At 42.2% G+C, this 144,179-nt stretch overlaps 3 protein-coding genes and 1 pseudogene across 13 annotated transcripts; 1 reads left to right on the top strand and 3 right to left on the bottom strand.

The window, feature by feature from the left end:
- Positions 1–56,938: 56,938 nt before the first annotated feature.
- Positions 56,939–88,968, top strand: TEKT1 (tektin 1). 3 transcript variants are annotated; one of them, XM_004058435.5, is made up of 8 exons: positions 56,939–57,045; positions 58,520–58,726; positions 69,663–69,828; positions 72,968–73,096; positions 73,626–73,769; positions 75,895–76,117; positions 88,006–88,202; positions 88,715–88,968. In XM_004058435.5, the coding sequence occupies exons 2-8, from the start codon at positions 58,537–58,539 to the stop codon at positions 88,920–88,922; spliced, it is 1,257 nt and encodes a 418-aa protein (XP_004058483.3). In that variant the 5' UTR covers positions 56,939–57,045; positions 58,520–58,536; the 3' UTR covers positions 88,923–88,968. The 3 variants fall into 3 exon arrangements, with proteins under 3 accessions (XP_004058483.3, XP_055223289.1, XP_018868464.3); XM_019012919.4 differs by having other exon boundaries at positions 56,943–56,994; XM_055367314.2 differs by lacking the exon at positions 88,006–88,202.
- A 9,495-nt stretch (positions 88,969–98,463) lies between these two features.
- On the bottom strand, positions 98,464–118,010 carry FBXO39 (F-box protein 39). Of its 3 annotated transcripts, none has more exons than XM_055367309.2 (4): positions 117,930–118,010; positions 108,016–109,118; positions 101,916–102,092; positions 98,464–101,584 (listed from the first exon to the last, which is right to left on the bottom strand). In XM_055367309.2, exons 2-4 carry the CDS (start codon positions 109,036–109,038, stop codon positions 101,456–101,458), a joined length of 1,329 nt encoding a protein of 442 aa, XP_055223284.2. In that variant the 5' UTR covers positions 109,039–109,118; positions 117,930–118,010; the 3' UTR covers positions 98,464–101,455. The 3 variants fall into 3 exon arrangements, with proteins under 3 accessions (XP_055223284.2, XP_018868462.4, XP_055223285.2); XM_019012917.4 differs by lacking the exon at positions 117,930–118,010 and adding an exon at positions 109,383–109,403; XM_055367310.2 differs by lacking the exons at positions 101,916–102,092; positions 117,930–118,010 and adding an exon at positions 109,383–109,404.
- On the bottom strand, positions 113,254–133,178 carry XAF1 (XIAP associated factor 1). Of its 7 annotated transcripts, XM_004058431.5 has the most exons (7): positions 132,381–133,178; positions 130,150–130,285; positions 129,188–129,244; positions 128,302–128,497; positions 126,666–126,751; positions 117,930–118,271; positions 113,254–115,787 (listed from the first exon to the last, which is right to left on the bottom strand). In XM_004058431.5, exons 1-7 carry the CDS (start codon positions 132,410–132,412, stop codon positions 115,731–115,733), a joined length of 906 nt encoding a protein of 301 aa, XP_004058479.3. In that variant the 5' UTR covers positions 132,413–133,178; the 3' UTR covers positions 113,254–115,730. The 7 variants fall into 7 exon arrangements, with proteins under 7 accessions (XP_004058479.3, XP_018869209.2, XP_004058480.3 ...); XM_019013664.4 differs by having other exon boundaries at positions 113,254–118,271; positions 132,381–133,082; XM_004058432.5 differs by lacking the exon at positions 129,188–129,244 and having other exon boundaries at positions 132,381–133,036.
- Positions 133,179–138,291: 5,113 nt separating this feature from the next.
- LOC101136621 (large ribosomal subunit protein uL23-like) lies at positions 138,292–138,771 on the bottom strand (annotated as a pseudogene).
- Between the last annotated feature and the right edge of the window lie 5,408 nt (positions 138,772–144,179).

Raw genomic sequence — 144,179 nt, 5'->3', positions numbered from 1 at the left:
TTGTGATAACAGTGATAAGCTTAAAATAATGGCTTATAAAATAGTGCTGGAAAATCTCATGGTAACTCAAATCACAAACATACAACAAATAGACACAAAAGTAAAAAGCATGAAATTAAATCATACTACCAGAGAAAATCACCTTTACTAAAAGGAAGACAAGAAAGGAAAGGATGAAGAGAAGACCACAAAACAATCAGAAAACAAATAATAAAATGGCATGAATGTTACTTATCAGTAATAACATTGGATGTAAATGTACTAAACTCTCCAATCAAAAGACATAAAATGAAGATTCAGTGATCTGTCGCTTAGAAGAAACACACTTCATTTATTGAAGACACATATAGACTAAAAACGATGTAAAAAGATATTGCATACCAGTGGAAACTAAAAAGGAGCAGAAGTAGCTACACTTACATCAGACAAAATAGATTTCAAGACAAAAACTATAAGAAGAGACAAAGAAGGTCATTATATAATGATAAGGGGATCGACTCAGCAAGAGGATAACAATTACAAATGTATATGCATCCAACACTGGAACACGCAGATATATAAAGGAAAGATTACCAGAGCTAAAGAGACAGACCAATAATAGCAGGAGACTCCAACACCCCACTTTTGGCACTGGAGAGATCTTCCTGACAGAGAATCAATAAAGAAATATCACACTTAATGTGCACTATAGACCAAATGGACCTCATAAATATTTACAGAACATTTCATCCAACAGCTGCAGAATACACATTCTTTTCCTCAGCACATGAATTATTCTCAAGGATAGATCATATGTTAGGTCACAAAGCAAGTGTTAAAACATTCAAAAAATTGAAATAATATCAAGCATCTTCTCTGCCTACAATGAAATAAAAGTAGAAATCAATAAAAGGAGAAATTTTAGAAACTATACAAATACATGGAAATTAATATGCTCCTGAATGACCAGTGGGTCAATGAAGAGGTTAAGGGGGAAATTGAAAAGTTTTCTGAAACAAATGTTAATGGAAACACAACATGCCAAAACCTATGGGATACAACAAAAGAAGTACTAAGAGGGAAGTTTATAACTATAAGCATCTACATCGAAAAAGAAAAAAAAACTTCAAACAAATTACCTAACAATGCATCTTAAAGAACTAGAAAAGCAAGAGCAAACCAAACCCAGAATTAGTAGAAGAAAAGATAATAAAAATCAGAGCAGAATTAAAGATTTTGAAATAAAGTAGCACAAAAGATCAATGAAACAAAAAGTTGGTCTTTGAAAAGATAAACAAAATTGACAAATCTTTAGACAGACTAAGGAAAAAAAGAGAGAGGAGCCAAATAAGATTAGAAATGAAAAATGAGACATTAGAACAAATGCCACAGAAATTCAAAGGCTCATTAGTGGCTATTATGAGCAACTATATGCCAATAAATTGGAAAATCTAGAAGAAATTGATAAATTCCTACATATGTACAACCTACCCAGATTGAACCAGGAAGAAATCTAAAACCTGAACAGACTAATAACAAGGTATGAGATAGAAACTGTTAATAAAAAAATAAAAATTTTCCCAGCAAAGAAAAAGCCAGGACCCAATGGCTTCACTGCTGAATTGTACCAAACATTTGGAGAAGAACTAATGCCAATCCTACTCAAACTATTACAAAAAGTATAGGAGGAGGGAATACTTGCAAACTCATTCTATGAGGCTAGATTTATCCTGATACCAAAAGCAGACAAAGACGCACCAAAAAATAAAACTACAGGCCAATATTTCACTGATGAATATTGATGCAAAAATTCTCAACAAATACTAGCAGACCAAATTCAACAATACATTAAAAAGATCATTCATCATGACCAAGTGAGATTTATCCCTGGATGCGAGGATGGTTTAACATATGCAAATCAATCAATGTGATATATCATCTCAACAGAATGAAGGACAGAAGACATATGATTATTTCAATTGATGATTAAAAAGCACTTGATAAAATTTAACACCTCTTCATGATAAAAACCCTCAATAAACAAGATATAGAAGGAACATACCTCAATATAATAAAAGCCATATACAACAGACTTATGGCTAGTATCACACTGAATGGGGAAAACTGAAAGCCTTTCCTCTAAAATATGGAACAAGACAACGAAGTCCACTTTCTTTTTTTATTTTTTCTTTCTTTTTCAATAAGACTGCTCAAGGATCAAATATGCCCACTTTCATCACTGTTATTCAACATAGTACTGGAAGTCCTAGCTAGAGCAATCAGATAAGAGAAAGAAATGAAGGGCATCCAAACTGGAAAGGAAGAAGTCAAATTATCTTTATTTGCAGATGATATGATCTTATATTTGGAAAAACCTAGACTCCACCAAATTAAAACTGATAAATTTATTAAAATTGGAGGATACAGAAGCAACATACAAAAATCAGTAGGATTTCTATATGCCAACAGCGAACAATCTGAAAAAGAAATTAAGAAAGTAATCCTACTTACAATACTTACAAATAAAATATAATATGTAAGAATTAACTAAAGAAAAAATTGACACCCTAACATCACAATTAAAAGAACTAGAGAAGCAAGAGCAAACACATTCAAAAGCTAGCAGAAGGCAAGAAATAACTAAGATCAGAGCAGAACTGAAAGGGATAGAGACACAAAAAACCCTTCAAAAAATCAATGAATCCAGGAGCTGGTTTTTTTGAAAAGATCAATAAAATTGATAGACCGCTAGCAAGATGAATAAAGAAGAAAAGAGAGAAGAATCAAATAGATGCAATAAAAAATGATAAAGGGGATATCACCACTGATCCCACAGAAATACAAACTACCATCAGAGAATACTATAATCACCTCTATGGAAATAAACTAGAAAATCTAGAAGAAAGGATAAATTCCTTGACACATACACCCTCCCAAGACTAAACCAGGAAGAAGTTGGATCTCTGAACAGACCAATAACAGGCTCTGAAATTGAGGCAATAATTAATAGCTTACCAACCAAAAAAAGTGCAGGACCAGACGGATTCACAGCCAAATTCTACCAGAGGTACAAGGAGGAGTTGATACCATTCCTTCTGAAACAATTCCAATCAATAGAAAAAGAGGGAATCCTCCCTAACTCATTTTATGAGGCCAGCATCATCCTGATACCAAAGCCTGGCAGAGACACAACAAAAAAAAGAGAATTTAATACCAATATCCCTGATGAACATCAATGCAAAAATCCTCAATAAAATACTGGCAAAACAAATCCAGCAGCACATCAAAAAGCTTATCCACCATGATCAAGTGGGCTTCATCCCTGGGATGCAAGGCTGGTTCAATATACGCAAATTAATAAATGTAATCCAGCATATAAACAGAACCAACGACAAAAACCACATGATTATCTCAATAGAGGCAGAAAAGGCCTTTGACAAGATTCAACAACCCTTTATGCCAAAAACTCTCAATAAATTATGTATTGATGGGACGTATCTCAAAATAATAAGGTATCTATGACAAACCCACAGCCAATATCATACTGAATGCGCAAAAACTGGAAGCATTCCCTTTGAAAACTGGCACAAGACAGGGATGCCCTCTCTCACCACTCCTATTCAACATAGTGTTGGAAGTTCTGGCCAGGGCAATCAGGCAGGAGAAGGAAATCAAGGGTATTCAATTAGGAAAAGAGGAAGTCAAATTGTCCCTGTTTGCAGATGACATGATTGTATATCTAGAAAACCCCATCGTCTCAGCCCAAAATCTCCTTAAGCTGATAGGCAACTTCAGCAAAGTCTCAGGATACAAAATCAATGTGCAAAAATCACGAGCATTCTTACACACCAATAACAGACAAACAGCCAAATCATGAGTGAACTCCCATTCACAATTGCTTCAAAGAGAATAAAATACCTAGGAATCCAACTTACAAGGGATGTGAAGGACCTCTTCAAGGAGAACTTCAAACCACTGCTCAATGAAGTAAAAGAGGATACAAACAAATGGAAGAAGATTCCATGCTCATGGGTAGGAAGAATCAATATCGTGAAAATGGCCATACTGCCCAAGGTAAATTATAGATTCAGTGCCATCCCCATCAAGCTACCAATGACTTTCTTCACAGAATTGGAAAAAACTACTTTAAAGCTCATATGGAACCAAAAAACAGCCCACATTGCCAAGTCAATCCTAAGCCAAAAGAACAAAGCTGGAGGCATCACGCTACCTGACTTCAAACTATACTACAAGGCTACAGTAACCAAAACAGCATGGTACTGGTACCAAAACAGAGATGTAGACCAATGGAACAGAACAGAGCCCTCAGAAATAATGCCGCATATCTACAACCATCTGATCTTTGACAAACCTGACAAAAACAAGCAATGGGGAAAGGATTCCCTATTTAATAAATGGTGCTGGGAAAACTGGCTAGCCATATGTAGAAAGCTGAAACTGGATCCCTTCCTTACACCTTATACAAAAATTAATTCAAGATGGATTAAAGACTTAAACGTTAGACCTAAAACCATAAAAACCCTAGAAGAAAACCTAGGCAATACCATTCAGGACATAGGCATGGGCAAGGACTTCATGTCTAAAACACCAAAAGCAATGGCAACAAAAGCCAAAATTGACAAATGGGATCTAATTAAACTAAAGAGCTTCTGCACAGCAAAAGAAACTACCATCAGAGTAAACAGGCAACCTACAGAATGGGAGAAAATTTTTGCAGTCTACTCATCTGACAAAGGGCTAATATCCAGAATCTACAAAGAACTCAAACAAATTTAGAAGAAAAAAACAACCCCATTAAAAAGTGGGCGAAGGATATGAACATACACTTCTCAAAAGAAGACATTTATGCAGCCAACAGACACATGAAAAAATGCTCATCATCACTGGTCATCAGAGAAATGCAAATCAAAACCACAATGAGATACCATCTCACACCAGTAAGAATGGTGATCATTAAAAAGTCAGGAAACAACAGGTGCTGGAGAGGATGTGGAGAAATAGGAACACTTTTACACTGTTGGTGGGACTGTAAACTAGTTCAACCATTGTGGAAGTCAGTGTGGCGATTCCTCAAGGATCTAGAACTAGAAATACCATTTGACCCAGCCATCCCATTACTGGGTACATATCCAAAGGATTATAAATCATGATGCTATAAAGACACATGCACACGTATGTTTATGGTGGCACTATTCACAACAGCAAAGACTTGGAACCAACCCAAATGTCCAACAATGATAGACTGGATTAAGAAAATATGGCATATATATACCATGGAATACTATGCAGCCATAAAAAATGATGAGTTCATGTTCTTTGTAGGGACATGGATGAAGCTGGAAACCATCATTCTCAGCAAACTATCTCAAGGACAAAAAACCAAACACCACATGTTCTCACTCATAGGTGGGAACTGAACAATGAGAACACATGGACACAGGAAGGGGAACATCACACACTGGGGCCTGTTGTGGGGTGGGGGAGGGAGGAGGGATAGCATTAGGAGATATACTTAATGTTAAATGAGTTAATGGGTGCAGTGCACCAACATGGCACATGCATACATATGTAACAAACCTGCATGTTGTGCACATGTACCCTAAAACTTAAAGTATAATAAAAAAAGATAACACAAACTATAAAAAAGACATTTCAAATCACCTATAATCTCATCCATTAATAATACAATATTAATATTGTAAAGAATTTCCTTTTATTTCAATTGTGCCTACATCTGTTCATCTACTTTTGTATAAACATATAAACACATGAAAAGAATATATTCACTTTATTCAGAATAAAACTATACTCAAAGTCATGGGGCCCTAAAAAAAAAAGAGTTTTAAAGGATAGAAAAAAATGGAAAGATATTCCATGTTTATGGATTAGACGAATCAATATTGTTAAATGTCCATACTACCCAAAGCAATCTACAGATGCAATGCAATCCCTATCAAAATATCAATGACATTTTTCACAGAAATAGAAAAAACAATCCTAAAGTTTATATGGGAACACACACACACACACACACACACACACACACACACACACACAGACACACACAAGCCCAGAATAGCCAAAGCTATCCTGAGCAAAAAGAACAAAACTGGAGGAATCACATTGCCTTACTTCAAATTATACTACAGAGCTATAGTAGCCAAAACAGCATGGTAGAGTTACAAAAACAGACACATAGACAAGTGGAACAGAATAGAGAACCCAGAAATAAATCCACACATCTACAGTGAACTCATTTTTGACAAAGATGTCAAGAACATACATCAGGGAAAGGACAGTCTCTTCAATAAATGGTGCTGGGAAAACTGGATATCCATATGCAGAAGAATGAAACTACACTCCTATCTCTTGCCACATACAAAAATCAAATCAAATGCATTAAAGACTTAAGTCTAAAGATTTAAATCTACGTTCTCAAACTATGAAACTACTACAAGAAAACATAGGGGGAAATCTCCAGGATATTGGTCTGGGCAAAAATTTCTTGAGTAATACCCCACAAGCACAGGCAATTGAAGCAAAAATCAACAAAAGAGATCACATCAAGTTAAAAAAAAAAACTTCTGTATAGCAAAGGATGCAATCAACAAAGTGAAGAGACAACCCACATAATGGGTGAAAATATTTGCAAACTACCCATTTGACAAGGGATTAATAACAAGAATACATAAGGAGCTCAAACAACTCTATAGGAAAATAACCTAATAATCTGATTAAAACAAACAAAATATCTGAATAGACATTTCTCAAAAGAAGACATCCAAATGTCAAATAGGTATATGAAAAGGTGCTCAACATCACTGATCGGAGAAATGCAAATCAAAACTACAATGAGAGATCATCTTACCACAGGTTAAAAATGGCTTATATCCAAAAGACAGGCAATAACAAATGCTGGTGAGGATGTGGAGAAAAGGGAACCCTTGTACACTGTTGGTGGGATTGTAAATTAATACAACCACTATGGAGGTTCATCAAAACACTAAAAGTAGAGCTACCATATGATTGAGCAATCCCATTGCTAGGTATATACTCGAAAGAAAGGAAATCAGAATATCGAAGATGTATCTGCACTCTCATGTTTCTTGCAGCACTATTCACAATAGCCAAGATTTGGAAGCAAACTAAATGTTCATCAACAGCTGAATCAATAAAGAAAATATAGTACATTTACATAATGGAGTGCTATTCAGCCACAAAAAAATAAGATTCTGTCATTTGCAACAACATGGATGGAACTGGAGGTCATTATGTTAAGTGAAATCAGTCAGGCACAGAAAGACAAACTTTAAATGCTCTCACTTATTTGTGGGAGCCAACAATTAAAACAATTGAACTCATAGACATAGAGAGTAGAAGGATGCTTACCAGAGGCTGGGAAGCATAATGTGGTGGGGGGAGTGGGTAGGGCGTGGGGAATGGAGATGGTCAATGGGTACAAAAAAATTAGAAAGTGTAGGGAGCAGGCCCCCCAAAATCTGGCCATAAACTGTCCCCAAAACTGGCCATAAACAAAATCTCTGCAGCACTGTAACATGTTCATAATGGCCCTAACGCCCAAGCTGGAAGGTTGTGGGTTTATGGGAATGAGGGCAAGGAATACCTGGCCCGCCCAGGACGGAAAACTGCTTAAAGGCGTTCGTAAGCCACAAACAATAGCATGAGTGATCTGTGCCTTAAGGACATGCTCCTGCTGCAGTTAACTAGCCCAACCTATTCCTTTAATTCAGCCCATCCCTTTTCCCATAAGGGATACTTTTAGTTAATTTAACATCTATAGAGACAATGCTAATGACTGGTTTGCCATTAATAAATACGTGGGTAAATCTCTGTTCGGGGTTCTCAGCTCTGAAGGCTGTGAGACCCCTGATTTCCTACATCACACCTCTATAGTTCTGTGTGTGTGTCTTTAATTCCTCTAGCGCTGCTGGGTTAGGGTCTCCCCGACTGAGCTGTTCTCGGCAAGTGGTGTCCATTTGTGGGGGCTCAAATCCAGGTCGAAGGGTCGCCAGAGCAACAGTTGGAATGGAAAACCAGCTGGAGGACACAGGAGTACTCTTAAAGCAATCCCCGTGGTGAGTAAGAAGGGGAGCTTGGAAGGGTAACAATGGGACAAGTGTGGGGTCTGGTTCGTTCCATCTTGGAACTTTTTCATACTGATGATGAGGAGGAAGGAGAGTATAGTAAAGTAACAGAAGAGGTTACAGAGCATGTTCATTTACCAGCTAAAGCAGCAAAGGAAGGAGAGGTTCATCCCTACCCTTCTGCACCCCCTCATTATTATTTTGAAGAAAAAGACCCTCCAGATCTTTCTTTTCCAGAGGACACTGGGCGAAAAGTAGTTGCCCCGTGACTATTTGAGCAGTGCCTCAAGCGACCGCTTTTAGTTCTATTCAGGTAGGAATTCAGCAAGCTAGATGAGAGGGTGATTTAGAGGCTTGGCAGTTCCCTGTTAGAATACACCCCTCCCACCCCCGATAAAAAGGGAAATATTATAGCTACATTTGAGCCTTTTCCTTTTAAATTACTCAAAGAATTTAAATAAGCTATAAATGAGTATGGACCAGGTTCTCCTTTGGTAATGGGACTGTTAAAGAATGTTGCTGTTTCCAGTCGGATGATTCCTACTGACTGGGATGCTCTTACTCGAGCTTGTCTAACTCCTGCTCAGTTCTTACAGTTTAAAACTTGGTGGGCAGACGAAGCTTCCATTCAGGCTCCTCACAATGCCCAGGCCCAACCTCAAATTAATATAACTGCACACCAGCTTTTGGGGGTTGGCGGCTGGGCTGGTTTACATGCACAACTGGTCATGCAGGATGATGCCATAGAACAGCTTAGGGGAGTGTGCATTAGAGCTTGGGAAAAAATCACTTCAGGTGGGGAACAATACCCTTCCTTTAGTGCCATAAAACAGGGACCAAGAGAACCATACATTGATTTTATAGCTCGGTTACGGGAGTCTCTTAAAAAGATGATTGCAGATTCGGCTGCTCAGGACATAGTGTTGCAGTTATTAGCTTTCAACAATGCTAATCCCAATTGCCAGGCTGCTCTGCGACCTATCAGAGGGAAAGCACACTTAGTTGATTATATCAAGGCCTGTGATGGTATTGGAGGTAACCTGCATAAAGCTACTCTGCTAGCACAGGCAATAGCAGGACTGAGAGTGGGTAAAGGAAATACTCTGTTTCCTGGAGCTTGTTTTAACTGTGGGAAGCGTGGTCATACTAAATAGAATGTAGAAAAAATCAGTGAGTCAGGCCGTCAGTTAGGGGAAAAAAGAAAACTGCTGATCCTGAAATATGTCCAAAATGTAAAAAAGGAAAACATTGGGCTAATCAGCGTCACTCTAAGTTTGATAAAGAAGGGAACCCAATTTCGGGAAATACCACGAGGGGCCCGTCCCGGGCCCCATTCTAAACCGGGGCATTTCCAGCTCGGGCCGTTTACTCACCGCTGTACAATGTCTGTCCCCCGCCACAGCTGGTAGTGCCACAGTAGATTTATGCTGCACAAAAGCTGTGAGCCTTCTGCCTGGGGAACCCCCGCAAAAGGTCCCAGCAGGAGTCTGTGGACTCTTGCCAGCAGGGACAATAGGATTACTTTTAGGGAGGTCTAGTGTAAGTTTAAAAGACATACAAATACATACAGGGGTCACTGATTCAGATTATAATGGGGAAATTCAAATCGTTACATCTACTTCTGTTCCCTGGAGAGCACAGCCAGGAGAGCGCAGCTCCTGATTGTGCCGTACGTGGGAATGGGAAAAAGTGAAATTAAACTAATAGGAGGATTTGGAAGCACAAATAAACAAGGCAAAGCAGCTTATTGGGTAAATCAAATTACTGATCAAATTACTGATAAATGTCCTACCTGTGAAATAACTATTCAGGGAAAGAAATTTAAAGGTTTGGTAGATACAGGAGCAGACATTTCAATCATTTCTCTACAGCGCTGGCCATCTGCATGGCCAATTCACCCTGCTAAATTTAACATAGCTGGGGTTGGTAAAGCCCCTGAAGTATATCAAAGTAGTTATATTTTGCATTGTGAAGGGCCTGATGGACAACCTGGGACTATTCAACCAATTATAACTTCTGTACCTGTAAATTTATAGGGAAGAGATTTATTACAACAATGGGGAGCACAAGTTCTAATTCCAGAACAATTATATAGCCCTCAAAGTCAACATACAATGCATGAAATGGGGTATGTCCCTGGTATGGGACTAGAAAAAAATTTGCAAGGTTTGAAAGAACTGCTTCAAGTAGAAAAACAAAGTTCTCGCCAAAAATTAGGAAATAATTTTTGATGGCGGCCATTGTTAAGCCTCCAGAACCTATACCTTTAAAATGGTTAACAGATAAGCCAATTTGGATAGAACAATGGACGCTAAGAGAAACTGGAGGCTTTAGAGAAATTAGTTACTGAACAATTAGAAAGTGGGCACATAGCTCCAACATTTTCCCCTTGGAATTCTCCAGTTTTCGTAATTAAGAAAAAATCAGGTAAATGCAGAATGTTAACTGACTTAAGAGACATCAATTCAGTTACACAACTTATGAGAGCATTACAGCCAGGATTGCCTTCTCCTGCTATAATTCCAAAAAATTGGCCTTTGATAGTCAAAGATTTAAAAGACTGTTTCTTTACTATCCCTTTAGCTGAGCAAGACTGTGAACGTTTTGCATTTACAATTCCTGCAGTAAACAACCTGCAGCCTGCTAAGCATATTCATTGGAAAGCGTATTCATTGGAAAGGGGCATGTTAAATAGCCCCACAATTTGCCTGACATATGTGGGGCAAGCAATTGAACCTACTCGTAAAAAATTTTCACGGTGTTACATTATTCACTATATGGATGATATACTTTGTGCTGCCCCACTCGAGAAATATTACTCCAATGTTATGATCACTTGCAAAATTCGATTTCTTGCGCTAGTTTAATTATAGCTCCTGACAAAATTCAGACTACTACTCCTTATTCCTACTTGGGGACCTTAGTAAATGACACTACCATTGTGCCACAGAAAGTAACCATACGTAGGGATAAATTAAAAACATTAAATGATTTTCAAAAATTACCAGGGGATATTAATTGGATATGACCTGCTCTAGGCATTCCTACCTATGCCATGAGTAATCTGTTTTCTATCCTTAGAGGAAATCCTAGTCTCATTAGCCCTTGGCAATTAACAAAGGAGGCAGAGGCAGAGTTACAACTGATTGAGAAGCAAGTCCATAAAGCTCAAATAAATAGAATAGATCCAGAGAAGACTCTAGATTTGCTAATTTTTTCAACTCAGCATTCACCTACTGGTGTTATTGTCCAAGAACAGGACTTAGTAGAGTGGGTTTTTCTTCCACATACTAATTCATGGACTCTGACTCCTTATTTAGATCAAATCGCTACTATAGGGAGTAGGAGAACTCAGATTGTTAAATTACATGGATATGATCCTAGAAAAATTATTGTCCCTCTCACGAAGGCACAAATACAGCAAGCTTTTATAAAAAGTCTTACTTGGCAAACCCATTTAGCTGACTTTGTGGGTATTCTCAATAATCATTTTCCTAAAATGAAGCTGTTTCAGTTTTTGAAATTAACTAATTGGATTCTCCCCAAAATAAGTAAGTTTAAATCAATTGAAGGTGCTGAGAATGTTTTTACAGATGGGTCTAGTAATGGTAAAGCTTCTTATTCTGGCTCAAAAAGTAAAGCTTTCCAGACGTCCTATACTTCAGCTCAAAAAGCAGAGCTTGTAATGGTAATTGAAGTATTGACTGCTTTTGATATGCCTATTAATGTGATTTCTGATTCTTCATATGTGGTTCATTCCAACAGAGTTAATTAAAAATGCTCAGTTATGATTTCATACAGATACACAACTGATGACTTTATTTACCCAATTGCAAACAGCAGTTAGAAGTAGAATGCACCCTTTTTACATCACTCACATTAGGGCTCATATACCTCTTCCAGGACCTTTGACTGAAGGGAATTAAATGGCTGATTGCCTAGTTGCTAATGCAATATCTAATGCTAGACACTCACAATTTAACCCATGTTAATGCCTCTGGTCTCAAACGCAGATACAGCGTTACCTGAAAAGAAGATAACCTGGGGTAGAGGTTATGCTTGTGTTTCTCCAGGCCAAAATCAACAGCTGATCTGGATACCATCAAGACACCTGAAACCTTAGCATGAGCCAGATTACAGGAGGATCCCGAGGACCCCCCAGTTGCAGCCATGTCAAGACTGATGCTGAGGAGGACCCCAATTGTCATGAGCAACACCCGTCAAACACAGCCACCCACCTGGGGACAGATCAAGAAGCTGTCACAGATGGCGGAAGAAAACCTGAGGAAAGCGGGACAACCAGTCACAATGAATAATTTAATGGTAGCTATGATAGCGGTTATCACCACTGCCATGAGTATTCCTTCAACAAGGGCTGACACAGAGAACAGTTATACTTATTGGGCATATTTATCAATCTTGGCTGGCAATAATGCCTGGATGCAATCACTCTGACACAGTTACACATGCTTTCTGATCTCAGTATTTACCATAATAAATCTGCTCATATAATTGAGGCATACCATCCTCAACAACCTTTTTGTAAACAGGATTGGACCCAGTTAGAAAAAAATGAATGTACTTGTTTAGGAAGATTGCTTTGCAGAACAGACAGAGGTGCTGCACAATGATTCCTATGGAATCATTATTAATTGGTACCCTAAGGGGATGTTTAGCTTGAATTGCACCTCTCAGTCTGCGTGCCATGGCCACACTATGTTCAGATGATCTGAACAAAACGGTCAGATGGTAGAAATGATAAGAAGTATGGCAAAAGTTCCTATTATCTGGAACCGTGGCGGTATAGTGGCACCTCAACCTCAAATGATATGGCCTGCTCTAGAAGCTTAACATATGGATTTGTGGAAACTATTAGATGTTCTTAATAAGATCAAAATTTGGGAAAGAATAAAAAAGCATCTAGAAGGACACTCTACAAACTTGTTTTTGGATATGGCAAAATTAAAAGAACAAATATTTAAAGCATCCCAGGCACGCCTGACCTTAATGCCAGGAACTGGAGTGCTTAAAGGAGCTGCAGACAAATTAGCAGCTAGTAACCCATTAGAATGGATAAAAACACTTGGAAGCTCTGTATTTCAATGATGATTGTGCTTTTAATCTATGTTGTTTGTCTTTGTATAGTGTGCAGATGTGGATCCTGACTCCTGTGAGAAGTAGCTCACTGTGACAAAGCTGCATTTGCTTTTATCTCTGTGTAAATCAAAGAAGGGAGACATGTTGGGGGCAGGCCCCCCCAAAATCTGGCCATAAACTGTCCCCAAAACTGGCCATAAACAAAATCTCTGCAGCACTGTAACATGTTCATAATGGCCCTTAACACCCAAGCTGGAAGGTTGTGGGTTTATTGGAATGAGGGCAAGGAACACCTGGCCCACCCAGGACGGAAAACCACTTAAAGGCATTCTTAAGCCACAAACAATAGCATGAGCAATCTGTGCCTTAGGGACATGCTCCTGCTGCAGTTAACTAGCCCAACCTATTCCTTTAATCCGGCCCATCCCTTCGTTTCCCATAAGGGATACTTTTAGTTAATTTAACATCTATAGAAACAATGCTAATGACTGGTTTGCTGTTAATAAATACGTGGGTAAATCTCTGTTTGGGGGTTCTCAGCTCTGAAGGCTGTGAGACCCCTGATTTCCCACTCCACACCTCTATATTTCTGTGTGTGTGTCTTTAATTCCTCTAGTGCCACTGGGTTAGGGTCTCCCCAACTGAGCTGGTCTTGGCAAGAAAGAATGAGTAAGACCTATTATTTGCTAGCACAACAGGGTGACTATAGTAAAAAATAATTTAATTATACATTTTAAAATAACTAAAAGAGTATAATTGGATTTTTTGTAACATAAAGGATAAATGCTTTATCCTTTAGCAAAGATGGATACTCCATTCTGATGTGATTATTACGCATTGCATACTTTATCAAAATATCTCATGTAACCCATAAGTATATATATCTACTATGTACCCACAAAAATTAATATTAAACTTGTCCAGGTGACTTTGGGAATTCCCATCCCATTCTCACCACTGCAAAGCCTTTAGGCAATAGGAAAATCCTCTAAATCAAAACAGTATTAAACCATATTCAGATAAGCCATTTTCTTTGAGTTGGACTTAAGAGTTTGAGACTGCCTCATGGGAAGCATCTCAGAGGATGAGATAATGGAGAAAGACTGGTGTAGTAGTTAAGGCCATAGGGTTTTGAGCTGAACACACTTCAGTCACATTCTGGCCATGCCCCTAACTTGCTGTGTGACCCATGACATATTACTGAGGATACAGCCTCTATGTCCTCATCTATAAAATCAAAATACTAAAACCTACATCATAGAGATACTTGAGGATTAAAAGGGTTACTGTGCAAACTTGCTCTTAACACAGTCTATACAATTTAATAAGCATTCAACAAATGATATCATCATTACATACAAGGATACCTCAAGACTTAGAGAGGAAGCTGAGCTTGTAACTAAAGCTGAAGAAGACCAGTGCACAAAATGGACCACCTTGGGGTCATCAATTGTAATGGTTGTCATGTTGTGGCCTTTTGAAACTGTAGTTTTGAAAATGAAACTACATACAATGAAGGGAGAAATTTTCTTTTTTTTTTTTTTTTTTCCTTGGGAGATGGAGTCTTGCTCTATTGCCCAGGCTGGAGTGTAGTGGCATGATCTCGGCTCACTGCAAACTCTGCCTCCCAGATTCAAGCAATTCTCGTGCCTCAGCCTCCTGAGTAGCTGGGATTTCAGGTACATGCCACCATGCCTGGCTAATTTTTATATTTTTAGTAGAGACAGGGTTTCGCCAGGTTGGCCAGGCTGGTCTCAAACTCCTGACCCCAAGTGATCCACCCACCTCAGCCTTCCAAAGTGCTGGGATTACAGGCGTGAGCCACTGTGCCCGGCCATGAAGGGAGAAATTTTTTACACAAGTTAGTCAATCTTAGGGGCATCTTCTCTAGAGCTTTAAGATCTTTACTAATTATTCAAACTTCTTATAGGACCTAGAGATGCCTCCCTAGGGTTTGAGAGTACCAAAATCAATGAAGACCTACAGTTAAATCTCAAAACACCTAGGGGCTATCACAGATGGAGAAATCAGAGAAAAGCTTTCAGATTCTATTTCCACAGCCTTCTCAACTAAAATCAACTCATCAAAGACTTAAGAGTACCGACAACAGAGATGAATTAGTCTCTATCTATGAATACCACTTAGAAAACAACTGGAAAGATTACCCAGGTTTAACTCTAAACGGCATCTGCTTTAGTTACCAGTTTTGTTAATGAGCTCCATACTAAACTCGGAGAGTTTACTCATACTAATTAACATCGTATTAATTATATGCTCCTCTCCACCTGTCCCAATTCAAGTTATACCTATTTGTGGACCTAGAAGATAAGAGTAAAGCAGAGGGCTGATCTGCTTTTTACACAATTTCCCTTTGTCTCTTTGAATTTCATGCTTTCATACATCCTCTGTGAAGGAAGCCAAGAGAGAATGAAATTCCACTTAAGTAACCGGCCAAAGGTACCGCTGCCAAAATGCCCCTTTCTTTAAGATCCATGTTTTAGCACAAACCCAAAAGATGTACAGGCATCTAAATAATCTGAAAAATGCAAACTCATGGATCTCCAACTGAAACAACTCATAGGGAATCACCCCAAGACCTTGAAGTCACCTCGACGTCCCTACAATCATGAGTAGTCTGGAGCACCTGTAATTATCTCAAGGTCCAAAAAGAAAAACGTCAGCATCCCAGTGACTCCCCTTTGAGGAATCTGCTCTTGTGCACCCCCTGATACCCTTGAACACACAGGGAAAATAATAATCCCAGTCAGTGAGCACCCTATGACTTTTCTAATAGATACTAGAACCACCTACTCTACCCTTAACCCTCACAACTCCTTACCATAATGCCTCAGTAGTGGGGGTGGATGATTTGCCTCTTTCTAAGCCCCTTTTGGTGTCTCTTGGACTCCATCATGCCCAACACAGCTTTTTGTTAAATTTCACAATCCCCATTAATCTATTAGCAGGGATTTACTTTCTATTTGGAATGTTAATATTTTTGTTTATCCGACGTACTAATTCCTGAAGTCCTGGAACTCCTTCCCCCTGGCCTTTATCCTCCAACAGCTCTGATAGATCACCCGTTTCCTTGCTCCCCCCATAATTCCCCAAGCCCTTGGCATCCCTCACTCAGAACATGCTCACTCACATCCATCAGTTTCTTTGGCTACGGGATCAACAGACATATTGGGGAAGTAGGGCCCTTAAAAGTAGAAATAGACTCCACCATTCCCCCTCCATGGACTATCCCAGCTTCCTTCAAAATCTGAAGCAAGTGAAGGTCTCAGATCTGTTTATTATTCAAGGATTCCTTGACAAAACGTTCCGCATCCCTATTTGCAGTTCCTGTAACGCCTTTGTTTTCCATGTACAACACCTAAGATTAGACACTGCTAAAGAAAATGAAATGGCTGAGTGTAGTGTGATGAGTCACCCACCAGATTACTTAAGGATCTATGTCTGCTGCCTGAACCCTGAAAGCTAGGCAATGAGTCAATGGCCCACCCAAGGAGCAGGTATCCCTGAGAACCAAAACATCCCAGAGTATATCTGAGAGCATACCAAGGAAAACAGTCCCATTGCGCACACACAGTAGGAAAAGAGCCAGAAAATTAGCCTAAAAGCAGCTTAGAGGCCGGGCGCGGTGGCTCATGCCTGTAATCCCAGCACTTTGGGAGGCCAAGGTGGGCGGATCACGAGGTCAGGAGATCAAGACCATCCTGGCTAATACGGTGAAACCCCGTCTCTATTAAAAATACAAAAAATTAGCCGGGCAAGGTGGCAGGCGCCTGTAATCCCAGCTACTCGGGAGGCTGAGGCAGGAGAATGGCATGAACCTGGGAGGCAGAGCTTGCAGTGAGCCGAGATTGGGCCACTGTACTCCAGCCTGGGCGACAGAGCCAGGAGACTCCGTCTCCAAAAAAAAAAAAAAAAGCAGCTTAGAAAGGTGACTATAGTCAATAATACTTATACATTAAATAAATGTATAAATATATATAAATAAATTTAAAATAACTAAGAGCACAACTGGATTGTTTATAACACAAAGAATAAATGCTTGAGGGGATGAATACCTCATTTTCCATGATGTGTTTATTATGTATTACATGCCAATATCAAAACATCTCATATACCCCATACACCTACTATGAGGTATATGAGTAGGTATATATCTACTACGCACCCACGAAAATTAATACAAAATTATTTTAAAGTTGGCCGGGCGTGGTGGCTCATGCCTGTAGTCCCAGCACTTTGGGAGGCTGAGGCAGGTGGATCACGAGGTCAGGAGATCGAGACCATCCTGGCTAACACGGTGAAACCCCGTCTCTACTAAAAATACAAAAAAAATTAGCCAGGTGTGGTGGTGGGCGCCTGTAATCCCAGCTACTCGGGAGGCTGAGGCAGGAGAATCGCATGAACCTGGGAGGCGGAGCTTGCAGTGAGCCGAGATAGTGCCACCGTACTGCAGCCTGGGCTACAGAGTGAGACTCCGTCTCAAAAAAATAAAATTATTTTAAAGTAAAAGTAGATAGATAGATAAATGAAAAGCAGACAGGCGGCAGAGCAGACCTCCGTGTTGTCCTGCTGCCTGCTGCTGCCCAGGAGTACCCTGTAGGTAAGTCCCAATAAACTCATCTACTCCTCAAACTGAACTTATATAAGTCATTCTTTGGTGTCTTGGCTCCTTCCCCGTATGGGCGAACTTGCTTCTATACTGTTCTGGCTTTTTCCCATAACAAATGGTGGTTGCTGGGAACTAGGGGGAGGAGGGCAAGTTGCAGAATAGGGAGTTGTTTAATGGGAATAGTTTCAGTTTTGCAAGATGAAGAGTTCTGGAGAATGACTGCCAACAATGTGAATGTACTTAACACTACTGAGCTGTACACTTACAAATGATTAAGATGGTAAATTTTATGTATATTTTGTCACAATTAAGAATAAAAACTTAAAAATGGGCAAAAAAAGGCTGGGCACGGTGGCTCACGCCTGTAATCCCAGCACTTTGGGAGGCCAAGGCGGGCGGATCACCTGAGGTCAGGAGTTCAAGACCAGCCTGGCCAATATGGTGAAACCCCGTTTCTACTAAAAATATAAAAACTAGCTGGGCATGGTGGTGGACGCCTGTAACCCCAGCTATTCAGGAGGCTGAGGCAGGAGAATTGCTTGAACCCAGGAGACACAGGTTGCAGTAAGCTGACACAGTGCCACTGCACTCCAGCCTCGGCGACAGAGCGAGACTCTGTCTCAAAACAAAAAACCAAAAAAAAAAAGGGCAAAAGATCTGAACAGATATCTCATGAAAGAAGGTAGACATACGGCAAATGAGTATAGGAAAAGATGCTCAAGTCATATGACATTAGGAAATTGCAAATTAAAACTACAGTGAAGCCAGGTGCAGAAGCTCATGCCTGTAGTCACAACACTTTGGGAGGCCGAGGTGGGAGGATTACTTGAGACCAGGAGGTCAAGAAGCCCAGGCAACAAGACCCCATCTCTACAAAACAAATTTAAAAATTTTCCATGTGTGTTGTCATGTGTCTGTAGGTCCAGCTACTCTGGAGGTTGAGGCAGGAGGATTGCTTGAGCCCAGGAGGTGGAAGCTGCAGTAAGCCATGATTGTGCCACTGCACTCCAGCCTGAGCAACAGAGCAAGACCCTGTCTCAAACACTAAAAATTAAATAAATAAACAAACTACAATAGATACCAGTGTCAATACCAAATGCTGACAAGGATGAAGAGCAATAGGAACTTTCATTTATTGCTGGTGGGAATGCACAATGGCAGAGCGGCTTTGGAAAATTTGGAAGTTTCCCACAAACTAAATATATAGCTTTACCATCTGATCGAGCAGTTGTACTCCTAGATATTTAACTACTTATTTCAGCACAAAAACCTGCACATAAATGTTTATAGCGGTTTTATTCAAAATTGTCATCAACTGGAAGCAACCAAGATAGCCTTCAATAGGTGAGTGAATAAACTGTAGTACAGTCATTCGATGGAATATTATTCAGCAATTTTTAAAATGAGCTATCACACAATTAAAAGACATGGAGCTTCTTGCCACTGAGTTTAAGAAAAAAGTAAGACATGGAGGAACTTCACACTGATGGCATTCTAGACAAGACAAAACTATAGAGACAGTAAAAAGATCAGCAGTTGGCAGAGGCTTGGAGAGAGCTGGAGAGGAATGAATAGGTAGAACACAGACGGTGTTAGGAGGTAAAACTATTCTGCATGATCTTGTAACGAAGAAATCATTATGAGTTTGTCAAAACCCTTAGAACCATACAATACCAAGAGTGAACTAATATAAACTATAGTCTTTAAATAGACTATATTTAACAATGTAAAGTATATGAACTGTAACAACAAACACTAAAGCAAGATGCTAATAATAGGCGAAACTGTGTAAAGAGGAACAGGGATATGTGGGAATTCTCTGTGCTATATACTCAATTTTTCTGTAAATCAAATGCTGTTCTAAAAAATAAAGCCTATTGGCCGGGCACAGTGGCTCACACCTGTAATTCCAGCACTTTGGGAGGCCGAGGCAGGCAGATCACAAGGTCAAGAGATCGAGACCATCCTGGCCAACATGGTGAAACCCTGTCTCTACTAAAAATACAAAAATTAGCTGGGCATGGTGGTGTGTGCCTGTAGTCCCAGCTACTCGGGAGGCTGAAGTAGGAGAATCACTTGAACCCAGCAGGTGGAGGCTGCAGTGAGCTAAGATTGTGCCACTGCATTCCAGCCTGGGCGACAGAGCGAGACTCCGTCTCAGAAAAATAAATAAATAAAGCCTATTCAAAAGCTTAATGGGAAGAATATTAATTAGTCCAATACCTGCAAGCCATAAACAAACTAATGAAGCTTGGATTCCCTTTAGTTTCTAACCCTAAAACCATCCTCATTTCAATACTCCCTGACACCAATTACTTCACGGTTGACTCATGTTTCCACCTTCTCCAGTAAATTCCTCTGCCCTGAATCACAGCATCTATTTGCCTTCACCTGCGTCAACCTAAAATAACCAAAAGAATCAGAATCTAATTTAAAGGGAGTTTATTCAAGCACAAAGTGTGATTTTGTATTCTGATTTTGGAGCTCTGGATTGAGCTAATTTTATATCAAATTCAGGTGTTTAAGAGTTAATACAGAGTGTTTTTGTTTAGAGCCACTCTTTTTGCTACCTTATCAGCTAGCTAATTTTCTTTGCTTTCTGGGATATCTGATTTGAAATGGCCTGGAATTTTAATTATAAACAGTAACTGTGGTAATAATATAGCTTGCAAAAATCATGAAATGAGGTGGCCACTTTTTAAGGACTGACCAGAAGAAGTTAAAAATCCTGTGTTTCCATAGTGTTTCAAAATCATGAGCTACTCTAAAAACATATCTACTCTCTATATTAATATTAGCAGTTATTCCTCTTGCCAATTGACAAGTCCTGACTAATGTAATTAATTCTGTTTGTTGAGCTCAGGTGGTGCCTAGAAGCTTAACACTTTCCTCTTCTTCTCCTTCTTCTTTTTTTTCCCCCCAGTTAGATACTATTGTATAACCTGAGCGGTAAGTCCCAGATTTATCCTTTAAGTAAGATCCATTTGTAAACCAAACACCATTGGCAGTAGTAAGGGGGGTCTCTTTGAGGTCAGTCCTGGGAGAAAGAAGTTGATCAGTGATCAGTTAGGGTTATGCAATAGTGCAGTGTTTTATCTGGAAATGGAGACAGAAGAGTTGTAGGATTTAGGTTATTACATCTAGAGATGTTGATATGAGAAGCTGAAAGAAAGAAAACTTCATATGAGACTAGTCTACTAACTGAATAATATTGAGTATGACGCGAGTTTAGCAAATGCTTTCACAAGAATGAGAAACAAAACCACTAAGGGCTGTCACCATGAGAATTTCGTCAGTTGCTTCAACTAACAAAGCAGGGGCTTTACGGCTCTCATGCAAGATGGAAATCCTCTTATTACAGAGTCTAACTGTTGGCTACAATACCCCACAGGTCTCTTTGGGCTCCATGTTTTTTAGTTAGGACCCTTAAAATCTTTCCATCACTTTCATGTACAAATACTGAAAATAGAAGATTATAATCTGCATGCACCAAAGCTTGGGCATTAGTAAAGTCATTTTTGATCATTTCTGACATTTCTTGATTTTCTTCTGTCCAAACAAGAGGGTCTGGAATGTCCTGTTTAAAAGAAGCACGTAAGGGCCAGGCATTCATTCGTTCATTCATTTAGATGGAGTCTTATTCTTTTTGCCCAGGCTTGAATGCACTGGTGCGACCTTGGCTCACTGCAACCTCTGCCTCCCGGGTTCAAGCGATTCTCCTGCCCCAGCCTCCCAAGTAGCTGGGATTACATGCTCCCGCCACCACACTCAGCTATTTTTTTTGTATTTTTAGTAGAGGCAGGGTTTCACCATGTTGGCCAGGCTGGTCTTGAACTCCCGACCTCAGGTGATCCACCTACCTCGGCCTCCCAAAGTGCTGGGATTACAGGCCTCATGCCTGAGCCACTGTGTCCGGCCAAGGGGCAGGCTTTTAAAGAAAAGTTTGGGATCCAAGTTTTTAAATGTCTTGCCAGCCCCCAAAACTCTCCCAGCTGCTTCTTGGTTCTTCATGGCAGAAGAGCTAAAACTCCTTTCAGTCGGTATGGACTAATAGAAAGTCCTTCCTTAAATATTAGGTGGCCTAAGCACTTCACTTGTTTTTGACAGGATTGGTGCTTTTCTTTAGAAGCTTTGTGTCCCTTTAAGTCTAATTGTTGTAACAAGTGAATCCCATTTTTAAGAAATAATTGCTTATCCTCTGAGCAGAGGAGTAAATTGCCTGTGTATTTTATTAAAATGAATTTTCAAGAAGTCAATATCTGGGAGATCTGCTTTTAATATTTGTGAAAAGTAAGCTGGGCTCTCAGTTCATCCCTGAGGCATGACTATTCATGTGTATTGTCTTCCTTCCCAAGTGAAGGTGAAGAGAAATTGATTATTTTTATCTACAGAAATATTAAAGAATGTACTACATAAGTCTATTACAGTAAAGAAATCAGCTTCAGCCGGCGAGGTGGCTCAGGCCTGTAGTCCCAGCAATTTGGGAAGCCGAGGCAGGTGGATGGCTTGAGCCCAGGAGTTCAAGACCAGCCTGGGTAACAAGGGGGATAACCCCATCTCTACAAAATATACAAAAAGTAGCCAAGTGTTGTGGTACGCACCTGTAGTCCCAGCTATACAGGAGGCCGAGGCGGGAGAACTGCTTGAGCCCAGGAGATTGAGGCCTCAGTGAGCTATAATCACACTGCACTCCAGCCTGGGCAACAGAGTAAGGCCCTGTCTCAAAGTAAAAAGAAAAGAACTCAGGTTCAGTTGGGATGTCAGTCAACAACATATGGAAGTTTGGCCCTACTGGGTGTCAAAGAGTGACTATGTTTTTAATTGCTGTCAGATTCTGTACAAACCTCCATCCTCTATCATTTGATTTCCTTACAGGAGGGACTGGAGTATTACATTGGCTGTTACAGGGAATAATCAAGTCCTATTTTTAAATAATCTGAAACTATAGGCTTTATACCTTTTAGGGCTTCAGTTCTTAGAGGGTATTGTTTAAGGTTTGGAAGGGGTTTTGATGAATCTATTGAACTTTGATTGGGGTAGGCAAGATAAATTTTCCAAAATCAGTGGAAGACTTTAACCGTGATTGATTAGGTACTACATTTAGTGGGTTTTAGAATTTTTTACTACTCAATAATTTAGTGTCTTCCATGTCAATATGGATTGTTGACAAAAGTATGTCCAGTAACTCAGTTTTATCATCTAATTCTAAATACATTTTCCTCTTGAGGAGAAAGAAATGTAGGTATTAAATAATTCTAAGAAGTCTCTTAGAGTATTTGTGACAACTACAGATTGAATTGTTTGTTTACTTCAAGGAATGGGACCTTGTAATAAAGTGGACTTTATTACAGATAAGGTGATTCCAGGTCTGTTAATAAGGGTTTGTGTTAGTTCTCCATTTAAAATAATTTTTATTCATCTTAAAATAGAGCCAGGGTCATAAGCTCAAATATTTAATTGCAGTTTTTCTGGCAAAACCAGAAAACTAGGACTCACAGGGTCGTAGTGAGGATCAGGAAATTCCTTAATTCCACCTTTAAGTTCTACCATGACTGATACACTAGGGCAGGTTAATCCCTACCAGACACTGGCTGTTCCAGGGATGGAACCAGAGCAGAAGCAGGGGGAGGAGAAAGAAGAGGTAGTTCTAGGTAAAGTAGCCCAGGTCATAAAGGACAAAGAGAAGGAGGAGGTGAGGGAGGAGGAGGAGAAATTTCAGCTGTCTTTTTAAATTTGGAAATTGTTTTAGGTAACTTTTTATTCTCCTTTTGTAAAGAAGTAACTCTATTAAAATCTCTTTTGGATGCTTTAAATACCATTGAAAAGAACTCTCCTAACTATTCTGTTTTATCCTAGAACCAGCTTTTTCTTATTGAGCACACAGGTAAATTAGTTGAGGTATCCCACTTTGGCCATTGCAATTTTAGTTTTTCATGAGTTATGTGCAACCATTTTCTAAATAATGACAAGAAGTGGCACCATAAGTTTTACACATGAGTCCAGCTGGAGTTTCTAAAGGTGGATCTCTCCTTAGGGAGAAAGACTTGATTTTGGAGGGACAATAGTCCATAATTTGAGTTCTCTTAAGTGACCAAAGCCCGTGGAAATGGAAATTCTGGTCACTCAAGAAGAGTTTAGCTATGTCAGCTGAACCAAGCTTCAGAACCTAGAAAATATAAAATCACAAATTTAATTTGAGCCACAAAGATCTGCTTCCTCTTTTCAAAGAGAAACACTTTCTCCTTCACCAAAGTTGAACAAGGGAAAAGGCTGAAAAGTTCTGGGAATAAAACAAAACCTTATCCTCAAAGGAATGTGAAAGCACAAATCTGCAAGCCACAGAACCTCTAGAGAAATAACAAATGAAACTCCTACTTTTAAAAGTAAAGCTTCAATTTCAGTTTTCTTGAGCGTGGAATCAGGATGCTTCAATAAAGTCTGAATCTCAGCCAAAACCAGAGAGATTCAAAATCCGAGAGAAGCCAGGCCAGAGACCCTCTCCAGCTCCAATGAAGTCAAAGAAGTGAAAGCCGCTTGTGCTGTACCAAAGCTCCAGATGTCAGCAAAGCAGTGAAGATTGCAGAAGGCTTATAACTTCAGGTCCCATCTGCAGGTTATCAAATGTCAACCTAAAATAATTAAAAGAGTCAGAGTCTAGTTTAAAGAGAGTTCATTCACACACAGAATGTGAGGATGGCCCACCCAGAAATCCCAACTCCATAGGAATAGAGTCAGCAATCCGAAGCAGGGAAGTTAAGATTTCGTTTAGATAGGCAGAGACAGAGGAGTTTTTAGCAGGGTTGCATTATTCATACAGGGTTTGCACATAGTCACAGCAATCTGATTAGTTATATGCAGTGTTTCTTATGAGTAAGAGTACATTTAACATTTTTTTTTGCAAAGGCTGTAATAATTGTGGGTTTTCTGTCATCTTGTCTAAGCAAATCAGGACAATAAAGGGGAGTTAATCTACAACAACAGTCATTAATTAAGAAGGCAGGAAGCTTTTGTCCCTGCCATCATTTAATTCTCTCTAGTCATTGAACAGATCAAGAAAAATAAGAAAACGAGTTAACCTATGATTATAATCTGAGAACAGAAGCTGAGACCATACATAACTCAGATCACAGTCACATCTCTATCAAGGCTTAAAAGTGTTCTTTGGGGTTCCAACAGCTTTTAAATTTATTCATTTTCACACCTGGGGAAATTAGCCGTACACTTGGACCATTATGCCTCATGGATTAACAGCCTATTTTTTCCCAGACATTAAATGCAAATTTAGAGAGGAGCCATGATGGCTGACTAGATGCAGCCAGGAAGAGCATCGCTCACTGAGACACCAGACCATAGGGAAGACTGCCATACTCCAAGCAGACCTTCAGAGGGAAGGCATTGAGAGTGGACAGAGGGAAGACACAGACCCTGAACTGAAGCTGGAAGAAAGCTCCTCTAGGTGGCTTTGGCCTTTGGTGGCTGCCGGACCTAGACAGAGAAGGGAGGTCTTGCCCATGGAATGGGACCAGTTTGATCTGAGTGTGCCCCTGTTTACCAGCCTCTCCTGGGGCTCCAGCCCTGCTGCATCTGCTTGTAGCACAGACTCAGATGCCAAACCAGGGTGCTTCCAAGGGCCGTCATAATAACTCCTTCACCTGCTCACCATGCCTAACTCTGGCTCCAGCAGGCCAGTTTCCACTGTTGTGCAATCAACCACCTTGCAGCCTCTCCCCACTGCAGCCTCCTCCCACCACTTTTCCAGCACACAGTCACCCAGAGCCCATGCTCACAGCTTTGTCAGTATGAGTGTGGGCAGATCTCACCTCCCCTCCCCTGCCAGCACATGTGTGCACACCCTGCTACCCCATCACCATCAGCACAAGCACGCATACAGACACCACCATCCCACCCCCACTAGTGCCCGGTTCCCACTGACGCATGCATATCCCACCATGACATCACCACCAGCGCTAGTGCATGCATGAATGCTGCCACCCCACCCCCACTGGTGCCCTGCCACTGCTGATGTGCAGGCACCCTACTGTGCTGCTGTGGCTGCTGGCACACACATGTAAGCACGGATCCCACTGCCACTGCCACAACAAAGCACTTTGGCCAGCACCCAACCAGCAGAGTGTTATGGCCAGTGAGCCAGGAACACCTTAGCCCCTCTTATTGCAGAAAGTTTCTAACCTCGAAGGGCCAGAGAACAAAGCTAGGGCCCAATACTAGCCCCCCAGAGTTAGAACATGCAGACCAGGAGTGATAAACTGAGCCTTGGCCCCCTGAAATACTTTAAACAAAGACAGTTGACTGAACCCATGTTGTACCACAGTCAAACCCTCAAGGGCATCAGAGAATATAAACTCAAAAAACCCCATGCAAAGGAAAGCAGCTTCAAAGATCAAAGGAACATCAGCCTACACAAATGAGAATGAACCAGCTCAAGAACTTTGGCAACTCAAAAAGCCAAAATGTCTTCTCACCTTCAAATGACCACTCTAGTTCTTTGGCAACGGTTCTTAACAAGGCTGAAATGACTGAAATGAAAGATACAGAATTCAGAGTCTGGATAGGAATGAAGATCATTGAGATTCATTAGAAAGTCAAAACCCAATCAAGCCCAGGCACGGTAGCTCAGGTCTGTAATCCCAGCACTTTGGGAGGCTGAGGTTGGTGGATCACAAGGTCACAAGACCAGCCTGGCCAAGATAGTGAAACCCTGTCTCTACTACATACACACACACACACACACACACACACACACACACACACACACACACACCAGGAATGGTGGCAGATGCCTGTAATCCCAGCTACTTGGGAGGCTGAGGCAGAGAATTGTTTGAACGTGGGAGGCGGAGGTTGCAGTGAGCCGAGATTGCACCACTGCACTCCAGCCTGGGTGACAGAGCGAGACTCTGTCTCCAAAAACAACAACAACAACCACCACCACCACCACCAAACAAAAAACCCAATCAATTGAATTTAAGGAATCCAATAAAATGATACAAGAGATGAAAGATGAAATAACCATTTAAAAAAAGAACCAAAATGAGCTGATAATGCTGAAAACTCTGTATAAGAATTGCATAATGCAATTTCAAGTATTTACAGCAGAATAAACCAAGTGGAGGAAAGAATCTCAGGGCTTGAAGACCAGTTCTTTGAATCAACTCATTCAGACAAAAATAAAAAAAAGAAAAAAAAAGAATAAACAAGATCTCCAAGAAGGCTGGGCATGGTGGCTCACACCTGTAATCCCAGCACGTTGGGAGGCCAAGGCAGAAGGATCACTTGAGCCCAGGAGTTCAAGGCCAGCCTAGGCAACATAGTGAGACCCCATCTCTATTTTATTAAATAAAAAAAATTTTAAACCTCTGAACAATATAGGAGTATGTAAAGAGACAAAATCTATGACTTACTGGTGTCCCTGAAAGACAGGTAGAGAAAGCAAGCAACTTGGTAAACATATTTGAGGGTATTGTCCATGAGAATTTCCCCAACCATGGTAGAGAGACTGACATTCAAATTCAGAAAATACAGAGAACCCCTGTGAGATACTGTACAGGACAACCATCCCCAAGACACATAGTCATCAGATTTTTCAAGGTCAACATGAAAGAAAAAATATTAAAGGCAGCTAGAGAGAAGGAGCAAGTCACCTACAAAGGGAACCACATCAGCTTAACAGCAGTCCTTCCAGCAGAAACCCTACAAGCCAGAAGGCACTGGGGGGCCTATATTCAGCATTCTTAATGAAAAGACATTCCAACTGAGAAATTTCATATCCAGCCAAACTAAGCTTCATAAGCAAAGGAGAAATAAGATCCTTTTCAGACAGCAAATGCCAAGGGAATTCATTACCACCAAACCTGCCTTACAAGAGGTCCTCAAGGGAGTGCTAACTATGGAAAGAAAAGACTGTTGCCAGCCACCACAAAAAAACACATTAAGTACATAGACCATTGACACCATAAAGCAACTACACAATCAAGTCTGCATAGTAACCGGCTAATATCACAATAACAGTATCAAACCTGCACATATCAATATTAACTTTGAATATAAAGGTGCAAAATGCTCCACTTAAAAGATACAGAGTAGCGAGTTAAAAAACTAGACCCAACTATATGCTGTCTTCAAGAGACCCATCTCACATGCAGTGACACCCACAGGTTCAAAGTAAAGGGATGGAGAAAAATCTACCAAGCAAATGTAAAACAAAAAAGGCAGGGGTTGCTATTCTAATTTCAGACAAAATGGACTTTAAACCAACAACAGTCAAAAATGACAAAGAAGGTAAAAGATTTAATTTAATGAGAAGAATTAACTATCCTAAATATATATGCACCCAACATAGGAATACCTAGATTCATAAAACAAGTTCTTAGAGAGCTACAAAGAGACTTAGAAAACCACACAATAATAGGGGAAGACTTCGATACTTCCACTGACAGTGTTAGATCACTGAGGCAGAAAACTAAGAATGATATTTGGGACCTGAACTCAACACTTGACCAAATGGACTTAACAACATCTCCAGAACTCTCCATCCCAAAACAATAGAATATACATTCTTCTTATCTGTACATGGCACGCACTCTAAAATTGGCTACATAATTGGCCATAAAAATGGTTTTCAGCAAATTCAGAAAAACTGAATCTTACCAATCACACTCCAGGACAACAGGGCAATAAAAATAGAAATCAATACAAAGAAGATTGCACAAAACCATACAATTATATGGAAATTAAACAACCTGCTCCTGAATGACTTCTGGGTAAACAAGGAAATTAAGGCAGGTATCAAGAAATTCTTCAAAACTAATAAAAACAAAGAACTTATCAGAATCTCTGAAACACACCCAAAGCAGTATTAAGCAGAAAGTTAAATCCTCGCATCAAAAAGCTAGAAAGATCTCAAATTAACAACCTAATATCACACCTAGAGGAATTAGAAAAACAAGAGCAAACCAATCCCAAAGCTAGCAGAAGATAAGAAATAACCAAAATCAGAGATGAACTGAGTTGAGACTTGGGAAACCATACAAAAGACAACAAAATCATAAATTGTTTCCTTGAAAAAATAAATAAGATTGGTAGACCACTAACTAGACGAATAAAGAAGAAGAGAGATCTAAGTAAACACAATCAGAAATGTCAGAAATGACTTTACCACTGACTCCAAAGAAATACAAAGGAAAAAGAACCCTCACGGACTATTATAAGCACCAGTGCACACAAACTAAGAAACCTACAAGAAATGGATAAAATTTCTAGAAACCTCCCAATATTGAACCAGTAAGAAATTGAAATCCTGGTCCCAAAATTGAATTAGTAATAATTTTAAAAAAATCCCTACCTGCCAGGAAAAGCTCTGGACCAGATGGATTCACAGCCAAATTCTACCAGATGTCTAAAGAAGATCTGGTACCTACTGAAACTTTTCCAAAAAGTTGAGAAGGAGGGACTCTTCCCTCACTTATTGTTTGAAGGCAGACTCATTCTGATACCAAAACCTGGCAGAGACACACAAAAAAGGAAAACTTCAGACCAATATCCTTGATGAACACAGATCCAAAAATTTTCAACAGATTACTGGCAATCCGAATTCATCATTACATCAAAAAGCTAACCCACCACAATCAAGTAGGCTTTATCCATGGGATGCAAGGTTGGTTCAATATATGCAAATCAATAAATGTGATTCATTATATAAACAGAACTAAAGACAAAAACCACACGATTATCTCAATAGATGCAGAAAAGGCTCTTCAATAAAATTCAACATCCCTTCATGTTAAAAACCTCAACCAACTAGGCACTGAAGGAACGTAACACAAAATAATAAGAGCCATCTATGCAAACCTACAGCCAACATCACACCGAATGGGTAAAAGTTGGAAGCATTCCTTTTGAGAACCAGAAAAAGATAAGGATGCCCTCTCTCGCTACTCCTATTCAACATACTTCTGGAAGTCCTAGCCAGAGCAATCAGGCAACAGAAAAAAAAATAAAAGACATGCAAATAAGAAGACAGGAAGTCAAACTACCCCTGTTTGCAGATAATATGATTCTATACCTAGAAAGCCCAATAGTCTCTGCCCCAAGGCTCCTAGATCTGATAAACAACTTCAGCAAAGTTTCAGAATACAAAATCAATGTATGAAAATCAGAAACATTTTTATACACCAACAACATCCAAGCTGAGGTCAAATCAAGAATGTAATCCCACTCACAACAGCCTCACACAAAAAATAAATACATAGGAATATACTTAACCAGGGCAGTGAGAGATCTCTATAATGAGAATTACAAACACTACTGAAAGAAATTCAAGATGACACAAACAAATGGAAAAACATTCCATGCTCACGGATAGGAAAAATCAATATTGCTAAAATGACCATATTCCCCAAAGCAATTTACAGATTTAATGCTATTCCTATCTAACTACCAATGAAATTTTTCACATAATTACAAAAAACTATTCTAAAATTCATATGAAACAAAAAAATAGCCTGAATAGCCAAAGTAACCCTAATCAAAAAGTACAAAGCTGGAGACATCACATTACTTAATTTCAAACTATATTATGAGTCTACAGTAACCAAAACAACATGATTCTGGTACAAAAACAGACACACAGACCAATGGACAGAATAGAGAGCCAAGAAATAAAGTCACACACCAACACCATCTGACCTTTGACAAAGTCAACAAAAGCAGTGAGGAAAGGATTCCGTATTCAACAAATGGTGCTGAGATAACTGGCTAGCCACATGCAGAAGACTGAAACTGGACTCCTTCCTTTCATCATATACAAAAATCAACTCAAGATGGATTAAATACTTAAATGTAAAACCTAAAACCATAAAAATCCTGGAAAATAACCTAAAAAATACCATTCTGGACATATGACCTGGCAGAGATTTCATGATGAAGAAACCAAAAGCAATTGCAACAAAAACAAAAATTAACAAACTGACCTAATTAAACTAAAGAGCTTTTATACAGAAAAAAACCCCACAAACTATTAACCCAGTAAACATACAGCCTAGCAAACTATGCGTCTGGCAAAAGTCTAATATCCAGACTCTATAAGGAACTTAAACAAATTAACATGCAAAAAACAACCCCATTAAAAAGTGGACAAAGGACATGAGCAGACACTTTTCAAAAGAAGACATACATAGGGCCAAAAGGCATGTGAAAAAAAGTTCAACATCACTAATCATCAGACGAATGCAAATCAAAACCACACTGAGGTACCATCTCATACCAGTCAGAACGGCTATTAATAAAACCGCAAAAAATAACAGCCGCTGGAGAAGTTGCACAGAAAAGGAAATGCTTACATACTGCTGGTGGGAGCGTAAATTAGTTCAGCCACTATGGAAAACAGTTTGGCATTTTCTCAAAGTACTTAAAACAGAACTACCATTTAGCCCAGAAATCCCATTATTGGGTATATACCCAAAGGAACATAAATTGTTTTGCCCTAAAGACACGTGGACACATATGTTCACCATAGCACTATTCGCAACAGTAAAGACATGGAATCAACCTAAATGTCCATCAATGGTAGACTGGATAAAGAAAATGTGGTACGTATACATCATGGAATACTACATAGCCATTAAAAAAAAGATCTTGTCCTTTGCAGCAACATGGATGGGGCTGGAGGCCATTATCCTAAGCGAACTAATGCAGGAACAGAAAACTAAAGACCACATGTTTTAACTTATAACTGGACACAAGGAAGGGAACAACAGACACTGGGGCCTACTTGAGGGTGGAGGGTGGGAGGAGAGTGGGGATCAAAACAAACTACCTATCAAGAAACCTGCTTATCACCTGGGTGACAAAATAATCTGTACACCAAACCTCTATGACACAAAATTTACCTATGTAACAAACCTGCATATGTACCCCTGAACCTAAAATAAATGTTTAATATTTTTAAAAATGCAGATTTAAAGGATTTGGTTTTCCTTTGTAATTGCATCATCATGCAATATGTAGATGTCCACCTTCTTTGCTCCAGTACATTTGATAATTTATTGGCAGATACTCGATAACTTCTGGAAGATCTGACTTAAAAGGGACATTGTTTTCAAGAGACAAAATATAATTTCACTATCCTTAGTTTTCCTATTTTCAGTTTCACTCTCTAAAACATGACATCTCCTGTGAGGGAAAAACTTTGTCTCCAGATGTATGAAAAGCATCCTTAATTACACTTTATCTAAAACAATGAGACAACTCCTGGACTTTCTCAGACTGGTTGGCTATTGTAGAATGTGGATTCCTTGTCTGAACCCCTACAATGAGAATTAACCTCTATAACAGTATTGGATCCTTTTAAAAACCTCCCTTTCCTCTTCTCCCAGCTTGGGACTCCCCAACTACTCCTTGCCCTTCTGCCTATTCATTCATGAGAGAGAACATACTTTAGATGTCCTGTCTCAGAAATACAAAAGGAGCCCGAGGCCCATTGGATATTTTACCTTCATGCTAGGCCCTATAGCTCAAGCCTTCCTTCCTTGCTTCTGAGTTGTCATGGCAACAGCAAATTTGATTCAAGCCACAGTTGATTTTGTGCTAGGTCATACTTCGCACACTTCTGTGCCCAAGTGGTTCACATCTTTGTCCTGACTGCAAACCCCCAAAGTTTTTCAACCTCTAACCTTACCTCTTATGAGATCCTTTTGTTTGCTCCTTCTCACATTACCATTCATCATTACCAAAATCTTAACCTTGTTACCATTTCTCTCCCAACTGAAGTACAACCACCATGACTGTATTTCAGCCACCTAAGCTCTAACCTTTCCCCGTCCTGATCTTTCTGAAGTACCTCTTATAGATCCAGATCTCATTTTCTTTGTTGATAGTTCACACCTCTGACTTCTGAAAGAGGTTTCCAGGCTGAATATGCCATTGCATATATCCACAGTCCCATAACATATGAGGCTTTACCCAGTGCAAATTATATCAGATAGAATAATTTGTGGCTCTCACAAGAACCTACACTTTAGCTAAGAATCAAAGAGTTAACATCAACACAGATAACAGATATGTTTTTAGGGTATTACATGACTTTGACATGTTGTGGAAAGCCAGGGAATTTGTGACTACTAGTTTAAAATGGGAAATGTGGGTAACCTCCTAGAGGCCTTATTATTACAAGAGCTGGCCATACTCAAGATAGAAGCTTATATGGGCAATAAGACCCCTAAGGCAAGGGGAAGCTCAGCTGATAAATATGCTAAGTAGCAGTTTATAAATCTGTCCCAGTCCCACTGTAATCAGACCAGATATTAAACCTACTCAGTTTGCCAATTTATCCTCTATTTGAGGACATTAAAATATCTCAGTTAAAGGCCCCTGAAGATGAAAAGGCTAATTGAAAACAAGGTGGATGTTTTACCCACCAAAAAGTCCAAAGATAGGCTTTGAAGACACTGAGAAGGCTACTTGGTCTCTCCTTGGTCCCTGACCTGAAGTTCAGTCTTCACAAAATTTTTCATCATGGGAAAAATACTGACTCAATGCCTTCATCATCATTTGTGGGGAAACTTCACTCCTTACTTGGAATATCTGCCAACAATAGAATCCTGGAAAAGTTATAAAGGTAGAGCAAGGAAGAGAGCCACCTCTAGCTGGACTCTTTCTCTATTGGCAAAGATATTTTATTCAACTTCCTAAGTCAGTGTTATTAATATGCCCTGGCCATTGTTTTTATGTTCACTTATTGACTAGAAGCTTTTCCACGTAAGAAGCCCACAGCTACAACTGTTTGTTCTCTTAGAACAAATTTTCCCCTCCTGAGGAATTCTACTTGCCCTGTCAAGTGACCAGGGAACTCATCGCACCAGTAAAGTCATCCAAAAAAATCCAAGAGTTCTTCCTCTGTCCCCCAAATTACATGATCCTCACCATATCCAGTCATGCAGAATGATTGAACAAGCAAACAGACAAAACTAAAATTTTCAAAACGTTCTGAGGTGAGGCCAGGTGTGGTGGCTCATTCCTGTAATCCCAGAACTTTGGGAGGCTAAGGCAGGAGGATTACTTGAGACCAGCATGGACAACTTAGTGAGAGCATCTCTAGAGTAAAAATACATATTTATATTTTTAAAACTTTCAGAGAACTCAACCTTCCATGGCCCAAGGTCTTTCCCTTGGTCCTAATTGCTCTCTAGCCTTTCCTTGTTAGACCACACCTGCCCCCTCAAAAAACAATTACTAGCAGAACTATGAGAATTCCCTACTCTATAAGGGCAACAGAAGACTCCAGTGAAGTTAATTCAGATATGATTTCAGAATTCAACCTTGAATGCATGTCTCACAACTTAAAAAGTACAGGAGTTACTTACAAAAATCTACTTCACCTGGAGATCTTAAACCGGGGCTCTCCAGGATTATGGCTGCCTCTGCTGAGTCATGCAGGTTGTCAAAGAAGCAGGGGAAAGCCGGCAGTCACAGGCCTCCCCCAGATCCCACGCACACCGAAGGGCTGGTCTCACTCCCACCGTGTCCCCTGCAACACCTCTGAGTCTGTTTCCAGACAGAGGGCGGGCTTGAAAACTTGCCCGAGGCTTTCCACCTCCCACCTGTGAAAGAAAAGGGCTTTAGTTCTTCCCCCACCTGTGAAGTCTGCAAGCCAGATCCCCATCCTCCCCCAAGTTCCGGCCAGGAGGCTTCTCGCCCCACTCAAATTGTTACAAAATTCAGCTAGGGAAGTTCTTCTCCCGGTAGGGTTTTACCTCCTGCTCCTCTGGCCTCCCTCCTGATGAATCCCAGTGGTGCCAGGCAGGAATAGGCTACCTGGGGATTCAAAGAGCTCCCAGGACCTCCCTGCTGCCTCCTCCGCCCCTGTATTTCGCTTGGTCCGGTTCTCTAACTTGACTCAGCTCCAGGTGAAGTCGGGAGCATCTCCCGGAAGCAGACCTTCAGCCTCTCCAGTAGGGGGTGTGTGTTCCGGAAAGGAGGGTCTCCCATTCCTACTTCCGCAGTTGGGGCACTCACAGTATTTGGGGTGTCCCCCGGGTCCTGCAGGAGCAGTCTGCTTCTTTCAGAGGGTCTGTGGGCCCTCTCTCAAAATATTTTTTTAAATATTAAAAGCAGCTGGTGATAGGGTTTGTCCCCACCAAATACCATGTTAAAATTTGATCTCCAGCGTTCAAGGTGAGGCCCGGTGGGAAGAGTTTGGGTAATGAGGACAAATCCCTCTTCAATGGTTTGGTGCCTTCCCGTTGGTAATTAGTGAGTTCTTGTTCTATTACGTCACGTGAGAGCTGGGCTGGTTGTTTAAAAGAGCCTGGCATCTCTCTTGCTCACTTTCTCACCGTGTGACATGCCTGCTTCCCCTTCACCCTTCAACATGAGTAGAACCTTCCTGAGTCCCCTATCAGACATAGATACTAGTGACATGCTTCTTGTACAGTCTGCAGAATCATGAGCCAAACAAACCTCTCTTCTTTTTTTCTTTTTTTTTTGAGATGGAGTCTCGCTCGGTAGCCAGGTGGGAGTGCAGTGATGCGATCTTGGCTCACTGCAACCTCCGCCTCCCAGGTTCAAGTGATTCTCCTGCCTCGGCCTCCCGAGTAGCTGGGACTACAGGCACGCGCCACCACGCCCAGCTAATTTTTTTATTTTTAGTAGAGACGGGTTTCACCATGTTGGCCAGGATGGTCTCAGTCTCTTGACCTCATGATCCGCCCGCCTCAGCCTCCCAAAGTGGGAGGCCCCTCTTTTCTTTATAAATTACCCAGCCTCAGGTATTCCTTTATATTAATAGCAATGCAAAACAGACTAACACAGACGGAGAAACGGATTCCAGCTTTACATATTAGAAGCTATACCCTAAAATGCGTTGAGGGGGAATACCAGTAAGTACCAAGACAAAGAGCTCTCAGAGAACCCCCCAAAGATCCAAGCCTTGGAGTTACCCGTTTCCTAGAATACATGAAATGCCAGGACTGGCTAAAAGTCTATATATGGAACAACGCCCAACCCACATACCCCACCTTGCACAGAAGATACACCTTTGTCAAGACCCTAGAGTTTTATTCTCTGGAGAAACTGAAATGAAGAGGATCTGAACTTAGCGCATTAGGTACAGAGATCAGTTGGATTGGGGGATAAGGTAAAATGGGGATAACGTCAAAGTTTGCAAAATGAACAGTGAAGCCCCATCCTTTTTCCCGCTCCCTGCCCCTAGAACATCAGGAGCCAGGTGTTGTTCTGAATTCAGGCAATTGGAAGAATCATCTATTAAAAAAAAATTCTGGGCCAGGTGCGGTGGCTCACGCCTGTAATCCCAGCACTTTGGGAGGCTGAGGCGGGCGGATCACAAGGTCAGGAGATCGAGACCATCCCGGCTAACATGGTGAAACCCCGCCTCTACTAAAAATACAAAAAAATTAGCCGGGCGTGGTGGCGGGCGCGCCTGTAATCCCAGCCACCTGGGAGGCTGAGGCAGGAGAATGGCGTGAACCCGGGAGGCGGAGCTTGTGGTGAGTGGAGATCTCGCAGCTGCACTCCAGCCTGGGCGACAGATCGAGACTCCAACTCAAAAAAAAAAAAAAAAAAAAAAAAAAAAAATTCTGAATTGCCCCAGAGAAAATATCTCCAAATATCAATATCTGGGGATGCCCCAATAATCACCACCAGACTACTCAGAAAAATTTACAAGCACCACCTGTACACATAGAGCTTCAGGTCTTTCTTTTTATAGCCAGTATTTTCCTGAGGATAGTTCTTGCTCTTGGTCCTTTACTAGTTGTTAACTTGAAACACTGTGAACATTTTCAATGAGCAAAGGCAATCTTTATTTCAGGAATAGTGTTTCTAAGTTTTCTGTGGATATTTAGTGCCATTTGTTCTATCTTCCCTGGAGTATACTTTGCAGATGACTCTCAAATCTGTGTGTCTAGCATGGACCTTTCACTCAGCCCTGCACATTCACACACAACATCTTTTTCTTGAGGTACCTCCAGCTAGTGAAATGCAAATTAAAAAAAAAATTAGTCCCTGCTCTCCCTCTAACCCCTCATTATTACTGTCACCATATCATTTTCCTCATCTACACTGGTGTTTTGGGTAATATTATTCCCCTAGACATTCATCCTACAAATTTTCAGTCAATTCTGATTCTTCTAACTCTTCTTCATCCTTCCCTCACCACCAAGCCACTGATTCAGCGTTTATTGAATTCCCCACAGCTGTCTTTTCCTTGCCCTTCCCACTCACCTTTCCCTCATTATCATCTTCTGTTTGGACTGCTGATGTGTCAGAATTGGCCTTCTCACTCCACTACCTTTCTTCAATCTTCAAACTTCTGCCAAGTTAATCTTTCAGATGACCTGCTCTGATCATCATCCTCCCATATCAGAAATCAACATTGGCTCCCTGCCATCGCTGCAACCTAAAAATAAACAACAAACAAACAAACACCTTTCCAAATGCAGTGCATAGATTAATCTTCCTATACCTCCCTTTTAATGATAAAAAGTAATACATTTCTGGGAAGACAGTTTCAGTGGAGGCAGCATAGAATTTGGATCTTCCTGGATATCCACATAAAAACAGACAGAACAACTAGATAGCAAAATCAAATACTCATGAACCACATTTACAAAAAGCTAGACAAGTAATCCCTGCGAACTCCAAAACAGGACAAACCACCAATAGCCATAAGACCCATGTGTTATCCACATCTCACCTGTGCAAGAGAACTTGGAAGAAAACAACAGGACATATGACAAACCTGAAAATGGTAAAATTGTAGTAGGCCAATTTGGGAACAACAGCTGGAACTAGGAGGGAACATGCCCATTTGTTTTAGGCCATTCTTGCACTGCTGTAAAGAAATACCTGAGACTGGCTCACTTACAAGAAAAGAGGTTTAATTGGCTCATGGTTCTACCGGCTGTACAGGAAACATAGTGGCTTCTGCCTCTGGGAAGGCCTCAGGAAGCTTCCAATCATGGAAAAAGGCAAAGGGGGAGCAGGCACATTGCATCCTGAAGGCAGGAGCAAGGAAGAGGGGGAGAAGGTGCCTGATATGGTTCGGATCTGTGTCCCCACCTAAATCTTGTGTCAAGTTGTAATTTTCAAATGTCAGAAATGGGACCTGGTTGCAGGTGATTGGATCATGCGGGTGGATCCTTCGTGAATGGTTTAGCACTATCCCTTGGTACTGTTCTTATGATAGAGTTCTCATGAGATCTGGTTGCTATAAAGTGTGTGGCACCTCTCCCCTCTCTCTCTTCCTCTGGCTGCAGCCATGTGGCTCTCCCTCCACCTTCCATCATGATTTTGTTTCGTAAGGCCTCCCAGAAGCCAAGTAGACGCCAGCATCATACTTCCTGTTCAGCCTGTGGAACCATAAGCCAATTAAACCTTTTTTCTTCATAAATTACCCAGTCTCAGGTATTTCTTTATAGCAATGCAAGAACAGACTAAAACAGTGTCACATACTTTTAAACGACCAGATGTCAGGAGAAGTCACCCACTAGCGCGAGAACAGCACCAAGGAGATGGTGATAAACCATTCATGAGAAATCTCCTCGACAATCCAGTCACCTCCCACCAGGCCCTACCTCCAACAATAGGGATTACAGTTTGATATGATATTTAGAGGGGACACAGATCCAAAGCCTATCACCACTGTAATAGCAAGTAGCTGCCAGGCACAGTTGATAAGACCTAAGGACCTATGGGAACTCCTGAAACTGGTCAGCCAAGGCTGTCTTCCAGGATGGAGTGAAACACTTCAGAGAAACCCTTGGAAAAACTCAACTGAAATAAATGAAAGAAAAGATCCAGAAAAGCATAGGGCGGGGAAACAAAGCCAGGAAATCTCCAAAAGCAGGCCATCATGTTTTTGAACATTACAAGAACAAAAATGGATGGGGATCCAAGAAGTTAGATGTGTTATCTGAACAAGCTTCTTTTTATTAACATGGAAAACAAAATTCACATAAAAATGACAGTAGAAAAGTAGTGAAGTCAAATCCCATACAAAGTTACTATAAGAAAGGAGACAATAAAGGGCAAAATAATATCATTACACAAAATAAAAGCACAACGGAAAGATGAACAAAAACCAAAGCAAAGGATCAGGAAGAATACTAAAAGCTGTAATTCAAGAAAATGAGGGGGAACTTGGCAAGATAGCCAAATAGGAACAGCTCCGGTCTGCGGCTCCCAGCGAGACCAATGAGGAAGACGGGTGATTTTTGCATTTCCAACTGAGGTACCCAGTTCATCTCATTGGGACTGGTTAGACAGTGGGTGCAGCCCACGAAGGGCGAGCAGAAGCAGGGTGGGGCGTCGTCTCACCTGGGAAGTGCAAGGGGTCAGGAACTCCCTCCCGTAGCCAAGGGAAGCCATGAGGGACTGTGCCATGAAGGACTGTACTATTCAGCCCAGATACTATGCTTTTCCCACGGTTTTTGCAACCAGCAGACCAGGAGATTCTCTCAGGTGCCTACACCACAAGGGCCCTGGGTTTCAAGCATAAAAGTGGGTGGCCATTTGGGCAGACACTGAGCTAGCTGCAGGAGTTTTTTGTTGTTGTTGTTGTACCCCAGTGGCACCTGGAACCCCAGTGAGACAGAACCTTTCACTCCCCTGGAAAGGGGGCTGAAGCAAGGGAGCCAAGGTGGTCTTGCTCAGCAAGTCCCACCCCGCTGGAGACCAGCAAGCTAAGATCCACTGGCTTGAAACTCTTGCTGCCAGCACAGCAGTCTGAAGTCAACCTGAGATGCTCGAGCTTGGTATGGGGAGGGGCATCCGCCATTACTGAGGCTTGAGTAGGCGGTTTTCCCCTCACAGTGTAAACAAAGCCACCAGGAAGTTTGGACTGGGCAGAGCCCGCCACAGTGCAACAAAGCCGCTGTAGCCAGACTGCCTCTCTAGTTTCCTCCTCTCTGGGCAGGGCATCACTGAAAGAAAGGCAGCAGCCCCAGTCAGGGGCTTATAGATAAAACTCCCATCTCCCTGGGACAGAGCACCTTGGGGAAGGGGCAGCTGTGGGCACAGCTTTAGCAGACTTAAGTGTTCCTGCCTGCCGGCTCTGAAGAGACCAGTGAATCTCCCAGCACAGCACTAGAGCTCTGCTAAGGGACAGACTGCCTCCTCAAGTGGGTCCCTGACCCCCATGCCTCCTGACTAGGAGACATCTCCCAGCAGGGGTTGACAGACACCTCATACAGGGGAGCTCCGGCTGGCATCTGGCAGGTTTCCCTCTGGGATTAAGCTTCCAGAGGAAGGAGCAGGCAGCAATCTTTGCTGTTCTGCAGCCTCTGCTGGTGATACCCAGGCAAACAGGGTCTGGAGTGGACCTCCAGCAAACTCCAGCAGACCTGTAGAAGAGGGCCCTGACTGTTAGAAGGAAAACAAACAAACAGAAAGGAATAGTATCAACATCAACAAAAAGGACGTCCACACCAAAACCCCATCCAAAAGTCACCAACATCAAAGACCAAAGGTAGATCAATCCATGAAGATGGGGAGAAACCAGTGCAAAAAGGCTAAAAATTGCAAAGGCCAGAATGCCTCTTCTCCTCCAAAGGATCACAACTCCTTGCCAGCAAGGGAACGAAACTGGATGGAGAATGAGTTTGACAAATTGACAGAAATAGGCTTCAGAAGGTGGGTAATAACAAACTCCTCCAAGCTAAAGGAGCATGTTCTAATCCAATGCAAGGAAGCTAAGAATCTTGAAAAAAGGTTAGATGAATTGCTAAGTAGAATAACCAGTTTAGAGAAGAACATAAATGACCCAATGGAGCTGAGAAACACAGCATGAGAACTTCATGAAGCATACACAAGTATCAATAGCCGAATCAATCAAGTGGAAGAAAGGATATCAGAGATTGAAGATCAACTTAATGAAATAAAACGTGAAGACAAGATTAGAGAAAAGAGAATGAAAAGGAACGAACAAAGCCTTCAAGAAATATGGGACTATGTGAAAAGACCAAACTTACATTTGATTGGTGTACCTGAAAGTGAAGGGAGAATGGAACCAAATTGGAAAGTACTCTTCAGGATATTATCCAGGAGAACTTCCCCAAACTAGCAAGACAGGCCACATTCAAATACAGGAAATACAGAGAACACCACAAAGATACTCCTCAAGAAGAGCAACTCCAAGACACATAATCATCAGATTCACCAAGGTTGAGATAAAGGAAAAATGTTAAGGGCAGCCAGAGAGAAATGTCCAGTTACCCACAAAGGTAAGCCCATCAGCCTAACAGCGGATCTCTCTAGAGAAACCCTACAAGTCAGAAGAGAGTGGGGGCCAATATTCAACATTCTTAAAGAGAAGAATTTTCAACCCAGAATTTCATATCCAGCCGAACTAAGCTTCATAAGCAAAGGAGAAATAAAATCCTTTACAGACAAGCAAATGCTGAGAAATTATGTCACCACCAGGCCTGCCTTACAAGAGCTCCTGAAGGAAGCACTAAACATGGAAAGGAACAACCAGTAGCAGCAACTGCAAAAACATACCAAATTGTAAAGACCATCGACACTATGAAGAAATTGCATCAACTAACGGGCAAAATAACCAGTTAGCATCATAATGATAGGATCAAATTCACACATAACAATTTTTTTTTTTTTGAGACGGAGTCTCGCTCTGTAGCCCAGGCTGGAGTGCAGTGGTGCAATCTCGGCTCACTGCAAGCTCCACCTCCTGGGTTCATGCCATTCTCCTGCCTCAGCTTCCCGAGTAGCACCTGCCACGATGCCTGGACAATTTTTTGTATTTTTAGTAGAGATGGGGTTTCACTATGTTAGCCAGGATGATGTCGATATCCTGACCTCGTGATCCGCCCACCTCGGCCGCCCAAAGTGCTGGGATTACAGGCCAATGGAACAGAACAGAGGCCTCAGAAATAACACCACACATCTACAACCATCTGATCTTTGACAAACCTGACAAAAACAAGCAGTGGGGAAAGGATTTCCTATTTAATAAATGGTGTTGGGAAAACTGGCTAGCTATATGTGGAAAACTGAAACTGGACACCTTCCTTACATGTTATACAAAAATTAACTCAAGATGGATTAAAGACTTTAACGGAAGACCTAAAACCATACAAACTCTAGAAGAAAACCTAGGCAATACCATTCAGGACATAGGCATGGGCAAAGACTTCATGACTAAAACACCAAAAAAAAATGGCAACGCAAGCCAAAATTGACAAATGGGATCTAATTAAACTAAAGAGCTTCTGCCCAGCAAGAGAAACTATGATCAGAATGAACAGACAACCTACAGAATGGGAGAAGATTTTTGCAAGCTACCCATCTGACAAAGGGCTAATATCCAGAATCTACAAGGAACTTAATTAAACAAATGTACAAGAAAAAAAAACCCTATCAAAAAGTGGGTGAAGGATATGAACAGACACTTCTCAAAAGAAAATATTTATGCAGCCAACAAACACGAAAAAAAGCTCATCATCATTGGTCGTTAGAGAAATGCAAGTCAAAACCACAATGAGATACCATCTCACGTCAGTTAGAATGGTGATCATTGAAAAGCCAGGAAACAACAGATGTTGGAGAGGCCGTGGAGAAATAGGAACATTTTACACTGTTAGTGGGTGTGTAAACTAGTTCAACCATTGTGGAAGACAGTGTGGCGATTCCTCAAGGATCTAGATCCAAAAATACCATTTGACCCAGCAATCCCATTACTGGGTATATACCCAAAGGATTATAAATCATTCTACTATAAAGACACATGCACACATATGTTTATTGCAGCACTATTCACAATACCAAAGACTTGGAACCAACCCAAATGCCTATCAATGATAGACTGGATAAAGAAAAGGTGGCACATATACACCATGAAATACTATGCAGCCATAAAAAGGATGAGTTCATGTACTTTGCAGGGACATGGATGAAGCTGGAAACCATCATTCTCAGCAAACTAACACAGGAACAGAAAACCAAACACTGCATGTTCTCACTCATAAGTGGGAGTTGAACAATGAGAACACATGGACACAGGGAGGAAGAACATCACACACTGGGGCCTGTCAGGGGATGGGGAGCAAGGGGAGGGAGAGCATTAGGACGAATACCTAATGTAGATGATGGGTTGGTGGGTGCAGCAAACCTTCATGGCACGTGTATACCTATGTAACAAACCTGCACATGTACCCCAGAACTTAAAGTACATAAAAAAAGAATCTAACTCTTGATTAATGGATATAACACCTTATTTTATTTTTCTGAAGAAATTGCTTATCAGATTTTTATTTTCACATTTTTTTCTACATCTTCCATCATTTCTGCTTTCTCCAAGTTCCTTTTTCCTATTTGTTTGGATTTCTTTCTTCCAAGTTGGAGGCTGTCTTTAAACATTTGGCGATCCTGGGCTGCCTGTTTCTGTCTAAGTGTGACTCACTAAAAAGATGAATGAGAACTCTGAGGGAGTAGGTGAGGCTTGTCCACAGAAGGACTTACAACAAGGTTGCTGGACAGCAAACTGGCTTTTAAATTGGGGCGGGACTCCAAGATGTCAGAATGTGGAGGTCTTTTCTCTGGAGCCATTCAGTTATCCAGAGAGAATGTGTCAAACCTCCTGCTGGCAATGAGGGTGGGGAGGCGTGCAATGGGTGTAGGAGACAGCTGGGGTGCGCCTGCTGTAGGAGGAGGAAGGGGGTCCATCCTCCCCCTATACAGGCCACGTAGCCCCCCTGTTTTTAGTCCCATGCCTCATGTCCACCTTCTGTAGATTTGGATCTCCCCGTCCTCAGCACCTAGAGTTCTACAAGACCACCCCGCTTCTGCTTATTAGTTTCCTCATCTGCAGGGAGCCAGGTAGTGATCCTCAGCTCTGCCATGTCAGCTCCTGCTCCTCTCCCTCTTCCAGATATTTGTGGGACTCTCTCATCCATGTTCATCTCTTCCCTCATTTTATCCCCTTATGAGTTTATATATTCTTGATTCCTTTATTGCCATTTCAGTGGAGTTTTGGAAGGGGGAAGTGAGCAATCTGCCGTGCTTACTCAGAAGTGGGCTGCATTTTAAAAACAAAATCGGCTGCATTGCTCAAAGATGAGGGAGGGTTTAGGAAAACCAATTTGTGTACAAGACATGCTTTCTCATGCATATATGTACGCATGCCTTACATGATGAAACTCCTGTGAGAGGGGCCAGCCTGTGAAATTCCCAGATGGTGAACATAGACTCCACCTCACTGAATTGCTATGAGGATTAAATGAGCCAACACAAGTAACATGCTTAGCACAGGGCCTGGCATTTGAGTTCTCAAGGGATAGCAGTGATGATTATTCGGATAGTTTTGGGATGAACTTGACTAAGGGCTCTGGGGATTTAGGGGAACTTCTCTCCGTCCTCTTCTGTGCCCTGAAGGAGGAAGCACCTTCTGCAGGCTTCTCCTGGGAACCCCACCAGCCTGTGGATCTCAGAGCTCTTTGGAGTTTGAGAAGAGAATGGGGAAATCCCTCTGGTCTTGACAACCCTGACACTGCATAATCGGCATAAATGGGGGATCCCAGCTCAGACAGGAATGTTCTTGTTTCTTGGCATGAACCTGTCTTTTTGCAAACACAGTCACTTTTTGTCTGGCCCATCAGCCCTCCTCCAAAGGTTTCTTCTACTCAGTTCCGCCATACACATCGTTTTCAACATTAAAGTCACCCTTTAATTTGTAACAAAGAGATATGGGTTCTAGTTCTGTCTTTGCTACTAATTGCCTAGAAATAGCTCAAACTTGGGATCTAGATTTGATGTGCCGGATTTGAATCCCAACTCTGCATGAGCCATGTCCAATGGGCAAGCACTCAGTCCTCTATGGGCCTTGGTTTCCTCGTCTATCAAATGAAGATAATAATAGTTCCTAACTCATAGAGCTACGATGGGGCTGAAAGAAATAATCCACGTAAAGCGCCCAGCCTGCTACTCAGAGTTCAGATAAAGCTAGCTGTAAGGATCACTATCTTTCCCAATTTAGACTCTCCCACAAACTTTGTCAGGCACAACTTGAGGTGAGGAATCAGAGGAAATGTGATTTCCTTGATTTTGTCTGTAGCTTTTACTAGACCACATAGCAACCGAGCAACATAGCAACTAATGAAAGCAATTCTGTATAGTTCCAAGTCCAGGAGCTTACTTTTTCAAAAGTATGTCATTCACACTTAAAAAACTCCCCAATCTTTTTGAGTAGCTTTCATGTCATGTAGAAAAACTCTTTACGGTAAAAATGGTGTTTGATTTTTGTTTCTGCTCAAAGCAGTTCTTATCACAAATTTAAAAACTGATCACAAACGTCCTTGGCTCTTCTGAGCCTACTGTTTTATAAACGAGTTACCATACTGCCCTCTTGTGGAACGTATTGATTTCCTTGAGTTAAAATCCTTGCTTAGATTTAAAATAGGACTCCCATTTATAATTTATCATTCATAGTATTAGGCTCATCGGAAAGTATGCTTTATCCACATATTTCACAAAACTCTTTTAAAAATTAATTATTATTTCATTTTCAATTGTTTGAACTTGGAGGCTTGATGTTCACTGATTCTTCTTCCTATAGCGATTCTACCTGATGGGTATGTCAATTCTGTTCCTCAAGCTTCCTCTGGGTTCAGAGGGCTATTCATAAACTAGTCCACAGCAATTCAGGCATAGTGGGGAGAGCAGGCCACAGGCCACAGGCCAATTGTTCTGCAGGGGTTGCGGTTAGAACTCAAGGAAACTGCCTGAAAGCCTCCTTTGTGCCAGCCCCCATCCAGCCTCACCCCAGCTGGAGGTGCTGATGATCCTAAAGAGGATCAGAATATGCCACCCCCAAAATATGCTACCTTGGCAGAAGAATATTTTGGGCTATAGGCAAGGAAGAAACAACAGATGCAGTAAAAGTTCTCTGCCTTCCCTTATCTGCCTAAATGCAGGACCTAAATTTTGCTTTGAGGAAGATGCCCCTCTATACCCGGAAGAAAAAGAGTGACTCTTATCACTGGTGATGGGAGTTGCATTCAGAAGAATCTGCATAAACCAACCTTATGGAGAGAACTTGAATCTTCTATTATTTTCTCCCATATATTCCTAAGCTCTTTCTCACAGTTTATAACCCCAGAAGCCCAAACATTCTTTCCTTTGTCCAGTCACTTATCCATAATTTATCGCCCTTTGTGAAAGTAGTATATAATTTCTCACATCTAACCACGTATTTGAATTTCTACTTCTTTTTGTGAAGCTCCTGTGCACATAAAAATGTTAACATCAATTAAAATTGTATTGTTTTTCTCTTGTTAATCTGTGTTTTATCAGCTTAATTTGCAGGTCCCCAGGAATAGAACATAAGAGAGTATGGGATAAAGGTTTCCTCCCCTCTAATCCCAGGTGTGGAGTTGGTCAGCGGAGGGGCAGGAGGAGGGTCAGCAGCCTTGATGCCCTTTTCCAGGAGAGCTTCTTGCAGTTGGTTCGGCTCTTGAAAGTTACCCGCTTCAGCAGCCTCAGCTGCTGTGCTTGACAAATGGCAAAAGACAAGACACCAACCACATGAGATCCCAATGCGCACATTTCCTGCCTCATCTTGACTTTCAGGTGGCTTTATGTGCCTATGCAATGTTGCAGTGTTAATCCTCAAGGGTGAAATCCAAGCTGGTTTATCCGCAGAGCTACCAAGGCCAGTCGTGATGGTAAGCAACGAGGCACCAAATTTCTTCTCCTAAAATACAGAGGATCTGTTCAACACACTCGCAGTCACAGCACAAAAAGCTATTCTGTATTAGATCAGCAAAGGAAACCAGTCCAAGTGCAAAGGGAATTTTAGATCTATGTCCTGTTTCCTGTGGAAACGTGAAACCAAAGGGAAGCTCACTGGTAGGACAGAGCAAGCACCCGTGAAGGTGCAGCCTTTTTTAAACTTAAGTTCTGATTCAGCGGCGGGTCCTGCGAATCCATCCTTTAACAAGCATCCCCTGCGGGAGGGGCTCTGATGCAGAGTGTAGGAGGGCTGCCTGTATTCCAAGAAACACTGGATGGTGTCTGCCACGATTCAACAGCAGACATTATTACAATTATCAGGAGATTTTGCCAAATAGTAAAATAAGAATAAATATATTTACATTTCCCAGGGTTTGGCCCAATCAGACTTTGCTTGGCTCACATAAATGCCAGCAGATAGGTGTTTGCAAACAATAAACATATGTTTAGCATCCTAAACTCTACTTTGAAATAAAACATTAAGGAATAGTCATGATTTATGCAATTAGTAAGTCCATAATTAACACCGAAGACTATTAACAATAATTAACACATAATTTTTACTATGTAATACTAATTTTATTTTTATTTTTATTTTTTAGTTGTGTTTTTGGGACAGAGTCTTGCTCTGTCACCCAGGCTGGAGTTCAGTGGCGCGATCTCGGCTCACTGCAAGCTCCGCCTCTGGGTTCACGCCATTCTCCTGCCTCATCCTCCCGAGTAGCTGGGACTACAGGTGTCTGCCACCAGGCGCGGCTAATTTTTTGTATTTTTAGTAGAGACAGGATTTCACCATGTTAGCCAGGTTGGTCTTGATCTCCTGACCTCGTGATCCACCCACTTCGGCCTCCCAAAGTGCTGGGATTACAGGCGTGAGCCACCGCACCTGGCCGTAATACTAATTTTAAAATACGTTTCACGACTCAAGGGATCAGGCAGTTGTTCAAATTTTTCTAAAGGCCTGAAAATTTTCTAGAAGGCTTACACCAGCATCCATGACTATCTTCCTTTCTTGGAAACTGGACCTTCAGATCTTATTAATGTGTTTGATAATTTCATCATAAAGAAAAAAGACAGCTGCGATGTGCAAACATACTCTGCCATAGCATAGAATTGTTCTTTGTAACAAAGTTTGCTCAACACAAACTTTATATGAAAAAAAATGCCCTTCAACAAAAAAAAAAAGCTCTCAAAATATACTTTTCTTGGAAGCTTCTGGTATTTGCATGGGAAATGCAATCCAGTTTAACCATATATATATATGTGTATATATTTTTTTGCCTGTGAATTTTAAAAAAGATTACTGAGTGCCTATTTTGTTACAGGCACTCTTCTCAGTATTGGCTTAGCATCATCTTTAAAGCAATTTTCAGTGAATATAATATATATTGATTATATATTATACACTTCCTTATTGACTAATATAAGATAGAATAGTTAATTTCAAAAAAAAAAAAGGTTTTTCCTGGGCATCATTTTAACAGAAGTTCTGCTTCCTTTTCTTTCATGCATAGAAAATGTGTTTTCTCCTAATGCAGAGGAGTGGGGATGCTTTTTCTGCCCCTGAGTGGCCAGGAGAGAACTGCTTTCTCTTTGTCTATGAACTCAAGGGCCAACATTATTCTAGCAACAGTAGGACAGGTGGCAAAAGTGTTCTGGTGTCCTAGTTGTTGCCATTAGAAAGTTCAGGCAACTAGAAAGTTCCCTGAGGTCATGCCCTGCAAGTTATATACCTTACATAATGAGGCACTGGAGAGAGAGCCCAAAAATTCCCAGTTAAAAATATGCAAGCTAGGTGAGGTGGCTCATGCATGGAATCCCAGCACTTTGGGAGGCTAAGGCAGGAGGATCACTTGAACCCGGGATTTCAAGACCAGGCTGGGCAACATAGTGGAACACTGTCCCTATAAAAAATTTAAAAATTAGCAAGATGTGGTGTCATGTGCCTGTGGTCCCAGCTACTCAAGAGGCTGAGGTGGGAGAATTGCTTGAGCCAGGAGGTCAAGGCTGCAGTGAGCCATGTTTCCACTGCTGCACTCAGCCTAGGCAACAGACGAAGACTCTGTCTCAATTAAAAATATATGTGCAAAAGTCAGTGTGTTTTGATGTCCTTCTTCAAATCACTTAGCAGAATTCCTGCTGTTTTCATTTACATTAGATGCTTGAGACAGTTTTCAAGTGAAATATTATTTTTAAAGTCCAAAATCCCAAATTGCTTTCAAGGTGAATAAAAGGATTTTAAAAGATTGTAACAATTTTATTTCTGTGATGATCACTGAATCTAAATTCTTCATTCTCTAGACAGGGAATCCATCTAAGAATTAAATGGAAGGGAAAAATATATATTTTTAGTCTGTGATTCAGGGGAAATAGCTCATGAGATAAGAACTGGATATAGATGGAAATATGTTCAGGAGGAATGAACAAATAGGAAATTTCATCAGAGAAATAGAAACTACCAAAACACAACCAAATGGTTGCATTCTAGAACTAAAAACATATGATATCTAGAATATTAAATTCACTGGATGGGCTTATAGCAGGATGAAAACGACCAAAAGAAGTCAGCAAGCTTGAAGATAGAAACATAGAACTTATCCAATTTGAAGAACACATAGAACAAAGATTAGAAAAAAAATAATGAGACATGTCTTTGGACAAAATGAATGCCTTTTGGAGGGAAAAAGGAGCCAGAGGAACAGGAATGGGAGGGAGATTTACTTCTCACTGTATTCCCTTTTATATTATTTAAAATTTTAATTCTCAGTGTGTATTACTGATTTAACAGGAAATAGATACATATTGAATTTTTGTGCCCTAGCCCTACCTTCAATGACTCTGAGTGAGCAGGTCTAAGAAGAACTTTATAAGAAGGTTTTTGTTTGCTATTGATATGAAGTGCTAGTTAGGAACTACAGTCCTGTGATATACACTGTTTTTATCACTTATTTGTTATAATATGCTGCCTTGTAAATAAACATCCCTGAGTATGTTAAGACACCAAGAACCTTAAAGAGAAAGGAAGGACAGAAAATACGTATTGAGCATCTGTTGCAATTTGCCTACTGATATGGTTAGTATCAATATGGTGGAGGTAATTGAATCTTGGGGATAGTTTCCCCATGTTGTTCTGATAGTGATTGTGAGTGATAGTGATAGGGATAGTGAGTGACTTCTCACAAGATCTGATTTTTTTTTTTTTTTTTTTTTTTGAGACGGAGTCTTGCTCTGTCACCCAGGCTGGAGTGCGGTGGTGCAATCTCGGCTCACTGCAACCTCCACCTCCCAGGTTCAAGTGATTCTCCTACTAAAGCCTCCTGAGTAGCTGGGATTACAGGTGTCCACCACCATGCCCGGCTAATTTTTGTATTTTTAGTAGAGACGGTGTTTCACCATGTTGGTCAGGCTGGTCTCAAACTCCTGACCTCAGGTGATCCACTCGCCTTGGCCTCCCAAAGTGCTGGGATTACAGGCGTGAGCCACCGCGCTCGGCCAAGATCTGATGGTTTTATAAGAGGCTCTTCCTTCTTCTCTCTGCACTTCTTCTTCCTGCTGCCTTGTGAAGGTGTCTAGCTTCCTTCTTGCCTTCTGCCATGGCTGTAAGTTTCCTGAGGCCTCCCTAGCCATGCTGAACCGTGAGTCGATTAAACCTCTTTCCTTCGTAAATTACCCAGTCTTGGGCAGTTCTTTATAGCAGTATGAAACTGGACTAATACACATACATGATTTCATTTAATCTTTATAGTGTCCTATGTGGTAGATATTGTGTTCATTTGTCACAGATGAGGAAACTGAGATGCAGAGAGACAAGCAGTTTGCCCAACATCACACAGCTGGGGCTGGGCATAGTTGTTCATACCTGTAATCCTAGCACTTTGGGAGACTGAAGCCAGAGGATCGCTTGAGACCAGGAGTTTGACACCAGTGTGGACAACACAGGAGACTGTGACTCTACAAAAAAAAGAAAGAAAGAAAAGAAAGAAAGAGCCAGGCATGGTGGCAGGTGGCCATGTGCCTGTAGTCCCAGCTACTCAAGAGGCAGAGGTGGGAAGATCACTTCAGCCCAGGAGTTAGAGGCTGCGGTGAGCCACGATTGCTGCCACTGCATTCAGCCTGGGCAACAACAGATCAAGACCCTGGCAAATAAATAAATAAATAAATAAAACTAAACATCCCCCAAACAAATGGACAAACAAACAAAAAACAAGGGAAACAAATCCTGCAAGTAGTATAAGCCTGAACTGGACTTGAACTTGGGTCTGATACCAGAGGCTGATCCCATGCTACCTACCCTGAAGCACCTAGCACTGTGAGATGCAGGGAGCAGAGCTTAAAAAGAGACTTGTTAAATGATGGATAAATAATGCAAACACTTTCTGATATATAGGCACTCAACTACTATTATTCAGGAAAACTACGAAATTTCTATTCATTATTCTGCCTGAATTACTTCTGGGGCCTCACTGCAAGAAGAAACAATGGTTAGGAACTGGAATTAATCCAAATGTAGGTTATGTAATGGCTTTACCAAAGCACAGATTTGATTTCGGCTTTCTTTACAGCAAATGACCAAATGTAGTGACTCTTTTAACTGGCTAGTCCTGACCCGGTTCATAGCCCATCACTGTAACTGAAATATTCTAGCCCTTTGTCTTATTTGTTATAAGATTTTCTATCTTGTTCCTACTTATCAATACTGGTCTAGAACTAATTTTAATAATAATAAAATAAAATTCAATTATTATTTTTGCAAAGGTAGTACATACATGTGTATGGTTCAAAGTGTAAAAGACACAAAAGGGTATTCAGTGAAAAGTCTCCTTCTACCACTCTCCCTGGACACCTAGTTTGCTTCAGAGTCAGCCAAGGTCACCAGTTTCTTCTGTATCCTTCCAGAGATATTTATGCATTTACAAGCAAATATGTATATATGTTTTCTTCCTCCCCTCTTATTTATAGAAATATTTTTGAGGACAAAATAGATAATATCAACCTTTCTGCTTCAGCTACTCAGGAGGCTGAGGCAGGAGGATCACATTGATTTTTTATTGTTTTTCACTGAAAATTATCCTTTAGAGGTCATTTCATTTGGCTACAAAAGGTCCTTCCTCATTCCTTTGTAGCTTCATGGTTTCCAATGGTAAGGATGTGCCATAATTTGTTTAGCAAGACACCTACTGATGGGCATGTAAGTTGCTTCTAGTCTTTTCCTATTACCAGCGATGCTGAAATGAATAACATTGTGCATGCAGGTGTCATTTTAAAGCCATCTCACCATTTCTTTCTTGCTTACTTTTGATTATATTTGGTCTTGTTTTTGGAGTACTTGGTAAAACCCTGAATATGTTCAACATTTGGTTTGGTTGCCTACAAAGCAGCCGAGAGCAAGCCTTCTAAGCCTGAACGAGTAGATACATATTCCCTGAGTGTCTCCAAAGCAAAAACCTTAGACCCTGAAAACAAAATAGTTTCATAAAAGTTACTCCAGTAATTTTTTGAGATGAGGCACTGCTCATCATCCTCAAATTCAAATTGCCAAAGCAGTCAAGATCCTGTTGTGATTCAAGAGCCCAGACTTCCAGACGTAGGAGACAGCCTGGAAACAAGGCTTCTGCTCAGGACCTTGTCGGCTGGGTGAAGAAGCTTACAGGAGAGCCCGTGGAGGCAGATGGGGTGCTCAAAGGATCACGCACATGGCTGGTTTTTCTTTAAGGAGAACCATACAGCATGTGATGAAGGGCAGGAAATGGCCACTTTGCTCAAACTCCAGGAGGCAAATAGGAACCAGACTTAAGAAAGGTCTAGTCAAGCCTCCAACGTTACACATTGAAAAGATCATTATGCACTACCTTGAAAAGGACTAACCTGTCTCTTAGGAGCATGTGAGTCAATATAGTGCTCCGACAATGGGTATAGTGGTTAACATTGCAGGCTCTAGGGTCAGGTAATTAAAATCCGCCCCCTCCTTTTTTTTTAAACCATTTAGTAGCTGTAAGTAACTTCTTTGTGCCTCCTCTCTTCTAAAAAATTGGGTCATTAATCATAGCTCCCCTAAAGGGCTGTGTGTAGGTTAAATGGGATAATATCTCCCAAGCACAGTGCCTGGCACATAATACATGCTTGATAAATGGTGGTTGTGGTGATCATTCGAGAAACAGGAAGCATTTCACCACTTAATTCTATACCAGAAGCTACTTTAAAATATCGTGACGACTTGTAGAAATAAATACATGTTGCACATATTCTTGACTATCTTGTTTCTAGCCTCAGGATTTTGATTTATTTTGTACTGTGGTGTCAATTACAGAGAAAAGCCACCTTCTAGAAATGAGAAATGGGGACCCTGAATGGAGCCTTGCTTGTGAACTGTGCCGGGACATCCTGGTGTGTGCCATACAGTCCTGTAATTGATCAGTGTCTTATGAATCTTTGCCATTTTTTTCTTCCTTGTTGATTTGCTGTGAACACCGAAAAGAAAGATGGTGGAGAACATCTCTTCATCCTTGCTGGCAATGAAAATCTGTTATTTCAAAGCGGAAGCACATGCTTTACATCCTCTTATTCCCCTAAGGGCCTCTTAAAAGCACACCACAGTTATTTGGTAGGTTAAAATTCCAATGAAAAGCTTTTAAGTTATCATGTTTGTTAATTGCTAATTTAGGGTTAGCGTCATACAACAGGGGACTAAGTCCCTGCTACAGACCCAGAACACTAGGGTCTTGAATGCCCAGCTTCACACAATGGCCTGTGATATTGATACTTATTATAAGGAATAGCAAGAATAAAAGGCTGGTGGTTTCTTGTCAATGAACTCACTGCTCCACAGTGAAACCTAAGATGGAAAACAATTCACATCTTACCAATACCTTTATATGAAGGGAGTTTTTTCCCCCCTCATCTAGGTGCAGTTCAGTGGGGAAGTTGACACAGATCCCAATACTACTGGCAATGCTACCAAAACAGAGGTCAAGGGTCACAGTGACCACTGCATGACAGTTAAATAAGAAGTGAATAAGATCTGATGTTTGGGTAGCACTTTTGCATCCATAAAATACTCAGGATAGCATGACAGATTTATCGAGGATGGGAAACCTGAGGCTTGTCCGTGGTGAGATCCAGGCTGGAAGCCAGTCTTCAGGCCCCTGGCTAAGTGTGTTGTCTCCTAGACATACCGCCTCTGTTCATCTCCCTCTGAATTCTTCTGGTTTCAAAATAACTAGTTAGCTCTGTCTCAACGCTTTCCCACCTCCTGCTCTTCTATCGGCTGCCGTATTTGTGTCATTCATTTACTGAAATCATTTATTATAAAGAGTTTCTGCATTTTTATATTCTTTTAAAAGAGATAATAATTGTACAACTTTCAAAAGGCAAAAGATTATTCAGTGAAGCCTCCTTTCCCCTTCACACCCCAGCCATCCAGTTCTCTTTCCAGAGGCAACCAGTGTTACCAGTTTCTTATGTATCTGTCTGGAGAAATTCTATGGGTACACAAACAATTACATTTTACCATTTTCTATCATAACAATGGTAAAATACTATATATGTAATTCCTCTGAACCTTGCTTTTTTCATTTAATATATCTCGTTGGTCACTCCATATCAAAGAGATGTAAAAAAGATTTCTAATTATATATTTTACAGTAAAAAATACTCTATGACTGTTTCATAATTTATTTAATCAGTCTCCTCTTGGTGGACATTTGGGATATGTAAATTTTTTTCTATTAAGAACAATTTTGCAATGAATAACTTTTTACACACAGTTACATCATTTTGCACATGTGCAGATGTATCTGTAGGATAAATCCCTAGATGTGGAATTGAATTGCTGTGTCAATAGCTGTGCATCTGTAATCTCCACAGAAGGCAGAGACTGTGTTTTATCTTCATCTATCCTTAGTGTCTAGCACAGGTCTTGATACTTCATAGATGTTCAGTAGGTATGTGGACAAATTAATGAATGAGTGAATTCAGAGAACGAGTTCAGAGAGTGGTCAACAAATCTTTGTTGAACAAATCAATGAATGAGTTCAGAGAATGAATGAGTTCAGAGAATGAATGAGTTCAGCAGGGATGATCATGAGGGGGTGGTGACTTTTGGCACCATCTCTTGTATTTCATATACTACTCTGAAAATGACATCAAAATTTAATTTTCTTCATACTTATAACTTTCTTCTGTAGGTTTTTTATTTATTTTTATTTTTTTAGATACAGGGTTCTCACCATGTTGCCCAATCTGGTCTTGAACTTCTGAGCTCAAGCAATCCTCCCGCCTTGGCCTCCCAAAGTGCCAAGATTACAGGTGTGAGTCACCATGCCCAGCCCTTGTGCAGCTTTTAACTTTTCTCAGAATTTGTATTTGTCTATTTTTAACTTATAAAAATTAAAAAATATTTTAATAGACAGGGGTCTGTGTCACCCAGGTTGGAGTGCAATGGTGTGATCATAGCTCACCGCAGTCTCAAACTCCTGAGCTCAAGCCATCCCTCCCAGGCATTCCAAGTGATGGCACCTCAGGCATGCATCACGGAGACTGTCATCATTTATCTACTTTTTATTGCTCAGAAGAGACATAATTTCAACTCACCATGTGGTTATACTTCTGGGTTATGAAGCATAGTTTGTATAACTCTTCTTAAAGATATTGTTCAAAACTTCTTTTGACTTTTAGTTGTAATTTGGACTGATTGCTTTTTAGTTCTGTAGCTATTACACCGAGCTTTCTTTTCATCACACAGCTGGGTTGGTTCCACTATGTCTTACATCCAATATCTTCTTCTTTCTGGATTTTTCACTTTTGCTGTATTATTTTTTCCCATAAAGAATGTACGCTCACCGTTTTGAGTACTGGCATGTCCAAAGAAATCTTTTATTTTGCTCTCATACATGAAATGCTTTGACTGGTTCTAGAATCCCAGATTTGAAATAATTTTCTATAGAATTTGAAGGCATTATCCTAGCATCATTTCTAGCAACCATCATTTCTAGCCACCTGTGTTAGAGATGAAACACTTGATACCTATTCTTTCTTTTTCTTCTTATTATTTGAATTAAGAAATTCCACCAGAAGAGGTATAAAGTTGGCCCTTCATATCCGTGGATTCTACATCCTTGGATGCGATGACACACAAATAAAAAATATTCAGGAAAAAAATTCCACAAAGTTCCAAAAAGCAGAACTTGAATTTGTTGCACCCTGAGTGCTATGTTGAATCCATGCGAATGAAGTGATGAGTAGGTATGGTTAGGCATTGTATTAGGTATTGTATTAGGCATTGTATTAGGTATTATATTAGGTATTAGGCGTTGTATTATGTATTGTATTATGTATTGCATTAGGCACTGTATTAGGCACTATATTAGGTATTGTATTAGGCATTGTATTAGGTATTGTAGCAATCTAGAGATGACGTAAAGTATGCCTATCTAGGGATGTGCATAGGTTATATACAAATGCTACACCACTTTATATAAGAGACTTGAGAATCTGCAGATTTCAGTATCTGAGGGGGATCCTGGAGCTAATCACTCTATGGATTATATGTATAATCCACAGGGAGGACTATATGTAAGGAATGGGCGTGTGTGTGTTAATTTCAGGTGGGTCGTTAATCTAAAGACTTGAGTCTTTGGATCAAGTTATCTCTCTCTCACTTTCACAATTGTTTTGCCCTTCTCTCTCTTTTTTTCTTTCCTTCTGGAAGTCCTACTTGACAAATATTAAATCTTCTGAAGCTATCCCCTCCGATTTAATTTTTCTCCCATATTTTCCCTCTCCTAGTGGATGCAGAGTGACTTCTGGAGTGTTTGCCTGAAGGCGTTCTACTCACACCTGCCCTCACAGAGTGCCCCATCGGGCGCCCCACGCAGAAATAAGCCAGTTGTGGTAACAGACCTATACAAACTCTGCAGGAAACTCATTGTAGCTTACAGAAACAATCAACTTGGCTTCCTGATTTTTAACCCTCAATTTCGCCTGCGACTGCGAGGTCCTGGAGGCATCGCCCAGCCCAACCCCACTGTACAGCCGGGAAGTCTGAGACCCGGGGTACAGCGCGACCCGAGATGATCCCGCCCGCGGGAGGGCCCGGACTAGACGCAGGTCTCCTGACTCCCAGCTCGGGGCTTTGGCCGCTGTCTTCTGCTTGGTGCCCCGCGTCTTCGCGGTAGGTTGAGGTGGCCGGAGCATCTGGCCCTACCCTTCCCACACGCCACACTCCTGGGTCTCTGGCTCTGGGGTCCGCAGAATTTGCGCCTGCGCCAAGCCTTTGGCCAGGCTGCTCAGTGGCGGAACCAGCCCTATTTGCCCTGGCAACGCGTCACTTGTTGTCATGGAGACCGCGTTGTTTACCTCTCTGTTCTGCAAGAGCTGGAAGCTCCAGTTGGGGTAAGGAGGCTCCCATCCCGGGCTTGGGTAGTGGTTCTGTGTGGCGCTGAGGTAAGTAAACCTTGACCCCACCCCACCGACCCCTACCCGCAACCCTCCCCGCCTAACCAAATCCTTATGACGTTGGGATGAGCCCTAATTTAGGTCCCCACCTCTCTGGGGGCTACTCAGACTTATCCAGGAGTCTTGGGTTAAATGCTGGGCTCCACACTCAGATAAATTCGGTAGAAACCATAAAAGGGACTGGGCTAGGAAGAAACGGAGAAACTCCATGCTGTCTGAGGGGGCTGGGTGGGCTGAGGTTCTCAGCCTAGTCAAGATCTGACTCTAGTTTCATCCTTATATATGTGAAGGCTTCAGAGATCCAGAGGCCCCTAAGAGCAGGGACTCAGACCTTAGGGTAGAGATGGGAGTGGGGGCAGATTTCAGCCCTATCTGAGGAAGGCAGTTCTCATGGTCCATCAGAGTTGTATGAAGATGAAATGGGTAATTTTAGCGTTTCCACTCCGACAGCCTCTGCCAGCTGGCTTCCCCTGTGTTGTTCCCCTTCCTGTTCTCTCCTTTTCTTTGTCCTGGAAGTTTTTAGATTCTTTTATGTGTTGAACAAGTTCAATACCCAGTTGTCAGTTTACACATGTTACATTTCCTCCTCCTCCTCCTCCTCCTCCTCCTCCTCCTTCTCCTCCTCCTCCTTCTCCTCCTCCTCCTCCTTCTCCTCCTCCTCCTTCTCCTCCTCCTCCTCCTTCTCCTCCTCCTCCTCCTCCTTCTCCTCCTCCTCCTCCTCCTTCTCCTCCTCCTCCTCCTCCTTCTCCTCCTCCTCCTCCTCCTCCTCCTCCTCCTCCTCCTTCTCCTCCTCCTCCTCCTCCTTCTCCTCCTCCTCCTCCTCCTCCTTCTTCTTCCTCTTCTTTTTTCTTCTTCTTTTTTTAAGAAAACATCTCTGGGCTCATCTGTTTGGCAGAACATTACTCCATGACCCAACAATTCTAATGAGTTATAAAAATGCATACACGTGTTCACCAAAAGACATGTATGAGACTATTAATAGCATTCTCATTATGGCCCTAGAGTGTAAACAACCCAAATATCCATAAACAGTAGAAAAGACAGCTAGACTTTATTCATATAATGGCACCTACACAGCAACGAGAACGAACAAACTGCAATCATATAGACAATATGGATGAATTTTACAAACATAATGTTGAGCTAAAGAAGTCAGAGACAGAATAATACATACTGTATTATTCCATTTCTGTTAAATTCAAAAACAGCAAAACGAATTTGTAGTGTTAAAAGTCAGGATACTGGTTACCCTGAGGGGCTTGAGGTGGAGTAACTGGGAGGAGGTTAGAGATGCTGGTAATGCTTGTTTCTTGGTTTGGGTGCCGGCTACACAGATAGATTTATTTTGTGTACAGATTACGATTTATGCAATTTTCCGTATATATGTCATCCTTGAATAAAAATTATCATAAAAAAGGACAAATTGCTTTCATTTAATCTAAAAGAGTCTGCTTTTGATCAGGAATTTGGAAACCTCAAATGGCTAAACTATTACAACCTCCGCCCAAGTTCCTGCCCTCAGAGTGGCACATTGCTAACAAGAACCAGTACCACAGAGCAGACGCTCAAAGGTCCCGATCAGAACGCCTGGTTGCAGAAAGCCAGAGGCTTGTGGATGAAATTGAAAAGACCACAAGAAAATCTCAAAGCGATGTGAACAAGAAACTAGGTAAGACAACATGCTTGGCATATTCGTGAACATGCTAGGATGAGGCTGTTGAGTTTAGCTATAGTGTCATGTTCACGTGTGGCAACAGATTATTTTTGAATATTAGAGAAAATCATGTGTATTCTCCAGGTTCTATGTTTAAGTTCACTGCCCTAAGATAGACACAAGGTAACCCAGCCTGATTTTCAGCCACCCATCATTCATTTATTTGTTGATTTGATGCACAGTTATTGAGCATCTATGGGCATCTATGTACTACACACTAGGCATACCACAGGGCATGATCAGAATCTCTGCTTTTTAGGGGCTTCTAACTTGAAGAGGATAAAGATACAAAAATTAATCATCAGAATACAGTCAGCCCTTTGTATCCATGGGTTCAGCCAGTTGTAGGTCCAAAATACTTACGAAAAAAAAACAATAAAAGATAACAATACAACAATTAAAGAATACAAATAAAAACAATACAGTTCAACAGCTATTTACATAGTATTTGCATTGTATTAGGTATTATAAGTAATCTGAAGATGATTTAAAGTATACTGGCTGGGTGTGGTAGCATGTGCTGTTAGTCCCAGCTACTTGGAGGGCTGAGGCAGTAGGATCCTGTAAGCCCAGGAGTTAGAGACCACCCTGGGTGATATAGCAAGACCCTGTTTCATAAAAAAAGAAAAAGAAAGGAAGAATGAAAGAGAGAAAGAAAGAAAGAGAAAGAAAGAAAATAAAGAGAAAAGGAAAGTATATGGGAGGATGTGCATAGGTTATATGCAAACACTACACCATTTTGTATAAAAGACTTGAGCATCCATGGATTTTGGTGTCTGTCAGGGACTCTGGAACAAATCCTCTGAGGATACCAAGGGACAGGTGTATAACCAGATAGGTGCTGGGGTAGGGGAACAAAGACAGGGGCGGAGTAGATGTGAAAAATTGGAAAAGTTTTTCTAGAGAAGAACATTTACTTGAGTCTTAAAAGGAGTCATTTTCTCTTGACAATTCCTTACTTAAAACAGTATTTATTTAAATTTCTTGAGACAGAGTCTCGCTCCATCACACAGGCCAGAGTACAGTGGCACAATCTCAGCTCACTGCAATCTCTGCCTTCCAGGTTCGAGCGCTTCTCCTGCCTCAGCCTCCTGAGTAGCTGGGATTACAGGTGTGCACCATCACACCCGGCTAATTTTTGTATTTTTGGTAGAGACGGGGTTTCATCATGTTGGCCAGGCTGGTCTTGAACTCCTGACCTCAGGTGGTCCGCCCGCCTCAGCCTCCCAAAGTCTGGGATTACAGGCACGAGCCACTGCACCCTGCCTAAAACAGTATTTAAAAGGTAGCGTTCTTTAGCAAAGATCTCAGGAAAGCACATTAAAAAAAAAAAGATAGTATCCTTAAATAATCAAAACAAAAATAAACATAAAATAAAACAAACAACCAACATCTGCTAAATGCCAAAAAGGGATTAATCAGGGGTAACCAACTCGACTATCTATAGGGACCAAGCAGGTAGCATAGGGATTGAATGTAAGGCATTAGGGTTTAGTAGGGACTGTGGAGACCTGGAGAATGTGTGCCCCATCTAAGGAGGAAGCTGCTACTCAATTTCAACCCATTGCTTCCAAGAAAGAACATGAGCCCAGTGTTGCCTGATTGTCTGATTTTTTCAAGAAAATCTGGAAAGCAGGAATTTATTCACGTTTTAAATGTTGGTAACTGACTTAATTTATTTATAACACTGGGCCAGCTGAACAAACACGTTTATGGATCAAACCTGGTCTGAGGACTGTAGTTTTCTAATTTCCAGTAAATGAAACCTTCATTCAGGTCAGCAACGTTAGATGTTAGGCTCTCCTAATAGGTTGACCCTTACATTGATACCACCCTGTAGATAGGCCTGTTCTAAATAATTGTGCAAATAGGTAGGTGTTAAAAATGAGAAGGCGCCCGGGCATGGTGGCTCATGCCTGTGATTCCAGCACTTTGGGAGGCCAACGTGGGCGGATCACAAGGTCAGGAGATTGAGACCATCCTGGCTAACATGGTGAAACCCTGTCTTTACTAAAAATAAAAAAAATTAGTGGGGCATGGTGGCATGCATCTGTAGTCCCGGTTACTCAGGAGGCTGAGGCAAGAGAATTGCTTGAACCAGGGAGGTGGAGGTTGCAGTGAGCCGAGATCTTGCCACTGCACTCCAGCCTGGGTGACAGAGTGAGACTCTGTCTCAAAACAAAAAAAAAGAAGAGAAATCATTATTCATTTTCACAATACTGTGTTTCAGTAGATATGGGGAAAAAGTGAACCTTCATTGATTCATGGAATCATTTTAAAATTAGCCATTAGGCATTAAAAGCATCAAATATGTAGGAATAAATCTAGCAAAAGATGTGCAAGTGTTTTGCACTGAAAAATCATTTTTGCAAGAAATTAAAGAAATTCTTAGTAAATGAAGGGATTTATGAGTTAATGGATTGGAAAACCTAGTATTTAAAAGTGTTGATTCCCTTCAAAAATTAATCTATATATTCAATGCAATGCCAATGAAAAGCTCAGCAGGTTTTATGGTGAAATTGGCAAACTGCTTCTAAAATTCATATGGAAATGCAAAGGGTCAAGAATAGGCACGAGGCTGAGCGTGGTGGCTCATGCCTGGCTCCCAGCACTTTGGGAGGCCGAGGTGGGTGGATCACCTGAGGTCAGGAGTTCAAGACCAGCCTGGCCAACATGGTGAAACCCTGTCTCTACTAAAAGTACAAAAAAATTAGCTGGGCGTGGTGGTGGGTGCCTGTAATCCCAGCTACTCAGGAGGCAGAGACAGGAGAATCGCTTGAACCCGGGAGGCGGAAGTTGCAGTGAGCTGAGATTGCGCCACTGCACTCCAGCCTGGGCGACAAGAGCGAGACTCCATCTCAAAAAAAAAAAAAAAAAAAAAATAGGCACAACTATCTTAAAGAAGAACACAGTTGGAAGACTTCTACCGTAGGTACTGAGAGCTGTGACAAAGCTATGGTAATTGAGACAGCAAAGTATAAGTGAGGATAGACCTGTTGACCAATGAAACATGGCAGAGTCCAGAAACAAACCCACATACATTCATTCATCTGAGTATGACAAAGCAACACTACAGTGTAATGGGCAAAAGAGAGCCTTTTCAATGAATTGCCCAATTAGATATTCATATAAAAAAATGATATCCTGGCTAGGCGCCATGGCTCACACCTGTAATCTCAGCACTTTGGGAGGCCAAGGCAGGCAGATCACAAGGTCAGGAGAGCGAGACCATCCTGGCTAACACGGTGAAACTCCATCTCTACTAAAAACACTAAAAATTAGCCGGGCGTGGTGGCGGGCGCCTGTAGTCCCAGCTACTCGGGAGGCTGAGGCAGGAGAATGGCGTGAACTCAGGAGGCGGAACTTGCAGTGACGTGAGATAGTGCCACTGCACTCCAGCCTGGGTGACAGAGCAAGACTCCGTCGCAAAAAAAAAAAAAAAATCCCAACCCCTACCTCGTATTGTCTGTCTGTCTATCTATCTATCTATCTATCTGTCTGTCTGTCTGTCTGTCTGTCTGTCTGTCTGTCTGTCTATCTATCTATCTATCTATCTATCTATCTATCTATCTATCTGCAAATCTAAGTGGAGTGCATATCTAAATGGGAAAGGTGAAACAATGACACTTATGGGAGAATATATTTATGATCTTTATGACTTGTTGAAGGCAAAGATTTCTTATTCTTAAGCAGGCCTGAAAAGAAGCATTCATAGAAAAGAAAAGCAATAAATTAGACTATATTAAAATGAAGAACTTTTGTTTAACAAAAACACCTCATCAAAAGGCTGAACAGCAATCTAAAGAGTAGGAAAAGATATTTGCAATATATATATCTGACAAATCCATATCCAAAATATATAAATAACTTTTAAGAATTCAAAAGAAAAAGGCAGATAACTCAATAAACAAATGGACAAATCTTGACAGACACCTTACAAGCGAGGACATTCAAACAGCCGATGAACACGTAAAGAGGTGCGCTAATTTTATGAGTCATCAGGGACATACAAATTAAAATCAAGTTGAGATGCCATTCTACAGCCATGGAATGGCTACAATTAAAAAGAAGGAAGAGAACAAGAAGAAAGGAGAGGAAAGAGGATGTGGAGCAACTGTTACTGTCATATTCTGCTGGTGGAAATATAAATTGCTGTAATCACTTTGGAAAGCTTTGGCAGTATTGACTACAGTTGAAGACATGCATACTTTTCACCTGGTTATTCTACCTTTAGAGTTTTATCATACAGGAATATATGTTTACCAAAGATATATGCTGCAATGGCCAAAGGAGGGCCATTTGTAATGGCCCCAAACTGGAAACTACCCACATGCTTATCAACAGTAGGATGGATAAATATGCTATACCTCACAGCAAAGAGAATGAGTGGCCTACAGCTATATACAACACTACCAATGAATCTTACAAACTTAGTAAGATGTTGAGTACAATAAATGACACACAGATGAGTACATGCCATGTTATTCTATTTATGTAAAGTAAAACAAACCAAATAAAATGAAAAATGAATCTATACCTTGGTGTGTGGAATGATAAGAACTGGAAGGGGTCATGAGAGACCTCCTGGGATGCCAGTTATATTCTGTTTCTTGAGTTGGGTCTTATATGTGTGTGTTCACTATGAAAACACATTGAATTTTATGATATGTGTACTCTTCTATAGGTTTTTCATATTTCAATAAAAAGTTAAAAATAACTTGCAAGTACCTGTGCTGGTGCTGATGATATAGACACACCACCAGACTGGTGTTTGCCCTTGGGGAGCTTGCAGTCTGAAAGTAGAGATGAGTCCAGTACAGGATACCCAGGATACGGTGTGCTTCATCCCATAAGAGGTACCAATAAAGCACCGTCAGATTGGAGGAGAGAGCACATCACTTCCAATTGGTCACATCCAATGACTACTCAATTTTCCAATCTAATGATCAGTTAGTCTTCATCCAACTTGATCTCTCTACAATACTGGATGCTCAAAACTGGATGTGTCCAGTTACTTTTAGAATTCTATGGCACAAATTTTTCCTGATTCAAATTTCCTTTCTCTCTGGCCATTTCTTCTTCTTCTCTATTATTGATGCTTCTTTCCCCATTCATTTCCTATTGGTGTTCTTTAGCGTTTTGTTCTTCGTCTTCTTAGCTTTTTCTTCTCTTCTCTCTAAGCAATCTTTCTTGATGACCTCATTAGAAATTTTATCACTATTTTCTTTGTGTTATTGGTTTGCAAATAGAAATCTTCAGCTCTAATTTCTCATGAGAACTTTTTGGGGAAATAGAGAACTACTTGCTATATATTGCCACTTAGATTCCTTCAGGCACCTCAAAATAAGTATGTCCCAAGATGAACTCATCATTGTCCTTCAAAACTTGCTTCTGCTTCTGTAGTTCCCTATCCTGGTTAATGGGATCAGAGCTCATTCATTCATTAATTCATTCACTCTTCAAATAGGTCTGACCCTGTGCTAGATGCTTAGGAGTATAAAATTGAAAAAGACTGATACATTCTACTATGTAAAAGAGATACAACACAAGTAAAAAGGCAAGTAACTAAAATTATTGTAAGTTGCTGGCCTAGATGAAGGCAATGGCAGTAAAGATGGAGAGAAAAGGTGCTCGATAATATGTATGTTGGATTTATGAATGAATTTTAACAACAAAAGTCAAGGAGATAGCTTGGACAAAATAATAAAGGCAGGATGAGTGTGACATTTATGGGGAATGAGTAGAGAGGTCCAAGTTGATGTGTAGAGTACGTGAGGAACAGCAGCATGATGAAGATGAGAGGGAGATGAAGCAGGGCCAAGCCTGAGGAAGACCTTGATTTTGGAATGTTCAGTTCATTGGGTAGCCTGTTAGAATTTAAGAAGTAACGCTAGAAATCTGGAGGTAATCACATAAAGATGGGTAAGGGGAGCCATAAGGGTAGATTAGACTACCCAAAGAATGTATCAAAAGAGAAGAAAAGGGCACATGAGTTGAAGAGGACCAAGAGAAGAGCCGAGGAACATAAGTTCAGGTGGAAGAATAAACAGATGAGACCAAGGTTATGAAAGCCAAAAGATGAGGTTTTGGCTGGGCGCAGTGGTTCACACCTGTAATCCCAGCACTTTGGGAGGCCGCTGTGGGCAGATCACGAGATCAGGAGATCAAGACCATCCTGGCTAACACGGTGAGACCTCGTCTCTACTAAAAATACAAAAAATTAGCCGGGCATGGTGGTGGGCGGCTGTAGTCCCAGCTACTTGGGAGGCTGAGGCAGGAGAATGGTGTGAACCTGGGAGGCGGAGCTTGCAGTGAGCCGAGATCGCGCCACTGCAGTCTGGCCTGGGCAAAAGAGTGAGACTCTGTCTCAAAAAAAAAAAAAAAAAAAGATGAGGTTTCACAGGCGAGGAAGTCTTCTATTGTATCAGTGGTTGTCTAAATGTCTAAGAGACTGAGAGCTGAGCCAAAATAAATTTGGACTAGTGACTTAAAGATTATTGGTGACCTTTGAGATAAGAGATGTCCAGTAGGATAGTGGAGGGTACACAGTAGAGGTGAAAGTCAGTTACAAGGTGTCAATGGGAAGATGCCCATCTACATGGTGGATTAAGCACATGCATTTGTCTTCTCTTCCTTTTAGAATTCCAACAAAATAGCAGTAAAGAATTAATAACAGTAAAGCTAACAAAATAATAATAAAGCTATGCCCCAAGCATGAGAGAGATTGAGACGCATACACAGGGAAGCACACGCATGTGCACACATACACACACACACAGAGTTAGAGAGGAAGCAACAGTAGACAAATAATGAAATCAAAATTTTAGAAAGCAAAGGTCAGCTGGTAACAGACCTAGGGACTGCAGAAAATCAGGCTGGGTAGAGAACAATAAGAAGCCAGCTGATTCATGCTGCAGAAATCTTGTAGTGCTCAAAACTGGATGCATCCAGTTACTTCTGAAGCTGGAGGGTCAGGATAGAACCAGAAACAAGATTGGTTGAAAGTCTTTATAAAGAGCTTCCTCTTCACTCTGGCTCTCCCTCACCCCAGCAGAAGGTTAAAGGTTAAAGGGTTCAATGAATGTCTACTTGGTGATTCATTCATTCCTATGTCTACATAGTAATTCTTCCAGCTGGTTCCTAAGACACTGGTAGCCAGGCTTCTACCCTCAGACAGGAGACTGGAGGACTTTTCTGTGGAGAAAGTAGAAAGTAACTGGCCCCGAAAGGAAAGATGCATAAATATTAACATTTGAGGATTCTCCTGTGAGATGCCAGGGTCTCAACTGATCACTCTGTATGATAAAGCATTCTGGTTGACAAGCACTGTCCCTCTAGACAGCATTTCCAGGTAGCACTTTAGCATCTCGGTCTAAATCAGATGATCACCAAATAATTGAGGAAAGCCACTAACATGGCAGACACCACAACAAATAATCAAAGACACAGAAACTCAGGAGACAGATAGTGCATAGAGAAAAAGAAGACATACACTATCAAATCCATCAAGAATTTAGAGAAGAGATTGCATCCTTGGAACATGCAGAGGAGTCTTTAAAAAAGAGAACATTTGGAGAACAAGTGTTCTTAGAAATTAAGAATATAAGAGCAGAAAAATCTTAAAAATCAAAAGAAGTGTTGAGAATCTCCAGAAAGTGGGAAAAAAGGACAACAAAATAACAGCAAAGAAAAGACAAGAAAATTAGGGGATCAGTCTGGGAGGCTCAATAACTAACAGGAGTTTCAGAAAGAGCGTAGAGAAAATGGAGAAGATATGGTGGCTCACACCTGGAATCCCAGCACTTTGCGAAGCCAAAATAGGAAGATCAGTTGAGACCAGGAGTTTGAGACCAGCCTTGGCAACACAGAGAGACCCTTGCCTCTACAAAAATAAGAAAATTAGGTGGGTGTGGTGGTGTGTACCTGTAGTCTCAGCTACCCAGGAGGCTGAGGTGGGAGGATCTCCTGAGCCCAGGAGTTCAAAGTTACAGTGAGCTATGGTTGTGCCACTGCACTCCAGCCTGGGTGACAGAGTGAGATCCTGTCTCTAAAAAGAAGAAGATGAGGAAGCAGGGCCCTAGGCCTGGCCCAGGAAGCATTTTTTTCTCCTAGGCCTCTTGGTCTGTGATGAGAGAGGCTGCTGTGAAGATCTCTGACATGCCCTGGAGACATTTTCCCCATTGTCTTGGCAATTAGCATTCGGCTTCTTGTTACTTATGCAAATTTCTGTAGCTGGCTTGAATTCCTTCCCCCAAAATGGGTTTTTCTTTTCTACCACATGATCAGGCTGCAAATTATTTAAACCTTTATGCTCTGCTTCCCTTTTAAACATAAGTTCCAATTTCAGATAATCTCTCTCAAATTCAAAGTTCCACAGATCTCTAGGGCAGGGGCAAAATGCTGCCAATCTCTTTGCTAAAGCATAAGAAGAGTGAACTTTGCTTCAGTTCCCAATAAGTTCCTTATCTCCATCTGAGACTACCTCAGCAGGACTTCATTGTCCATATCACTGTCAACATTTTGATCGAAACCATTCAACAAGTCTCTAGGAAATTCCAAACTTTCCCAAAACTTTGCGTCTTCTTCTGAGCCCTCCACACTGTCCCAACCTCTGCCTGTTACCCAGCTCCAAAGTCACTACCACATTTCCAGGTTATCTTTATAGCAGTGCCTCACTTCCAGTACCAATTCTCTGTATCATTCAATTTTCACACTGCTATAAAGAAATACCTGAGACTGGATAATTTATAAAGGAAAGAGGTTTAATTGACCCACAGTTCCACATGGCTAGGGAGACCTCAGGAAACTTACAATCATTGTGGAAGGCTAAGAGAAAACAAGGACCTTCTTCACATGGTGGCAGGAGAGAGAAGAGAAAATGAAGGGGGAAGAGACCCTTATAAAACTATCAGATCTCCAGAGAGCTCACTCACTATCAGGAGAGCAGCATGGGGGAAACTGCCTCACTGATCCAATTATCTCCCACCAAGTCCTTCCCTCAACAGGTGGGGATTACAGCTGGAGATGAGATTTGGGTGGGGACACAGAGCCAAACCATATCAAAGGGTATATCTGGCATGTGACACAACAATTAAATAAGTTTGACACCAGTGTGAAATTTCAGGACCCTAGGAAAATAGATTACTAAAATTTTTCAGAGTGGAAAAAACAGGTCATATACAAAGAATCAGGAATCAGAGTGGCATCAGACTTTTCAACAGAAACTCTGGAAATTAGAAGGAAATGGAGGGACACAATCACAATTCTAAATAAAAAAGAGTTACAAACTGTAACTCAGGGCACAGCCAAATAGAATGAAACGTCGAGGGTAGAATAAAGACATTTGCAGACTTGCAGGTTTTCAAAAACTTTACCTCACGTGCATCCATTTCTTAGGAAGTTACTGAAGGATATGCTTCAGCATACTGAAAGAGTAAATCAAGGAAGAGGAAGAAATACAATCCAGGAAATGGGACAGCAACAGGAGAAGAGTGAAGGGGATTCCTGGAAGCAAAGTCATAGGATGACAGCTACACAGCAAACTAGAGAGCAACTCATCCAACAGGAGGAGAAGATGCTCTAGGAGAGACATCTCCAAGGAGGAAAGAAAACTGATAGCTTACTTGATGGGTTGGAATATATTGAGGGCATATTGAGAAAAAATTAATAATATAAAGAAACTGAAGCAATCACTACGCTACCCATTTTACTATCTCATAATGTCATGTTGTAAACCTCAAATATATACAATAACATTTTTTTTTTTTAAAACAGAGTCAGCTTACAGAAGTGGAAACTGACACTACAACCAGTACATTATGACTTTAAGATTCAAATGCTGAACTACTCATTATCAATTAAATATATATATATTTAATTGTTTTCCTAGTATAATCAGTCATTTTTTACTCATGGTGCCTAATAAATCTGCCTTTAATTATCATTTAAAAAAGAAAGTGAAGCAAAAATGCCATTTTAACTCCTCCCCAAAACAGAAAATTTTGTAAGAAAAGAAATTTATTACAGTGTATGATAGGGCTCAGGTGTAAATAACATTTATATATTTACAAAATGTAAATAAATAATAAGTTTACTTATTTATTGTTTAACAAAATGGTGATACAACTATATTGGGAGACGGAAGTATGTTGTGTGAATTGGTTAAGAGCAAATCATTATCTTTCATCACAGGAAATCAACATATAATATCAAAACTGATAATGAGTGAATAGCAATATAAGCAAATGTAAGAAGTGATAAGGGGCCTGGCGCAGTGGCTGACACCTGTAATCCCAGCACTTTGGGAGGCTGAGGCAGGCGGATCACGAGGTCAGGAGATCGAGACCATCCTGGCTAACACGGTGAAACCCAGTCTCTATTAAAAAATACAAAAAATTAGCCAGGTGTGGTGGCAGATGCCTGTAGTCACAGCTACTCAGGAGGTTGAGACAGGAGAATGGTGTGAACCCAGGAGGCAGAGCTTGCAGTGAGCAGAGATTGCACCACTGCACTCCAGCCTGGGTGACACAGTGAGACTCCGTCTCAAATGGGTGGGGACAGGTCAGAGAGTTTTAATTCTTTGTGATACTATTTGACTTTTCTAACAACACACATTTATATCTTTGATAAAATTAAAAGTTATTAAAAACAGTGGGCACTGAAGAACTAGTGGGTGTAGAATGATAAATCTGATGTGGACTGTAAGAAAATATATCTTCCTTCCTTCCTGCAAATAAACATTTAAAAAGATGAAAAGATGCCCCAAATAGCACAGCACTAAGAGGAAAAGAGCATGTCACAGGTGGTTTTACAACAGTCTTCAAGTTTCTGATTCAAATGTTGGCTACCTTGGGATAGATTAACCCTGGTGTAACTTCCCCGTGTGCTTCAGAACAGAGACTCGAGGAAGTCCAGTTCTGGAAGAAGGAGTTAGAAGACAAACTTGAGCAGCTTGTGAATGTAACTGATGATCTGCTCATATATAAGATCAGATTGGAAAAAGCCCTGGAGACCTTGAAAGAGCCCTTGCACATCACTGAGACGTGCCTGGCATACAGGTAGGAGCGAAGGTCCCTCAAATGATTCACGTGTTGTGACAAATGAGACGCTGGGTAGTAAATGCCGGCTGTGCGCGATGGTGAGTTAGAACACAGCACTTGAACAGGTGTTCTTTTAGAGCCTGAAGTTATCCCAGCATGCCCCTGGTGCTGGGCAGTGCAAGGGGCACTGGACTTGGTTCATGCCTCAACTCTGCTCTTGACTAACTCAACTCAAATATGTTAGGACTAGGTTTGGCTGTGGGTGGCAGAAAACTTTAAAATAACATTGAATTTAAAGAAAACGATTTCTTTCTCTCTTACATTCAAAGAGTCTAGAGATAGTCAGTCCAGGGTTGGAATGGTGGGCCACAGTTTTAGGGTTCCAGGCTTTGTCTATCTTCTTGTTCTGCTGCACATGGCTTTCACTCCTAATGTTACCTTGTGGTTTAAGATGGCAGCTGGAGCTCCAGCCATTATGTCTACATTCCAGCAAGTAGGAGTAAGTGCGGTCTGGCATTCATCATTTCTATTTGCATCCTATTGACAGAACTTAATCACATGGCCACACCAACAGATGCTGGGAAATGATTGGTTTTACTTTGGGCAGCCAGGTGCTCAGCTAAAAAACCAGGGGTTCTGTTGCCAAGGAAGAAGGTGAGAACAGACACTACAGCTCCCAGGGGACAGTATGTCTCTCCCATGCAGAGCCACATGGAAGCACTTTGTAATCCAGACAGCACTATAGGAACATGCTTTTTATTATTATTTCCCTCCTATAAATCCAGTGAATAGAATGATCCTTTCTACTCTGGGGTGATGCTGGTTTCCAGACCTGGGTTCTGCTGCACACCTAGCTGGAGTGCCCTAACAGGTCTTCTTGCTGTTAGCATAGTCCCCTATAATCTAGTGCACCCTGCACACTGGCTGTTGAGTGAACTTTTCCAAATGCAGATTTTTCCCGGTCACCGCCATGCTTAGAATCCTTCAAACCCCAATGGCTTCAAGATAAATTTTAAGCTTCTTAGCTTAGCAAACCAAGGTTCATCATGATAGGGCCCCCAGTGACCTCTCTGGATCCATATCTTGTCCCCAATAGTGGGATGTGCTTAGGTGTGTGGAGCTACTTGCAGTGTCTTAAATGCACCATGCCCCTGTCTCCCTGGAAAGCCCTATTCCTTCCATAAGCTTAACCAGGACCCTTTGCAGGAACCAGGCAGCAGTCTCCCCAGCCAGATTTAGAAATCTATGAAGCAAAGAGAAATAGCAGCTCATCAAAGAGCTCAACACCCAGTTGGCTCAAGTCTAAGCCTAAGGATAATGATAACGTAGAGGCTGCTAAGTTTATTGAGCGTGTACTATGTGCCAGGTACTGTAGCTTATGCTTTTATAGTTCATTTGTAGTGTGCCACAATCCTATGAAGTACTAATAATTACCCCCATTTTACAGAAAAGGAAACCAAGGCACAGGTAGGTTATATAGTGGCTAAGGGCACCCAGCTAGTGAGTAGGGGAACCTCCTTTCCAAGCACTATCATGCAGGTTGAAAAAGAGCAAAACGTTGTGTAGCAGGGTCAGTTTGGGAGGAGGATGGCGTCTTGGCTAGAAGCACATGTGACACACAGTTCTGTGACACTGGGTAGATCACTTAGTCTCTCTGAAACTCAGTTTCCCCATCTGTACTTGAAAGGGTTAAGAAAGAATGTTTATATATTAATAAAGCTCAGCACAATGCCTGTCACGGAGTAAGTGCTCACTGGCAGAGGCAATATTACTATTGGTGTTATTATTATTAATAGTTATTATTACTATAAACATCTTTTAAAATTTTTTTTGAGATGGAGTTTCGCTCTTGTTGCCCAGGCTGGAGTGGAATGGTGCAGTCTCGGCCCACCGAAACCTCCACCTCCCGGGTTCAAGCGACTCTCCTGTCTCAGCCTCCTGAGTAGCTAGGATTACAGGCATGCACCACCACTCTTGGCTAATTTTGTGTTTTTAGTAGAGACGGGGTTTCTCCATGTTGGCCAGGCTGGTCTCCAACTCCCGACCTCAGGCGATCCACCTGCCTCAGCCTCGCAAAATGCTGGGATTACAGGCGTGAGTCACTGCGCCCACCCTAAAACATCTTTCTATGTTCAATTGTTTGTCTAAACACTGAGGCTGCAAATCAAAACCACAATGAGATACCATCTCATGCTAGTTACAATGGCAACCATTAAAAAGTCAGGAAACAACAGATGCTGGAGAGGATGTGGAGAAATAGGAACGCTTTTACACTGTTGGTGGGAGGGTAAATTAGTTCAACCATCGTGGAAAACAGTGTGGCGATTCCTCAAGGATCTAGAACTAGAATTACCATTTGACCCAGCAATCCCATTACTGGGTATATACCCAAAGGATTATAAATCATGCTACTATAAAGACATATGCACACGTTTGTTTATTGTGGCACTATTCACAATAGCAAAGACTTGGAACCAACCCAAATGTCCATCAGTAATAGACTGGATTAAGAAAATGTGGCACATATACACCATGGAATACTATGCAGCCATAAAAAGGATGAGTTCATGTCCTTTGCAGGGACATGGATGCAGCTGGAGACCATCATTCTGTGCAAACTATCACAAGGACAGAAAACCAAACGCATGTTCTCACTCATAGGTGGGAATTGAACAATGAGAACACTTGGACAAACGGCAGGGAACATCACACACCAGGGCCTGTCAGGGTGTGGGGGGCTGGGGGAGGGATAGCATTAGGAGAAATACATAATGTAAATGATGAGTTGATGGGTGCAGCAAACCAATGTGGCACATGTATACCTATGTATCAAACCTGCACGTTGTGCACATGTACCCTAGAACTTAAAGTATAATTTAAAAAAATACAAAGAAAAGAAAAAGAGAGAGAGAGAAAAAAGTCCATTTGGCATGTTTCAGACCAAGTGACCAGTCATCAATCAATTTTTCTTCATTGTGTTTGGATACTTTGAAGTCACATAGACACCAACTAATATCTGTCACCCACTGTGTCATCGGATGGATCGGGTGACACTCAAATCAGTCCTGCAGGTAGTTCTGAGTGTGCAGACATTAGCCAATGTTGAGTCACCTCATGTTGCACGTGTTGGCTGACTGGCTGCCTTTCCCCCTGCCAGGGAGAAGCGCATTGGCATTGACCTGGTGCACGACACAGTGGAGCATGAGCTGATAAAGGAGGCTGAGATCATCCGGGGCATTATGGCTCTGCTGACCCGTACCTTGGAGGAGGCTTCCGAGCAGATTCGGTATGACTCTTCGGCCTGCCCTCCAAATCTCCACTGGGAATTTTGAGAAAAGGCAGTGTCCACAAAAGCTGGGCTCCATGGCACAGAAAGAAAGGGGTTCAACATTCCCGCTCCCACTTTGTGTCCCCAGATCGCCCCAGCACTCAGGGTAAGAGCTGGCCACATCCCTCATACACGGCAGCCGCCCTCTGGTAAGGGTGGGGCTGGAGCTGGATTTCACCCTGGTTATAAACTGGAGGACGCTGGAACCCACTGGTGAGGCTGACCCCTCACACATAGTAGGCTGCAATGGTGACACTGGAAAATGTCACAGTAGAAGGGAGAATCTCCAAGTCCACATTTGGTTACGTTGATTTGTCACCGGGCATCAAATGGTATACGCATGAGTGTTGGGGTGATGGGTGGGGGGCAGTACCATCATCCTGCACCAGACCTAGCTGCAGCTTCACTTTCCAGGACCTCTCTGAGGACCTGTGGGTGCCACCTGGGCACTCCAGAGGCAGAAACCCAGTTTACTTTCTCCCTTCAGGATGAACCGCTCTGCCAAGTATAATCTTGAGAAGGATTTGAAGGACAAGTTTGTGGCCCTGACCATAGATGATATCTGCTTCTCGCTCAACAACAACTCACCAAACATCAGATATTCTGAGAACGCTGTGAGGATTGAGCCAAAGTGAGTGGGCCTTGCCGTCTTCCTCCTTGCGGGTGACCCAGTGCTTCTCAGACAGGCAAGACCTAGCGGCTCGTCCTTGCAGCTGGCTGAGAGCTTGGAAGTGGTGGGCTTGGGGCAAAGGCAGCGTTGAATGGTGACCTTGACATTGGGCCCAGAGGCTCCTGATTCTCCAGGTTAGGCTCACTAACTAAGAAAGTCTGACATAAAACCTTTAAACCTTTAAAGAATAAAACATTTTATTCCTTCATCTATACATGTTTTTAACAAGTAAAATAATCTAAAAATGTATAAAGAGAAAGTGAATTTTTCCCCTTTCTTTTTTTTTTTTTTGAGACAGAGTCTTTCTCTGTCACTTCGGCTGGAGTGCAGTGGCGCGATCTCGGCTCACTGCAAGCTCCGCCTCCCGGTTTCACGCCATTCTCCTGTCTCAGCCTCCCAAGTAGCTGGGACTACAGGCGTCCGCCACCATGCCCGGCTAATTTTTTGTATTTTTAGTAGAGATGGGGTTTCACCATGTTAGCCAGGATGGTCTCAATCTCCTGACCTCGTGATCTGCCCGCCTCAGCCTCCCAAAGTGCTGGGATTACAGGCGTGAGCCACCGCGCCCGGCCTCCCCTTTCTGTTTTTACATCCACTGAGATAACTGGGGTTAGCTGCATGTTCATACAAACATATGTACATGTGCACTCACACACATACGGTAAACTTTGTTTAGTTTATAAAAATGAGATTATACTATGTACCTTTTCTGCGACATCTAATTTGCATTTTTCAGTTAACATTATATCACAGCCTAACTCACTCTAATTTTTAAAACCTTCTTTTTGAAATAAAACATACATATAGAAGAGTGCACAAGTTTGAAGCATTCTCATTGTGTTAGTTATCTTTTGCTGTATACTAAATTATCCCAAAACTTTGCAGCTTAAGACAATAAACATGTATTATCTCATGGTTCCTTGGGTGGGGAAGCCAGGCCCTGTTCAACTGGGTGCCCCAGGCTCGATGTCTTCTGAGGTTGTAGTCAAGCCAGCTGCTGGGGTTGCAATCCATCTGAAGGCTTGACCCAGGTGGGGTCCAATTCCAAGCTGATTGTGGGTGATGGTGGGCCTTGCTTCCTTGCCTTGTGAATTTCACCATGGGGATGTCCCATGACATGGCAACTGATTTCTCCCATAATGAGTGATCCGAGAGAGAGAGAGAGAGAGAGAGAGAGAGAGAGAGAGAGAGAGAGAGAGAAATGGATGACAGAAGCCACAGTCTTTTTATATCCTAATCCCAGAAGTGACATCCTTCTATTTGTGAGAAGGAAGTCAATAAATTCATCCCATACTCAAGCGAGGGGAATTACACAAAGGCATGAATACCAGGAGGGGGGATCACTAAGGGCCATCTCAGAGGCTGCTTCTAATCACAAACTGAACAAAGCCTCATATCACCACCAGGTCAAGAAAGAAAACATTATCACCATCCCTATCATCCTGTCCTCTTCCAATCAATAGTCCCTCCCTCCATCCTGAAGGTAATAACTTTCCTGACTTGTAATAGGATGGTTTTGCCTGCTTTTCATTAAACAGCATTATATACTAGATGTGTGTGTGTGTGTGTGTGTGTGTGTGTGTGTGTCTGGTTTCTTCCAATTAACATTATTTTGAAGTTCATCAGTGTCATTCCAGAAGATAGTTCCTCTTCAAATGAGTAATTTATTCACTTGTTTATTTAAATCTGTATAGATGGATGGTTTCTATTTTATTCAGTGTAATCTATTACATTAGTATTTATTTTGATGCTCAAATTATCTCTAGTTGAGCAATCTCACCCAAGTTACTTCATTTTTCTGAGCTCAGTTTCCCTCATCTGTAAAATGGGGATTAGAAAAGTTAGCTCACTTGGCCGTCATGAGGATTAAATGAGATAATGTCTATAAGGTGCCAGCCCAATGCCAGAGTAGGGAGGTTGCCCAAAGTGACAGCTATTGATACTGACAGACCACTATTTGCTCTGCCTAGAGATAGGGTAACGTTCTAGGTGCTTCTGATGAGAGGAAGGTGTAGCTCGTCCCTCTCTCCCAACCCCCTTCCCCACCCCAAATATGCTGTGAATGAAAGCGTGGGGTCTGTTTCAGCTCCGTGAGTCTGGAAGACTGGTTGGACTTCTCCAGCACCAATGTGGAGAAGGCTGACAAGCAGCGGAACAACTCCCTGACGCTGAAAGCCCTGGTGGATCGAATCCTGTCCCAGACAGCCAATGATCTGCGCAAGCAGTGTGATGTGGTGGACACGGCATTCAAGAATGGGCTGAAGGATACAAAGGATGCCAGGGACAAGCTGGCTGATCATCTGGCCAAGGTGAGGTCTCTTGAGGGAGCATGGAAGAAGAGCATATTCAGGAGCTTTCACCATGGAAAACAAGAATGCCCCCTGGGCCAGACCGCTAGACTTCTGGGCTTGGGATATTGGGTTAACTTGTGGGTAAGGGTCATTCATATCTCTCCAGCTTAGCAGCAGGCTTTGCATTTTTGGGGACTGGAGCGGGACTTTGCCCCACTCTGGGCCTCCATTGTCACTCACTGCTGCAGAGAACAGAAATGCAGAGAACAGAACCCTGAGGCAGGAGACGGGAGGCTTAGGGGCTGGTTGCAGCTTTGTGCCTGGCTGTCTTCCCACTCCAGTTGCCATTCCTCTGTATGTGAAATACGGAAATGGACTACATGCTCTCACGTGTCCTTTAGGACTCTGAGGTTACAGGAGTTGATGCAGCCAGTTTTTCCAAACCCAGTTGGAGCTTTAGGACTCTAGCTGGTCGTTTCTCCTGGTTATCCAGTGTTGCGCTGGTAAACTGGCTCTCAGAGGGTGTTTTAGTCCACTTTCACACCACCGTAAAGAGCTACCCAAGACTGGGTAATTTATGAAGGAAAGAGGTTTAATTGACTCACAGTTCCACATGGCTGGGGAGGCCTCAGGAAACTTACAGTCATGGCAGAAGGTGGAGAAGCCAGCACCTTCTTCACAAGGCAGCAGGAGACAGAAAGAGTGCAGGGGAAACTCCCACTTTTAAAACCATCTGATCTCGTGAGAACTCTCTCACTGTCATGAGAACAGCATGGGGGAAGCTGCCCCCATGATCCAATTACCTCCCACCAGATTCCTCCCTCAACATGTGGGGATTACAATGCAAGATGAGATTTGGGTGGGGACACAGAGCCAAACCATATCAGAGGGGGTTAGTATTCGTACTGCAAATACAAAGTGGGAGGATTTGTACCACAGATATCGGCAAATTCTACAGATTAGGGTCCTTCCTGTAGAATTTGTCGATGTCTGTAGTACAAATACTCCCACATTGGTGGATTTCAAGCTACTCATTTCAACAGGCCACTGTCAGCCCACCCTACGCTTTACTGCTGGTGAAGCTGAAACAGAGAGGAGAAGGGCCCCAAGGCGGCACGGTGGGAGTGGAGCCCAGGCCTTCTCAGCCCCTGAATCCCTGTCCTGTTGCCACATCCTGAACACTCCCTCCCAGAGCTCAGAGTCCAGTTGTGGACAAGATTTATTTCTGTGATGTGCAGGAGAAACCAGAGTATCATCGAGGGTGAAACTGCAATATTCAGCAAACCGAGAGGTAGACGAGCCTAGTGGAAATGGGTAGACGTCAGAGCAAGACATCTTGGGTTTGAACTGTGGCTTCAACACTTGCTGTGTGACCTTAGGGAGATCCTGAAGATCCTTAGTTTCCACCTTGATAAAATGGGGAGAAACAATAGTCTTCCCCAGCCAGGGTTAAGTTAGACAGCTCATATAAAATATTTAGAACAGTGCCTGGCATGTATACATTTCACACACACACACACACACACACACACACACACACACACATTTTGCATATATGATTAACATATAATATCATACATATAAATAATAAAAATAGTTGATTGATGATGATGATGATGATAGCCAAGGAATAATCCAGAGACTTCCTGGTGGAATAAGAACTTAGTATAGGCCTTGAAAGATGGATCTCAGATAGGACAGAAGAGAGGATGGGAGAGCACTGAGAACAGAAGAGAGGAAGAGAAGAGGCTAAGGAGCAGAAACAAAGACATACTGGTAATAAAACAATAAAATAAGATGTCACGGCTGGGCGTGGTGGATCATGCCTGTAATCCCAGCACTTTGGGAGGCCAAGGTGGGTGGATCACCTGAGAGGTCAGGAGTTCACGACTAGCCTGGGCAACAGGGTGAAACCCTGTCTCTACTAAAAATACAAAAAATTAGCCTGGTGTGGTGGCAGGCACCTGTAATCACAGCTACTCGGGAGGCTAAGGCAGGAGAATCGCTTGAACCTGGGAGACAGAGGTTGCAGTGAGCCGAGATTGTGCCATTGTGCTCCAGCCTGGGCAATAACAGCGAAACTCCATCTCAAAAAAAAATACATAAAAATAAAATAGTAAGATGTCACTGTATAGTGATACATGGTTGGAAAACTGTCAAGTTATAAACATGTCACTGTGATTTATAGTGCTCTGGGCAACAGTGCAAAGCCATGAGAACATCACATACAGTGTGTCACCATGACTTAATTCTGCCATGGTAGTTCAGAAGCAATAATAAATGAATAAGCATGGCTGTGTTTCAATACAGCTTTATTTATGGGCATTAAAAATATAATTTTATGTAATTTTCACATGATGATATTCTGCTTTGATTTTTCTTCCCAACCATTTAAAAATTAAAAATCCCTAAGACAATGAAAAGACAAACCACACACTGGGATAAAATACTTGCAAAATACATATCTGATAAAGGATTGTTATCCAAAACATACAAAGAACTCTTAAAATTCAACAATGGGAAAACAGACCAACTAAAATAATGAACAAAAGATCTAAACAGACACCTCACCAATACAGATATACAGAGGGCAAGTAAGCATACGAAAAGATGCTCAACATCCTATGTCATTAGGGAATTGCAAATTAAAACAACAACACCTTGGAACCTACAGAAAATCCAAAGCACTGACACCCCCAAATGCTGGTGAGGATGTGGAGCAACAGGAACTCTCATTCACTGATGATGAGAATGCAAAATGGTACAGCCCCTTTGGAAGAGAGGGTGGCAGTTTCTTACAAGGCTAAACATATACTCTTAGGATTCAGCAATCTCCTTCCTTGGTATTTGCCCAGATGGGCTGAAAACTTATGTTCATACAAAAACCTGCGTATGAATGTCTATAGCAGCTTTATTCATGATTGCCAAAACTTGCAAACAGCTAAGATAGGTGAATGGATGGATAAACTGTGGTACATCCAGACAATGAAATATTATTCAGCACTAAAAAGGCGTGAGCTATCAAGCCATGAAAAGACATAGAGGAACTTTAAATGCATATTGCTAAGTTAAAGAAGCTGATTTGAAACTCATACTGTATGATATGAATCATAATTCCAACTATATGACATTCTAGAAAAGACAAAACCATGGAGATGAAAAAGATCAGCGGTTGTCAGGGGTTTGGGTGGGTGGAAGAAGGAAGGAAGGATCAATGGAAGCAGCCCAGGGGTGTTCTAGGGCAGCAAAACATATTCTGTATGATATTGTAAAGGTGGATACATGTAGTTATACATCTGTCAAAACCCATAGAATTGGCTGGGCGCGGTGGCTCATGCCTGTAATCCTAGCACTTTGGGAGGCTGAGGCGGGTGGATCACCTGAGGTCAGAGGTTCAAGACCAGCTTGGCCAACACAGCGAAACCCTGTCTCTACTAAAAATACACAAATTAGCTGGCTGTGGTGGTGCCTTCCTGTAATCCCAGCTATTTGGGAGGCTGAGGCAGGAGAATTGCTTGAACCTAGGAGGCAGAGGTTGCAGTGAGCTGAGATCATGCCATTGCTATCCAGCCTGGGTGACAGAGTAAGACTCCATAAAAAACAAAAGCAAACAAACAAACAAACAAAACTCATAGATTGTACAACACAAAGAGTGAACCCTAATGTAAATTGTGGACTTTAGTTAATAATAATATACCAATATTGGCTCATCAATTATATTAATAACAAGTGTACCACACTAATGGAAGATGCTAATAATAAGGAAAACCTGGGTAGGGGGGAGAAAGCATATGGGAATTCTACTTTCTGCTCAATTTTTCTTTAAACTTAAAATGGCTCTAAAGAAATTGAAGATTATTACTTAAAAAAAATTCTTATTTCACAGTCTGTACAAAAACAGGTTGCAGACTGGATTTAGTTTATAGGCCATAGTTTGCTGATTCTTGATCTCACTCATAGCAGTAGTAGTTTTATTATAAGTGTATTGCTATCTATGTATTTTGGATGGTTAAGGTATTTGTAAAATTTAAGAGATTTGGCCTGTTTTTAAAAAATTTCTTTAAAATATATAATTAAATAATTGTTTTAGCCTTATGATTTTAGTTGAAACTTTAAATTTGAAGATAGCATTCGAATATTTAACAAAATTTAAAGCATCATCTTTTTTTACTAATTTATTAGATTGACAAATCTATTTAAGAACTCCAGAAGGTCTTATTTGTTGAGATAATTTAAATAGGGGTGGAGCCAAGATGGTCAAATAGGAACAGCTCCAGCCTACAGCTCCCAGCGTGAGTGACGCAGAAGATGGGTGATTTCTGCATTTCCAACTGAGGTACCAGGTTCATCTCACTGGGGAGTGTCGGAAAGTGGGTGCAGGACAGTGGGTGCAGTGCACCAAGCATAAGCCGAAGCAGGGTGAGGCATTGCCTCACCCGGGAAGTGCAAGGGGTCAGGGAATTCCCTTTCCTAGTCAAAGAAAGGGGTGACAGATGGCACCTGGAAAATCAGGTCACTTCCACCCTAATACTGCGCTTTTCCAATGGTCTTAGCAAACGGCACACCAGGAGATTATATCCCGCACATGGCTCGGAGGGTCCTACACCCACGGAGCCTCGCTCACTGCTAGCACAGCAGTCTGAGATCAAACTGCAAGGTGGCAGCCAGGCTGGCGGAGGGGCGCCTGTCATTGCCGAGGCTTGAGTAGGTAAACAAAGCAGCCCCGAAGCTCGAACTGGGTGGAGCCCACTGCAGCTCAAGGAGGCCTGCCTGCTTGTGTAGACTCCACCTCTGGGGGAGGGTACTGCCAAACAAAAGGCAGCAGAATCCTCTGCAGACTTAAATGTCCCTGTCTGACAGCTTTGAAGAGAGTAGTGGTTCTCCCAGCACGCAGCTGGAGATCTGAGAACTGACAGACTGCCTCCTCAAGTGGGTCCCTGACCCCCGAGTAGCCTAACTGGGAGGCACCCCCCAGTAGGGGCATACTGACACCTCACACGGCCAGGTACTCCTCTGAGACAAAACTTCCAGAGGAACAATCAGGCAGCAACATTTGCTGTTCACCAATATCCGCTGTTCTGCAGCTTCCGCTGCTGATACCCAGGCAAACAGGGTTTGGAGTGGACCTCCAGCAAACTCCAACAGAACTGCAGCTGAGGGTCCTGACTGTTAGAAGAAAAACTAACAAACAGAAAGGACATCCACACCAAAACCCTATCTGTACGTCACCATCATCAAAGACCAAAGGTAGATAAAACCACAAAGATGGGGAAAAAACAGAGCAGTAAAACTGGAAACTCTAAAAATCAGAGTGCCTCTCCTCCTCCAAATGAATGCAGCTCCTCACCAGCAACGGAACAAAGCTGGATGGAGAATGACTTTGACAAGTTGAGAGAAGAAGGCTTCAGATGATCAAACTACTCTGAGCTAAAGGAGAAAGTTCGAACCCATGGCAAAGAAGTTAAAAACCTTGAAAAGAAATTAGACGAATGGCTAACTAGAATAACCAATGCAGAGAAGTCCTTAAAGGACCTGATGGAGCTGAAATCCAAGGCACGAGAACTACGTGATGAATGCACAAGCCTCAGTAGCTGATTCGATCAACTGGAAGAAAGGGTATCAGTGATGGAAGATCAAATGAATGAAATGAAGTGAGAAGAGAAGTTTAGAGAAAAAAGAATAAAAAGAAACGAACAAAGCCTCCAAGAAATATAGGACTATGTGAAAAGACCAAATCTACGTCCGATTGGTGTACCTGAAAGTGACGGGGAGAATGGAACCAAGTTGGAAAACACTCTGCAGTATATTATCCAGGAGAACTTCCCCAATCTAGCAAGGCAGGCCAACATTCAAATTCAGGAAATACAGAGAATGCCACAAAGATACTCCTTGAGAAGAGCAACTCCAAGACACATAATTGTCAGATTCACCAAAGCTGAAATGAACGAAAAAATGTTAAGGGCAGCCAGAGAGAAAGGTTGGGTTACCCACAAAGGGAAGCCCATCAGACTAACAGCTAATCTCTCGGCAGAAACTCTACAAGCCAGAAGAGAGTGGGGGCCAATATTCAACATTCTTAAAGAAAAGAAATTTCAGCCCAGAATTTCATATCCAGCCAAACTAAGCTTTATAAGTGAAGGAAAAATAAAATCCTTTACAGACAAGCAAATGCTGAGAGATTTTGTCACCATCAGGCCTGCCTTGCAAGAGCTCCTGAAGGAAGCACTAAACATGGAAAGGAACAACTGGTACCAGCCGCTGCAAAAACATGCCAAATTGTAAAGACCATCGTGCTAGGAAGAAACTGCATCAACTAACGAGCAAAATAACCAGCTAACATCATAATGACAGGATCAAATTCACACATAACAATATTAACCTTAAATGTAAATGGGCTAAATGCTCCAATTAAAAGACTCAGACTGGCAAATTGGATAAAGAGTCAAGATCCATCAGTGTGCTGTATTCAGGAAACCCATCTCACGTGCAGAGACACACATAGGCTCAAAATAAAGGGATGGAAGAAGATCTACCAAGCCAATGGAAAACAAAAAAAGGCAGGGGTTGCAATCCTAGTCTCTGATAAAACAGACTTTAAACCAACAAAGATCAAAAGAGACAAAGGAGGGCATTACATAATGGTAAAGGGATCAATTCAACAAGAAGAGCTAACTATCCTAAATATATATGCACCCAATACAGGAGCACCCAGATTCATAAAGCAAGACCTTAGAGACCTACAAAGAGACTTAGACTCCCCACAATAATAATGGGAGACTTTAACACCCCACTGTCAACATTAGACAGATCAACGAGACAGAAAGTTAACAAGGATATCCAGGAATTGAACTCAGCTCTGCACCAAGCAGACCTAATAGACATCTACAGAACTCTCCACCCCAAATCAACAGAATATACATTCTTCTCAGCACCACACTGCACTTATTCCAAAATTGACCACATAGTTGGAAGTAAAGCACTCCTCAGCAAATGTAAAAGAAAGGACATCATAACAAACTGTCTCTCAGACCACAGTGCAATCAAACTAGAACTCAGGATTAAGAAACTCACTCAAAACTCCTCAACTACATGGAAACTGAACAACCTGCTCCTGAATGACTACTGGGTACATAACAAAATGAAGGCAGAAATAAAGATGTTCTTTGAAACCAATGAGAACAAAGACACAACATACCAGAATCTCTGGGACACGTTCAAAGCAGTGTGTAGAGGGAAATTTATAGCACTAAATGCCCACAAGAGAAAGCAGGAAAGATCTAAAATTTACACCCTAACATCACAATTAGAAGAACTAGAGAAGCAAGAGCAAACACATTCAAAAGCTAGCAGAAGGCAAGAAATAACTAAGATCAGAGCAGAACTGAAGGAAATAGAGACACAAAAAACCCTTCCAAAAAATCAATGAATCCAGGAGCTGGTTTTTTGAAAAGATCAACAAAATTGATAGACTGCTAGCAAGATGAATAAAGAAGAAAAGAGAGAAGAATCAAATAGACACAATAAAAAATGATAAGGGGGATATCACCACCGATCCCACAGACATACAAATTACCAGCAGAGAATACTATAAACACCTCTACGCAAATAAACTAGAAAATCTAGAAGAAATGGATAAATTCCTCGACACATAAACCCTCCCAAGACTAAACCAGGAAGAAGTTGAATCTCTGAATAGACCAATAACAGGCTCTGAAATTGAGGCAATAATTAATAGCTTACCAACCAAAAAAAATTCCAGGACCAGACAGATTCACAGCCGAATTCTACCAGAGGTACAAGGAGGAGCTGGTATCATTCCTTCTGAAACTATTCCAATCAATAGAAAAAGATGGAATCCTCCCTAACTCATTTTATGAGGCCAGCATCATCCTGATACCAAAGCCAGGCAGAGACACAACAAAAAAACAGAGAATTTTAGACCAATATCCCTGATGAACATCAATGCAAAAATCCTCAATAAAATACTGGCAAACCGAATCCAGCAGCACATCAAAAAGCTTATCCACCATGATCAAGTGGGCTTCATCCCTGGGATGCAAGGCTGGTTCAACATATGCAAATCAATAAACATAATCCAGCATATAAACAGAACCAATGACAAAAACCATATGATTATCTCAATAGATGCAGAAAAGGCCTTTGACAAAATTCAACAATGCTTCATGCTAAAAACTCTCAATAAATTAGGTATTGATGGGACATATCTCAAAATAATAAGAGCTATCTATAAGAAACCCAGAGCCAATATCATACTGAATGGGCAAACACTGGAAGCATTCCCTCTGAAAACTGGCACAAGACAGGGATGCCCTCTCTCACCACTCCTATTCAATATAGTGTTGGAAGTTCTGGCCAGGGCAATTAGGCAGGAGAAGGAAATAAAGGGTATTCAATTAGGAAAAGAGGAAGTCAAATTGTCCCTGTTTGCAGATGACATGATTGTGTATCTAGAAAACCCCATTGTCTCAGCCCAAAATCTCCTTAAGCTGATAAGCAACTTCAGCAAAGTCTCAGGATACAAAATCAATGTGCAAAAATCACAAGCATTCTTACACACCAATAACAGACAAACAGAGAGCCAAATCATGAGTGAACTCACATTCACAATTGCTTCAAAGAGAATAAAATACCTAGGAATCCAATTTACAAGGGACGTGAAGGACCTCTTCAAGGAGAACTACAAACCACTGCTCAATGAAATAAAAGAGGATACAAACAAATGGAGGAACATTCCATGCTCATGGGTAGGAAGAATCAATATTATGAAAATGGCCATACTGTCCAAGGTAATTTATAGATTCAATGCCATCCCCATCAAGCTACCAATGACTTTCTTCACAGAATTGGAAAAAACTACTTTAAAGTCCATATGGAACCAAAAAAGAGCCAGCATTGCCAAGTCAATCCTAAGCCAAAAGAACAAAGCTGGAGGCATCACACTACCTGACTTCAAACTATACTACAAGGCTACAGTAACCAAAACAGCATGGTACTGGTACCAAAACAGAGATGTAGACCAATGGAGCAGAACAGAGCCCTCAGAAATAATGCCGCATATCTACAACCATCTGATCTTTGACAAACCTGACAAAAACAAGCAATGGGGAAAGGATTCCCTATTTAATAAATGGTGCTGGGAAAACTGGCTAGCCATATATAGAAAGCTGAAACTGGATCCCTTCCTTACACCTTATACAAAAATTAATTCAAAGTGGATTAAAGACTTACATGTTAGACCTAAAACCATAAAAACCCTAGAAGAAAACCTAGGCAATACCATTCAGGACATAGGCATGGGCGAGGACTTCATGTCTAAAACACCAAAAGCAATGGCAACAAAAGCCAAAATTGACAAATGGGATCTAATTAAACTAAAGAGCTTCTGCACAGCAAAAGAAACTACCATCAGAGTAAACAGGCAACCTACAGAATGGAAGAAAATTTTTGCAGTCTACTCATCTGACAAAGGGCTAATATCCAGAATCTAGAATGAACTCCAACAAATTTACAAGAAAACAAACAACCCCATCAGAAAGTGGGCGAAGGATATGAACAGACACTTCTCAAAAGAAGACATTTATGCAGCCAAAAGACACATGAAAAAATGCTCGTCATCACTGGCCATCAGAGAAATGCAAATCAAAACCACAATGAGATACCATCTCACACCAGTTAGAATGGCGATCATTAAAAAGTCAGGAAACAACAGGTGCTGGAGAGGATGTGAAGAAATAGGAACACTTTTACACTGTTGGTGGGACTGTAAACTAGTTCAACCATTGTGGAAGTCAGTGTGGCGATTCCTCAGGGATCTAGAACTAGAAATACCATTTGACCCAGCCATCCCATTACTGGGTATATACCCAAAGGATTATAAATAATGCTGCTATAAGGACACATGCACACGTATGTTTATTGTGGCACTATTCACAATAGCAAAGACTTGGAACCAACCCAAATGTCCAACAACGATAGACTGGATTAAGAAAATGTGGCACATATACACCATGGAATACTATGCAGCCATTGCAGGGACATGGATGAAGCTCTAAACCATCATTCTCAGCAAACTATCGCAAAGACAAAAAACCAAACACTGCATGTTCTCACTCATAGGTGGGAATTGAACAATGAGAACACATGGACACAGGAAGGGGAACATCACACACCAGGGCCTGTTGTGGGTTGGGGGGAGGTGGGAGGGATAGCACTAGGAGATATACCTAATGCTAAATGATGAGTTAATGGGTGCAGCATACCAACATGGCACATGTATACATATGTAACAAACCTGCACGTTGTGCACATGTACCCTAAAACTTAAAGTATAATAAAAAAATAAAAAAATAAAATTCACCTTAAAAAAATAAATAAATAAAATTCCAGGCCAAAAAAAAAAAGATAATTCAAATATTTTAAAAAGTTATGTATCAAATTTATAAATGCTGCTTTAAATAAATATTCAAAGGACTTTAAGTAATTTTGAAGTAGGAGCAATTATTAGTCGAAAGCAGCTTAAAGTAATTGCTAATATCTGCTAAATTTAAAAATAGTATATCTGTGAACCGGACTTATGAAAACCTTAAGAAGTGTTTAAATAGAAGCTTAAGAAAGCCAAGTGCAATTTCTGGACCTCATTGGGATGTAATTTGGACAAACCAACTCTACCAAAATATATGGAACAATTGGTGAAATGTGATCACTAAATATTATTATAATATTAAAGAATAAGTCTTTTGTCTCTTTTTTGGTGTGATAAAGGTATTGTGGTTTTGTCAAAAGAAAAAGAATCCTATGCTTAGAAATACACACTCAAATATTTAAGTGAAATATTTAACTAAAAGGACATAATATCTGGGATTAGTTTTAAAATAACTAAGCTGATGGACAGGAGTATAGATGAAGCAAGACTGGCCACATACTGCTCATTGCTGAAACTGCTGATGACTATGCGAGGTTCCTTAGTCTATCTACTTTTGTGTATATTGCAAAAGTAGATGTACAAGTTTAAAAAAAAATGCTTAATGAAGAAATATATTTTAAACCAGTTAAATATTAATCTTGTTAAAACCAAGTAACTTAAAAGTAGTCTTTTTCTTTTCTTTTCTTTTTTTTCTGAGGCGGAGTCTCACTCTGTCCCCCAGGCTGGAGTGCAGTGGCACGATCTTGGCTCACTGCAACCTCCGCCTCCCGGGTTCAAGCAATTCTCCTGCCTCAGCCTCCTGAGTAGCTGGGATTACAGGTGTGTGCCACAACACCTGGCTAATTTTTGTATTTTTAGTAGAGTTGGGGGTTTCACCGTGTTGGCAGGCTGGTCTCGAACTCCTGACCTTGTGATCTGCCCTCCTCAGCCTCCCAAAGTGCTGTGATTACAGGTGTGAGCCACCACATCTGGCCTAAAAGTAGTCTTTTTCTGTGCATAAAGTCACTCACAAAAATAACAACCAAACTCAGACTGAACTGCTCCTTCTTTCCTCAGGCTTCCAGAGGACAGAGCTGGTGCTAGCAGGATAGGAGTGGTGAGGAAATAGGCAGCTTTCTGCTCATGATACAAAGGTACCCTGTACCAAGGTGAGCAGGCAGCTTTGAGCAGTAGTGAGATCCCCACTCTGGCCAGGCCTTTGCTGAGGGCATCTCCTGTGAGTAGATGAGGTGACAATGGCCCGTCCTGTCCCTTGAGTCCATAAGGTTCTAAGTCTTATGTGACCTTGCCCACCAGCAATCACTGCTTTAGGGAAGAGAGATCAGACTCACTCTGGCATGCTGCTTAAGAAGAAATCTGAGGTTCCCTCTTCCTAACTTACATGATCACAACCCATCTGCTGTCAGCTGTTGAGTTTTGAGGAGCACAGCTTGGCCTCACCTACTCTAATCCTTTTTGTAAGGTCATGGAAGAGATTGCTTCCCAGGAGAAAAATATTACAGCTCTTGAAAAAGCCATCCTTGACCAAGAAGGGCCAGCCAAGGTGGCTCATACGCGCTTGGAGACCAGGACACACCGGCCGAACGTGGAGCTGTGTCGTGATGTCGCACAATATAGGCTAATGAAGGAGGTTCAAGAGATCACCCACAATGTTGCAAGGTAGGCTAGCAGCCAGTGGGCAGAGGGCCTTCGGGTCTCAATCCCAACCTGGATATCAAGCAGAGGCTAGATAGTGACCAGCAGGGTGAATGAAGCCAGCCTGCTCTGGAATGCTTGAGGAATGCCCCCTAGAGGGCAGTCTCCACCACCTCCCGCCAAAATTGTTGCCTTAGAGAAAATGGATCCCAATATTGAATGATTCTAAAGAAGCCCAAATCCAGATGTTTAGGTCAAATCTGCAGTTTTAAACATCAGCATTTCATAAGGTGTCTACGTCATGAATCTGGCCTGTGGCCGCCAAATTGAAATCTCTGTCTTTTTTTTTTTTTCATGGCCTTTTCAGTATGCATTTTATTCTAAAATTAGTGAGATCTCTGTCTTCATGAGGAGAGAGGAAGGGGAAGAGCACATATCAATTTGGCTCCTGCACTGAACACTGGGGAACATTCTTTCCCTTGAAAAAGCAATGCATAGAGAGAAATTATTCTCTTCTCTTCTTCCCTTTCTCCTAGATTGAAGGAAACTTTAGCCCAAGCTCAGGCAGAGCTGAAAGGGCTGCATCGCAGACAGCTTGCCCTGCAGGAGGAGATCCAGGTCAAAGAGAACACCATTTATATCGACGAAGTGCTGTGTATGCAGATGAGGAAATCCATCCCACTTCGGGATGGGGAAGACCATGGGGTCTGGGCTGGGGGCCTCCGCCCTGATGCTGTCTGCTAATAGTAGGGCTAGTTCCAATTCTCATTAAACCACATTGTAAACAGTAGTTACAGTAGTACAGAGCTCTCATTTCAGGCTGGCGGGGCCTCTAGCCAGCCTGCTGCAACCTCTTGGCTGGCATTCCAAGCCTGCTCAGGGGGCTGATTTTGGGGCGAGTTTCTTTTCTTATGCTGGTGTGGTGTTTGCCTAACTATTCAACTCCATATTTTAGCACAGGCCACTCTTACAACATCACAGGACTTGGGGCCCCAGGACAGGGTTTCAAGACATTTCAGTTCAGATTCAATTCAATAAAGTAGTTGGGCTGGATCACCTATGTAGACCATGCCCCTCTTGCTCATGAGATGGGATGCTAACCTTTCTCTTGGCTCTCAAAATTTATTTTCTCTAGAAAATAATGTGTTTTTTTTTCTCTTAAATACTCGAATAACATAAAGAAAAAGAACAAAATTCCATTCATTCAAGTCAATGGGTTCAAGTCAATGGTTAAGACTGTAGGTTCTGGAGTCCGCCATCTGAGTATAGGACCTCCAATAGTCCCTACTCACAGGGCTATGGGGGCGTTGAATGAGATCACCTCCGTAAAGGGCTTCATACTGAGCCTGTATCATGGGGCAGCGAGTGTTTAATGAATGTGAGCCATTGTGAGCAGTCCCACCCTATACCAACATAATTTCTGCACAATTGTACTCATGGCATAAACTCAATTTCAGGATTATTTTTTTCCTTCACTGCTAATTATTGCAAGCCTTTGTTCATGTTGCTAAATTGTCTTTATAATTATTTTAATGGTTACGTACCTCTTTACAAGTTTTCAGCAAGACTGTTTTATATACTTACTGTTTCTTTTCCAAAAAGAGTTCAACTTGTGGGAGGCTGCCTTCCGCTGAGCTGCAGCAGGTCAGAGATCTATGTGGGTGACTGTCAAAGGAAGACATTTGCTGTGGGAAACTGCTCATTTGTTCCTTATTCCGCTAACATTGAAGGAACACTTTCCAAGGACGAGGCTTACCATCTCAGCACCCTCCCATGTGTGAAGCTGCTGCTACACTCTGCTAACATTTGGTTCCCCGGTGCTCATGGACACCTGACGGTGTGGGGCTCAGGAGACCTAGCTTCTAGTTGCAACACTGCCAGGAAAGTTTCTCTCCTTCCTTAGGGCCACCTGTAAAGTAAGGAATGGACTATATCATCTGGAACTCTTCCTATCCTTGCTGTTCCCTGAATCTGGCTGTCTAGCTGCACATACGGTGTCATAGGGCACAATGATAATGCAGAGTGTGGGCCTAATTCCTGGGAGCTTTGCAATGTAGGTGCTCCTTGGTCCAGAGACTCTTTGCCATCAGAAAGGGATGTTCCCAATCCGGGATGGAGAAACCCCCTTTGAGGCCAAAAGCACTGGCTTAATTCTGTTAATTCTGATCTATGCCATCCCAGTGCTGAACGTCTCCTCTCAGAGTGCTCAGCAAATACACAGCCCTTCCCATGCCTCAATCAAGGAGGGAGGCCCCTCTCTGCTCCCTGGGAAGCCTCTGTGTGCTCTTCTGCTCTGGCTCGGAAGAGTCCAAATAAGCCTTCCCAGCTCACTGGGCAGACCTCAGAGTTTCTGCTAACTTAGCAGGGTTTTGAGGTCTGTCCCAGAGGATGTGGCCGGCAGGGTGTGAAGACATTGGGCAAAATCCTTCCTTGTGAATACAGCTCTCAGAGGCAGCCAGCCTCAGTGGTGGATTCAGATCCCAGGCTCTGCAGGGAGATGTGATTCAGATCAGCTGGTGGATCAGTTCCACACTCTACCTGTGATGTGATCCCCGCCAAGTTACTCAACTGCCCCGAGCTTCAGTTGCCTAATCTGTAAATAAGACTAATAAAGCCTAGATCGGCGAGATAACGTGTGGAAGACTCTCAACACAGTGTCTGGAACATGCTGCTTTTAAGGGAAATGTGATTTTGATTATGGTTGAGGCCATTTCTCAACATGTAGACATAAAATGCGGAAACATCTAAGATTTCAAGAAAGCAATGTTTTGTTAGTAAATCTGCTCATGCAATTCCTAGGTCTTATTGGGTATCAGCGTGTTTCACAAATGAAATCTGGTCTTAGCCTGTGTTTCATGAAGGACATTTGCAATTAGCCCACGGTTGCAAAAGCCTTTGTAGCTACTGATGAAGGCCACCCTGTTCCGTACCCCTCTGACCCATCCAAGCCAGATATCTTTTTAAGATAAAGTACAACTTTCGTCTTAGATAACACAGAATTTATTTTTAAATACCATCACTTAAATTGGGAGTCATTTAAACTTGAATTTTCTTAACATAGAACCAAAGTTGAACGTGTATGTAATCCACATAATTAAAAGAAACACAGGAGCAAAGTTTCTATCTCTTCCGTGGTTCATTTGGCAGTGATGAGTGGGAATTCTCTCGGGTAGCACAGGATTTGGCACACTGGGAAAATCTCCGGAAGGTTGTTTTTCTCCCAGAGTACCCAGTCTAGGTACTTCTCTGTTCTGTGGATTCTGTTGCCTGCCACTCACCCTAACCCAGAGAGTCCATGTCTTGTCATCTTTGCCCTCCACCACCACTCTAGCATGCTCTGGGGTGCCAGGCTTGGGAGTGACAAGGTCAGAGCCACCCTCCCAGGGGAGCAGGATCATATTTGGGTAACAGTAATGAGTAATGGCATTAGAACCCACCTTTGGTTCCCGTGCAGTCTGGGCTCCATTTAAACGTAGTTTCTCATTCATTCACGCCCAGCCCTGATTCTTTCATGAGTCAATTTTTCTGTGGCTTATGTAGGCATGACACAACCTCAGGCCATCCCAGATAATTGACTGATGGGCAACAATAGTGATGACCTGTCACACTCGGCTGTGATCCACAGTTCATAAAGTGACTTCTTGTATATTTTCTCATCAAATCTTTACAAAAACCTGAAGAGGCTGGTATGATTACTAGCTCCATTTTATAGATGGGATGCTGGCCTTTATGTCAGACACACCAAGGTTCAAATCCTGGCTCACTCTTCCTCTTACGGTGTGACCTTGGGCAAGTTGCTTAGCCTCTCTGTGCCTCTGTTCTGGTGTCTCAGAGTCATGAGGCCTACACTGTCCTTGTGATCCACATAGCCCTTTTCTGGTGTAGCACTTTGCCGTCCCAGGCTCCGGGATAGAGTAGGCTAGTGAGATTTTTGTGGTTTCCAATAAATATTCTTACAGCCTACTGTTGACAAGTGCAGATACCCAAAGCTACAAAACTAACAAGAAATTAATAGGAACACTGATGCTGGATTCTGAGCTCCCTATCATAAGGAATAAAGTACCTGATCACGAGTCAAGCTGGTATCTCTCTCCCCCCGGGCAAAAGAGAGACCTATCCTTGCAGCTGCTTAGACCTGCTGGCTAACCCATTGGTCTCTTGCGCAAACAGTCCTCTACTGGCGGGGGAGAGGAAGGAAAGGGGGAGTGGATGAAAAACACGAGGAATGGAGGGCTCCACCTCAGACACTAGTGTTGCAAAGGACACACACCAGGGCAGGGCTGGTGGCCATACAGTCAACAGTCTCGTGTAGTTAATTTATTTTTACAGGGCATATGCAGTATTGAGGCAAACCAAGTCTGACTTACAGAAAATAGCCCAAGGAAGGAAAATAGGGAGCTGGAAAGAAGAAAGTCTTTCAACTCTGCTTAATGAAGTGAAGAACTGGCTCCCACGATCTCACTTTAAGTCCATTGACTAGAATTCTAGCTTCCAAAGGTCACTCTGCTACTGGGATCTAGTTTCTGTGGCCACCTGATAAGGATGAGCTAACCTTTAACTGAGACCAGATCTGAAGTAAATTAAGTAAACATTCTTTGTTAATCACTGGCACTTGTGTTTTTCACAATGAGCTAACAGTGTTTAAAATTTGGCTTAAAGGCAACAATCTCCACTCTTGCAAAAGAGGCTCCACATTTTCCAGGCTTTGATGAGAACTTCGACATAAACGTCAAACACAGTTCCTGCATCCGAACTGATTCTGAGGCCTTGTAAAACCTGCCAAAATAATAGTTCCAGATACATCCATAAATCAATGAAAACCATATTTAACAGAAAGAGAATAACCTTATTTAGGAGAATCATCATATACAGTCTACCTAACGCCACTGCTAAAATATTGGAAATGAACTTGGTCCATAAGAAAGGTACTTGGAGGCCTGGTGTGGTGGCTCATGCCTGTAATCCCAGCACTTTGGGAGCCAACGATGGGTGGATCACCAAGGTCAGGAATTCGAGACCAGCCTGGCCAACATGGTGAAACACCATCTCTACTAAAAAAAAAATACAAAAATTATCCGGGTGTGGTGGCGGGTGCCTGTAATCCCAGCTACTTGGGAGGCTGAGACAGGAGAATCGCTTGAACCCAGGAGGCAGAGGTTTCAGTGAGCTGAGATCATACCACTGCATTCCAGCCTGGGCAACAAAGAGCAAACCTCCGTCTCAAAAAAAAAAAAAAAAAAAAAAAAAGAAAGAAAGAAAGGCACTCGGTCACAATCAATTGTTCTATTTGCTGCTACCTGAAGAAGACTAATATGTTTAATTCAGAAGACAATTTTCCAAGTCTTTTTTCCTCTACGTAAAATTTTTCTCAGCTAATTCTGCAAAGTTAGTGGTGCGATTTTTTATCCCTCCCAGTTGTTAATTTTATAATTGGAGAACCCCTTATATCACTGGTCCTTCTTGTGTGAAGATCTGGCACACAGAGTCAGCTGGGCTTTAAACTTGGGGGCTTCCACACCCTGGGAAAATGCCAACATCAGTCACTGTCTCAAACACCACCAGAAAACACTCCTGAGAGATCATCAGTTGAAAAAATGAATATTAGAAAAAGTTTTAAATCCGACATGCAATTTCTCAGGCAAGAAAATAGTTCATTCTTGCGTGGTGGCATTAATGGTGTCAATGTTAAATGAAAGCCAGTTAGAAACCGTAGGGTGTTATGGAACAATTAGGTACCTTAATCCACTGAAACAAATGAGGAAAGTGTAAACGGTCAAGTTTCTAGCTTATTGGTTCCTAAGATTCCTAATAGCCAGTGGGAGTGGAGAGGAAAGATTCCTCAGAGTGGACCCAGATCCTAGACTTATACTCCTAAGAGCATGAAAAGTAAATCTGCATCCTCGTTCTCACCAAGTCAATGGCAAGTGGCCACTGGTCCAAATACCACAGTAATGGCTTGATTTATTCTTTTCCCTGGATCATCCCCTGAAAACAGATTAATGTTCAAAATTACAGAACAGCTTAGACATTTAGGTGTGATGTTAGCATTTGGTCACATATTTGCTTGGGCTGTTTCTGCCATAGGTAATCAACCCAATGGTATTAGAACCCCACTTTGGTTCCCGTGCAGTCTGGGCTCCATTTAAATGTAGTTTCTCGTTCATTCATGCCCAGCCCTGATTCTTTCATGAGTCCATTTTTCTGTGGCTTATGTAGGCATGACACAACCTCAGGCTATCCCAGATAACTGACTGATGGGCGACAATAGTGATGACGTGTCACACTCAGCTGTGATCCACAGTTCATAAAGTGACTTCTCGTATATTTTCTCATCAAATCTTTAAAAAAACCTGAAGCGGCTAATATGATTACTAGCCCCATTTTATAGATGGGATGCTGGCCTTTATGTCAGATACACGAGGGTTCAAATCCTGGCTCACTGTTCCTCTTACTGTGTGACCTAGGGTAAGTTGCTTAGCCTCTCTGTGCCTCTGTTCTGTTATCTCAGAGTCATGAGGCCTACACTGTCCTTGTGATCCACATAGCCCTTTTCTGGTGTAGCACTTCGCCATCCCAGGCCCTGGGATAGAGGAGGCTAGTGAGATTCTTGGGGTTTCCAATTGACCAATGCATGTCAGGGAAATTTCTTCCTCTTAGCAAGTGTAGATACATCCCAAGGGCACCTTTCTAGGCAGGGGTTTCTACGTATCAGATCAGCAGGTAACTGCCTAATTTAAGACTGAAGTTTCTGAAAGATCATTGTCAAGTTCCAAATCACCATTTCCTAGAAAGGCTGAGTCAACGTCTTGCCAGGATACCACCTCTGCAACAGCAGAGAGTGTGGGGCAGTGAAAGGAGAGGGTGAGATTCGAATTCCTGCTCTGCACAAAGTGGCTGTGAGGCTTCAGGGAAGTTACTTAACTTATCTGATCTTCCTTTTCTTGGTCTGTAAATCAGATGAAGAACATTCTTCTTGCCAGGATATTGTGAAGATAAAATGAGTTATGGTATGTACAGTGCCTGATGTAGTGGGTTCCCATGAAATGGTACCCAGTTTCTTCTTAAATGAGTTAGTTTCCAATATTTTGAGAAAAAGCATCTGTGAACTAAGAGTAAATATTGAAAAGTAGTACCAGGGCTTTAAAAAGTCCAAATTTGTCCAGGCACGGTGGCTCATGCCTGCAATCTCAGCACTTTGGGAGGCTGAGGTGGGTGGACCACCTGGTGTCAGGAGTTTGAGACCAGCCTGGACAACATGGCGAAACCCCGTTTCTGCTAAAATTACAAAAATTAGCCAGGCGTGGTGGTGGCTCCTGTAATCCCAGCTACTCGCTAGGCTGAAGCAAGAGAATTGCTTGAACCCAGGAGGCAGAGGTTGCAGTGAGCTGAGATCACGCCACTGCGCTCTAGCAGAGTGAAACTGTCTCAAAAACAGAAAAAAATAAAAATAAAACGTACAAATTACCTTTCTCCCTCTCTTTCTTTCTTTTTCTTTCCTTCCTTTCTCTTTCTCTTTCTTTCTCTTTCTTTCCTTCCTTTTTCTTTCTTTCTCTCTCTCCTTTCTTTCTTTCTTCTTTCTTTCCCTCCCTCCCTTCCTTCTTTCTTTCTTTCTCTTTCTTTCTTTCTCTCTCTCTTTCTTTCTCTCTCTCTTTCTTTCTTTCTTTTTCTTTCTCCTTTGACAGAATCTTGCTCTGTCACCCAATCTGGAGTTCAGAAGCGTGATCAGGGCTCACTGCAGCCTCGACCTCCCCAGGCTCAGGTGATCCTCCTTCCTCAGCCTCCTGAGTAGCTGGGACCACAGAAAAGTACAAATTTCAAAATAATATATCCCACATTTATTGAGCACCTATCATGTAGCAGGCGTAGTGGGGAGGGAGGTGAAGCGACAATAACCATGATAGCTGTGAGAACAGCCTTGGGGATCAGGAACAACTTCCTGGAAGAGGAGCCGCCTAAACTGAGACAGGAAGGATGACGATGAGCCTGTCTGAAACAGCCATTACCAATTGGTGAGCACCTGCTATGGAACATGAGCAGAAATTCAGTAGCTGAGGAAAAAGGTAGGAAGGACATTCCAGGAAGATGGGAAGGAAGAAACCGATGCTTGAAAGAGCAGGGTGCTTTTAGGCAAGTGTAGATGGGGCTGAGGGCTGGAGGCTGGGCAGAGATTGGACCTGGAGGCCTGAAGGCAATGTAGGAGGCCCAGCAATCCAGGTAGACATAAGAGAGACTGAGTTAAGACATAAATATAGAAATAGTGAAGAAGGGACAGAGTCCAGAAATGTCTAGGGGCTAAGTGGCTTGGAGACTGATTTGTTATACAGGGCGAGGGACAGGGAGGGATCTAGGGTGGCTCCCAGGTTTCTGGCTTGAGTAGCAGGGTGAGTGGAATGCTGAGAGGGAATGTAGGAGAAGGAGCGCTTCTAAAATGAGGGTGAAGGCCGGGCATGGTGGCTCACACCTGTAATCCCAGCACTTTGGGGAGACCGAGGTGGGTGGATCACTTGAGATCAGGAGTTCGAGACCAGCCTGGCCAACATGGTGAAACCCCATCTCTACTAAAAATACAAAAATTAGCCGGACATGGTGGCGGGTGCTTTGATCTCAGTTACTCAGGAGGCTGAGGCAAGAGAATCGCTTGAAGCTGGGAGGTAGAGGTTGCAGTGAGCTGAGATAGTGCCACTGCACTCCAGCCTGGGCAATAGAGCAAGACTCTTGTCTTAAAAAATAATAATAAAATAAAATAAGGGTGAGGGTGGGAGAGCAAAGGAGGCAAGCTCTCTCGCTAATTATGAGAAGCCCGTGGGTGGAGAGAGGTCTGGCTATAGCAAGAGGGCTGGGAGACATCTGCAGACAGGTGGTGGTAGAAGCCATGGAGGGGCTGAGCCCTGAGAAGCACCAACACTCTCAGGTTGAGCGAGACATCCCAGGGGCTGGAGGAAACCAGGACAGCATGGCTGTCACGGGTGCCACTTTTTAAGGCACTGGGTCAGCAGGTCGAAGGCTCCAGAGAGTCAGCTAAGAAAGGAAAAGCATCCTGTAGATTTGGCAATTAGGCAGTCCCCAATGACACTTTGCCAAAAGCAATTCCAAAAGAGTATTGGAGGAAGAAGTCAAGAAGTGTAGAGGCTTATTTTTGTTTTACCTATTGTTTATTTGTAGTAGAGATGGGGTCTCGCTCTGTTGCTCAGGCTGGAGTGCAGTGGTGTGACACAGGCTTAAAGATGCTAATCTTTTCATATCCTTCGCCCACTTTTTGGTGGGGTTGTTTGTTTTTTTCTTGTAAGTTTGTTGGAGTTCTTTGTAGATTCTGGATATTAGTCCTTTGTCAGATGAGTAGATTGCAAAAATTTTCTCCCGTTCTGTAGGTTGCCTATTCACTCTGATGGCAGTTTCTTTTGCTGTGCAGAAGCTCTTTAGTTTAATTAGATCCCATTTGTCAATTTTGGCTTTTGTTGCTATTGCTTTTGGTGTTTTAGACATGAAGTCCTTGCCCATGCCTATGTCCTGAATGGTATTGCCTAGGTTTTCTTCTAGGGTTTTTATGGTTTTAGGTCTAACATTTAAGTCTTTAATCCATCCTAAATGATGAGTTAATGGGTGCAGCACACCAACATGGCACATGTATACATATGTAACAAACCTGCACGTTGTGCACATGTACCCTAGAACTTAAAGTATAATAAAAAAAAAATGACCAGATGATTGATGCAGAAAAAAAAAGATGCTTATCTTTGGCTGGACTTTGAAAAGAAATTGACTAACCTCTGCTGTCTTCTGGTACGTACATTGCCTCAAGGGCTGAGAAAAGCTGATAGGACAGAGAAGAAATAGTGAAACATCTCCCTGTTTACTACATGCAAACCTACAGTCAGCATTATAAGATGCCCGGTTGGCTTCTTTCAATTTGGCTTACAGCCCTAAAAAATGTGTGTCTTGAAGGCACAAACCTTAAAGCTGTGAATGGAGACTTTGAAAAGTATCTAGTTTAGCCCAGAAATGGAAGTAGCAGAATGCTATTGACCTAGTTGTACCCCAAACACTGAAGTCTCATTAATACCTAAAAAGCCTGAGCCAGCTTTTTCTTTCTGTGTTTACCTTCATACCAATTACATAATAAAGTCATTATGGAGCACAGCGTAGCTTGGTTTGAGGTTTGTGTGAGTTGTGGCTGTCAGCCCCGGCATATATTCCTTAAAATCCTTAAAGAAGACAAGTGATTTATAAAATACTTCCCATTGCCTGCCGTATATCATAGATGGCATTTAAAAGGACAATCTCAATTAGGTTCACAAACTCTTTATTGGAGGGAGTTAGCATTTCTCGAATTTGTTGGGATGGTTAAAATTAAGGAAAGGATAGCTTTCTGTTGCCATGGAGATTAATGTGTCAGTAACAAGCCATACTGATGGGTGCCTGTTGCTCAAGCTGGCACAGACCCTCGTTCCCTCATCATCTCTGGATACCATGGGAAATCTTCAGTATTTTGGAGTCCTTGAGGTCTGTTTGTGAATAAATGCTACCTGTGAGTGCCATGTGGTGGATGGTGAGTCTATAACAGTTGCAAATCCTTTGTCTGACAATGTCACCAACACTTCTCACTTCTGAAAACCTCAGCTAAGCAAAAATATGGGCACAGCACACAAGAGGCAAGACAAACAAAATCTGAAATGTCACTTGTTAAAAGTGTTCTGAGATTTTGTTAATTTATATCTATTGAAAAACAGAACTCTATGCCACTGCATGCACAAAACCCCCAAAGGACCAGAAGTAATACAATGTCTATGGCATGGGCTCAGGAATTTATTATTATCATCGATCCTCTCTTCCGACCATGCTCTTCACTTAATAGAATTACGGTACAACAGACCCCAAATCCTCTTGCTGTGGGGATAATACGTAGGAATTAAGAGCAGAGCTCTGGAATTAGATTGGGTTTGACACTCACTTCCAGAACTTCCTAAATGTGTGACCGGGGCAGGTTAGACTTGCCAATCCTTCAGGATCCCTGTAAAAGAGGGATAACAGTAGTCTCTGCTTTCTAGAGCTGTGTGAGGATTAAATGAAACTAGGTGAATTTATGTCTAGCATGTAAACACTCAACCAGTGATCACTTTAATAACTGTCGAGACAAGCTGGGTGGAGGAAGGGAGAGGGAATGGGTTCTTCTCATTTTGTTGTTTGGGTGGAAGAAAGAGTCTTGGGTTCTAAATCTGGAGACTTTGGTATTAGTTCTGCCACAAACTGGCTGTATGACTCGGGGTAAGTTAACTTCCTTAGAGCCTGTTCCTTCATACATCAAACAAGATAAAAGCCAACACGGGCCAGGTGTGTGTGTTGCAATGCATGTAATTAATTTTTTTCTTCATTTACACACAGAGAAGCTGAAACTCAGGGAGGTTAAATTCTTGCCCCAAGGCACAAGACAAGTTCATGGCAGGCCAGTACTCATCCAGACACCTGGCTCCAAAAGCCAGGTTTGGGGCCATCAAACTTGGCCATTCACATCTATGTTCAACATCACAGACCCGGTCTCAGCATATTTGTGGAAAAATAAAGGAGACACAGGAAAAACAGAGGAAGGAGATTCGAGTCCACGATGCCATTAAGTCAGGTGCTGAGTTCTTTCTGTGGGAGGGAGTTCCAGCTCTGAGCAGGCTCCTCCTAAAAGTGGGGCTTTTCCTGCTTCACCCAAGGGCAGGCTGGAGATTTCTATGCATCTGAGATTGGGCCCAGACAATGACAATGTCAATGTCAGGAGACTCCCCCATGAAGGTCAGTGGATACAAAGGATTTCTAAACTGATAATGTCGGTTAGTAGAAAACGTGATTCTATTTGCTTAATGGTTACACACACCCTTTCAGGTGCACAGGTTAGCAAGAGTCAGGGTCCTCTAGTAAGAGTCTATTCTGGCGCTGGGTGCGGTGGCTCACGCCTGTAATCCCAGCACTTTGAGAGGCTAAGGCAGGTGGATCATTTGAGGCCGGGAGTTGGAGACCAGCCTGGCCAACGTGGTGAAACCTTATCTCCACAAAAAATATGAAAATTATCTGGGCATGGTGGTGCATGCCTGTAATCCCAGCTACTTGGAGGCTGAGGCAGGAGAATTGCTTGAACCTGAGAGGCAGAAGTTGCAGTGAGCCGAGATTGCACCACTGCACTCTAGCCTGGGCAACAGAATGAGACTCTGTCTGAGGACTAAGCTCTGATTTTTTTTTTTTTAATCTTGCCCAAATTCCTATCTAAGGGGTCTGAGGAATCATGCCCTACAAGCCATAAATTCTAATTAGATGGGTTTTAGTTAACCCTGTATATAGTGACTTTCCAATCTGACTCTGGCATAACAAGGAAGAAAATCAAAATGTTTTATCCCAAAATATATTTTCTTGCCATACCTTGAAATTGCCCTGCAAAGTCTCTTGTGGGAAAAATCCATATTCTATAGAGAATCTCCTCTCCCCTTTGTTTTCCTTCCTTCCTTTCCGGTTCTAGGAGATAATCAACTAAGAGCCAGGGACCGTTCTAATTCCAATAAGAAACATTTTACAACCTGCTCTCTCTGAAGTCTGCTATCTGAGAGCTTCCTTTGAGCAGTAAAACTTGGTCTCCACAATCCTTTATCTCAACCCAAACACTTCTTTTCTGTTGATCCCAGGTCTTCAGATAAACTCAACCAATTGTCAACCAGAAAATGTTTAAATTTACCTATACCCTGGAAGCCCCTGCTTTGTTGCCCCGCCTTTCTGAATCAAACCAATATATTTCTTAAATCTATTTGATTGATGTCTCTTGCCTCCTAAAATATATAAAAGCAAGCTGTACCCCAATCACCTTGGGCACATGTTCTCAGGACCTCCTGAGGGCTGTATCACAGGCCATGGTCACTCATATTTGGCTCAGAATAAATCTCTAAAAATATTTTACAGAGTTTGACTCTTTTCGTCAATACATCTCAAAAAAAAAAAAAGGAAGCTACTCTGAGTGGCTTTGGGTTTTTAGCTCTGTGGATGAGTGAGGGTGTCAAAAAGCAAAACTGACAAAAAGAGAAATGACACCGGGATAGTTGGTAAACATAGCGCTTTAAAGCCACCTGGAGCCTTCAGGTCATGGGCAGTCTCAGCCTTTGCTGAGCTGGTCATGTTGTCATGGAGCTGACAAAAAAAAGGAGGGAGGGAGAGAGAGGAGCAAAAGGGCTGGCAGTGCCCAAGTGTAGTTCTAAGAGAAATGATTTTCAAGTTCAAAGTGCTCCCAGCTTTCTTCATCTGTAGAGCGCTCATTACATCACAGAGTAAACGATGACAAAATAGGTAAGCTCTGATTCGATCAGCTTTCTGTACTTCCTGTAAATTTCCTGCAGGGTCTTGTCCTCTTCATTCGTCTCATATCTGTTTGTATAAATTCTCGCCTGTGCCAACAGAGAAATACATCCACATATGAGCATGCACACACACACACACACACACACACACGGTGACTACACTTTTCAGGGCTTGACAGCAACTTAAATGATCTACACATACAATTGTTGAATCAGGAAAATATGTTGGCAGAATCAGAAAAAGACCAAACCCAACTACTAGAAAAGAGAGCTCCAGATTCCCTTCTTTGAAACTGCTGATTTTCAATGAACAGATGATTGTCCCCCACTGCCTTATTCTGCCTTTTGTTCCAGAGCAGAAGCACCATTCCTGGATGCCCCCACTCTACGCTGTGGAACCAGCCTGGGGACCTCTTACCTTGAATACACGCAGGGCACACTGCCGTTCTTTCTGACTCTTCAGGATCCGCTCCACAAAACTAACATCAAGGAAAGCCCAGATTTTGAAGTAAAACAACTTCCTGCAGGATATGATGAGGAGGTGCAGCTCCTCGTCGAGTGACTCATGGTTGTTGTTGAATTCACAAGTTAATTTCTGGAAGAGCACCAAAAGGGAAGATGTGTGTGGGCAGAGATGCTGAGCCTGGCTGAGTTGTTCTGTAACATTTCCACGACCTGGCTCTGGGCCTGATAGCCATGATGATTTGGGGGCTTTTAATTTTAATTTTTAATTTTTGTGGTACATAGGTACATATATTTATGGGGTATATGGGATATTTCGATGTAGGCATACAATGTGTAATAATCACAATGGGGTAAATAGAGTATCCATGACTTCAAGCATTTATCCTTTGTGTTACAAACAATCCAATTATACTCTTTTAGTTTTTAAAAAATGTACAATTAAATGATGATTGACTATAGACACCCTGTTGTGCTATCAAATACTAGATCTTGTTCATTCTTTCTAACTTTTTTTGTACCCATTAGCCATCCCCACTTCCCTCTGCATCCCCTACTACCCTTCCCAGCCTCTGGTAACCATCCTTCTACTCTCTATCTCCATGAGTTGAATTGTTTTAATTTTTAGCTCCCACAAATAAGTGAGAACATGCAAAGTTTGTCCTTCGGTGCCTAGCATATTTCACTTAACATAACAACCTCAGTTGCATCTATGTTATTGCCAACAACAGAATCTCATTCTTTTTTGTGACTGAATAGTACTCCATTGTGTACATGTACCACATTTTCTTTATCCATTGATGGACACTTAGGTTGCTTCCAAATATTGGCTATTGTGAATAGTGCTGCAATAAACATGAGAGTGCAGACATCTCTTTGATATGTTGACTTTCTTTCTTTGGGGTATACACCTAGCAGTGCGATTGCTGGATCATATGTAAGCTCTATTTTTAGTTTTTTGAGGAACCTCCAAACTGTTCTCTGCAGTGGCTGTACTACTTTAAATTCCCACCAACTGTGTATGAGAATTTCCTTTTCTCTACATCCTTTCCAGCATTTGCTATTGCCTGTCTTTTGAATAAAAATCGTTTTAACTGGGGTGAGATAATATCTCATTGTGGTTTTGATTTGCGTTTCTCTGATGATCAGTGATGTTGAGCACCTTTTAATATACCTATTTTGCCATTTATATGTCTTCTTTTGAGAAATATCTGTTCAGGTCCTTTGCCTATTTTTTAACTGGATTACTATTTTTTTTTCCTATAGAGTTGTTTGAGCTCTGTATATTCTGTTTATTTATTAATCCCTTGTGATATGGGTAGCTTGCAGATATTTTCTCCCATTCTTCCTGTGGGTTGTCTCTTCACTTTGTTGATTGTTTCCTTCATTGTGCAGAAACTTTTTAACTTGATGTGATCCCATTTGTCTATGTTTGCTTAGATTGCCTGTGCTTGTGGGGTATTGCTCAAGAAATCTTTGCCCAGTTCAATGCCCTGGAGAGTTTCCCCAATGTTTTCTTGTAGCAGTTTCATAGTTTGAGGTCTTAGATTGAAGTCTTTAGTCCATGTTGACTTGATTTTCATATATGGCAAGAGATAGTGGTCTAGTTTCATTCTTCTGCATATGGCTATCCAGTTTTCCTAGCACCATTTACTGAAGAGGAGATCATCCTTTTCCCAATGTGTGTTTTTGGCATCTTTGTCAAACATGAGTTCACTACAGATGAATGAATTTGTTTCTGGGTTCTCTATTCTGTTCCATTGGTCTTTATGGGATTAATAAATAACCAGAATATATAAGGGGCTTAAAATCTGTTTTTATGTCAGTCTCATGCTGTTTTAGTGACTATAGCTCTGTAATATAATTTGAAGTCAGGTAATGTGGTTTCTACAGTTTTGTTCTTTTTGGTCAGGACAGCTTTAGCTATTCTGCATCTTTTGTGGTTCCATATATATATATATATATATATATATATATATATACACACACACACACACACACACATATATATACACACACATATATATATATAAATTTAAGATTCTTTGTTCTATTTCTGTGAAGAATGTCATTGGTATTTGGATAGGATTGCACTGAATCTGTAGATGGCTTTCTATAGTATAAACATTTTGACAACGTTGATTCTTCCAACTCATGAACATAGAATATCTTTCCATTTTCTGTGTCCTTTTCAATTTCTTGCATCAATATTTTATAATTTTCATTGTAGAGATCTTTCATTCCTTTGGTTAATTCCTAGGTATTTAATTTTATTTGTAGCTATTATAAACAGGATTACTTTCTTGATTTCTTTTTCAGATTGTTCACTGTTGGCATATAGAAATGCTACTGATTTTTATATGTTGATTTTGTATTCTGCAAATTTACTGAATTTGTTTAGCTGATAGTTTTTTTTTGTTTTTGTTTTTGTTTTTGTTTTTGGTGGAGTCTTTAGGTTTTTCCAAATATAAGATCATATCATCTTCAAACAAGAATTATTTGACTTCATTTTCTATTTGGATGCCCTTTATTTCTCTCATCTGATTGCTCTAGCTAGGACTTCCAGTACTATGTTGAATGGCAGTGGTAACAGTGGCATCCTTGCTCTGTTCTGGATCTTAAAGAAAAGGCTTTCAGTTTTTCCCCATTCAATATGATACTAGTTGTGGGTCTGTCATATATGGCTTTTATTGTATTGAGGTATGCTCCTTCTATACCCAGTTTTTTGAGAGTTTTAATCATGAAGGAATGTTGAATTTTATCAAATGCTTTTACAGCATTAAAATAATCATATGCTTTTTGTTCTTCATTCTGTTGTTATGAGGTGTCACACTGATTTATTTGCATATTTTGAACCATTCTTGCATCCCTGGGATAAATCCCACTTGGTCAGGATGAATGATCTTTGTAATGTGTTGTCGAATTTGGTTTGCCAGTAATTTGTTGAGGAATTTTCCATCAATGTTTATTAGGAATATTCACCTATAGTTTTCTTGTTTTTGATGTGTCTTTATCTGGCTTTGGTATCAGGGTAATACCAGCCTTGTAGAATGAGTTTAGAATTATTCCCTCTGCTTCTATTTTTCTGGAATGGTTTGAGTAGGATTGGTATTAGTTCTTCTGTAAATGTTCGATAAAATTGATAAAATTCAGCAGTACAGCCATCAGGTCAAAGGCTTTTCTTTGCTTGGGGACTTTTTATTACAGCTTCTATCTTGTTACTTGTCAATGGTCTGTTCAGGTTCTGGATTTCTTCATGGTTCAATCTTGGTAGGTTGTACATGTCTAGGAATTTATCCATGTCTTCTGGGTTTTCCAATTTATTGGCATATAGTTGCTTGTTATAGGCTCTAATTATCCTTTGGATTTCTCTGGTATTGGTTGTAATGTCTCCTTTTTCATCTCTTGATTTTATTTATTTGGGTCTTCTCTCATTTTTTCTTATTTTTGTTAATGGTTTGTTAATTTTGTTTATTTTTCAAAAAGCTTTTATTTCATTGATCTTTTGCATTATTTGTTTCACTTTCACTCATTTCTGCTCCAATCTTTATTATTTCTTCTCTTCTACCAATTATGGGATTGGTTTGCTCTTGGTTTTTTCAGTCCTTTAAAGTGTGTCATTAGAATGTTTATTTGAAGTTTTTCTTCTTTTTTGATGTAGGTGCTTCTAGCTATAAACTTCCCTCTTAGTATTGCTCACTGTATCCCACAGGTTTTGGTAGCTGTGTCTGCATACTGTTTGTTTCAAAAATATTTCAATTTCCTTCTTAATCTCTTCGTGACCAACTGGTCATTCAGGAGCATATTGTTTAATTTCCATGTGTTCATATAATTTCCAAAGTTTCTCGTTATTAATTTCTAGTTTTATTCTGTTGTGGTCAGAGAAGATGCTTGCTATAATTTCAATTTTTTGACTGTTTTAAGACTTTTTTGTGACCTAACATATGGCCTATTCTTGTGAATGATCCATGTGCTAAAGAGAAGAGTGTGTATTCTTCAGCCATTGGATGAAATTTTCTGTAAATATCCTTTAGGCCCTTTTGGTCTATAATGCAGATTAAGTCTGCTGTTTCTTTGTTGATTTTGTGTCTTGAAGATCTACCCAATACAGAAAGGGGGTGTTGAAGTCTCTAGCTGTTATTATATAGGGGTCTGTCTCTCTCTTTAGCTCTAATAATATTTGCTTTATATGTCTGGGTGCTCTGGTGTTGACTGCATATATACTTACAATTGTTATATCCTCTTGCTGAATTGACTCTTATTATTATATAATGACTGTCTCTTTTTATAGATTTTGTCTTGAAATCTATTTTGTCTAAGTATAGCTACTCCTCCTCTTTTTTGGTTTCCATCGGCATTAAATATCATTTCCCATCTCTTTATTTTCAGTCTATGTGTGTCTTTATAGGTGAAATGTGTTACTTGTAGGCAGCAGATAATTGAGTCTTTCTTTTTAATCTGTTCAGCCACCTATGTCTTTTGACTGGAGGGTTTAGTCCATTTGTATTCAATGTTATTACTAAGTAGTGACTTACTCGGGCCATTTCGTTATTTGTTTTCTGGTTTTTTGCGGTCTTCTCTTCCTTCTTTTCTTCCTTCCTGTGTTCCTTTTAGGGAAGGTGATTTTCTCTGGAGGTATGTTTAATGTTTTGATTTTTATTTTATCTGTTGTATGTTTTTAGATTTGAGGTTATCATGAAGCTTGCAAACAATATCTTGTAACTCATTATTTTAAACTGATGACAACTTAACACTATTGCATAAACAAACTAATAAACAGCAAAACTAAAACTAATAAAAACTTTTTACCTTAACTTTGTCTCCCTACTGTTTAACTTTTTGTTATTTCTATTTGTATCTTACTGTACTGTCTATGTCTTGAAAAGTTGTTGTTGTTATTATTTTCGATCGGCTTATATGTTTGTCTTTCTACGTAAGATATGAGTAGTTTACTCACACAATTCCAGTGTTACAATATTCTGTGTTTTTCTATGTACTTACTATTACCAGTAAGTAATAGTAAGTATACGTCTTGTACCTTCAGATGACTTCTTGTTGCTCATTAATGCCTTTTTCTTTCAGATTGAAGAACTCCCTTTAGCATTTCTTGTAGGACAGGTCTGGTGTTAATGGAATTTGGGGACTTTTTAGATAAGGGACATTGGACATGTAGTTCTTAGAGGAAGAGATTTGAGAATGATGGTGATCTCATCCAAGGTTGCAAAACTTGGAATTTGGAGGCAGTGTACTTGGAGTATACGAGGTGCTCGTCCCAGCCCTGCAGTGGACTGGCTGGGTGACTGTGGGCTGGTCATTGAACCTCAAGTTCTTCTGCAGCACACAAGGATCATGATGATATCTGCCGTACCCCACCTTTGGTTTATGTGGGTACCTAATGAGGTATTAGCACCTTGGAGTCCATCCATGTTTGTAGAGATACATAAACCTGTTAATATCAGTTGTCACAACCACTGTGAGGTCCTTGGAAAGACAAAATGATCCTGATCTTACAGATGAGAAAGCTACTAGATTAGGGAACAGCCCAGAAACTCTGAGCTCTTCGGTTGTGTAAATCAAATTTGACTTTTTGTCTGGCCTGGTCCTCCCCATTCTATCTCCCCAATTACCAGGCACTGGCACTGCTATAACCAGACAGATCCCCCACTGAGATCTGACCATAGGAGCCACAGGGTCTCCTGCATGCTGCTGTGACCTGGTGGAAAAGTAGCAAGAGGCAGCCCAGCTGCTATTCACCTGCAAGGCACCTCCTGGCTCAGGCTTCATAGCTCTGAGTGGGGACTTAGGGGCTTTCCCTGGCTGACAGCTAACCAGATAATTCCTTGTGTCTGTACCACATGTAGGAAGCGAGTAGCAGCTTCTGTTGCCTACTGTGGTCTTGGGAGGAGGGCAGGAGGCTTAGCTGGTGGTATTTCCTGGAACTTCAATTTGAGATTGAGTGAACATTTGGGAGCCTAGCCAAGAGCAGGCAGCAGTGGGCTTTCTTCTGGGGAAGCCAGTCACCTGAACAGCAGTCACTCCTCACAAGTCTTACCTACCTGCAGAGTGTGCCGGAAGGTGGGCAGGAGATCTATCAGAGTGGGTCTCATTGAATAGTCTGGGTCACTGAAATAGCAGCTTCTCAGACTGATGCTCCTGATCGGGATCTCCTGCAAGAGGATTCGGGCCAAGCGTTCGTACTTCATGATCCGTTCAAAGAAGAAGTTCACCTTCAGATTGGTGGCCTGCCTGGCCAGCTTAGCCCAGGACATACCCCAGATGACCTGTCCGTGGGGGTCATGAACGTGGCATTTGATGTTGATGGTCTGGAGGGTGCTGGCATTCTCACACAAGTTCTCAAGCAGCTCGTCGGAGATACAGTTGTAGTTGAGGTTCAGGGACACAAGATTGTGGAATGTGGACATGGTCTTTTTGAACTGGGGGCTGTTGTAGACAGCAAGGTGATGGCTGAAATAGTCCTCGATGTTGAGCTCTGAGATCACATTCTCATTCCTCATGTAGCTGAGGGAGTCGAGAATTTGGCAGCCTTGCTCCACGGTCAGCCTGGCCCCTTTTAGGTTGAGATAATCCAGGCGTTTGCCCATCTTCTTTAAGAAGAAGCTCAAGCTGCTGATGAATGAGCTCCTGATGCTGTTCCTCCATACCAGGCGGTCCAGCTCCAGGTATTGGATGGAAAGAGATTTCAGACGGTTGTTGCTCTTACTCAGACAAGACAGGAGGCCCCGCATGGTGACCTGGAACTTCTTGGTCAAGACAGCATTGTAAGGATTCATGAATTTGACCTCCAGGTGCTCCAGATAACGACCAAACTTCTTAACATACCAAACAGCTGACTCAACTTCAGATGCATGTACCCTGGAAGGTCTCCCGCTGAAGGTGATGGTTCTGTACCGCCAGAGCTCAGCAGAATACATCATCTGGTTCCACTTTCTGCAGACAAGAGCAGCCCTGGACCTGTCCCTGTCTCCTAGCCACCAGAAAACACGGCACAGACACAAATCAGGCAGAAAGGCCCAGCAGCTCTGGTCTTGGGGCTGGATCAGTTCACTTTCTTCGTCCATCCAGGAACTGGGATGTACAGTGCAGCTGTGTGTTAGGCAGGGCTTCCAAAAATGAGGAAAGGAAAGCAATCACTTGCTTTCTGTGGGGAATAAAAAGGAAGAGCCATTACCTGTCAAACAGAGATTAAACTCAAATGAACCAGCTTTCCCTGTGGTCCCAAGTGCATTAGGCACTGTGCCAGGTGTGGGTGGTTCAATGATACATTCATGACACAGTCCACACCTGCAAGGATTTCACAGTCTATCCAGGGATACAGACCAGTACTCAATTATAACCCTGTGAGAGAGCAGGAAGGTTCAGGCGGACTCATAATGTGGGGTAGCACACATGCAGGGTGACTTACTCTGTTTGACTAAATACAGTGTTTGGAAGTAGAGAGGGCTGCTCAGAGGAGGCGACGTCTGAGTTGGGTTTTGAAGGGTGAGTAGGATTTGCAAGGCAGACCAGGTGGGCCTAGTGGTAGTGGTGGAGGAACTGATGCATTCTGGGCAGAGGGAACAATACATGCAAAGCCACAGAACTGTGAATGTATGTGATGTGTTCCCATTCAGGGAACTAAAAATGGTTTGGTCACCTGGCACTTAACTTGTTAAGTGGGCTGGAAATGGAGGAACTGGATCACTTGGGAGCAGTGGGAAGTGCTGGATCAAGGGGTCCTGCGTGATGTGATAAAGATTATGTCCTAGAGGCCAGAGAGTCCCACTTCCCCTTTCCCCAAGATTCTGGAATTCTGACATGGCCTATCCCCTTCCTGTATCTAGCTACAATGCTGACAGTTGTGTAAAATTCAAGAGGTGTAACAGTAGAACAGGGTGGAAAACCCCAGCTGAGGTCACAGAGAGCCATGAAGGTTGATGGGTCAAATGTCTGGAAGCCATGTGGTGAGTTTTGAGGTGTGGAAAGGACACTCCTGGGGGACAGAGGAAGGATGGTCAAGAGCAGAGTCCAGGCATTGTGGTGGGAATGGGGATGTGTTTGCAAGTTCTTTAGAAGACACGATTTGGTAACTGTTGAAGGAAGAGGTGGGGAAGGCTGGAAATTTTCTGACCCAACTAGAGAGTCCCAGCAGAGATCTGAGCGAAGGCCTGCTTCATCCATAGATATTTTATAGCCATCTGCTAAACTTTTTAGTTTTTTGCTTTCAAAGTTTCATTTGCCTAAAAACTCTCCTCATGTTGTTTGCCCCTCCCAAACCCCCATTGTTCAAAGTTCAAGCCCTACCACTCCTTAAAGCTCTCACTGACTACTTTACCAGATAAACCCAAGATTATTGATCATGGCTCATAAAATTGTGGTGCTGGAAAGAGACCTGAGAATTAATTTCTTTTCAGATGAACCCTGAAGGCCAGAGAGGTGAAGGGACTCACCTATAGTCTCACAGCAAGTTAGTATCAGGCCCCAGACTGGAACTTGGGCTTTTTGACTCTTTCTTCTGTACTTTTTTTTCCTGTCCCCACCTCTTGGGCCACAAGGGTGTAGGGGCAAGTGAATCACATTTCCCAATTCAGGACTGACATTATTTGTCTGTGCAAGACCCCTCTCTAGTTTTATTTATTCATGTGTTCCATTTTAACCCTCTGTCCCATTCCATTGCCCCTACCATAGGCAACTGTTCAAGTGTGTTTGATGTGTGTCTTTTTGTCTGTATGTGTGCTTGCCAAATGTGTACTTACTGTTTGTAGGACTTATTCCTGTGGCTCTGTGTACATTTCACCCATTGCATCTAGCAGCTGAATAGAACCCATGGCAGGTATCCTGCCTGTCTCCCATCCTCTTTCCTTTGATGGACCCCAAGTCTCCTCCAGCTCCCACCAACACCACAGTGGCAGTGAGCATCCTCAAGTAAGCACAGTTGTGGGCCTCCCTAGGGACCTTCTCCAGGCTTTGTCCTCACTACCCCATCACTTTCTCTCACCACCCACTCACTGATTTGGCCCCTGTCTCCAGCTGGCCTTCCCACCTCCACATCCGAACAGACTTCCATAAAGGATTTAACAGCAGCCCGCCCCGCCCATGACATGGCGCCCTAGTGATTCCCAGCATGGCTGTGTCCATATTTAGCTTGCCTCCTTCTGCTACCTCTTGCCAGTGCCCCTCTTTGTATAATCTGTGTCCTTGCCTTTCTCTCCCAAGGGACCCACACACCCCTTGACATCCTCCTTCTGCTTTTGAGAAGGTACTTAAACATTTAACAAATGAAGAAATAGGTCTCTTCAATCACTTGCAAACTGCCCAAGGCTAGGGATCTCCACAGCACTCACCACCAAGCAAAGCTCCTAAAAGGTGCTGCAGAAGAGATAAACCAATTTAAAAGCTCCACGAAGCAAAGACTTGGAATCAACCCAAATGCCCACCAATGATCGACAGGATTAAGAAAATGTGGCACATATACACCATGAAATACTATGCAGCCATAAAAAAGAATGAGTTCATGTCCTTTGCAGGGACATGGATGAAGCTGGAAACCATCATTCTCAGCAAACTAACGCAGGAACAGAAAATCAAACACTGCATGTTCTCACTCATAAGTGGGAGTTGAACAATGAGAACACATGGCCACAGGGAGAGGAACATCACACACCAGGGTCTGTCAGGGGGTTGGGGGCAAGGGGAGGGAGAGCATTAGGACAAATACCTAATGCATGTGGGGCTTAAAACCTAGATGACAGGTTGATAGGTGCAGCAAACCACCATGGCACATGTATACCTATGTAACAAACCTGCACGTTCTGCACATGTATCCCAGAACTTAAAGTATAATAAAATAAATAAACAAATAAAAGCTCCATGAAACCTTTTGGCCTAGCAAGGTTGTAGGTCAGGAAAAGTCATCAGACACTGGTGCTGTAAGGGTGGGGTTGGAAGAATATGTGTGTCTGGAAGAGTTGCTGCAAGGAGATTCCAAATTCTATTTAATGACTGGGAGCCTCCCCTTACCCCCTGAGACCCCATCAGAGGCAGTGTAGCTTAGTGGGCTGGATCCTAGCTATGCCCATTACAGTCGGATGACCTTAGGCAAGTCAATTTCTTTGTGTGTGAATCCTCACATACGTATATGGGGTAATAATAGTGCCTTTCTCTTAGTGTTGGGAGGATTAAGTGAGCTGATACCTGGAAAGCACCAGGAACAGTGAGTGCCTGCCACATAGTAAACGCTATACAAGAGCTGGCTGCCATTAATAAGAAAGTTGGTGCCGAGGTACTTCTGCAACGTCCCGCCAAGGAAGATAGGAATACAAACACATCCATTTCACAAATACGGAAACGGAGGTGTTGGAAGGTGAATAAAGTTTCCCAGGGAGAACGTGTAGTAAGTGGGGAGATGGGATTCGAACCCAGGGTTGGTCCACCATATCACACAGCTGCCAACCAGGGAGGGAAATCTAAAGATGTCCTACCCACCGCGGGAGGGGAGTTGGCCTGGCAACTCCTGCAGCCAAAGATGCTTCCCAGAGCGGGTGATGAGAGCAGCCCGCCTCCCCGCCGCGGGCCTCGGGGCATCCCACCGCCACCCCAGCCTGCTCCGGCCCGCGTTCGCCCGTTACCCGTTCGCTGAACCCCGCTCCGGCTGCAGGGACTGGAGCACGCCAACCTGCTCCTCCCGCGCAGCTGCTGCTCCGACGCCAACTCCATGGGCGCCCGGGGTCTGCACCTTGCTCTGGCCCAGGCTAAATGCCAAGCTCCGGCCGCCTTTGTGACGCGCTGCCGCCTGCAAGGCTCTGTTCCTGCCCCCGGGTCGCAGAGCCCCAAACCTGCAGTTGCCGGGTCAGTGGATCCCATGTGCAGAGGGCGAGACGGGGCCCTGGCCAGGCGTTGGGAGGCGGGAGGCTCGGCCGGCGCTCCGGGTGAGGATGGCACGCCCCCGCCCTTGCTTCTGCGCACAGGGAAGACATTCGGCCCCGAACTTGGGGCTCAAAACGGTTCAGTTCGCTGCCTTTCCCATCCTGACCCAGCCCCGGGTTTTTTTCGAAGCCGCCGCTGGATAGGTTGCATTACTAGGCTTCCCCCAGCCACTCTCCCTGCCCAAAGCCTTCAGAAGCCGCCCCTCTCCCCTTCACCTGGCCCTTATCCACTGTCCCAGCCTCATTTCTTTCTCCCTCCCTGAACGTCTTCTGCTCCCCTTTCCTTCACTGCCCTTATCCTGGGGTCCTGGCTGCTGCCATTCCTGGCCCTGGAAAACCAGTGCGGAACCCAAAGAAAGGTGGAAGAGCAGCTTTTAGAGAGGTGTTTTTATTCTTTGGGGACAAAGCCGGGTTCTGTGGGTGTAGGATTCTCCAGGTTCTCCAGGCTGTAGGGCCCAGAGGCTTAATCAGAATTTTCAGCCAAAACTGGAACCTTTCTTTTTTCACGTTGGTTTATTTGTAGTCCTTGGGCAAACCAATGTCTTTGTTCGAAAGAAGGAAAATAATCCAAACGTTTTTCTTTTAACTGTTTTTTAGGTTCAGGGGCACATGTGTAGGCTTGCTATATAGGTAAATTGCATGTCACCAGGGTTTGTTGTACAGATTATTTCATCATCCAGATAAAAAGCATAGTACCAGATAGGTAGTTTTTTGATCCTCACCCTCCTTCCATGCTCCAACCTCAGGTAGGCCCCAGTGTCTGTGGTTCCCTTCTTTGTATCCATGTGTACTCAATGTTTAGCTTCTACTTATAAGTGAGAACATGTGGTATTTGGTTTTCTGTTTCTGAGTGAGTTCATTTAGGATAATGGCTTCCAGCTCCATCCATGTTGCTGCACAGGACATGATCCCATTCTTTTTTATGGCTGCATAGTATTCCATGGTGTATATGTGCCACATTTTCTTTTTTTTTTTTTTAAGGCAGAGTCTCGCTTGGTTGCCCAGGCTGGAGTGCAGTGGCAGGATCTCGGCTCACTGCAACCACCACCTTCCAGGTTCAAGCGATTCTCACGCCTAGGCCTCCCAAGTAGCTGGGATGACAGGCGCTTGCCACCACGCCTGGCTAATTTTCGTATTTTTAGCGGAGACGGAGTTTGGCCATGTTGGCCAGGCTGGTCTCAAACTCCTGACCTCAGGTGAACCACCCGCCTCAGCCTCCCAAAGTGCTGGGATTACAGACATGAGCCACCACTCCCTGCCACCACATTTTCTTTATCCATTCTACCACTGATGGACATTTAGTTTGATTCCCTGACTTTGCTATTGTGAATAGTGCTGCCGTGAACATTTGTGTATATATGTCTTTATGACAGAATGATTTAGATTCCTTTGGGTATATAACCAATAATGGGATTGCTGAGTCAAATGGTAGTTCTGTTTAATCATGTCCCATTTGTCAATTTTTGCTTTCGTTACAATTATTTTTGGGATCTTTGTCATGAAATCTTTGTCCATTCCTATGTCCAGAATGGTATTGCCTAGGTTATCTTCCAGAGTTTTTATAGTTTGGGGTTTTACATTTAAGTCTTTAATCCATCTTGAGTTGATTTTTGCATATGGTGTAAGGAAGGGGTTCAGTTTCAATCTTCTGCATATGGCTAGCTCGTTATCCCAGTACCACTTACTGAATGGGGAATTCTTTCCCCATTGCATACTTTTGTCAACTTTGTCAAAGATTAGATGGTTGTAGGTGTGTAGCTTTATTTCTGGGCTCTCTATTCTGTTCCATTGATCTATGTGTCTGCTTTTGTACCAGTACCATGCTTTTGTACCAGTATCATGCAGTTTTGGTTACTGTAGCCCTGTAGTATAGTTTGAAATTGGGTAATGCGATGCCTCCAGCTTTGTTCTTTTAGCTTAGGATTGCTTTGGCTTTTTGGGCTCTTTTTTGGTTTCAAATAAATTTTAATGCTTTTTTTTTCTGATTCTGTGAAGAATGTTATTGGTAGTTTGATAGGAATAGCATTGAATCTATAAATTGCTTTGGGTAGTATGGCCATTTTAACAATATTGATTCTTCCTATCCATAAGCATGGAATGTTTTTCCATTTGTGTCATCTCTGGTTTCTTTCAGCAGTGTTTTGTAATTTTTGTTGTAGAGATCTTTCATCTCCCTGGTTAGCTGTATTCCTAGGTATTTTATTCTTTTTGTGGCAATTGTGAATAGGATTGCGTTCTTGATTTGGCTCTCAGCTTGGATGTCGTTGGTGTATAAAAATGCTACTGTATTTTGTATATTGATTTTGTCTCCTGAAAGTTAGCTGAAGTTGTTTATCAGATCTAGGAGCTTTTGGGCCAAGATCATGGGGTTTTCTAGATATAGAATCATATCATCTGCAAACAGAGATACTTTGACTTCCTCTCTTTTTGGTTGCCTTTTATTTCTTTCTCTTGCCTGATTGCTGTGGCGAGGACTTCCAGTACTATGTTGAATAGGACTGAAGTGCCTTGTTCTACTTCTCAAGGGTAATGCTCCAGCTTTTGCTCATTCAGTATGATGTTGGCTGTGGTTTTGTCATAGATGGCTCTTATTATTTTGAGGTATGTTCCTTCAACGCCTGGTTTGTTGAGGGTTTTTAACATGAAGTCAAGTTGAATTTTATCAAAAGTCTTTTCTGTATCTATTGAGATGATACGTGAGTTTTGTTTTTAGTTCTGCCAAACCTTTTCTTTTAAAGCCCAACGAATAAAACCCATCACTTTTCACAAGACCACCACAGCAAGTAGGCAGGAAAGCCAGTGTTAAAAGTGAAATCTTTTGAATTTGTAGTACCTTTCCTTTTCCAAATCTAGCTGAAATTTCTCACTTGTTTTCCTTTTGATGAAGCTAACCACCGGCATTTCTCCTAAGAAATGGATATTAAAAAAGTTTGATATGGTTAAAGTAAGAAGTACTAGCTCCTAGAATATCTCTGGATATTGCTGTCCCTTGTTACAGAGCATGAGCCCTGCCCAAAGACTGGAGTGTAATGGCATAGAAAAGGTCAGGAGCCCACTGAGCCAGAAGTATAGGAGGCTTGCGACAAAGTTTAACAAGGGCCTGTTGCTATCACTGGGTGGAGGGACAGATGGGAGAACACTCACACCATGGAATCTTAGGCAGCCATTAATAAAAATAAAAATAAGCCACATTGTTTGGTTTGTAGGGATTTCCTTGGGTATTGCTGAATTTACATTAGGATGTAAAGAAATGTTGCCGGGTGTGGTGGCTCATGCCCTATAATTCCAGCACTTTGGGAGTCTGAAGAGGGTGGATCACCTGAGGTCAGGATTTCAAGACCAGCCTGGACAACATGGTGAAACCCCATCTGTACTAAAATGCAAAAATTAGCTGGGTGTGGTGGCAGGTGCCTGTACTCCCAGCTACTCAGGAGGCTGAGGCAGGAGAATCGCTTGAACCCGGGAGGCAGAGATCGCAGTAAGCCGAGATCCCACCACTGCATCACTGCATTCCAGCCTGGGTGACAGAACGAGACTCTGTCTCAAAAAAAAAAAAAAAAAAAAAAAGATGGCAGCTTTTCTGGTTCAAAAAAAAAAAAGTGAAAAAATGTATATAACAGGACTCCAAATGTGTATGTTTGTATGGTGGTTATATAAGAAATTGCTAAATAAAATACAGGGTGTCCTGGTTAAATTTTAATTTTAGCAAAACAATCATTGCATGGAATATACTTATACTAAAAACAATTCTTTGTTTCTCTGAAATTCAAATTTGACTGAATGTCCTGTATTTTTATTTGCTAAATCTGGCGACTCTGATATATAAGGATGGAGAAAACTGTGAAAGGAAATATACCAAATCGTGGGAGGCAAGGAAAAATGGCACTAGTAACACCCCCAGCAAATATGAAATGAACCCATTTTTGTAAAATTATATGCTTATGTGCATACATAGATGCACAAGGAAGTTAGAAAAAAAGGTTTTGGCATACTAAGTCTTTTGTAAGGAGCACGCATCATATACTAAGTGAAAAAGGCATGTGGCAGAGTAAAAAGTATAGTAAGATAATATGTGTGGAAAAAGAAACAAGTAAAACCCAGTATATGCTTGTTTAGGCTTGTATATGCAAAGATAGAGCTTTGAAAAGATGCCCATAAGACTGTCCAAAGTGGTATCTCAGGGTATGGGGTTGGGGAAGTAGGGTTAGCTTTGCTTTTATACTTCTTTATATGATATTATATCAACCAGCTCCAACAAAATCTAGTACTTATGTATTTTGAAAAAAAATAAATTTTTTAAGTAAGGCATTTAATCTGGAGCTTAAGAGCATAAACTTTGGAGCTATATACATGTGGACTCAGGCTGGATCCTGCCACCTTCTAATTGTATACTCCTTGGAAAGCTACTTTACCTTATCTGTAAAATGGAGATAAAATGCATGCCTATTGTTTATGATGAAGATTATAAAGAGCTCTGTATTGTAACTGGCACACAATGGTTAACAACCTCTAATGCCAGTTGTTATTATTACTAGAAAATAACCTAGGACATAAAAATCATGATATTCAGGGAGATGCCTACAAACCCTGATCTTCTTGAAGCAAACCTTGATCTGCTGGAGGTAAGCCACCACCAACTGGCTTAGGATCTTGACCAAGACATCTCATCTCTGGGCCTCAGTGCCATATCTACACCATGGGAGAGATAGACTGGGTATCCTCTGCTTCATTCATTTACTCAACAGTTTTGGAGCAGTTGCTCCAAATCAATCCCTGGCCTAGAAGCTGGAGACACAGAGAAGAGGGACCTGGCTCTACCTTCAAAGACCTGGCTTGAGTCAAAGGTGACTCAGTCTCTCGGAGGTGATGCAAATAAACCAGGTGGTAAGTGCTACGAGATAGTGCATTTGGGCACTCAGAGAAGTGGGAGTCAGAGAAAACGGCCTTTTCAGCCACAACATTTGTGAACATCTTTCAGGTCTTGGATTTTTTAAAGACACTGTGCGTATGGTTCCCAGAAAGGTAAGCAGAGAACAGAGGCTGAGTACCTGATGTTGATTTAGGATCGGCAGGGGAAGCAGGATGCCACACTGAGAACATGTCCTCAGAATGTCATAGGCTGCTTTATCTCCTCTAGGGGAGCTGGTCCTGGGCTTGGGCTCTGACATCAAAAGTGGATCCAAGGTTTTGTTTTTGCTTCTTGGTGCTTTCTTTGATGAACTTTCAGAATGAAGAGGAAATCTGTTTATACTTCTTGTCTTTGGACGAACATCTTTCTCCATCGTGGAAGTTTGATTTTCAGCAGCTTGACTTGGAAGAGATGAAGGAAGAATTTTTGGCTTTCCAACAGGAAAGTGTTTCTTAAACTCTGAGTCTGGACAACATTTACCCTGCAATTGTGAATAATATATCAAATTTTAAAATGACTTCAGCTTTAATGGTCAGAAAATACAGTAGACTAGATAACACAAGAAATTCCCACTGTAAACACTTTTATATGGTGTATAAAATGTGACAGACATTCAATTTAATAGATGGCTTTGCAGGAAAGAAAGAAAATTTTGCATTCCAGGAATGAAGGTCTGACTGGTTGCTATGGTTTGAATGTGTCTCCTCCAAAATTCAGGTGCTGCCAATGTGATGGTATTAAGAGGTGGGGCCTTTGGGGGTGATTAGATCATGAAAACTCCTCCCTTTTAAATGGGATTGGGGTCCTTATAAAAGAGGCTTCATGAAGTATTTGGCTACAGCCTTCTACTCTTTTGCTTTCTACCATGCTAGGAGGCAGCAAGAAGGCCCTCACCAGACACCAAATGGTGGTGCCTTGATCTTGAACTTCCCAGTCTTCAGAACTGTTCGAAATAAATTTGTGTTCTTTATTATTACTCTGTCTGTGGCATCCTGTTATAGCAGCACAAATGGACTGGTTAAGCACAGGAGTTGACACTGCTTATGGGAGATGTAGGGTCAACTTTGTAACTAGGGGCTTGGATGACAGGAAAGTCCCATCCACACAGGTGGGGATTTGGAAGTAAGACTCTATTGATCCTGCATAAAGCTGGAAACTTTAAAGGATAAATTATGGTGGGTAAGAGGAAAAGTATCAGCTAATGAGAAAAGGAAAGTGGCAAGGAAGCTTTTCTTTCTTGGGTCGGTATTTGAGTGTGGAGACGAAAACTTATGCCCCTGAAAACTCAAAATCACAGGTCCATGCCATTCCTGTGTGTGGGATTAGGATTTACTTTGGCCTCATGGTCTGGGAATCCCTGAGCAGAAGAATTAACATAAACATTAAGATGTCTGGCAGAAGCAATCACAAAATTCCTCTGGAGGGACAACAGCCTCAAAATAGGTCATAGAGGATCCTCATAGGTAGAGTCCCACCAGATAGAAACTCACAATCCAAAATTACAAACACACAAGGAAGCAATCCACCTTGAGTAAGAGTCACAGACACAAAAGTAGTCAGATTAGCCTCCAAGAAGTTCAGGTAATGCAACTATAGGATAGAGACTGTAAAATAAATTAATTAAAAATGATTAAATCTGGGAAAAGAATAACATCTCATGAAAAACAGAACAGGTAAATTTGAAATTTTCTAATTTGTAATTAACAAATAATAACTTTATATATTTATGGGGTACAATGTGATATTTTAATATATATATACATTGTGGGATGATTAAATCAAGTTAATTAACATATCCATCACTTCACATACCTATCATTTTTTTTGTAGTGAGAACAAAAATAGGCAAATTTGAAAGAAAGATAAATTGAACTTCTAGACATGAAAAATGCAGGTATTGAACCTAAATGGATGGGCTAAAAACAGCAAATTAGATTTGGCCAAGAAAGAATGAATGAACTTGGAGATAATTTCAGGAAATTACCCAGAATATAGGAGATAGAAATAGAGAAAATATGAAAGGTTAAGAGACATAAGGCGATTAAAAGAGAGAAATGAAAAACAAAAGAGAGTCATGAAAAAAAAAGAGAGTCATGAAGCTAGAATGAGAATGCTTAATATACATGTGTTATGTTCCAGAAGGAGAGTTGAGAGAATGTGGGAGAGCTGGGGAATGTTGGGAATTCAAACAGATAATAGATGAGAATTTTCAGGCCTGATTAGTGACATAAACCTTTATATTAAGGAAAGAGAAATCCTGAGCAGGAGAAAAGCAAACACATTTGAGTACATTGTCCTGAACAGAATGAATAAAAATAAAACTACTCTTAAACACGTTACAGGTAAAAGGCAAAGAGGATCTTGAAATCAACCAAATATAAAGATTACGTACAAAGGAACGGCAATTAGGCTGGAAGAAAATACATCAACAGCAATAACAGAAGTGGGATGGCAGTGGAATAATCTTCAAAATGATAAGAGAAAATAGCTGTTAATCTAGATTTTGATATCCAGCTAAACTATCATTCATGGATGCAAAAAACAAAAAGCTTATTTTCAGGCAACTAAAGATTTACTACTCAAGGTTCTTGGCGAAGAAGCTACTCAAGGTTCAGGAAGAGAGAAATCATACCCAGAAGGAAAGCTTAGGATCCAAGGAAGAATGTGAGTAAAGAGAAGGGTAAACTTGTGAGTATATCCAGCCGGGCACAGTAGCTCATGCCTGTAATCCTAGCAGTTTGGGAGGCCAAGGTGGGCAGATTATGTGAGGTCAGGAGTTCAAGACCAGCTTGGCCAACATGGAAAAGCCCATCTCTACTAAAAATACAAAAATTAGCCAGACGTGGTGGCACACACCTGTAGTACCAGCTACTTGAGAGGCTGAGGCAGGAGAACTGCTTGAACCCAGGAGACGAAGGCTGCAGTGAGCCAAGATCGTGCCACTGCACTCAAGCCCAGGCAACAGAGTGAGACTCTTGTCTCAAAAAAAAAAAGAAAGAAAGAAAGAAAAAAAGCAAAAACAAAAACATGTGAGTATATCTAAACAGGCATGAGTTACATAAATAACAACAATAATCAGTAAAGAGGGGTAGTATGAAAGCAAAATGAAACAAAATTCTGGCAGCATTTTCATGTAAGATAGTTACAGTATTAACATGTTCTCAAATCTATATACTGTTTGTAAGGAAAGTAGAGATAATGACTAACTTTAGACTGTTAAGTCAAGTATTTATATTAAAATGTTAAGGGTAACTACTGAAATGATAGAAATAAATGTAAAATTGATGAATCAGTAGGAAAGAAGAAAGAGAATAAAGAAATCTTGCTCAATCCAATAGAAGACAAGGGAGAAGCAAGCAGCAGCAGCAGCAGCAGCAGTAGTAATGAACAAGAGTGGTAAACGCAAGGCTCCAAAACGATGGGGGAAAATTATTGTTAATATCGTTGAGAGTGATAAAGGCATTGTGATTAAGAAAATGACTGTATTTTTGAGATATTAAAGAATGATGGTGAAATAACAGGATATCTTGGATTTGCTTTAACATACTTTAGAAAAAAGAAAACAAACAAAGAATAGTTCAAGCCTGGAAAACTTTTGATTTCCACGTGTTAACAGCTATTTTCTCTTAGCACTTTGAAGATTATTCCACTGCATACCCACTTCTATTACTGCTGTTGATATATTTGCTTTCAGCCTAACTGCCATTCCTTTGCTTGTAATCTTCTTCGGTTGATTTCAAAGAAATCAACCTTTGCCTTTTACCTGTAATGTATCTAAGAGTAGATTTATTTTTATTCACCTTGTTTAGAACAACAACTGTTGTATCTGGGGAGTAAATACATGAATGTTTATTGTATTAACTTTCTACTGTCATATTTATTTGAAAGTTTTTGTAATCAATTTTATTTCTTTTATTTTTAGTGGACAAGTAATAATGATACATACTTATAGAATACAGAGTGATTTTCTCATACATGTATACAGTGTGTAGTGGCCAAATCAGAATTGTAATAAGATTTTTAATAAACAGATTAAGATGGTCAATAGATTCTATAGCCACCCAAGCTATCATTTTCAGACATATAAGGCCTAAAAAATTTGCCTCTCACGCTTTCTTTCTCAAGAAACTATTTGGGGATATGTTCTATCAAACAAGGAGTAACCTAAGAAAGAGAAAGATGAGACCTGAGATTTGGGAATCAGAACTCCAACCGTGGAGAGAGTGGAAGAAATTCCAGACCAACAGCTAATCATCAAGCCTGGGGCATAACATGCTCCCAAAATGAAATGGATAGACTATCTGATGTGTTTAGTTGTACTCAGGGGAATTTTCAGATCTGGTAGAGAATTTTAGGGATGATTTAGTGATAGGTACCTAGAAAGTGAAGCAAATGAAAAACTGAAGCAATTATTAAGTCCAGGTAAAACAAAAAGTTGTAGGAGAAAGAACACATAATCACAATTCATGTGGAAAACCATTTGTAATGTTTACATGGTTATACTAATGTAATACTGAATATTTATTTAACCAGAATGAGTGAAATCAATACATTGGAAGGATGAAATGAAGAACTTTGGAGGTGTGTGTGTGGGATGGGTGGTATAAAAAAGTGAAATCTATATTCCTAAATCCTTATGAGTCAATAAGTAATATCTAAAACTGGAAAAAATATAAGAAGGTGCTTTAGACATATGAAGGTGATTACCAGAAGAAACAGCTAAAAGCAAAAGTAGAGTATTTGTGTCTGGGGAGTAGTTAGCATGAAGGGGACCAGTGGGGCTTATAGTTTTTCTGAGGTCGTGGGAGACAATTAACAAGGGCCATAATAAGTAAGTAAATTAGATAATATGTTAGAAGTTGGCAAATGCTATGGAAAAAATAATAGAAGAAGGTAAGGGGTTGGTAAATATGTGATGGAGAGGGAGTTGCAATTTTAAATAGGTTGTTGTGGTACATCTCCTTGAGAAGGTGCCATCTGGGCATAGACTTGAGAGAAGTGAGAGAGTTAGCTCCTGGAGTAAGGTGGGGAAGGTGAGGAGGTAGCTTCCAGCCAGAGGCAGTAGCCAGTGAAAAGGCCCTAAGGCATGGTATGCTCAAGAAACAATCAGGAGGCCAGTGAGCTGAACAGGAGTAGTACATGAGGTCAAAGAGGTGATGAGATAAGAAGGGAGGCAAAGATGACATAGATCTCTAAAGCCACTGTAGTTTTGAGTTTGCATAAAATGGGGCAAGAATCAGTACAGAGATCTGAACAGAGGAGCCAAACAATCTGACTTGTATTTTTAAGGGATCACGTTGACCTCTGTGATGAGAATAGACTGTAGGGGGCAAGGTGAGAAGTAGGAAGACCGTTTAGGAGACTGCTGCAGCATCTGGGCTAGAGAAGATGATGGTTCATACCAGGGTAGCAATGCGGAGGGAAAGAGAAGTCGAGAGTGAACCTGAGATTTTGGCCTGAACAACTGGAAAGATAGAGTTGCCATCAACTGAGATGGGCCAAGCTGTGGCAGAGAGGATTCCATTTCAGATGTGTTACATTTAAGATGTCTATCAAGCATTCAAGTGAAGATGCAGTAAATAGTAATATACAAATCTAGAGTTTGGGGAGAAAAACCCAGACTGAGATATAAATTTGGAAGTGTCTGACTACATATGGCTTTTTTAAAAATTTTTTAATTTTTATTTATTTATCTATTTTTTGAGATGGAGTCTTGCTCTGTCGCCCAGGCTGGAGTGTAGTGGCGTGATCTCGGCTCACTGCAAGCTCCGCCTCCTGGGTTCACGCCATTCTCCTGCCTCAGCCTCCCGAGTAGCTGGGACTACAGTCACCCACCACCACACCCGGCTAAGTTTTTGTGTTTTTAGTAGAGACGAGAGTTCACTGTGTTAGCCAGGTTGGTCTCGATCTCCTGACCTTGTGATCCTCCCGCCTCGGCCTCCCAAAGTGCTGGGATTACAGGCGTGAGCCACCACGCCCGGCCTTACATATGGCATTTTTAAAAATCAGGAGGTAGGATGAAATAATCAAGGCAGTGAATATAGGTAGAGAAGAGACCAGAGACTAAGCCCTGGGGCCTCCCAAAATTAAGAGGTTGGGGAGGTAGAGAATGAGAGACCACCAACGTCCTTGAAAACCATGAAAGTGTGGTGCCCTGGAAGCTGAGAAATTCCACTGAGGAAGAGGGAGTGATGAGCAGTAAATGCTTCCCATAAATTGAGAACTGAGAACTGAGCATTGGATTTAGCAATGCAGAGGTCATTGATTTTGACAAGAGCAGATTTGGTTAAAATGGAGAGCCAGACTGGAGTGGGAATAAGAATGGGAGAATAAAAGATGGAGGCAGTTACTTATAGACAACTAGCTCAAATGTTTTTCTACGGAGGGGAACAAAGAAACAAGATGGTAGCTTATAGGAAATGGGATCAGAAGTATTTCATGTTTTTCTGGTTTTGGGTCATATTAATAAAAAGTTAAAGACTGAAAACCACAAAACCACCTAGTATACATGATTTCAATCCTTAATTTTCAAAATTAAAAAAAAAAATTCTTTTCGTGCAAGGCCATTGATATATAAATATTCAGTAGTGGTACCCCTTTAAAAACTTATTGTAAGAAATGTTAGGACAACCTAGAGATTTGAGACTTTGTTGTTGCCTGTGTGTACAGCTCATTTAACCTCTCTCTGTTGCAGGACAGAGAGGGGAGAATTGCTGGAGCAGTGTAGCAAAAAACTTGTGTGACCTTGTGTAGGCAAAAAGAGAGGGTATATTGTACCAGTAGGAGGGGATAGGCTTTAGAGAGGCACATAGAAAGCTCCTCTATGGTTAAGAGGTGGGAAGGCAAAGTAAGTGAGTGTGGATGCTGCCAAGGAGATAGATCTGGTGTTGGCTGGTTGTGGATGTCTTCTTTTCCTGAACAAGGAGATAAACCATTATCCCCATTTTCCTCAAAAGAAGAAAGAAGCTCAGAGAGGTTACACAGCCAGAAAGTGGCAGAGCAGAAATAAAATTCAGAGTTTCTGAGCACAAATCCAGTTCCATGTGTATTGGAGCTCCCCACTTCCCTGTAGCCTTCAAATAAGTGTGTAGGTGCCCTGGTTGCCAGGCTGGACATTTGAAGGGAAGTAGTCAGCTTTACTCTTGTTTTGGTGGTCACCAAGTATTTTCTCATTCAAACAGAACACATGGACCACTTATAGGATCGAATAAACATCAGTACTAAGGAAAACAAGTCAGTAGGTGATTTCCACGTACAGCCGAGGCTGAGAATCCCGTGGCTGGGGCAGCGCATCTCAGACTTGAAATGCCTGGGAAATCATGTGACCCTGCATATTCTGATTTAGCATTTCTAGGGGGAGGGCCTGAGATTCTGCATTTCTAACAGGATTCCAGGGGATGCTCATGCAGCTGGTCCACAGACTGCACTTCAAAAAGCAAAGAGCTGAAAGGTGGAAACAATCCGAATGTTTACCAACAAGTAGAGAAACAAAATGTGGGATGACTGTAAAAAGGCCATTAACTTTGGGAGGCCGAGGAAGGCAGATAACCTGAGGTCAGGAGTTTGAGACTGGCCTGGCCAACATGGTAAAACCCCATCTCTACTAAAAAAAAATACAAAAATTAGCCGGGCGTGGTGGCAGGCACCTGTAGCCCCAGCTACTCCGGAGGCTGAGGCAGGAGAATCGCTTGAACCCGGGAGGCAGAGGTTGCAGTGAGCCGAGATCACGCCACTGCACTCCAGCCTGGGCAACAGAGTGAGACCCTGTCTCAAAAAAAAAAAGAAAAGAAAAGGCCATTAAAAGGAATGAAATGCTGATACATGCCACAACTACAACACGGGCGAACCTTGAAAATGTTACAGTAAGTGAAAGAAGATGGTTACATAAGACCACATATTATATGAGTCCACTGATGTGAAGTGTCCAGAATAGACAAATCCATAGAGATAGAAAGCAGATTAGTGGTTGCCAGGAACTGGGAAGATGAGGGAATGGATAGTATCTGCTAATGGGTATAGGATTTCTTTTTGGAATGATGAAAATATTCTAGAACCAGATTGCACAACATTGTGAATGTACCAAATGTCTCTATAGTGATGGCAAATTTTAAATTATACGTGGTTTACCACAATAGTAAAAAGAAAAAAAAAAGAGCGAAAAGCTGGATCGTCTCTATGGTTTCTTTAGTTCTGATATTCTGTAGTTTTAAGAACTGAAGTGTTAAGAAAGGTAAACAACTTTCTGCCCAAGGAGAAGGAGAAGAGTTCTTTGGAGAGAAGCCTTGGTAAGTTTCCCAAAGGGGAAATGCTCCATTCTGTGCAAAAGAAGGGAGCAACTTGGCACAGCAATGCACTAAATGGCACTTAGGGACTATGGAGGGAAGAACCTGTGAGTGTTCCCAGGCAAAATCAGTCAGTCAGTCAATCACATAACTGCGCCTCTACAGAGTCCTCTTTTTGCACCAAGCCCTGATGTCAGGAAAATGGAAAAAGTCATTCAGTTTTGCAGGAAGCTCACAGTCTAATAGAGAAGACTCCCACATGGGACTGAAACCAGTAAGACAGGCCCTATTGAGGACCAAATTGCAATGTCCAGGCCATGAAGTTTGGAGATGGTCAGAGGTGATCGGGGGTGTTGGGAGTGGTAAGGGAAGCCCCTTTGAAGGGCTGGGCACAAATAAAGACCAATTTTTGTGTGCTTGATTAGCCTAAGCAAGTCACTAAACTATCTTTTTGAACAAAGCAAAAAATAAATATGGGACCCTTTAATATCCATGCTGTGTAAAATTGGGCCCAGAATCTGCCTTTCCTATCACACTTTTCAGAATGTGGATGAACTATTGGCACCATTAGAAAATTACTAAGTGCTACTCACCATATGGTGGAAATACTTATTTTCTGGAATCATTTGGTTGCAATAATGACAGTAGATTTCCCTTTCAGGAGCTGAAATTCTTTCCCCTGAATAAGCAGAGAAACAACACCACAAATGATTGTCCTTGTCAACGGCTAGCCCAGCTCTCCCACAACTGCCTACATGGCCTGTGCTCATGAGCATGAACTGCCCCCCGGACCTGCCTGGTCTTGACTTTCCTGCGCTGCCGGCATCCTTGACCACACAGGCAACTCTTGGCTGAATCACCCACATCATTTCCTTTATGGCCACAGATGTGCACTCAGGGCAGCAGCAACCGTAATGGAGAGACATTTTCCTGGATCAGGACTGGTTTCTAAGGAGATGAATGGAGCTGTAGCCGTGGATGCCAACCCCCTCCATTCTGACTGTGCTCTTTCATTGCACCAGTTTTCAGACTGTGTGATCAGACCAGGTGTTGGTTGAACACATTTTTGTTGACAGTGCTGAAGCTGTGTTGTGTTGTGTTGTGTTGCACTGAAGTTGTGTTGAAGACTGTGTTTGATTCTGTTGACGTCCAGCCATGCTGGGATGAAGGAAATATACATGACTCTCACAATTTTCAGGTTTCCATTGGCCAGTTTTGCCCTTGGGTGGATTGTTTGTCAGGAGAAGTTTACTGTCTGGGGAGTTTTAGGCTCTCTCCCATGTTACCACGTTACCAAAACAACTAGCAAAGACACCAACGGATCTGTCACACTGATGGTTGTGTGACAGTAAATACACCCTCATAAAGAGGTGAGTGATTCAAGTGAACATAAAATGGTACCAGGGAGCCAATACATAGGTCCCCAGGCCAGGAGCCATTGCTAACTCCCTTCTGGCCATTGCCGATAATGGAAAAAGCCCTAGATTCGGTGCCAGGAAGTGTGGGAGTCCAGTCTTATTTTTGCCTCTAGCAAGCCCCTGCTTTATTCTGTGTGTAGGTTTCTCATCTGTAAAAGGATGCAATGGATCTCTGCCAGGCTAGGACTGTGCTAGAGGTGCTCAAAGAAAGCCTCCTGTTTCCTAGGACTCCCCATGGTCCTCCCCCTTTTTTTTTTTGAGACAGAGTTTTGCTCTTGTTGCCCAGGCTGGAGTGCAATGGCACGATCTTGACTCACTGCAACATCCGCCTATCGGGTTCAAGTGATTCTCCTGCCTCAGTCTGCCAAGTAGCTGGGACTACAGGCGTCCGCCACCATGCCTGGCTAATTTTGTATTTTTAGTAGAGACGGGGTTTCTCCATGTTGGTCAAGGTGGTCTCGAACTCCCGATCTCAGGTGATCTGCCCGCCTCGGCTTCCCAAAGTGCTGGGATTACAGGCATTAGCCACCCCGCCCAGCCTTCTCCATGGCCTCTTTACTCAACTTTGTGGTAGCTAGGCTCTAGCCCCGGCCTCCTGGTCTCCCTGGACCAGTCATTTGAAGGCCACAGCAGACACACAGGAAGGCCACTCTGAGGCATGGTTTAGAATTAGAATAGCCAGATGAATTGAGACCTATACAGCAAATACACTTGTCATCCGTCCTGTTGAGAGCTTCCCTTCCTTGCATCCCATCCAGGAAAGGCTCTGGCCCTTGGAACGTCTCTCTTCCACCCCAGTTTGTGTGCTTACCTTTCCCGAGCTGGGCCTGTTCACTCCGACAGACATCTCTGTGCTGGGCGAGCATGCGGTGCATGATGAACCGGCCACAGCCTTGGCAGAGCTCTGTCCGGCTGCCACAGTAGGACTTGTGGAGCTCCAGCTTGCTGAGCTGCATGTCCAGTTTGCAGAGCTTACACTCAACAGGGCGCTCCTGGCACTCATTGGCCTGTGGGAGGCAGCAGGAAGGGCATGATCACTGGCCCTTTTTTTTTTTTTTTTTTTTTTTTGAGACAGAGTCTCATCGTGTTGCCCAGGCTGGAGTGCAGTGGCTTGATCTTGGCTCACTGCAACCTCCGCCTCCCGGGTTCAAGCGATTCTCCTGCCTCAGCCTCCCAAGTGGCTGGGACTACAGGCGTGCGCCACCACGCCCAGCTAATTTTTGTACTTTTAGTAGAGACGGGGTTTCACCATGTTGGTCAGGCTGGTCTCGAACTCCTGACCTCGTGATCCGCCCGCCTTGGCCTCCCAAAGTGCTGGGATTACAGGCATGTGCCACTGCGCCTGGCCGATCACTGGCCTCTTTGACTGTAGGCAGATCAAGGACTTGTGCCCATCTCCCTTGGGAATTAGGGCCAATACGAGAAAGCAGATGAGAAGGGCCAGAGTACGGGACTGCCTTCGGGGGATCTGAGCTCTGATGGACTCATGGACCATGGAAAACCCTTCTGACCAGTATCTGGGGGACAAGAGGACCTGTGTTATGTGGTGGGCTAGTTCTCCACTGCTCTCCAAGCCTAATGGGGTGAAAAGAGTGGTCAGGTGGAAATCTCTATTACTGGCCTCCCGTTTCCCCTTCCTCTCCTTTTCTCAGGTTGGTCTATTTGGCTGTAAAGGAGAAATCACATGGGGCTCTTACCTTATGAAACTCCAGCGAGGACTTCTGCATGCTCTGCTGACACATCGTACACCCAACCTAAACACACACACACACACACACACACACCAGATGTGGGCCCACCCAGCACCCAGGGCCTGCCCCACATCCACTTTGGCTCACGGTGTTCCGGGTTTGGGTCTGTGAACTCCCAGAGGGCAGGGATCTGATGTGGCTACCTCAGTGTCTCCCTAGCACCCAGCCCAGTGTTCAAGAAGTGTTTGTCAAACCAGTCTGAGTTGGCAACGGCTGCCTGAGCTTGAGTATCTCCAGAGAGACAGATCAGGGGCCCCAGGAGGAATGGACATGGAAAGGCGGGAAACAGGGCTCCATCTGACTGCCTTCCAGGACCTTCCTTTTTCACATCCTCTCTTTACAGATCTCAAGAGAACAGCCAGTCTTCCCTGAAACCAGAACCTCTTGCCTATGCCAGATCCATAAGCCTGTAGGGAAAGGATTGGAAATGGGAAAACTGGAGGTAGACTCAGATTAGCATGAAAAAGGCAGGATTAACATTTCCTTTCCATGGGGCTTCGTGTGGAGGGGCTAAATGACTTCCCATGGCCCTCAAGTGAGTCTCTGCCTGGGGGACTCGACCCTTGCCTTAAGTCCCCAGCCCTCACCCCAACTCCCGGACCCCATCTCTCCTGCAGGGAGGACTGGACCCATTCCCTGACTCCCAGACCCCTTCTTTCTTGCAGGGAGGATGGAACACTTGCCCCTCCCAGACCCCATCTCACCTGCAGGGAGGACTGGACCCACTCCGTGACTCCCAGACCCCATCTCTCCTGCAGGGAGGACTGGACCCACTCTGTGACTCCCAGACCCCATCTCTCCTGCAGGGAAGATGGAACACTTGCCCCTCCCAGACCCCATCTCACCTGCAGAGAGGACTGAACACTCGCCTTGACTCTCAGACCCCATCCTCCCTGCCGCCTCCTCACCTGCTGGTGCTCAACCTTGCAGTGCTCCTCCATGGTTTCCTTGGGGACAGGCTCCTCACACTCCGGACACAGGACCAGGAACTGCAGGCAGTAAGCCTCATGGAGGGTGAAGTTGGCAGAGACTACATGTCTTTTACTACAGGGTCAAGGTGTGGGGATAGAAAAATAGACTTATTTTCATATTATAAAACATGGAGCTGTATTTCATACCCAGGGCTAGATCTCCAGAGGCCTTAAGCACTGAACATGTGATGATGATGACACCACCTGCCCCACACTTCCTGTGTGGGTCCAAAAGTCAGAACAGTGAGGCAGCATCTAATAAGAATAAGGATGATCTACAGAGCTCTTACATTGCTGGGGCGGGGCATGGGAAGGAGCAGGAGGGAGGAATTACAAAGGGGCATGGGGAGCTTTTGGGGTGACAGGAAGCTTCATTATCTCAATTACGGGGATGGTGTTTCATGGATGTATATAACTTAGGCCAAAACTTATCAATTGCTACCCTTTAAAATGTGAGGTTTATTGTAGGTCAATTATACCTCTATAAGGCTGTTTTTAAAATGAAACATTTCATTTTAAATAATGTAAACAATTAAATTATTTCAATTTAAATAATTCGAGAGAAGTGCCAAATTCTCTTGAATCTTTTTTCTTGTTTTCTGGTGCCCCTGTTTGGTCCACAGTGTTAGGAACGCAGCCCTGCTAGGCTCACGCTTCCTGCCAGGGCCATGCCAACTTCCAAAATCTCCAAAGCGAGAGCTTCCCAAGTCTCCCCTGCCTTCAGGTTCACCTGCGCTAACTCACAGAGACTCCGAGGTTCTTCCTGGAGACCACAGTGAAGGAAGGGTTCTGAGCCTCCCACTTCCTGGGCAGGGCATTTTTCTCTAACCGTCCTTTTTGCCAAGAAGTGCCTCCTTTTGGCTGGGTGTGGTGGCTCATGCCTGTAATCCCAGCACTTTGGGAGGCCGAGGCAGGCGGATCACCTGAGGTCAGGAATTCAAGCCCAGCCTGACCAACATGGAGAAACCCGGTCTCTGCTAAAAACTACAAAATTAGCCAAGTGTGGTGGTTCACGCCTGTAATCCCAGCACTTTGGGAGGCCGAGGCGGGTGGATCACCTGAGGTCAGGAGTTAGAGATCAGCCTGGCCAACATGGTGAAACCTCATCTCTACTAAAAGAATACAAAATTAGCCGGGCATGGCAGTGCACGCCTGTAATCCCAGCTACTCGGGAGTCTGAGGCAGGAGAATCACTTGAACCCGAGAGGTGGAGGTTGCAGTGAGCTGAAATCGCGCCATTGCACTCCAGCCTGGGCAAAAAGAAGCGAAACTCCATCTTAAAAAAAAAAAGAAGAAAGAAATGACCCCCTTCATTTCCATCAGCTCTTGTTTGTGGCAGCTCGGGAGAAGGGAAATGGGGTGGCTGTAGCCGTAAAGGCCCAGGGGACGAGAAGAGTTACATGCCCATGTTCCTGGCACATGGGACGTGCTCCAAGAGGGACTGTCAAAGCCTCACTCCTCTTCTGCCCAGGCAGCGGGCACACAGGCAGCATCATCTTCCCTTCCTCTGCTCTCTCTCCTCTGCCTGACCTGGCCCCTTCTCCCCGTGCTCTTCCTGGGCTGGTTGAGAAACCAGAGTACTTGAAGGGTCTGGCTGGAGCAAAGCTCTCTGGGGAGGGTCCACTCAGGTCCCTGTCACAGGTAGGGAGCTTTGAGAATGGGGCTTTTTGACCGCTCAGATTCCGCCCCCACCCCGCCCCCCGTTAGAGGTGTGGTCCCAGCCCCCTGCTCTGTCCCCCCTGCCCTGCCCCACGGCTCCCTTTCCAAGGAGGGTGAGAGTAGTCCTGGAGAATCTCCGTGGGACACTTTCTTTCACAGATGGGTGTGAAGGTCATAGTATCGGAACCCCAAATTAGGACCCAAGGTCTCACAAGTATGAGTAGCCCAGTTGGGACCACTGGCCGGGCTATTTGGCTTCAGAACTGTCCCAGAAAGCCTAACATTTGGGGGAAAGGGGCTGCAGTGAAGTGGAGGTAATGCTGCCCACCCCCACCCAGAGATTACCAAGTTTAAACCCTCCTACCCTTGGGGCCCACGGTCTCCAGCTGCTTGTCCTCCTAAGTGTTCTCATGCAGGAACCACTTTCTGCTCCCTTCAGAAACAGCCCTATGTCGTCTGCGTCTCTCCCTCGCCAGCCCGGTCTGCCGCTGGAGAAAGCGCTTTCTTACCAGTTCCTGCACACCGAGAAGTCTCCTTCCATGTTCTGCTCTCTGCAGTCTTTCGGTTGAGTTTCGTTTCTTGCAGGCAAGGAAACAAAACTGAAAGTTTTCCGACGGCCCAGCCCACAGCTTCAGGGAGGGAGATCTCCAGAATTCGCGGCTCAGGATTTCCCGTTGATTCCTGAGGCTGGACCCTCCCAGGAAGCCCCTTTACAGCATGGCCAGCCCCTGCTGTCGCCCTTGGCCATCATTCTGTGCTACTGTCACGGCCGTGTCTACCTCCCTGAGGGTGGGAGCCTGAGGCCAGGCCTCTCCTGGGCAGCACAGCAGCTTGTTCCCTCACCCTGGCTGGCTGGCTTCGCTCTGTCTGGGTCTCCATCCCTTTTCCAAACCATCCACCTCCCACCCTTCTCCCCCATCTCCAGCTCCCTTCTGGTCCTCCCCTGCAGGAAAGAGGGAACTTGCCGTGTTGAGCTTCAATGCTGTTCCCTAAAAGTGGCTCCTGGACTTCCAGGCGGTGAGGACCTTGCAAACAGCGTTCAGGGAGGCTCTGGGGATGCAGGGTGGTGTGAGCCCAGACCCAATCTGGTGTGTATCCTCCTGGGGGTCCTTAGAGTTTTTCCAGACCCTAGAAACAGCTGTGCTAACAGAAGAACTCTAAACAACATCTGGAGTGATGACAAGCAGGCCCAGAGAATTCCCGTGGCGTCTGCCAATGGGGTGGGTGCCGCCTCTCTGAGGAGGATAACAAGATTAAGGGAAATGTCCAGGCAGGGCTCCAGCCTCCAGGCAGGCTCTAAAATTCAGGCACTAAATGAGAAGCAGTGTGTGGTGGTACTGATGATCACAGTGATAGGAGGGAAGAATGAAAGACTGTTTCAACATTGTTCCTATGTTCCAGGCACCATTCTAAGCCTTAGGTAGTCATTGTCTTCGTTTTAATCCCTCATGTAAGCATTATTAACTCCATTTTGCTATGGAAAACAGAGGCAGTGACAGAGTGAGACTCTGCCTCAAAAAAGAAAAATGAAAAGAAAAAAAAAGAGAAAATGGAGGCAGAGAGAGGCTAGGTCACTCGCTCAACATCAGAGCTGGGATTCACACCAGGTTGATATGACTCAGGTGTCTATGTACCTAACCAAGGCCCCATCCACCTCATTTGACAGCTAGTTGGGGTAGGGAGCACTTGGCTGAGAGTCAGAGACTGAGGTTTGCATCTTACCTTGTTCCCTTCCTCATCGGCTAGACAAGTTCCTTAATCCTTCTGACCCTCACTACCCACTCCTGTCTGTCTCTGGGCAGTCTGTCAATATCAAGAATGAAAAACGAGTGGGCTGGGCGTGGTGGCTCATGCCTGTAATCCCAGCACTTTGGGAGGCCGAGGTGGGCGGATCACGAGGTCAGGAGTTCGAGACCAGCCCGATGAACATGGTGAAACCCCGTCTCTACTGAAAATACAAAAATTAGCTGGGTATGGTAGTGCTTGCCTATAATCCCAGCTACTCAGGAGGCTGAGGCAGGAGAATTGCTTGAACCCAGGAGGTGGAGGTTGCAGTGAGCCGAGATTGCACCACTGCACTCCAGCCTGGGCAACAGAACGAGACTCTGTCTCAAAAAAAAAAAAAAAAAAAAAAAAAAAAAGGGCTGTGCGCGGTGGCTCACGCCTGTAATCCCAGCCCTTTGAGAGGCCGAGGCGGGTGGATCACGAGGTCAGGAGATCGAGACCATCCTGGCTAACACAGTGAAACCCCGTCTCTACTAAAAAACTACAAAAAATTAGCCGGGCGAGGTGGCAGGCACCTGTAGTCCCAGCTACTCGGGAGGCTGAGGCAGGAGAATGGCGTGAACCCAGGGCGGAGCCTGCAGTGAGCCAAGATCGCGCCACTGCACTCCAGCCTGGGCGACAGAGCGAGACTCCGTTACAAAAAAAAAAAGAAAGAAAGAAAGAAAGGAAGAAAGAAATGGAAAAGAAGGAAAAACGAAGAGCTTTCTTTTCACATATTGTCTCCTGCTGAGATGGGATAGGGGTGGTGGCAGGGGTGTATAGATTGGACACCTTAGAGGAATGGAATGTGTGGCCAGGGGATAGGAGTGGAATTAGAAGTGACCATAAGTTGCTTCTCATCTACATCCTAATTTTCTTCCAAGATGTTTCCTCCTGCAGACTGTCCCACCCACGCCAACCCTTCCCTTCCTCATCAAAATCCCAGCAGTTCTTCAGGACCAACTCCTATGCCAACACTGATCTAGAACCTACCTCCTTCGTCTCTGGCTTTGGTTAGTTGGCTGTGTGTCTATTGTCTCAACTCCTCTCCATCCAATCACAGGCATGGGTGATTTGAGAGCCAGCTCTTTCTGACCCACCATCCCTGCCTTCCTGGAGAGCCCCGCCGGTTTTGTGCTTATTAGGCAGAGTGCAGTACTGAGCTTCGCAGTAGCAGGCAGTCAAATGCTGGCTGACCCGAATGGATGGGGTGTTTTGAGATAATTAAGCAGGGAGTTAGAAATCTCCCCCAACCCACACAACACCCCCGAGTCAGAGGGCTCTCAAAGTGGCAGCAATGGCCATTTTCTTTTCATTTCTCAAGATAACTTAGATTTCATAAAGAATATATGAATATACGCTCTTTAAAAAAATGGAATGTTACAAATACAGCAATGTTTCTCTTTGACTATCACGGCTGTTCCTGGGCCATCACTATTATTAATCAGAGAGTGTATGCAGGAACACTCTGGTTAGCACAAAAGCCTGTCCCCATTTCCACTACAACATCAATCAGTGCTGTGGGCTTGTATGATTTCATCATTCTGCCACCCGTCTTTGGCTGGTCGCCAACCCCAATCCCATTTAAAAAAAACAAAAACAAAAACAAAAACAACTAGATGAGAAATGCTCTGTTGTGGGCTTAGAATTCCTTTCCAGGACACTGTGGCTACCCGCTTGGCCGTTGTTGGGAGTTTCCGGCAGTCTCTTTGTGTCAGGCCTGTGGGTCAGGGGAGGGGGGTGAAGGTTGTCACAGGAAGCCAGTCTCTCAGACGTGAATTGGCCGGGCTGGCCATGTCACCTTTGCAGGAATGGGGGGAAAAGGGGAGCAGGAAGTCCTGGCTGGACTAGGACACAGGAATAATACACCCCTCCGTGCATTGTTTTGAAGATCAGAAGAGAAATTGTGTGAAAGCTGTACTTGTACAGCATGGACGACAGGAAAGAATATTTAAAAAGGATTGTTTTAATAGTTTGGCTTTGAGAAGGGATCTTATTTAGGCTTTCTTCTTTTAAGGGATCACTATGCTAAGGAAGATGATGTAACGACAGAGATATTTCACTTCCCAGACAAAAATTATATGGTGCAATTGCACACACTTCTGTCGGTGGTGTCTTGAGAAGAATCCTGTGGTCAGAGTGGGCCTGAGTCCTGGGAGATGTGATCATATAGTCAGACTCCCCAAGCACAACGTGTTTGGATGGGAGTTCGTTTGTCAGACCACAGGCAATTGCATCAGATGACTAGTCTCTGGATGGCATTCAAGCCTGGGAATATCTGTGACTGTGTTTGGGGAAGACTCTAGGCCTGGCTGGGCAGCAAAGACGGGGAATGACCTGCTGGCTGCTGCTTAGTTGGCATATGAAGGGGAAGGAAGCTTGTCATTAAACTCATGGCAAGAAAGAGCAACTCCATGGCATTCTGTCTGTGTGGGGAGTGACCAGTACTTTTCTCTTCCTTTCTTTCTTTGAGAAGTCTCTTTTCACACATTCATAGTTTTGTTTTTTTTTTTTCTTTTTCCTGGTTAAAACATCTCACCCACTTCCCCTGCCAGCCCATTCCCGTCCAATCAGCAATCACAGTCCAAATGTCAAGGTCTCTTCCCTGATGTTTACAAGGGTGAGTGTTATGAGCCTTCTCCTTTTCCCAGATTATACATATTAGGTAAAGAGATGAAGTCTGTCTCTGTCACTCAGGCTGGAGTGCAGTGGTGATCATAGCTCACTGCAGCCTCGAACTCCCAGGTTCAAGCAGTCCTCCTGCCTTCACACAGACTGCAGGCACACACTACCATACCTAGCTAACTTTAAAAAAAATTGTAGAAATGGGGTCCCACTATGTTACCCAGGCTGGTCTTGAACTGGCCTCAAGTGATCCTCCCACCTCGGCCTTCCAAGGTGCTGAGATTACAGAAATGTGCCGCTGCATCCAACCAATTTTTTAATAGCTTGATCATGGTATGGTCCCCTTGGTTGCTGCAAATCTCATGGAACTCAGGAGAAATGACCATATATGTCAATTTTTTTGTTGTTGCTTTTTATGGTGGGGGGGGAGGTGAAAGAGAAAAAGTTTAGAGCTTCAGGGTCTTTTCACTCAGAATTTGGGGTGAACATACTCATATGGTTAAGTTGTGGTAATGAACAGCCACTCAGACTCTCATTTTAGGGAATAACTAGTGTTTTAATTTTTAAAAATGGAAACTTATGTTTCTTCCTACCCTGTCCTTGACATCACGTGGTCTTTCTTACAATGATTCACACTGGCTCCGAGATATTGTGTCTGTCTCTTCTTCTTCTTCTTTTTTTTTTTTTTTTTTTTGAGATGGAGTCTCGCTCTGTCGCCCAGGCTGGAGTGCAGTGGTGCCATTTCGGCTCACTGCAAGCTCCACCTCCTGGGTTCAAGCAATTCTCTGCCTCAGCCTCCCGAGTAGCTAGGATTACAGGTGTCCACCACCACATCAGGCTAATTTTTGTATTTTTAGTAGAAATGGGGTTTCACCATCTTGGCCAGGCTGGTCTTGAACTCCTGACCTCATGATCCTTCTGCCTCAGCCTCCCAAAGTGCTAGGATTACAGGCATGAGCCACTGGGCCCGACCTGTCCATCTCTTCTTAATGTTCCATTTATAAGGTCATGCTGATACCTTAAAATTGGCCATAGTGAGAGTATTTAAACCGTGGAAATGGGCAAATGCTACAAATCGAGTATCTCCCCATCCCCAAGATCTGGCTGTTAAATACTTAGCGGCACATCATTGTTTTTCTATCTCAGTAGCGAGGGCTCCATGCAGAAGGCCAGGGTTATGTCTAAAAAGAAAAAGACAAAGTTAAAGAAAAGTTTACTGTTCCTTAATTATCTTGTTATCATGAAGATACAAAAATTCATTTGGAAGAGAGGCTGTAAGGATCAGCTTTTACATTGACATGTTAACTTATTTCCTCCAAAACAAAACGAATCAAAGGAAGGATATTAATTTGTTTGAGCAAATATGTCAGTATTGGTCAGGAAAAAAAATTCAATGTCACGCCAAGTTGGCAGGATATTATTTTATAAAGCAGAGGGCATAGTCTGGGTTGAATTACTCCCCTATTCAAGTTTGTTATTACAAATTGTATTCGTGGAGAACAGCCTACCATATTCACTCCTTAATTTTGATTGCTGATTAATGTTTTTGATAGCTAAATAGCCTATATACACCTGGCTCAGGGGCTACAATCACAAACAAAATGAAGTCTCAGCTCCTAGTGAGCTTGCATAGCAAGATATAATCTCACCCATGCATAGATATGATCTATTTTAATTGGAGTAAGTGGAGTGGTCAGATCATATCACCTTCATGGAAAGGTAAGACATGAGGGAGTATAAATGTGTGTGTGTGTGTGTGTGTGTGTGTGTGTATGTGTTGAATGCTGGAGGTGAGGGTGGTATGAGATAGGAAGGACATTTGAGGCAGAAGGCAGAGTACAGGGGAGTGGAACAGCATATTACTTTTGGGTAGATATATACCAAATATTTCATATGAGTATGGAAGCAATGGGAATGGATGATCTATGCCTTTTCTTCAGCAAGCAGTAAGTTGGGGAGCTACTTCCAATTCCATATTTTTTTATGGTGAAAAGATATACATATATTTAGAATTAGCCAGCTGGACTCAGTTTAGATGATCCCAATTTCGTTGGTAACGTCCACAGCATCGTAATCAGGAGCCAGTTGAACCTATGACTTCTTCTCTCCATCAGGCTGATCAGGGTGTTGACTGTGGCCACATCAATGTCACAGAGCTTCTTCACGGCCTGTTTGATCTGGTGCTTTTTGGCTTTAACATCCACAATGAACATGACTGCGTTGCTGCCTTCTGTCTTCTTCATGGCAGACTCAGGGGTCAGCAGAAACTTGATGATAGCATAGTGATCAAGCTTGTTTCTCCCAGGAGCGCTCTTCTGAAGATATTTGGGCTGCCTCAGGAGTCACAGTGTCTTGGGCGGCCAGAAGGTGGGTGGATCTTCTTTTCTTGTGGATCTTCTTTTTTATGTGGCTGTGGACACCTTTCAACACTGCCTTCTTGGCCTTTAAAGCCTTTGCTTTGGCTTCTGCTTGAGGAGGGGCAGGAGCTTCCTTCTTCGCTTTTGGCGCCATCTTGTGAACAGGGTCCAATTCTGTATTTTAATTGGAGTGCTTAGTATATTAACATTTAATATAATTGTCGATATGGTTGAATTTAAGTCTGCAACATTATTGTCATTTTTCCTGTATGCCTCTTGTGTTTTGTTCCCGTGTTCCTCCTTTCTTGCCTTCTTTTGGATTCTTTGAATATTTTTTTGAATTCCATTTTAATTTATGCTTGGGGATGCATCACCTTCCTAGCACATTGATGTATGATCACCTGCCAGGTAGCTCACCTGAGCTTTAGTGTCCAGAGTTTTTATTGAAGGTCTTTCCATACATTTTAATTTCCCTTCAGCCTAAAGCACTTTTTATTTTGTAGTGTAGGTCTTTTGGCAATGAATTCTTTTTGTTGGTGGTGGTGTTTTTTGTTTTGTTTTGTTTGTTTGTTTGTTTTTGAGATGGAGTCTTACTCTGCCACAGAGGCTGGAGTACAATGGCATGATCTTGGATCACTACAACCGGCACCTCCTGGGTTCAAGTGATTCTCCTGCCTCAGCCTCCTGAGTAGCTGAGATTACAGGCATCCACCACCGGGCCTGGCTAATATTTGTAATTTTAGTAGAGACAGGGTTTCACCAGGTTGACCAGGCTGGTCTCAAACTCCTGATCTCAGGTGATCTGCCCATCTCAGCCTCCCAAAGTGCTGGGATTACAGGAGTGAGCCACCGCACCCAGCTGGCAATGAATTCTTTTAGATTTCTTTTATATGAAAATTCCTTTATTTTGCCCCAATTCTTGAAGGCTATGTTCATTGGAAGTAGAATTCTGGGTTGACAGTTTATTTTTTCTTTCAGTATATTACAAATGTTATTTGGCCTCCATAGTATCTGGTGAGAAGTACATGGTCATTTGAGTTGTCATTCCCCTATATGTAATCTGTCATTTTTCTCTGACAGGCATCAGGTTTTCTTTTTATCTTTGGTTTTCAGCAGTTTCATAATGATTTGTCTACACATAGATTTCTTCATCTTTATCCTGACTGGGGTTTGCTGAATTTCTTGTGCCTGTAAATTAATGTCTTTCACCAAATTGGGGAAAATTTCAGCCATTGTTCTGCAAGATTTTTTTCTGCCCCGTTCTTTGTCTCTTTCTCTGGGACTCATTAAAAGTATCTTAGACATTTTGATGTTGAGGATCTCTTCTATTTTATTTTTTTCTTCAGATTAGATAATTTCTGTTGATCTAGTTTCAAATTCACTGGCTCCTCTGTCATCTTCTATCTGCTGTTAATTTTTAATTTTAGATATTTTAATCAATTTTAGAACTTCCACATGGTTTATTTGTATAGTTTTTATTTATCTGCTGAGATTTTCCATTTGTTTATTTATTACAGATATATATTTTTCTTTCCATGATTATGCATGGTTACAACAGGTGTTTTAAAATCCTTGTCTAATAATTACAACATATGGGTCATCTTGGATTGGGCTTTTGATTGTATGTTCTCTTGAGAAGGGATCACATTTATCTGTTTCTTTGCTTGTCAAGTAATTTGGGATTGAATTCTAGACACTGTGAACATTATGTTGTATAGATGCTGGCTTCTTTTAGCTCCCTCTGAAAACCATTGATTTTTGTTTGTTTGTTTGTTGCAGGCATTTAACTGGCTGGATGCAAAGGCAATCTTTGATTCTCAAATCTCAATTTGGGCTCTTTTTGTTTCTTTCCAAGATCAAGATACAATTTATTGGCCAGGTGCAGTGGCTCACGCCAGTAATCCCAGCACTTTTGGAGGCCGTGGCGGGCAAATCACAAGGTCAGGAGTTCGAGACCAGCCTGGCCAATATGGTGAAACCCCGTCTGTACTAAAAATACAAAAATTAGCCGGGCAAGGTGGCAGACGCCTGTAGTCCCAGCTACTTGGGAGGCTGAGGCAGGAGAATCGCTTGAACCCAGGAGGCAGAGGTTGTAGTGAGCCGAGATCGGGCCACTGCACTCCAGCCTGGGAGACAGGGCGAGACTCTGTCTCAAAAAAAAAAAATTTATTTATTTTACTTGACTAAAATTTCTGTGTTCTTAAAAAAAAAAAAGAACATATAATAGTTACACATATTTTGGGAGTACATGTAATATCTTTATACCTGTATACAATGTGTAATAATTAAATCAGTATAATTGAGATATTCATCTCCTCAAACTCAGTTTAGATTTTTAACTAGGTTACTTAGAACTTCTCTCCTGCGTATGTAATTCAGGGGTCATCCAGGGATTTGGGCAGAGTTTATTCGCAGAATTTAAGGCTTCCTCTCTCTGCACTCTCCTTTCTGAGATTTCACCATTACTTTCCAGCTGCTGCGGTTGTCCTCAGGTTCTTTAGGACAGAAAGACAGTGACTTCCCTATTAGAGCTTTAGATAGCCTATGTGCTCTGCCCTTAGACTAGAAGCTGTGAAAATAGAAACTCACTCAGTGCAGTTTCCTGCTTCCACGTGTCAACTAATGTTGGGATTTTCACAAGCGTTGGGTAGTGCAGTTCCCTTAAGTGTTGACTCCCTCCAGAATCTGTATTTTTTTATCCTCCAGTGCATTCAGGTTGTTTATTGTGGTACCTTGTCCAGAATTTATAGTTATTATTTATGGGAATATCGGTATGATTGCAATGAGTTGGGGAGTAACTTGGAGATGAGAAATTTTTTTAATTTTTAATTTTTGTGGGTATATAGTAGGTGTATATATTTATGAAATACATGAGATATTTCGATATAGGCATGCAAGGCATAATATTCACATTGGGATTGGGTATCCATCACCTCAAGTATTTATACTTTCTTTTACAAACAACTCAATTATACTCTTATTTATTTATTTATTTATTATTATTTTTTCTTTGAGATGGAGTCTCACTCTGTCACCTGGGCTGGAGTGCAGTGGTGCGATCTCGGCTTACTGCAAGCTCCGCCTCCCGGATTCACACCATTCTCCTGCCTCAGCCTCCCAAGTGCTGGGACTACAGGCGCCCGCCACCATGCCCGGCTAATTTATTTCTGTATTTTTGGTAGAGACAGGGCTTCACCGTGTTAGCCAGGATGGGCTCGATCTGCTGACCTCGTGATCCGCCGACCTCGTGATCCGCCCACCTCGGCCTCCCAAAGTGCTGGGATTACAGGCATGAGCCACCATGCCCGGCTGCTCTTAGTTATTTTTAAATGTACAACTAAATGATGATGGACTATAGTTACCCTTTGTACTGTCAAATACTAGATCATATTCATTCTTTCTAACTAATTTTTGTAGCCATTAACCATCTCCAACTTCTCCCCACCCACTACTACCCTTCCCAGCCTCTGGTAACCATCCTTCTACTCTCTGTCTCTATAAGTTTAGTTGTTTTCATTTTTAGCTCCCACAAATAAGTGAGAACATGTGAACCTTGTCTTTCTGTGCTTGGTATATTGCACATAACATAGTGACTATCAGTTCCATCCATGTTGTTGCAAATGACAAGATATAACTCTTTTTCTTGGCTGAATAGTACTCCATTGTGTATATCTATCAAATTTTCTTTACCTATTCGTCTGTTGATGGTCACTTAGGTTGCTTTCAAATCTTGGCTATTGTGAATAGTGCTACAATAAACATAGGAGTGTGGATATGTCTTTGATATACTGATTTCCTTTCTTTTTAAAAAAAATGTATCTAGATTCAGGGGTACATGTGCAGGTTTGTTTTATAGGTAAATTGTGTCACAGGGGTTTGTGGTACAGATTATTTCATCATCCAGGTACTAAGCCTAGTACCCAATGGTTATTTTTTCTGATCTTCTCCCTCCTCCCACCTTTCAGCCTCAAGTAGGCCCTCATGTCTGTTGTTTCCCTCTTCGTGTCCATGTGTTCTCATCATTTAGCTCCCACTTATAAGTGAGAACATGAGGTATTTGGTTCTCCATTTTTGTGTTAGTCTGCTAAGGATAATGGCTTCCAGCTCTGTGCATTTTCCTGCAAAGGACATGATCTGATTCTTTTTAATGGCTGCATAGTATTCTGTGTTGTTTCTGTACCACATTTGCTTTATCCTATCTGCCACTGACGGGTATTTAGGTTGATTCTATGTCTTTGCTATTGTGAATAGTGCTACAATGAACATAAGTCTGCATGTATGTTTATGGTAGAACAACTTATATTCCTTTGGGTATATACTCAGTAATGAGATTGCTGGGTCAAAAGCGAGTTCTGTTTTGAGCTCTTTGAGGAATAGCCACACTGCTTTCCACGGTAGTTGAACAAATTTACATTTCTACCAACAGTGTATAAGCATTCCCTTTTTTTTGCAACCTCACCAGCATCTGTTATTTTTTTACTTTTTAGCGATAGCCATTCTGACTGGTGTGAGGTGATATCTCATTGTGGTTTTCATTTGCATTTCTCTAATGATCAATGATATTTAGCTTTTTGTTGTAGGCTTGTTGGACACACGTATGTCTTCTTTTGAAAAGCGTCTGTTTGGCCAGGAATGGTGGCTCACGCCTGTCATCCCAGCACTTTGGGAGGCCAAGGCGGGCAGATCACCTGAGGTCAGGAGTTCGAGACCACCCTGACCAACGTGGTGAAACCCTGTCTCTACTAAAAATACAAAAATTAGCTGGGTGTGGTGGCACATGCCTGTAATCCCAGGTACATGGGAGGCTGAGTCAGGAGAATCACTTGAACGCAAGAGGCAGAGGTTGCAGTGATCCAAGATCGCACCACTGCACTCCAGCCTGGGCGACAGAGAAAGACTCCACCTCAAAAAAAAAAAAAAAACAAAAAAAAAAAAAGAAAGAAAAAGAAAAAAAAAGAAAAATGTCTGTTCATATCCTTTGCCCACTTTTTAATGGGGTTGTTTTTTCTTGTAAATTTGTTTAAATTCCTTATAGATGCTGGATATTAGACCTTTGTCAGATGCAGTTTGCAAATATTTTCTCCTATTATGTAGGTTGTTTACTCTGTTGAGTAACAGACATTCTATAATTTAATTGGATCCCATTTGTCAATTTTTGCTTTTGTTATGATTGTTTTTGGCATCTTCATCATGAAATCTTTGCCATTTCCTATGTCCAGAATGATATTGCCTAGGTTGTCTTTCAGGATTTTCAGTTTTGGGTTTTACATTTAAGTCTTTAATCCATCTTGAGTTGATTTTTGCATATGGTGTAAGGAAGGGGTTGAGTTTCAATATTCTGCATATGGCTAGCTGGTTATCCCAGCACCATTTATTGAGTAGGAAGTCCTTTCCCCATTGCTTATTTTTGTCAGTTTTGTCAAAGATCAGGTGGTTGTAGGTGTGCAGATTTATTTATAAGCTCTCTACTGTGTTCTATGTGTCTGCTTTTGCACCAGTACTATGCTATTTTGGTTAATGTAGCCCTGTAGTATAGTTTGAGGTAAGGTAATGGGATGCCTC

This window comes from Gorilla gorilla, chromosome 19 (genome assembly GCF_029281585.2).
Source record: "Gorilla gorilla gorilla isolate KB3781 chromosome 19, NHGRI_mGorGor1-v2.1_pri, whole genome shotgun sequence".
Classification (NCBI taxonomy): domain Eukaryota; kingdom Metazoa; phylum Chordata; class Mammalia; order Primates; family Hominidae; genus Gorilla; species Gorilla gorilla.
Note: the sequence above shows the minus strand (reverse complement) of the source record. Positions and strands in the feature narration are given on the sequence as shown.

Coding starts and splice junctions, on each gene's coding strand:
- XAF1 (XM_019013664.4), bottom strand. CDS start 132,412: ATGGAAGGAGACTTCTCGGTGTGCAGGAACTG. Junction 129,245..130,149: donor GCAAGGTTGAGCACCAGCAG/GTGAGGAGGCGG, acceptor GTGTGTGTTTAG/GTTGGGTGTACGATGTGTCA. Junction 128,498..129,187: donor CCTCGCTGGAGTTTCATAAG/GTAAGAGCCCCA, acceptor TGCCTCCCACAG/GCCAATGAGTGCCAGGAGCG.
- FBXO39 (XM_055367309.2), bottom strand. CDS start 109,038: ATGGACGAAGAAAGTGAACTGATCCAGCCCCAAGACCAGAGCTGCTGG. Junction 102,093..108,015: donor CCTTCCGGCACACTCTGCAG/GTAGGTAAGACT, acceptor GTGCTCTTCCAG/AAATTAACTTGTGAATTCAA. Junction 101,585..101,915: donor GTGCCCTGCGTGTATTCAAG/GTAAGAGGTCCC, acceptor CTGTTGGCACAG/GCGAGAATTTATACAAACAG.
- TEKT1 (XM_004058435.5), top strand. CDS start 58,537: ATGGCTAAACTATTACAACCTCCGCCCAAGTTCCTGCCCTCAGAGTGG. Junction 58,727..69,662: donor CGATGTGAACAAGAAACTAG/GTAAGACAACAT, acceptor CGTGTGCTTCAG/AACAGAGACTCGAGGAAGTC. Junction 88,203..88,714: donor ATCACCCACAATGTTGCAAG/GTAGGCTAGCAG, acceptor CCTTTCTCCTAG/ATTGAAGGAAACTTTAGCCC.